This window comes from Vidua macroura, chromosome 2, assembly GCF_024509145.1.
Source record: "Vidua macroura isolate BioBank_ID:100142 chromosome 2, ASM2450914v1, whole genome shotgun sequence".
NCBI lineage: Eukaryota > Metazoa > Chordata > Aves > Passeriformes > Viduidae > Vidua > Vidua macroura.
This window is the reverse complement of record NC_071572.1, coordinates 31,419,787-31,546,743: the sequence shown is the minus strand read 5'-3', so window position 1 is coordinate 31,546,743 and position 126,957 is coordinate 31,419,787. Positions and strand designations below refer to the sequence as shown.

Here is a 126,957-nt window from a genome sequence, read left to right as displayed (position 1 = left end):
TTGGCCATTGCCAGCTCTGTAACTTGTGAAAATGAAGAATGTATTCTCCAGATGCTGCCTGCTCAATGAGGCAAGGCTGAATAATGAAGGAGGTGGGGGATCCAAGTAACTTGGAAGTGGGAATTGACTCCTTGTCAGTTGGGATGATGAAATTAAATCTGGAGCCATTCTGTCATCTGACCTTTAGGCTGAATGACTAAGTGATTTTGATGGGTGGAAACGTTATGATGTCATTGTAACATGCATCCTGAGATTGCATAAGCAAGCATGACTTCGTTCTGACTCAAGTACTTCACCTATCAGTATATATATTTGATCACTTTTTCTTATGGATAAAAATCAGCATTCTCAGCATTTTCTCTGTAGTGGTGCTAGAACAGGAAACTGTTGGCTTGCGTTTTATGGTGATTCCTTTACAACCAAAATAAAGATATAATCCACTCTTCTTCTGTCTTTCATAAAAAAAAAAAAAACCTCTTTAACATAATATCTTATTTCTTTTCGATAACTAATACCACATTTAACATAAGCTTGCAAAATGTCTTCATCCATGCAAAGCCATGTACATGGTGCTTCTAATCTAACTGCTCATGCATTAAGAAAGAGACTTTCTTTCATGGTACACAGGATCAGTAGGTAAGGATACTCATGGCACTGATGCTTATGACTATGATAGTACAAAGAATGAAGCTTCACCAGGAAGTTTTATGCTGTCACACATCCTTCCTTCCCCAGAGTGTCATGCTTCCTGTTGATTCCCTTTCAAAGAGAAACAGGAATCAGTTGCAAGGGATAAGGAAAAGAACAAAAACAAGTTGGACTGAACCCGGGTTAATGCTGTCCTTACACATTGCTTATAGTGATTCTCCTAAAAAAACATGCATACACCTAAAAACAGTCAATTAGCACAGGATATATAAAGCATAAAAATATCATCAAATAAGTAAAATACTCCTTCCAAGTGTATGTGGTTCTCACCCCTTAAGAGCCTTCTAAAAATTTCTAACAGAAAATTCTTCAGATTATTTAAGAATCAGAGGTAAATGAGCCATAGAAGAACTGCCCTTGTCTAACAAACTATAATAGCTGTAGGACTAAACTGTTAGCCATAGAGTGATAATGAAAAGCTGGGCATCACTTGTGAATGTCTAGTGCCTATGTTTAAAAATCTAGTGTCAGGCCTTGAGGAAAGAGCGCTGCATTTCCAACAGAAGCCAGCAACTGGTTGTCCTCACCAGCCCACCCATGTTTTTGAGCTGTGCATATCTCCTCTACTTAGTCATACACTGCTGCTTCCTGAATGTACCAGTGCAGTCTTGAAAGAAGCATAGTTGCTGAATATGCATATAACATTCTTCAGCTTTTTAAAAAAATTTATTATTTTTACTTTTTTTTTTTAATCTATACTTAACTAGAAGTGTTTCCAAACTGAAACTTTTCCATCTTTTCCATCCCTATGACTTTCTGTCTTCCAGTCACCACATGTAGTAATGGAGGTGTCCTTCTCACTGAAGAAGCAATGCTTCTTGGAACAGTGCATAACAGATCAGTCAAAATTTAAAATTAAAATATAATGAAAATATTTCAGGGCTCCATGTTATTAAGTTATTAATGTTATTTGTTATTAAGACAGGCACTGCAAATCAAGGTTTGCCACTCCCTGGTAGCCACACAGTGTTCGTGTCTTCTGGAATGGAGGATGAAAGATACAAATACTGCTGATTCCTTATTGCCTTGGGGTGATATTGCCCTACCTAGATCACATGAAATTCTTCCCAGGTAGCCTGCTTGCACAAGCTCAAAAGCATGCTAGCAGGCACCATGCCAGTACTCAAGATACTGTACTGAGAGGAGAATGAGGCATTCAGCTCAAAGTTCTTGTTCTTCCCCAAGTCCATTGTCAGTGATGTTCTTCTTCCCATTTTTGGAAGTCACTCTTACTTAGAGCTTGTCTTCGACCTGAGGAGTTCTTTTTAAGGAGACTGGAAAGAACTGATTTCCAGTGAGGATTTATCTCATTATTTGCCATGACATTTTCCTATCTGTCTTCCCATAACAGGATGATTCTAGTTAACATGTGTAAAAAATCCCTGCCTACTTCTACTAACATCTGCCTGCTAATATCCTTTGGTCTGTGAACTCCTGGGACAGGGCATTGAAACACAGTAGTTTATCAAGGAATGAGTAATACCAGTACAGGTAAAGAAGCCGGGAAGCACAGAGAGCAAAATTGGGAAAATAAGGTTGTTGGTTTTTTTTTTCCATGCTAGTACAACATGCAAATGAAGGAGATTAAGGTGGCCATTAATAACTCTAGTTTAGAAAACAAAACAAAATTCTTAAATGTGAGAAAAAAAGTGAGGATCTGGAACAGACTTAAAGCTAGAGTATTGGTGGAACACCAGCTGCTTAAAAGATAGAGGTTAATATAAAAGGGAGCAGACTGACCAAGAAGGTCCTGCCCATTCCTCTATTCTTAGGAGCAGGGATGTTAAGTGCAAGGTAGAAATGAAAGAAGATAATGAGGCATAAATGGAGAGACAGAAGGAGTGAGAAAATGAATGAATGCATGAGTAGATTAATTTGCACTGGAGGGAAATTTTCAATGGCGTATTTGAAATAAGAGCATGTAAAAGCCTTACTAAAATTTGCTTTGGGTTGAGACATTCATTTTGCACCATCATAAAAACACTGAATGTGGAGAGATGTTTGGGGCACAGCTGTGACAGTTTACGCTGAAGATGCTTCAATTGTTTGGTACCCGAAGAGTTCAAAACCCAAACAAATATTCTGCCAACACATTTAAAAGCCAGTAAATAGCTTAGCAAGCTGAATACACTAGGATAAGCTAAAGTTAAAAGTTCATTCTTTCAAGGCAAGATGGAGAATGAACAATTTCCCCTAGTAAGGGAAGGTTTGGCTTATCATAAAGACTCGGGAGCAACAGTGATAAAATTGTGCAGTGGTTTGTGCAAACCAACAGACTGACTTGCCTTCAAAAACTCCAAAGTCTTTCTGGCAGCATCACGTGTGAACGGGTAGAGAGGTCATATGTGACAAAGTTATCAAAATACCTCAGAGTCTCTGGGATTCCAGCCAGGTTGGAGACAATTTTTTGATAATATCTAAAGACTGCATTTAACTCAAAGGACATTGATTTATAATGATACAGTCTTTATGAAAGTCAGGTGGTTTTATTTATAAATATTTAGAGCCACATTGCACTCACTGAAGTCTACCTGTGCTGTGACCCCACTATTCATATTCAAATCAAATCATCATGAATGCAGAAGGAATTCTGCCATTGTATTTTATTTTCCTAAGAGTGTGCCAGGGTGTTACGTACATTTCTGTCACATCGTCTGCCTTCTATAGAGAAATATGTATTGACTAGAAATCCTTGTTACAGTGACTAAGCCTATCAGATTAGGAAATGTTTGGAATGACAGAAAAAAAGACCAGTAATTGTTAAAAGCAATTTTTAAATAAGAAATTGCCTATCTTGTATAGCAGCTAACAGAGGATCTTCACTGCAACAACAAATCAAAGTGGTTATGTTAAGACTTTTAATCAAGTCTAGACAAGAAATAGTGTAATATTGTTGTGCTACTGCCAAAACTACAGAGAGCAAAGATGGGGTAAGAGAAGCACCAGTGGATGAAAATAAGGGCAAGACCCCCAAAACAATGGCTGCTGCAGGGGGACATAGTGTGATGGCGAACAACAGGAAGGCACAGATGAAAACAAGCACAACAGGAGGGGGGAATAGAGGAATGGGAGCTGACCCAAAATATCCCACTACCATTCTGCAAGATATATAATGTTATGTAACAATAAATTCAACATTTTAATATACAAATGAAAATCCTTTATCAGTAAGCTGCTTCAGTATAGACCAGGTTGGATTTTTTTTTTCTGTGGACAACTGTAAACCTACCTTTTTCTGGTTTAGGCAAAGTTAATGTGCCTTCCTCTGCTTGTCAGCCATTAAATATACAGCAAAGGACAGTCCATCAGCTTGAAAATTTATTTAAGCTAAGTAGTATTACTTTCATGCAGAGTATAGTATCATGGTGTTATCAAAAGGGATAACTGGAGGTGAGAATTGCAGGTGGCAATTGCTGATCACTTAAGCCTATAAAAAAGGGTTTTCCTCATATGACTTCAGCCACCTATGACATGGGTGATTAATCGGGGCCAGTCACCTGCCCTCCTTGGCAAGTCAGTGGAGAGATGAGTTAGCCATCTCCCCACACCCACGTGTGCTCTGGATTCCCAGGCTGAGTGTGGCAGCTTGCACCTCTGCAGAGGAGGGAGTGCTTGCATTCTCTCCAGTGTTAGAAATGGTGGGAATGATGAGCAGGTGTGGTCCCACCAGCGGGCTCTGATCTGTGCGAGGAGGCCAGGCAGACACCCTTCCTGTGCCTTGGCAAGAGGAGCCTGCTTGCAGAGGCAGCGCCCTGTGCTGCAGCAGCAGAGAGCTCGGCTCTTCACCGCGTTCCCACCATTCCCGTCCGCACCAAGCCTCCATACGGCAACAGGGAAGATGGGACAAGACTGTGTAAGGGCCTCGAAGCTCTGCCAAACCTGACATGCTGGGAGTTACGTGCCAAAGCGAAGTCTCAAAGATGCTGCCTAAATCTTAAGCTGAGATTGCAAGGCTTGCTGACAAAAGGGGTTTAAAAAGATTTGTTTCCATTTGTAAATGTAGCATCAGCCCAACAACAATCACCGAGAGATTTACAAATACCAATCCCGAAAGCAGTATTTATACCCAGTCACTGTGTTTATACTGAGACCTGTGTTTTCAACAATAAAATAATTACCTTCATTCATGCTAAGGGTTGTTTGGCCAAAAGCAGTATATCATAGATGACAGTTCTTTACCTAGCAGGATATATGTTGGACAGTTATTTCATTTAGAGAAAAGTGGTGTATAATTTCCAAAATGTAAGATATAAAAGGGGCTTTGTCTCATTGGCTGATAACTAGACTTTCACATAGTATTTTTTACATTAGATTCAACAGGAGGCATTAAACCTATTAATGCCATATTTTAAAGCATTTTACTGTCTTTTAACAACATAAAATAGATTTGGTGTTGATAAAATCCTGCACAATATTTTGATAATACTAGAAAGAAATATGTTAAACAATTAAGACCTGTTTTTCACATTTTAGATTTTCATATATTTCCTTACTACATTTGTGATGGACATGTTACTCAGCGTACTCTTAGGCAGGACTTTGTTTTTAAATAACTTCAACTCTTTCCTCACTCTAAAGGATTTAAAAATATTTGACTATCATTGAGCTCATTTAGAAGAGATCAGTAACCTCAGTGTATTCTAATTACAGTCTAAGCACAATTAAGGTAGTAATTCTCAAGTCTAAATAATTCTTTACAGCATAGTTTCATAAATATTCTACAGAGTTATGAAATAATTAATAGATAACAACTTTCATGAAGTACTTGCTGACATTTTAATCCCAAAGTGTCACTATGGGCAGGACCTGCCTCTCAGAGATAGTGCAATTGAGACACTGCCCAGGTGATTTATAATTTGGCCCTCGTTCCTCCTGCTGGATTGTCACAGGATGTCCATGAAAAGGACAGTGACATGCATCATTCTGTAGTAACCATCAAAGAAACTGTATTCAGTGACATCTGCACTATGGTCCTCCAAGTAAGGATTTTCAATGCACGTGGGTTTAGAATAAGGAAAGAGCCAGAGAATGGATTCTGGAAGGAATGTTTTATTATCATCAGGAAAGTGCATTTTGCAAAGGCTTTGAAAGGCAATTAATAGTATCAAGACCAAAAAAAAAAAAAAAAAGATTGATTACATCATGATTGAAGAACCTGCCGACTAGGCTTGTTGTTTTAATCAGTGCCTTTTATTCCTTTTCATCATGGCTGCCAGCTTCATTCCACAGAGCAGGAGCTGGGATATCTGCTCACAGCTGTCTTGCTGCATGGCTGGCGGGAGGTGCTGATACTGGGCTGAAATTGCAACCTGTCTTTGGGAAGCAGATGCATGGATATAATTATACTAATCATGGATTTTTGCCCCTCCCACTTTTCCCATCACTTCCATCTGCAGTACTTTTATTGTAAATGAAATAGTTTTATGTCACATTAATTTTAATTTTCCATTATATCCCCTGCAGTTGGTGTGTGTCTTTGTAACTCAGGGCCCATTTTACAGATGACTCACATAATAGTCAAAGTTTTTAGCTTGTTACAAAGCTGCCTGCAATCCCGGTTTTTACAGTGCTTCTACATTGCTCACAGACTTAAAATTTGGAGCCACTCACATTGCTTATTAGTTGAGCAAAATAATTGGAATTGTAAGTGTAACTATTGTTTTATAGGGCCCCGGGCCATGGCACAGCCTCTTGTCCCATCTGGGTGGCTCAGAGCTTCCAAGCCAGCTTTTGTCTGGTCCAGGAAGTACCTTTCTTCATGAGGAGTCCCACAGGCTGCGATGGAGCGACTCAGAAGGACATCCATGCCACATGAGTCACAGCACCAGAATGTGCCCCTTAGGTGCTAATTAAAGTCCACTTCATACACAGGAATATATTTCCAATTATCATAGTAGCCTTGGAATGCACTGTGGATGTGGAGAAGAGCAGAAGCTATTGCAGAAAAAAAAAAGTACTTGGAGCGTTTAAATGACAAGGCCCTCGTGATTAGTCTGTGTTGTTGCATGAACTATCCCACAATACCTCAGCTCCAGGTTCCAAAACAGATGCTATGTGAAGGTTTTTCTAGGGCTTCCAAGTTCTGGCTTCTCAATAGTCCAAAAACTCTGAGGAAATCAGGGTTTTTAGTTTCCTTCTCTTCATCTTCCCATGTCACTTCATGGTAAAGAGCCAAAACTATTTGCTGTTCAAAGAAGTTGAGGGAAAATTTATAAAGGACAAGCAAATATATCATTCAGAATGTTGTCCTGGGGGAAAAAAAAAATCAAAAAATCTACTTCCATGGGCAACCTCAAGTTTATTTTTTTGTTTTGAAATGACTTCTTATTTTGGAATTCTACTTGGAATAGATATTCAGAGGGTCTGCCAATTCGAGACTCTGTTGTGATTCAGCTGTTACTCATCCATAAAATTAATAACTTTATGTCCTGTTTCTTAATTCTTAGAAGTTTATCATCAATTTATCATTACCCTTCATCATCATTTCTCAAATACTATCCAAAGCTCTGTTCAGGAGGGAAATGAGGAGATAGCCTATCTGAAAGACTATGCTGCAGCCCAGGATATTTATTTACAGAGAGATACTGGGGCTTCTTTTCTTCTACTTTTTTTATTCTACTTAAGAAAATACTGTAACAAGCCCTTCCACCACTTTGCACCTAAAAGCTGTGAATCCCATATAAAAAATCCACTTCAATAAGAAAATCTGTGCCATCAAGTGGTCCCCAGTGTGCCCAGGACACTTGCAAGCAATAATCATATCAGACTCCATTTCCTGCAGGTATTTCATTGCCTTTCAGATGCACTTAAATTCTGTCTGTCTTGAAGTGATCTTGCAATGAATATTTATATAAGGCTGTGATTGCACACTGTGTCCACACTTTGTGGTCTGTGTCAGCAAAATAAAGGGTCTCAATGCCAAAGAAGGCTTTGAGTTTAGCCATAAATGCGCTCTAAGATGTAGGTAACTAGGAAAAGGGTGTTGGCCCTTACAGTTCATATTCTTTTTGTGAAATCATTTTCTTTGACAATTATTTAAATAAGCGTATGACAGGTACACCCAACTGTTGAGTACCTTTCTTTTTCTGGTATTTTCACAGTGCCACAATGGTAAGCATAAAAAATGTTCTTGCCTCAAAAAGCAAATAAGGAGCTCTTTAGTAAGCTGCTACAGAAAGTTCTGCTCTCCCTCTTTTGACTTCTTGGTAAAGTGTCCTCTCAGAGACTCCATCAGTCTTCCCCTTTCAGGTCTTCCCAGAGCAGTCTCAAAGAAACAGAACAAATTTCACCGCTGTACACAGTTCCTATTCCACTTTTGGACACAAACTATGAACAAGCAGCACCAAAATGTTGCCAAAACTTATCTGGTTTTGAAAAATATTATCAGCATCCTGGAAACCAAAATCCAGGATAAGCCTGAATTTAGCTTTGATTTAACATATTGAACTGAGGGGTCATAACTGATGGGTCGAATGAGGATCTGTGAGCAAGATAAAAACATATTTTGCCCCCTCTGTGCTTGGATGGATTTGCACATGTAGCAAGAAAAACAGAATTATTTTTCAATGCTCCAACAAAATCTTCTGTTTCAATTATTTGGTTTATTTTGTCCTGTGATTTCTATCACACTGAAGAAATTCATATTTGGAACATACAACCATACCCTCAGAACTTTTTGGGAAAGGAAGAGATTGATAAAATTAGTAAGAGAAATGTTTAGAAGATGTTCACACCTGAGAATGAAGAACTATTACAAAAACACAATGTATATTATCTATTCTTGAAAACCTGCACAGTGGATGACTCTGCTGAAAATATAAGCGAGAGTGACCATCAGCATCCCCATGACACAGAAAGTCAATGAGAGGTATGTAAGAGTCTGCTTTGAGGCAAGGCATTGTGTTTGGAAGCTCATTCCTTTAATTTTGAGAGGGGAAGCCAGGACTACAGCCCATTTCATTATATTGTGCTGAGCTATTGTCTCCTTTCTATTTTTTACAGTGTCCTCTAACACTGGAGTTTCACGAATGGAAGGCTGCAGGAATTGCATTCATTTTTGAAACTGGCTACTGAGGGACAGTGATAATGAGGGCTGATAGGAACAGCTGGAGAAAATGGCTAAGATGTAGCAATTTAATAGATTTTATATGAAAAATAGCATGGCACTTTAGAGCTCCAGCTCTTGGCAATTAGTGAAAGTGCGAGGTGATTGTAGCTCTGTTACGGCAGAGGTCTTCCTCTCTCAGTAGTCCCAAGTTACTATTCAGTGCTTTCACACACCTGCAGTACTGTGCCAATTACCATCCTTTGCTAGGAAATCCCTTTCATTTGCATTGAATTAGGTCATTGCCCTGCTGCTTTTCCCACAAGCACAGGAAAACACATAGATGCTTAGAAAAAGAGAGGAAGGACACTTCCCATTTCCCAAAGCAGCAGAGGCGGGTCAGTAACACATCTGAAAAATGACAGTAAGTGTAAAACAATTCTGCCCTTCTGTTTTCTTATTCCCACTGATCAGAGCTGCTTCTCAAAAGAAAAACCTGCGCAATATAACCAGAGAATGGAAAACATCAAAATATATACAGCTACATATTAACAAAGACAAACTGTGCAAATTAAGCCATAATTTTAAAGCACAGCATAGCCTCACAAAGGTGGTTTCCTCAAAAGAGTGGCTATGGTAGAGGCTGTTTGCATCCTGTGCCATGGGCTTGCAGAAGACATGTCTGAAGCCCTGGCTAATGGGGTGGTGTCAAAAACAGGAGCATAGGGCTCCCAAATAACACTTAGCTTCTAATCTTGCCAAAGTGCTTTACAAACGTGAGGCTAATCTCATGGCAGCATGAGGAGGCAGGTGTTATCTTCTGCCCAAAGTCAAATGACTTGGGCAGCTGCACACGTGGAGTCACCAGAGTAGAGCCAGGCAGAGAATACAGAAAGGGTTTTTGAATCTTTCTCTATTGAAACCATCCCTAACTGCAGAACTAATTTCTTTCCTCAAAAACTGAAAGGCAAAAATCATCATGAATGCCAGCCAGCACCTTAAGTGCAGTAGTCCCTTCAATCTGTCACTGAGGAACATCTAGCATTTAAGGATTATTTTACTTCTAGTCAGGGCTTGTTGACTACTATGGCTTCAACCAGGCTTTCCATCTCAGTTTGTGAAACTGGATTCATATTACTATGAAACTGGCAGTGGCATAAAGTATTTTTACAAATCAGAAAAAACCCTTTTCCAGCTATTTTTGCCAAGCAGGGAGGAAACACCATCAGCAGCAAAAAGCCTGCTTATGTAATCAGCCTTAGTTAATTGGGTCTGGATGTTCATATAATTGGTTTAAAATATTTAATTAATGTTTATAAGAACCTCCTACAGCTTCTTAGTGCTCTGTGTTGCACTTAAGTTGCCCTTGATAGATCGCTTGGTAGTCTTGGTAGACTCTAAGACAACAGCACCATAACTGTTCGGGAGAGGGGAATACTGACAAAGGTGAAAAAACCCTCTGTATCACAGTTTCTTTGCTTTAATTTCAGCTCCTGTTTTACAGCTACCTCACTCAAACTGTTAAACAGCAGCTGTTTTCTTACAGGCACCACAGCAGAAAAGAGACTTGAAAACATATTACAAGTAGATGAGATGGCCTCAGGGGGCTTCCTCCATGCACAAGAGGATGCCATGGAGGAAGGTGTTATGGAGGGAAAGGAGATAATAAGGTATCTTCATAGATATCACATATAAAAGGGCTGTGAGAAGTGTAACCTATTGACATCAAATCTTAATCCTCCTGATAGGTTGGTAAGATACAACTATTTGTTGATTTTCAGTTCATTTTAGAGTTGATGAGGCCTTCTTAACAAAAGCTGTTGCACTTGCTTGAATTAATGCATTTCCTAACCCAGTACCAGTAGTTGAAGCAGAAAATATCTCTTGGAAAAGTCTTTCATTTGTATTTTGAAGTTACTTGTGAAGGAAAAGCAACCTCTGGCAACTTCTCCAGGTGTTATTTTCCTTCCCAGATTAAAAGATCTGTCAGAATGACACTGGGAAGCTTGTGTTCTTTTTTAAACTTATAACATTGCGTCCTCTTTCTTGCTTATTACTTTAATGGCATTTTCAAAAATGTTGCATCTCTCTCTGCACATTCTCAGCCTGTGAAGACCTGTGCAAACTACACAACTGTCACAAATGACAGGAGCACAGCTGAAGTCAGCAGTGATAATGCCAGGCTTTGCATACAGAGTCCCATTTTTAAATTTTTGTTTTGTTGAGAGGGGAAGGGGTTTCCTGTGAGCATAATGAAGTGGTGGTTGGCTGCTTGCTGCTAATAATTTCTTATGCAAATTTTACCTAAGATTGTACTTACCGTTCTCTTATAGCTCTGAATGGAGAAAATAAAATCAGCCAAACAGGGAAAATAGCTCATTATTTAAAAAAAAATTATATATATATATATATTTATATGTGACATATATATATGTCATCTTTATGTTAGAAAGCATGAAATCACTTTTGCCAGAGAAACAGACATAAGAAAATAATGTACCAACTGGAACACAGCTCTTACCCATTTAAGCCAGAATCTGTAGGAACCTGAGGGAACCTCCCTGTGTGAGCTGGGCCAGGCTGGGGTTTCTGAGCAGCAGCTACCAAGAACCTCAACTCTAATCCTGCTCCCTAACCACAGGACAGCAAAGTTTTTGTCCTATAGTACAGCAAGCACATGTTCATCCTAAGACCTCACTATGTGACTCAAGAAACACTGGAAAACAATACTCCAAAATAATGTTTAATTTCATCATTGAATCTTTCTGATAAATGCAATGATGATTCAGTCATTCATTATTTACTCCAAAAGTGTATTAAAATGTGCCCACCACTGAAAAAAACCAAAGCTTTTAAGCTAGCATCAGTAATAAGCAATCCAGTCATTTCTTTCAGGTCTGAAAATACATGTGCTGCAGACAAAAAAACCTTATTACAATTGTTAATTAGCTTAGTATAGTTAACTGATGTGTTCTGCAGCATCCTTAGAATTTTAATTCTGTAACTGAAAGTCATAAATTAAATAAAATTAAGAAACCTATTTTAATTCTTAATCCCATTATACATGTAATGTATTTTAAGCATGAGGGAACCTGAAATTCACAGTAGATGTTTAATGAATAATCAGATCTGGAAGATACAATTTGTCATAGCCACAGAATTAGCTTGGTAAAAACCAAGCCTGACAAGTTAATTAATATACTGGATTGTTTGACTATTTACCAGCATCTGTGTTGGGTAGTTTTTGTTTTTTGTGGTTTTTGGTGTTTTGTTGTTGTTGTTGTTGTTGTTGTTGGTTTTTGGGTTTTTTTTGGTTTTGTTTTGGTTTGGTTTTTTTGTTGTTTTTTTTTTTTTTTTCTTTTCACCTTATTTACATGTAGAAAAAATAAGAAACAAATAAGAAAGTCTACAGCTTATGGAACTAAAAATCTTGACCACAACCCCCCCTTAAATATTAAATATCTAGTGGATGAAATTCTTCTTGTTTTTTACACAAAATATCATTCTCAGAAAACTTGGCCAATCCTTAAAAAGAATATTTTCATAAATGGCTTGACCTTACAACCCTTTAACCTGATGAGTCATTCCAGATCATGCTAAAGCTTACTCATGAGGAAGAATGTAATTTTTGGATCCATAGCATCTGACCTCACAAAGTATGATGCAAGCTACCACCACGAGTGAGAAAACTACGTACAGTATCAGGGTGCTGGAATCTCTTGCTGGAAGAGAGGGAGCTTTTGTGCTCTCTCCTGGGTAGCTCCAGCTCTCTACTGACTACCACCTTTATCCATGTGAAAAATAGCTCGAGTGGTTCAAATGCTTGCAAGATCCAGCCATAAGTCTTCTGACTCCTAGAGGGCCTGGTCTGGCAACAGGCTGAGTCTTTTCCAAACTGTCTGTGTATCTGCAATCCTTCATTAATGGGGTTTTTTTTTAGAGGGTTGGCATTGCTAGGAACTGCCTTGCCAAACATGAAATCCTTGCCTTCCCAAAGATGATGAAATGTGTCTCTCCTACCCTCCCTCCATACAGGTAGAAAGATACACAAGGGCACACTCACACACACCATTTACACATACACCTGTGGTATATGAGTGTATATGTGTATGTATATACACATTAAAGGTGGGTTGGCTTGCTTTCTCTTTTTTTAGGCTTCCTAAACCTACAGTTTCAAATTCTTCCATGATGGCTGCCGACAACAACCTCTGATAGGAGGGGAAGGACAAGAAGGAAGTATCTCATAAAATCACATGACATAGCTGGGATTCACATGGTTTAGCTGGGATTAAGGATAAAACCTTGTCACTCATAAAGAGCATGTGAACATGGACAGCAACTGAACCAAGTCCACAGCACAAGTTAGCAATGCTTACATGGTCCCATTTTGAACTTTTTTACCTTGAGGTATATTTTTGCTGCTACAAAAGAGCAGGTACTAAGAAACTTGGTATTTCTGTGACATTAAGTAACTGTTATCCTTTAAGTGTTATTGATCTTTCTGAGCAGTTAGAGGTTTTACCCTTGGCTGGTGGTTTGTTGAAATACACCAAAAAAATATATTTTGTAGGAGTTGTCTTAAATCAATCTCCTGAACACCAGGAAGCCATGTCTAGTAGAACCATGTGGCTATAAAACCTCCCTGCGGCTGTTGCCTTTGCAGTGGACCCTGTCCAGATCCTCCCTCCCAGCATGGAGAATGTAAACAGGAGATATATTGCAGCTTGAGATGCTCTATTCTATAGCTCTTTTTTCAGTTGATAGTGCAGCTTGGGATGCTCTATAGCTATTTTTTCAGCTGAGAATGAGGTCCAATTCCTGTTCATGCTCTCTCCCTGACTGCAGATGAGGGCTTTTCCTACTGTTTCAGAAGAGAGGCTACTATGACAACCCACACCACAATCAGAATTTGACAGAAAGTCAAGTTCTCTGTGCTTCTAAAAGTACAGTGGCTGGGGAGATGGTGGTACTTTCTCCACTCATACATATGCTCTCAAGGCATAGTTTATCCCCATTCTTCCGCCACATCACAGCTACAGGCTGGATTAGTAAATAAAGCAAGCACGGAGCAGGGACTGGGAGGTTAAACAACACGCTGGAAAGTCAGCAGTTTTAGTCATTGGGTAAAATCTCCCGTGACGGCATTCCTTTCTGAAACCTGATCTTGGAGAGAACAGTTTACAGAGCTGAAGAGACGCCAGGTAATGATCTACAGCCCTGGCCTTCCTGAAACGTATTCCTCCCAAGCATCTGTAAGCTGTCAAGTCATCCGCGTAGTCCTCACATATGTGTAATACATCCTTGAGCCATGACTTTTCTCCTGTGGTTCAAAGCTGTGTTTTCATGTGGCTCTGAGCACTTTAACTATGTGCAATATTGGGATACATGTCCAAACAAAATAATTTTATATCAGCTTTCTTATTTTTAGAGGACTGCTTATGTTCTGCTTGGTTGAGTGAACAGAAATGTTTGGGAATGGCCCCCAGCAAACTTCCTGTAAGCTGGAAGTCTAAATGCTACAGCTAAATTCAGGCAATCACATGGTTATGAGTGCAATCAGGACCTTACATCTGCAGGATGTCTTCAGACTTTCCAGGAAGTTAGGATCTGTCAGAAGAATTGCAAAATTTTTAAAAATTGAGTGGTCTTTCTCTTCAGACCTGTTATTACATATAGTAATACTGTTGCTAGCTCAACATGGTTGGGCTCAATGATCTTAGAGGTCTTTCCTAACCATAATGATTCTATGGTTCTCTATATCTTTAATGACTCAGTGGCTTTTCTTCCAGATTTTGGAACCAGGCATAAGGGAAGGAGAAAGAGAGAGAATTTAGAGAGAAATCTAAAAAAATTTAGATTTTTTTTTTTTTCAGCATTAATCTGATTCCCAAAGAAACTGTAGCCTACATCATAAATCAACTAAATTAAATAAGTCATTTCTGTAATGCATTCCAGTACTGAAATATTCAGTATGAGTTTGAGATGAATGAATCATGTTTAGGACTTTTAGCCAACCTCTTGAATTTATGTTGCAATCACAAGTTGCCCAGATATTAAAGCAGTGCTCCAAGACAGAAGGCAGCTCTTCTGCATGGGATCTGTCTGTCTGTGTATAGAAAAGGCATGACTGTCTCCTAATTTCCTGGATAAGGTTGGACAAAAATGTAATTACTTTTGTGATTTTATAGAACATTTCAAAAGGTCTCTAAGGGTAGTAATGCTTATAACAGCATCCTGAAATGCCAGCTGAAGGCACTGCTGCTATGAAGGAGTATCTGCAACTCATGGCTCCTTTTACAATTTGATTGCCAAACTAAATACCGAATCTGCTGTAGTTTCCCACAGTTGTTGATCCTAGGATCTATTTGTAAGGTACACTTTAATTGCTGATACAATTATGTCCACCAGTGTGTGGGTTATGTTGTAGAAACCCATAAATTACATTATTGCCCTACAGGTCATTATCCATGTCATCATCCATGTATCATAGGCACAAAACCACGTGCTCTTTACTGAAGAAGTCTTTACTGTCATTTCTGTACACTTATCTCCAGAATTTCTCCTGTAAATACCCTCCAAAATTTAAAGAGGTACTTTTATTTGATAACCATTTCTTGTTTTCACATGGAACCACCGTCTCATCAGAGAACAAGCCCAGCCCTTACAACCAACATATTTCCTGCTCCACATTAATTCTTCTGTCTCCATCCAGCATTAGAAATGGCTTGTCAGAGGTGGACTCATTCTGCATTGCAATGATAATTAAGGGAATTTTCAAAACACAATTATATTTGATTTTTTTACCTGCTAAAACAGACAGTGAGAGGCCATCTTCCATTCAGGGTTGCCCTACATCCTGGTAAATATGGTACTCTGAAAAAAAAAAAAAATCAGCTAAAGCTGATTAAAGCTGCAGGCAGTTTTCCAGTGAAGAGCATATTTTTGGTTTGATTGGCATTCTGGCCTCCCAGGACAGGTAACATATACTACCTAGTATTTACTTTAGGATATTCCCTCTCTCCTCCTGAGATTACTGAAAACTTGACATGTCTACAGCATTTTCTGTAGTCTTTGAAAATTACTTACAGATGACAGGAAGGGATCTGGTAGCCTCTCATATTTGTCTTGAGTCTTTTCCAATTAAAGAATTCAGGCAGTGGGAGAACTTCAGCTGTATCTGTTTAGTCAAAAGAAGCCCATGACCAAAAGCTGTTCAGCAGTCAAGCACAAAAAGTAGTGGGACAATTGAATTATGGAAAATTAACAAAGTAAGACCAGCAGAAAGCATAACTTCGTGAATACCTAGAAGAAGTCAATCTCTCTGTTGTAGCTGGCATCCTTTGCTCCACTTCAAAGAGTTGTATTTGAGTTATTTCTTCTAGAATTTTTAAAATATAGTAAAATTTTAATATATATGATTTTGTTCACCGTGCCTGGATTCATAGGAAAGGAACAGACTGCAGAACTGAAACATGCATATATATCAATTCTTTAGCAACATATATCATTTAATTGCTTATTGGTTTTACATAGTAATTGCAGGAGTGCTGGAAGAAGAAGTAAGAGGAACAGTCTACAACTGATCTCTTGATCAACTTAGAAAATAAATAGTTTTATAGATGGGTCATTTTTTCCTTGTATAACCTCATGTGTTCCTCTTTAGTCAGAGCCTTTACTGTTAATAAAAATTTACAGTATGCTGGGTAAGTAGAAGGATTACCAGGTATGATGGGACCAGAGGCTTCCAAAGGCCCTTCTCCCTCCTCTGCAAAAGGAAAGCACTGAAGTCACACCACAGGGATAGGAGGTGCAGCATCATAGTCTCAGAGGTACAGCAGATGGCTGGGCAGATCTTAGATATCTTTGGCAATGGAGATTCAGTAACTCTCACTGTCAGAATTATGGAAAAAAAAATTTAAATGGCCTTCATTCAGCAAGGAGACTGGCACAGAGACAGGACATGCATCCAGTATTTCTATTTATGAGCCCAGAAGGCCCTGCTTACTAAGCAATTCCCCCATTAGGAAAAGAAAAAAAGCAGAGCCTTCTGCAAAGGGCCTATTGGACCACACTGACTGTTTAGAGTCATCTGATACACTGGGAGAAGGATAAAGAATTTGAATATCTGAAACCATCATAGTGAGGACTGTAAAAGAGAACAACTAAGTTATCAGGGGATGGCATGTGCTATAATTGCTAGGTCATATGGAAATAACATTCAGCAGCTGTTATTTTACCAGCATTAAAAACCCTAGTTCTCCCATAGACATAAAGGAATAAAAAGTCTGTCTACTGCCTGTGAATCTTAGATCACAAGCCGTGGGCCTCGGACAAGACTTTTGCCCCATATGTCTGCATTTTATTTTAGAGGTAGATATACAACATAAATTAAATGAACTAAAATATTCATTTGCCTGGTAACTATAATTTTCCTACACATCATTGTGCTCCACAAAGTCTGAATAAATGTGGACTTATGTTCAGTGAGTCACAGAAAAAATAAAATGTTTACCTTTACACGTCAGCCATAGTGCTATATGGAAGTAATTCTACAATAAAGAGCTGAGAAAGTGAAATGAAATTTTACTGCCAAGATAAGAAATTATTCTAGGCCTTTCTTTCCTGTGAAGAAGTAAAAAAAGAGCAAAACCACCATTAAGTACAATTCTACTGCTAATCTTCATAACAACATCTATTTTACTCGAGTCAAAGACTTCAACAAATATTTTATTGCCAATACCAAAGGTATTGGTAGCCCACCTGGATCAGTGCCTTAGATCACCCAACGGATCTTTGACCACACAGCAAACAAATTGGCAGATGTATGAGTCAATATTCTTTCATTCTAATATAGAGGACAAGGCAGTTTGGCAAATTGCCTTGGTTACTGTTTGTCTTCTGAGAAAAGTGTATTAGCAGCAAGCCTGGTCACCTAAAAGCAGGACTCTGCAGGATACTCACAGTTCAAGGGCCAGATTCAGGTTCAGAAGACTCTTGTAAGTCTCCCATCATTGCCCTGACTTGACTTAAGCCTTCCTCTGTAAAAACCTGAGCAGGTCTTTAACTCAGCCATTACCTTTCTAGTAACTCAGTTGCCTCCAGGCTGTAACACCCACTGCCTACTCTCTCCTAGACAGGTGAGGGAATAAATAGTTTAAAAATATTAGGCCAGACAGCACTTCCTCCAAAAGATGGTGCAGTATTTTATTAATAACACGCTATGCAGCTTTATATTGTAATTGCTGCCTCTGAGGCCAGAGGCAGTAAAGGAGGGCACTGCTGCTCTCCGTGCTGGGCCTTCCCCTGGAAGCCATCGTGTACTTTGGACTTATGCAGTGGGCTCAAAATAGGAAAAGCACCTTCTAAAGAGGAATTTGTTGGCCTTTAGGAGGGGGGCCTTCCAGTCACTGAGCTGAAAGGGAAAGCAAGACTGTATCTTGACAGTGTGTCAAGGCCAAAAGTCTTTGTCAAAATTTTTCATGTGTAGGCTGTGCATCTTGCAAAGCAAAGTCTTATAAATCTTTTCTTGATGTGCAGGAAGGAAAAGTGCAGAAATGTATCTCCTTGGAACTTGCGACGAAACAGCAAAAAGGGCAGCAAAAGGGCAGCCCCCACAGGGTGGATACTTGTATTGAGGAAGCTTTGCCGTGGGTTTCCCTCCCCTGGTAAGAAGATAGTTTTAACAAGGCAGAACTTTGTGTATTGAATTTAGAGAGAGTAATACACGGAGATTGTGTGCCCAGTGGGAGACTATTAGAGACTTTTGTGTTAACGTTTATTTTGAAAAGAGTTTGCACAAAGGCAACTCATAGTTTGTTAGCTGCAGAAGATAACTCCATGGACATGTTAGCAAGAGCTGTAAGCACTGAGACAGAAATTTAGGGTGTTTTTTTAAAGGTATCAGCTGTGAATTCCCAGCCTCAGGGTGAGTCATTTAGACCAGATGCAGCATTTCAATGAAACATTTCTAGTGAAGTGACTAAAGAGTTGGAGGAGGCCCAACTGCAATGCATTCATATGTATCCCATGGGTCAGGTGAAAGAAGCTGTTTTAGGGGCCCTCTGGGCCAGACGGTATTTGTAGATGATGCAGAGACAAAAGCCAAAGGAGGTGGAGTTGCCCATATAGAGGGAAGCCTCATTCAGGAAAACAGAAGCTGCAGAGATGTCAGCACCCAACAACCAGAGCAACATGTGTGAAGAGCTGTCCAGGCACCTGCTGCTCCGAGCAGAAATCAACAGCTGAAAAGAATTGTGATTTGGTGAAAATATGACCCATGGAAAATACTTTAGAGTTGGAAGGGGAGGGAAATGTACTGCCTGAAAAACACTGGGAGCTACTAATGACTGGCTGATGCAAATTTCAAAAAAAATTAATCTCCCATCAACTTTGGGGGTGTGTAAACTCAGTGGATTACATTTTGTGATCAGTATTTCTATTGCTCTTGTACTGAGAGTTGCCTTCATCTAGGGACCCTGAAGGTGTTCTGGGCCACTGAAGCGAGTAAATGTGCTCTGAAGCAGAACTGAACCCCTCCACAGAAAGCTGGCAGGAAGAGATGTGGCTCCAGGGAGTTCTTTAGGCTTCAGGTGCTTCCAGAATGAGTATGGAGTGACAAAGATTAATTGCCACCCCATGACAGCTCTAAACTAGGTCATTGTGTAATAGTATGCCTAAATGAACCTGTTGGAGTATTTGAAACTACGTCTCTGCCATCAGGTTTTCTCCTTGTCAGGGTGCTGCCTCATGTGCCATCAAAAATTGAGCTCTAAGTAAGAACAAAAATACAATTGACATTACCAGATTCTAAGGACAACAGTGAAACATTTCACAGCATGCCATGGCAAAGAATTGTGTAACATCCCACTTTATCTAAGTGTTAGGGAAATATTCACAGAGGACAAAGAAAAGAAGCCATTGCTCTAATACAACCCATTTATCTTAAATTTGCAAGGATCTGAGTATGCGTTGGGGTGTAGTATCAGGTGATATACCACAATGTGTCTTTGCTTTTCTTTTTTTTTTTTTTCTTGTCATAGTGGAGATCTGTAAGGTGGTGGAAAATGGCCAGACCATATCCACATCATCTTGAACTTCCTATATTGGAACTATTTAAAAAACCCTACTCAGCCACTTCACCAACAACTGAGTCAAAGCTTTGCAATTACTATAGGAAAGGTAATTCAAAATAGCAGTAATTTTTCCTGCAGTCGGGAGCTGAATGTGTTATTGGTTTTGACTGGGACTCTGCATCATCTAGTTACACTGACATTGACAAATTAAGACAGAGCACAAACTACTGCAAGGTCTGCAGAGTACCTTTCATATTCATGCATACACCAGAGCTATTTCAGAGGATGAGAAACTATCTAATATAAGAGATGAAAACTGAACACATTCAGGAAATAGGAGGAAGATCCAGACCAAGCCAAAAGGTCTCTGAAGATGTTTTAGAAGATCAGTTAAGATTTACCTCTCAGGGGATGCTACTGGATTCTGCACTGAAACCTTAAAGAGACAAATTGCACAGGATGGATGGGTCTGGATGATAGAACAAACATTTTTGTCTCACCAATAATATAGAATCAAGAATTCAGGGTATCCTCCCGACTTGAGCAGGCATTCTCACACCAGAGCCTGTGAGGACTGGTGAGCTTCCTTCAACCACAGAAATCACAACAATGATAAAACTGATAATGCTTTCAAATTCTTGCTGAACTAAATAGGGAAAAGTTGCAGAGAGCACCTAGCTGTGATGCTGTATGTTTTTCTCTGTGGGAAATTGCTGTGTTTATATTATATCACACTTTTTGTATTTGATGGGTGAGGAGAGGAAAATGGAAGTTGTGCCAGAGCTTTTACTCAGAGTGCTTCTCTAAGTCTTAAACTTCTATGTGTGAATGATAAAATAACCTGAAAGAAGAAAGCTTCACATAGATAAAACCATGCCTACAACAAGGTGTTCATCCTAAGGTATTTGCTTTATTTCACATTTGAGCTCAGCTGAGTGAAAAGAACACCAAGAGAAATTTCACAGTACCCCACCCAGACTTTCCTCAAGAAAATCAGTTCTGTAATCTACAGGCCCTGTGTCCGCAGGGATTATACTTTTTGATCATATAACTGCACAGATTGAAAAGAAAAAAAAAAAAAAGTTCAGACTAAAAATTGACACTGCTGTATAAATAAAAAACAGCCACCACTTGTTCAGTAGGAGTAAGCAGAACATCTGGCCTCCAGTTCTGTAGCTGCCTGGCTGAACGTTTTAGGAGCACTAAGGAGCTACTGCTGCCTAGGAGGAAGGGAGTGCCCAGCATTAGTCACCAGAAACCAGGTCTGAATCATTACATGGAGTCCTGATTCAGCAAGTTAAACATTGGTGTGAAACAGGAGATGGGTCCTCAGCATTCCTCACTGAAGCAGACAACTGCTGGGAAAAGCAGGGGGACACCAGTAACATGACTGGAGATCCAGGAGGACCAGGAACTGAGACAGGCCACCTGCTCTTCAAGGGCTTGGACCCAGGCATGAGATATTGGTGTGCTAGGGGGAGGATATCCTGTCTCTGGGGAGGTCAGTGACAATAAGAGGTGTATGGGGTGGCCCTGGGAGCCCACAGCCATGTTCAGAGTTTGCCTTCCCCCACTTATTTTTGCTCTTCCTGAGCACATGATATAAAAGCTCACACTTAGGCCTCCTGCACCCAAGAGCAACTGCCCACAATTACGCAAAGCAAATGTGTGTTTGGAGAATGCCACATCAGCAGTCCTCCTAGGGTGTGCAGAGGATTTGAGCCAGCTCCGTATGATGTTTACATAAGAGGATTTGATCTAGGCTTCCTAGTGTGATTCACAGGGCTCTGCCCTGCTGGAGTAGCTAAAAGTTAATTCCTTTTGCTTCTGTACTTGGCCCTGGTACTCTGCTTTTTACGGCAACTGCATCGGTAACAGCAATATTGCAGCAGTCATTACAGTCCAATTTTAACACAGATATTTTTAATTGACACTTTTTTTCTCCACATATTTTCCCAACTCTATCCTTTGTGCTTACAAATTTATACTTCAACTCCAAATCCTGCTTCCTTTATTTAGATGAAAACCAGAACACTAACATTTAGAAATACAAAGTTGCCAGCACTGTTTAAACATCCTTCTTTAAATATGTAGGTTTGCAAAAATGAAACTGGTGCCTCTGTATTTTGATGAGCTAAAAATGACACTGGTTTTAAAGATATGAAGCATGAAAACAAATGAAAGGTTAAACTATAAATAACTTAGTTTTCACTTGTCCTCCAGAAACTTACACAGCTTCCTATACATGTTGCCACTAAGACCCTAACTCATTTATCAATGCCCAGGTGTTTTCCTGTTTAAACAGAAGGCCAAATAATTTTTGACAGTTGTGTCTGTAAAAGCAAATAAAACAGTATAGAGGTACTTCTGACACTAATGGAACCAGCCTTAATCTTCTACATGCAGATACAGAGCTTTTTCATCTTGGAGCAGGGTACTGTGTCTTTATTATCTTTGAGCAAAATTCGACAGCCTGCTCAGTAATTAGATCAATATGCTAGGTGAAATGTAGTAAAAGGTGTGGGAATTTCAAAGAACATCACTGTAGCACTAGATTGTGTTGGTTTTTTATTAGGGATAATTGTTTCAAAAATATGCTTCCTCATACCTTTTCTTATTAATTTATATGTTTTCTACTCAAACCCTTGGTGTTCTCTCTTCTGCTTTTCAATCAGGGTAACCATTCTGTATCTCAGTTTTCTGGCTTTAAAAAGATCACAAGACTCACAAACTAGACAAGAATCTAACAAAGCTTCACCTACCAAAATTCTTAAGTGTTTTGCTTTCCCCATACTTTAGGAGCAATGTGCAGGTAAACTAGAAGGCATTAGAAATAACCATGGTTTGAGCAGGATTGAAAGATTAATACCTGAAAGTTCAGGACATGACCAGGCCTTATTTGGCTCAGGCTGGATTATGATACTGAATGATCTTTGCTTTCTACGTGGCATGATTTCTGCTGTGCAACTTTTACATGCAGGGCTATGGTTAAAATGTAGGTTATTGAAGCTAATTTATCTTGGTTTGCTCTTCTTCTTGCAGATTCATTTGTTTCATTTTTAAGTGTGGTGTGGCTTTCTGGATACTTCCAACACCAGCAGATGTTGCTTAGGCAAGAAGTTTTACTCCCCAGATCCATTTGTCAGGTTCCCTAGGGATGCTTCTCTTACTAGTATTTCCAGGAAAGCAGGCTGATGGCTGGCTCCACAATCCCCAGCCAGGAAGTCCCCTTGGCTGCTTTTCATCTAGTCCCTTTCTTCTGACACATCCAGTTTTGGTGGGCTATAGGGAGACAAGCCTCCTCTGGAAGAGCTACTGAGTTTACTTGATACACTCATGCAACCATGCTGTGTCAAAGTACAATGAGAAGCAAAGGAATGTTGGCAAGAGAACATCATGTATAAGCTATGATTAAGACATTAACAGAACCATTATTTATTACTCAATTTTCTATCACAGCAACCAAGATCAAAGGTTTTGTCTTTTATTCCCCTAGGAAAACCTTATCTGGATCAAGTTGAGTCATACTATTCAGTTTTTTTTTGCAGAACTCTCTCCTACATGGGCTTTTCATGAACTTGCAAATGTACTTTCTTCAGCTCAGCCCTCTATGACCATCTCCTCTCCCTTCGCCACCTAAATCATTTACGCATAAGTAAGTCTGGATTTTATTGCTTATGTTTCACTTGGAGCCATAAGAAACCCATTTGTCTTTGAAAAGCTTAATTTCATTTCAAAGTAATTTTAAATATGTCACTTTAGAGCTGCTCTGGTTTTAATTTTTTTTCTCCTTTGGTTTCAATATAATGCCATTTTTACATTTTACTTGAACAATCAAAAAGGATTATGTACTATGACATATGAAATTATATACTAAGAGTGTCGTTGTCACAGAAAGAGTTTGTTTCCACTGCAGTGACTAGCAATTCACTCTGTGTCTGTGTACAACTGCTGCAGTAGCCATTGTGGGAACCTACTACTGCAACTAAGCAAAAGTGACCGTACAGGGTGGTGCATGCTTATGGTCTGAGCCAGCTGGATGTTATCCAGACTGGTCTGGGTATCAGGTAGCTGCACTAACCAAGAGCTCACAGCTGTGTTGATAAGTCCTGCAGAGAGAACAGTTATGGTAAATGCACACACAGTGTCACACTGTCACGGTTTCAGTTTTCGTATCAGAGCTCGTGTGCAGTCTTGGTAGCTCAAAGTATAAGAGCAGACAAGCAGCTCTCACACCCATACATACAGATATAATCCCTGAGGTATGCATAAGGTCTTTTAATATTCCAGAGAGAACGTCAGTTCCAAAATGCTCTGTTTTCTCTGGGTTCTCAGTTCTCTCTGTTAGATGAAATTCCACCTCCACCCTGATGCATGCCCAGACGTCTATGCCTCAGTTTGGACAGGCAAGGCTGACAGCTCTTGTGTTGCTCGATGGGAAAGCAGCACCTGGAAGAAGAGCAGCAGGTTCTTACTAAAAATACATTTCTTTAAAAAAAATTAACTAGTTATGTGGGAGCCTCAACTTGGGTTTCCTTGGCACTCCAACCAAACACAGCTCCTCATACAAGGCAGCACTTTGTCTTTTGAATCTTTTTGTACTCTGTTGTATAACAAAAGACTGGGATGTCTCATACTTTCATCTTATGGAGACTGGGATTTGATAGACACTAGATAAAATTTTGCAGAAGACTAAAGCATGCTAGCCCTGTTAGGATGAGGTGGCGCTGGGAACAGCAGCAAATTCCTGGCTATATCCCATTTGCTCAGCCCCATGCTGTTACTTAAGTGTCATGCAGGAGCTGTGTTGGTCCTGTCCTGCTCAGCTGGTGCCAGTTCTCTCTTTTTCTGCCCTTTTTTTTTTTTTTCCTGCCCTGCCTGGTGTCTCCTCTGAAGGGTGAAAGGGAGGAGACAACACCCATGAGCTCTACGTCTCAACTCCTCAGACCTCACTCCTTCTCCTGGAGCCTTATAGCACAAAAAGGACTGCACAGCACACTTTAAAAGAAGGTGAAGAGATCACAAACAAACATGGAAGCTGAGGGAACAGAGCCTTGAATGTTCATACTGGTACAGTCTGTACTGGGGCTAACCTTCACCCATAAATATCTCTGTAGTGCTTCTTGGGAGCCTTTATTTGCCAGTGTGAGAGATGAGATAATAAGCACTTGGAGACATGCTAAAGTGATGTCGATCAGTTCACAGCAACACAATATCAGGGACGATCTTTCCAAACATACAAGGCTGTACCATGAAAGTCTACCCCTAGCATTTGGCCTCATCTTTTTTGTTTTTTTTTTTCTATTATAACATGCAGAAGTGAAAGAGATGCTTACCCACAGCAGCAGAGGGGAAGTCAGACAAGAGTGAAGAGCCATCATTTATACAATCCAACCCAGAAAGAGAAATGAGACAAGAGCAGAGCAAAAGAGAAGTGTGTATCTGAGAGCCTGTACACAGAATGCCAGTACTAATGATAACCTAGGCTACATGAAAGGACAGGAAAGTCCAGACATCCCCTTACTTATACTTCATATTATAGAGCATATGACTCAGTTAGGATGGAGAAAATATTTATTGCTGTCTAGAGGGCAATGAGAATGAGGCAATCATCAAAGTCCTCAAGCTCCTCCAGAAGTGAGACTTTAAAAACACAGAGAAGAAGACACAACACATGCACAGAAAGCAGTAAAAACCAGATTGAACCATTTTTAATTTTTAAGGCATTTAATCAAATTCTACCATCAGAATTTCATCGTACCTCATCCTGCAAGGTAATCTTCATGAGCAGGTGTCTCTGACTTTGGTCTCCTTTGAGGATGAGGGGCCCAGGCAGCAACCGGAATCCACAGCATTTGATGTGTGCCCTCTTTGCACGCTTCATCTATTGTTCTGTTCAGCTTGCAAATTGAAATCAACAGTCCTCATAAAAAATCCCTCCTATGATATAGGTTCCATGAGCATTGGCAGGTAATCTGAGTCTGATAAACTCTGGCCATAAATTTCAGATGGAGGTATCTGTGGCTGAGCTTCTGAATCTGCATGGAGACAACTGGATAAATGATCAAGGTCGTTGGTGATTTTTAACTCTCCATGAAAATGAGTTGCACTTCAGTCTGAGTATGAACTAACATTTTTTCACCCAAGCACAGAAACCCTTTGGCACTGGCACATCATTGCAGTGCTGTTGGATGTGCTCATCAGAAAATATAGCACATAGTTGAGTGTATCACTATTTTGGTAGAATCCAATTTTACTGAAAGAACATGTTTCCAGTGAAGTTTCAACACCCAGAAAAGCTTTAGGAACTTAAGGATGCTGTTCTGTGTATCTTTGGGCTGAACAAGATATTTGGTTTATCAGCATTCTGTTCAGGCCCATTTATTTTCTTTTTCTTTCTCCTTTCTTTGTTTTTCTGTTGCATCAGTGAATTACTTCTGCAGTCATGTATGTTTTAGCACAAGATGCCTGCTCTTATGGCAGAAAATTCAATACACAGGATTTACCATATTGTTAGCATCTATCTAGCATGATTTTGTAGGTACCACACTATGGTACCATGTCAGCAATCAGATTTCTACCAGACTGTGATAGAGAGGAGGACTGTGCTAGAAAGTTCCAGCTTTGCTGAATCAGTGTGGAGTATGGGTGGAATAAATGTCACACACCTTGCTGTCACACCAAAATACCTATCCACTACACCTGAAATTGTGCCAGGCTGCCAAACATTGGGAGGGACAATAATACTGTGCTGACAGCAAATGGGGCTGTATTGCTGCACCCTTAGGGAGTGAATCTGGAAAGTCTGGCTTATATTAACAAGGCATCTAACAAACACACAGCCACAGCAGTTCCCTTCACTGACAGTACTTGTATGCAGAAAGCTAACCTGGTACTGAAGTTTTCTGCTATGTCAGGTTTTGAGGTGGGATAGAGCCCTTTGTGTTCTATCTCCCAAACTCACTACGACCCAGTGCACAGCACTGCATGGGATAGGCCATGAGGATGCTGCAAATGCATTAGGTCAAGTAACAGGCGCTGTACTACAGCCACACAACATCAATTTCTAGCCACCTCCTCCATACCTTCACTTTTTTATATATCAAACCTACATGCCGGACACAACTACTTAGGTCATCCCAGATCAGCCCCGCCCACTCTGCCTGGTGCTAGGATCACTACAGGAGAGAGGGACAAGAACAGAGCATTTGAAAGACACTAATGTACCAGTAGGGAAACCTGAATTGGTGGTCAAATAAATGAGGCAAATGCTTATTTCATGCATCTTTCCAGGTGTGTATCCACAGCAACAGTTCACATTCCAGTTCACAACAGAGATACTACAGCTAGCACTATTGCCAGAAAAATACTGCATCTTTTATTTACTGTTCTTTATTAGAGAGATGTGGCAAACCAAAATCAGAGTAATGGCTTTTATCAAGGCAAAGCTGAAAGTGGGCTCTCATCGGGCAAGTGTGTATCAGATTATGAGCCCAACCAAAAGGTCATCATCCCTTTCTCCAAGAAAGTAACTTCTGGATCATTACATTTAATTTAAAAAAAAAAAAGTAAAATTCTTAAAGAAATTAGGGATTTTTTTCTCATGGGGTTAATAAAAGTCATATGACATATCTTGGATTTTAATTTAGGTGCATGAACATATGAGTGATTAAGCAAACAGAAAATTGAAGTAGAACAAATAATAACCCCCCTCTCAATTTACCACTCTAGAAAATAAAATCATTGACTAAAAAGTAACAAGGGTTCACTGAAAATAAATCTTGTAGACAATCCTGGATATTAAAATCCCAATACACCATATCTCCTCTGTTTTCATCATGCACAAGTTTCACAACACCACCAGTGTTGGAAACAAAGCCCCCCAGTGACTTGAAGCTGGTATGGAAAATGAAGCAGTGGGGGAGTCCTGAGCTACTGGTCCTCAATGCAGGGCAAGTAAAAGACACACCACAGATCCACCGGCTAGCAAACCCTGCTCTAGGGTGCTCAAAAACATAGCCAAGCGATGGAGAGCCCCGAATTGATGCAAAGTAATTTTGGCAGCTCAAGCTTATTGAAACATTTCCAAAAGGACAACTTTTACCTAGCAGACTCAACAGTGGTATGAGCATTGTTTCTCTGTCATCCATCATAACATCGAGGCAAATAAAGCAATTTGAGGAACAGCAACAGGCATTATCTGGAAGAGTGGTTTTGTAGAGAAAGGTTAAAAGAGCTTAATACATCCAGGTTTGTTAAAGCAGAGGTAGATGGAGGCATTTCTCCAGCCAGCAAATGCTTAAGTCCTAAAGATGGAAAGGAAATACTTGGGTTTATACATATGGGAACAAGTAGGAATAAATGAAAAGAGGTGGAGATAGACTGAATATCAGAAAACCTTGTTGGCAGTGAAGAGCAGAGCCTGTGCAAAATTTTCAGGGGAATTTTTAAAGTTATTTTAAAATAATTTGAAAAATACTAATAAACAAGCTACTAGGAGTAAGACTCTACTAACAGAAGAGTTGATTGGACTACACGACAGCCTCCTCTATCCCCATTTCTTTCTGTGCTTGGATTATCTTCTACCAATGAACAATGTACCACATTTGGTAAAAGCAAAAAAAAAAAGAAACCTAAGGCACATTCATGACAGAAATCTCAATGCTGATTTAAGAGAGTTTATGTGCTCCTGGATACTGAGAAATTGACCCCACAAAAATTTTTCATTTATTTGAGTGCAACATGACTTGGATTTGATCCATTTGATCCACAGAAGAAGTAATTCCCTGCAGGAGAGACAAGGTGGTTCAAACAATGGATTATTGCTTTTGTAGTCTGTCAGGCAGATAATCTCTAGTGAATACCAGCAGTTGAAAAGGTTACAGCTTCTAACTAACTAGACTGACACTCTCCCAGAAATTTCTGCTTCCATATCAAGGTGACAGAAACCACACATCTGTATTTTAGCATTTCTGGTTCCTTGCCCAAGAAGAAGAAGAAGAAAAAAAAACAAACACCAAAACAAACAAACAAACAGAAACCCCACACAAACAAAAAACAAACAAAAAACCACAACAAAAACAAGACTATAAACTATCAACAAAGGTATGTTACATGATAATTGAATGCCAACACTTAGGTGTGCTTAGAAGGAATTCTTTAAACTACCATAGCTCAGCAAACGTAGCAGTCCTTAGGTACACAATTTTTCACTGAGGGTGGACCAACTACCACACTCTTCTGGTGTTAACTTTATCCTGTTCTAGCAGTCATGCTACCAAAGCTGACAGTGGCTGCAGGAATCAGAGTACAGCTTGGTTTCAAAGTCTTTCCGATGTGTTCTCCTGTAGAGCAGGGCATTCCTTCATTCATCTGATGCATCAGCTGTTGAACTTTAGTGCCTAAGTTTTTATGTCATTTCTGTTTATTAACACAAATACACTTCCATAAGAACTATATTCTATGTCTTGTCATAGTGTATTATAAGATGCTTTTTTTCTAGTACAGAAATTATTTTCTAAACTGTTCAACATGCTCAAGCAATACTGCAGTATCCAAATGCTGGTATTTACATGCACTGCATGTATAAATGAAGCAACTTGAAGAGCATCAAATACACATGAAATAATATAACCCAGATTAAAGCAGAAATAAATTAATGGAATGCTTTTTTGCTTTATCATTTACAGACATTGTACCATATTGTATTGGTTTTTCCTGCACAGAAAACAGTGGGAGTTCTGGATAAAGATGAAAGGGAGAATATGTACTGTGAGCTGTTTGTTTTCTACTCATAATATCTTTTTCAAAAGACATTCTGTATTTAGAACAAATAAAAACTGTCCATATTGTAAGGCTGAAAGGTTGAAGATTCATAGATACTATAACAGTAGGACTCATTGTTCTTTTCTCATTTATATCATGGCAGATTTTGCCACGCTTACTTCTTAGTTTCGTTAGAGTTCCCATTCATTTTAGTGGGTAGGACGCTCTACAGCATGAATTACGAGAAAGTCTGTCTGCTTGGTTGTGCAATAGTGAATTTGAAGTCCGAGAAATAGAAATTAGCTGACTTTTTTTTTTTTTTCCCAGAAGAGTAATGCACATACAGCAGAAGTCCAATTGGGAAGGTAAAATCAAAATCCTACAGTGTCCACTGTAATAAGAAAGCATCACTAACTGCTGTTTATCTGAGTTCTTAGGTTTGATTGTGCTCTTTGATGTACATACCTAACCCCCACAGAAGTCAACATGTGGGCTTTTGCTCACAGCAGTGATCAAGCTTTATATTTACTGTGGTTTGGGTGGTTCTGAGAAATATGAACAGAGACTCATGCTCATAAATCACTGATTTGTATAAACCCATTTTCAGTGCACTAGTCAAAAGGCTATGCAACTCTGAAAGATTAGTAATTACAGAGAAGCCTTTGGTTCTTCCTCACATGTTTTCTGGAAACAATCACTATTGGTGGAAAAGGTTTTGACCCAGTACTTCTAACATCCCATTTCTCCCTTGAAAATAAACCTAGTTGATGCCGTAGCTCAACAAAACAACGACTTCCAGACTTTCAAGGCGTCTTTAGGGAGTTTTAATGATAAAGAACAGTGTATGTTACGACTGTGTAAGAGCCATAACAAATGTTACTATTTTTAGTTAGGCTGTTAGTCAGTCCCTTAGAGACTCTGGCTCTATTACACTACCAAGATCTGTTATACTGTTGTGACAGATAATGATGTGTTCAACCACTTCAAACTCAGTGTGACGTGTTGATCAGGTGGTGAAAGGAGCAGTCAAGAATGGCACGTGGGTGCATACAGGTTTTTATTCTAAAAAGCTAAGGCAGTTCTTCAGTGAACAGACTGTACTACAGACTTTTGCTTCCAACACTTTATCCAAGATGACTTTGAGACTACCATTCCTGGACAGATGATACCCAGTTCACATCTCTTACTGGGAGCATCATCACATGGCACACCTGGTATCACAGCTTCTGTCAGCACTGGTTCCGCAGACTCATTTCCCAGTGTAACCTCCAGTTGACAGACACCAACCTCACATGTGTTAACAATGCGCCTTCTCCCCCACTGCAAATTCACTGCGTTCCCAAAGGCCTTACTGCCACGCGTGTCACCCAGACAGTGATAGGTACACGTCTTCCCTCAAGAGCGGCAGACGCGTGGTGTCACGCCCTAGCTCAGCACAGGGTCTCACCGCGCTTCTGAGGCACGAAAACCTCCCACTCCTCCGCTTCTGCTGCGGCCCAGGCTGCCGTGCCGATAGCACCGGCTCGGCCCGGCCCAGCAGCTGAGGTGGGGGGGTGGGGATTCCCTCAGGGTGAAGCTATCGACACCCCTGCTGCACAACGCTCCGGGCCTCCAGCCGGGAACATAAGACACGGGAAAAGGACAGCAACACCGGAGAGAAGCGCCCCCGTCTCTCCAGCGAGGCCGCGAGCCGCCGCGCACAGCAGCAGCCGCCCGCCCGCCGCCATCTTGGACGCGGCTGGGAGAAGCCCCGACAGCGGCGGGGACACAACAGCGCCCCCCGGGCCGCCCAGAGAGCGAGAGAAGAGAGGGCTAAAGAGGCGGAGTGACCCCACCGCAAATAGCCGGCGCTTACAGCAGATCTAAAATCGCATTTGAAAAAGCTATTAAAAAAAAAAAAAAAAAAAAAAAAAAAAAAAGTTAAACCAAAGCGACCTAGTCGGTAAAGCGTCCCAGGGCCACAGGCCACAGGAAGGGCGCCCTGCCCGCACTTAAAATGGCACCTGTTCTCCGCCCTGGCTCGCTAGGGGCGTGGCCTCGCCAGGGGGCGTGGCGGCCCGTGACACGCGCGTCAGGAGCCGCAGCGCGCGCTCGCGGGGGTGTCCGCCCCGCCCCTCCCCGAGCTCCTCCGCGCGCGCGCCGCGGCCCGGCCGGAGACGGACGCGGACACTCGGCGGACCCGCGGCGGCGGCGGCGGCAGCAGCAGCAGCAGCAGCGCGATGACGGCGGCGCCCGGCTGCCCACGCTGCTCCCCCCGCTGCCCCCGCTGCTCCCCCGGCAGCTACCCCTTCCCCCGCGCCGGTGGCTGGGCAGCCGCCTGGCGGGGCGCGGCGCTGCGCTTCGCGCTGGCGCTGCTCCTCCACACGGCCCGGGCCGAGAAGGAAGGTGAGACCCAGATTTCCCTTCCCTTTCTTGTCCTCCTTCCCCCCGCTCCTCCTCTTCTTCCTCCGGTGGCGGTGGGGCCGTTGGCGGCCGCGGCCCGCGCCCGCTCCCCGGCGGCGGGGTGGGGGGGGCGGCTGGGGAGGCGCCCCGGGGTCGCCGTCCCTTGTCCCGCATCCCGCCGGCTCCCGCATCCCGCCGCTCCCGCTGCCCTGTGTGTGCGGGGAGCCGCGGCGCTGCCTTCCCCGCCCCGCCACCGCGGCTGCCGGAGTGCGGGTATGTGTCTGTGTCCGTGTGTGCCCGTGTATGTGTCTCGCTGACGTTTCGCGGGGCTTTCTCCTCCCTGACAGCGGCGGGGACAGGGATGGAGCTGGAGCTGCCCTTTAAATAGGGGAAAGGGAAATAAATAAATAAATAAAATAGGAGGCTTTCTCGCGTTGAGCTGGTTTCCCTGCGGCAGGCTTCCAGCAGGAGACGAAGCCAAGCCAAACAGACCGGTGAAGCTGCATGAGAAAGGACAGAAATTCACGCTTTTGCATGGATTGGATTTTGATCCCTCACCAAGTGACAGTGGGACACCCCTTTTCCTCCCCGAACTTTTGTCAGGTTTCTGGAGCCTTTGCGGAGTCAATGGCGTTTTCTTCAAAGTTTATAAAGTCCCTGTTGGACTTTCCCTAACTTGTAGTGTCTGTGATTTTGGCGTGAAGTCTTTTCATTGTGGTTTAGCAAGGAAGAAAAGCCCCGAGCGAAACACCTAAGCATAATCTGTAGCCTTGCTGAGAACAGCTTTCAAGCATTTCCAAGGTGCAGACTCGTAGTCTGCTTGAAAGCATGGCTGTGTGGCAGCATGAAAAAGCAGCAGGTAAATATAATGTGTTACTGAAGTAGGTGAAACAGTTTTACTTTGGCTGGACAGGAGAATTTGCTTTTCAGGCAAGTTGCTGCACCAGAAGAGGGAGGAGATTGAGGTCTGACAGGAAGAAAGGGAGTTAAGAATAAAAAGGGTATGGAATAGGAGCTTAGCAAGGAGGGTCTAGTCGTATGTCTAGACTAGACTTGAGGGAAGAAATACATCCTAATAAGGCATGTATAAAAAAAAATAGATATATCTTTCTAAAGAAGGGCTCAATTCCAGTAATTTCCTAGTAGCTTCTTTTTACAAATATGAGGATGTTGATATTAAGGTGATTAAAATCCCAAATCAGTTGTTGCACAGCCACTCTTGTTCATTTGACTTTGTCTACAGGGAATGTAAACATTTAGAAAACAGTGTATGATCCCATATCCTTAGAGAGATTAGAATGTGTAAGTTTGTTAGTGTGGCCTGTAGTATCTTGAGGTACTAAGAGAGTTCAAATGCTTGAGAAATTTCTATTTTTAACTCTTATTGTGATTGCATTCCTTCACAGGTAATAAGGTATATGTGTTTATAAGCTTTGTCAGTGATGTCATATAGTGGTATGATGGAATTGATTCATACCCTAAAAGTTGTGACAGCTGAGGCCATGGTCTGGTTGGTTAATTTGTGAAGAAGATACTGGGTTTTTTCCTCTATGGACTTTCTTGGCATTCCTAAATAAACAAGGGCAGTTTTAGATTCACAGAGTATTGTAAATGCAGGTGAACCCAGTAGGAAGAAATGATGATGTCTGACTCGAGTTCAGAAGGCTGAATGATTTCTTTATTACAACTATACTATAATACATTAATATACTATTTAAAGGAGATACTAAAACTACATACCTACTTTTCTAACTGCCATATCTAACTAACAACTTGTGACCTTCTTGGGAGAGTCCAGACACAGGTGGATCTGATTGGCCATCAGGCTCAAACAATCCTCACCAGAATCTAATCAAGTAATCACCCCAGGTAAACAATTCTCCAAACACATTCCACATAGGAAAAACAAGGAGCAGAAATAGAATTTGTTTTCACTTTCTTCTCTCTGTGCTCCTCTATGAAAAAATCCTGAGAGAGAGAAGAATGTGCCTGGAACAACAGAGTTGGAACAGATACAATTGAAGCCCCTCAATAAAATTGAATAGTTTGTACTGATAATATTTACCTCTGTTTATACAGTCTATTACTTAAAATTTATCCCACATCTGTCATTTTCTAAAGGTGAATTTGTTTCTCAAATAGAACATGGATTTCTTTTAGTCTTCAGATTTCTGACATTTGCTTTTCTGGCCAAGTGTTCTGCTGCTTACGGTAGTCTATGAGTGGTACATCTAAGATCACTAATAAGTGTTTCTTTGGTGTTTGTCTGGTTTTTTTCTGTTATTCATCTTTTATGAACTCCTGAGCAGAATTCACTGGCAATCTGCATTTGTGGATCACATGTTGGAAAGTGTTGTCTTGCTTCTGTTTGCTGAGTGCAATGACTGTTTAAACCCTGGATTAAAAAAAAAGCAAAACAAAACATAAACCAAACAATAGTTTTAAAGCAAGACAAAGATTAAAGGGACTTGTGAGATCTAGTCCCACTTATCTTAAGCTACAATATAAATGCCAGTCTGCAAGAGGTAGTGACTGAACACAGGAGAGGAAGGACCACTTTGGACACTGGGCCTTTAGACCAAGGTTGGAGTTCAAAATGAAACGGTTGAGAAGAAAGGAGGGGAGGGTGTTCAGGCTCTATTCTTAATTGCCTTAGCTTTTACCAGGTTGTGTCAAGTTAAATGTAGTAAAACAGTTTAAAAATAATAGCCAGGAAGCAGAGAAGTAGCTAGGAATATCCTTTCCATCTCCCAAATGTGGGCATACGTTTTTCACTGCAGCTGCAGGAAGGAAGCTGTGGAGAGGGATTAGGGCTGAGGTTGTGCATTATTGTTCCTGAGCACTGCTGAATTGAAGGTGGCTATAGTAAGACACAGTGCAGTATGTACTCCAGAGAAGTTGCTGCAGAAAAAACTTGATAGAAGCAAGTGCCAGGTGAATAGTGTGAGAAGAATAGATCAGAATATGACAAAAGAAAATGAAAAATGAATGTAGAGGACACTGTTCCTCTTACCTTGCATATACCTGAGGAGAAACTGGGGGAATGATGGAGCTGATGGAGAGGAGATTATGCTGGCTTCATGTGGAGAAGAACCAGCAAGCAGTTCTTTATGGATGGAACTGTCACAAGTAGAAAGATTGATATTGGAGTATTCTAGATAGACATGACTGTTTCTAGTACCCAGTCTTAGTTAAGGAGTTTGAAGGGGAAAATGTAACATAAACATCTTTGCCTAAAAGCAAGAAGCAAAACTGAAAATGTTTACATGTTCTAGCTGTAAATCAAAGTTTTGAGGAACTGTGATATTGCTGTACACTCTCTCTGTACTAGAAAAATATAACTTCTGGAAATTATCTGGTATCTGAACAGATAGCAGAGTAAACTGTGATTGAACCAGCCAGAGAACCTTAAACATCAATTTCAGACTAAACACTGATATGTGGTGCTTTTTTTGTGCCTAGCTGGGTCGTCATGGGTGCCCATGTATTGCTGAGGAATGAGTAAGACTGAGAAGGTTGTAAAATTTTATGTTTGTTTGGGTTTTTTTTTCAGTTAGGAAATCTGTGAACCATTGCAACAGAATGACATGGCAGGAAAAAAATTCAGTCTCAAAGAGCCTCTTGCTATTTAGGAGGGGCAAAAAATAACTTTAGAGTTTCTTTGGCAAATATGTATGATTTTCAGGATTTTTGTAAGGGTTATCCTTTCCCAGTGTAACTATCACATTCTGTATTGCCACATAGACTGGGGACAAGTATCAGTTTATATTAGTGTGCTTTTTGCTTTGTTTGTTTTAGGGTTGTTTTGTTTTGTGGTTGTTTTTGGTGGGGAGGACACACACCATACACAGAATAGCCTTCTGGGTTTTAGGTTGCTGGAAGCCATAGTAATGCCATAACCCCAGGGTAAGTTAAGTGTTTTGAAGATAAATGTCTGACATGAGGATGCTTTTTTACCTGAACTGTTTTGTGTTGGTTCCCTTGTTTATATACATTTATATATTTTTAGAAGATCTTCACTTTATACAACTCATTTTTTTTTAATTCCCTTTTATTTGGCCAGCTGACTGAAAGCCTGTTGAGACTACTTTGATAGTTCTCTTACCTACCCATCTGCTCACAACATAGGTGCAGGTAGAGCAAGGTTGATATTTAGGCTATGTTCAAAAACTGACTGTAATTTTTGAAGTTACATTTTAGTGCTGGATCTGGGAAAAAAAATTCTATTTAAACATCTACATTATGAAACAAGATAGACCTGTGAAAATAGCTCTTTTTTTCTTAATGCTTGATGTATTCTCTTCTAGCTTCCTAGAAACTAAGTTAGTTACTGAGTGTAAGTGGGATATTGTCATATGTTGGAATTCTGGTTCCATTTTTGTCATTCTTTCTAATCTCAAATAACTTTTGCTTTTTGTTTTTTCCTGATATCTAAAATAGCAAACCAGGATACTTCACAGGAGTATCAAAACTAGATTAATATTGGAAGATGATTGAGAGAAAGCTTATATGTTTAATATTATAAAAAGTCTCTTCACATCTACTGCCTGTTTGTCATATCCTGCTGTCAGAACTAATCTACAGTATGCCAGCTTTTACTTTTATGCTGGTGTTTTGACTCTGGCTTAAATCAAAATTTGATTCAGAAAGAATGACCTCAATCAAACTGGAAACACTCCAGCAGTTGAAGTAGCACATCAGAATCATGAAGAGTGTGAGGAAAACAATGTGGATAAAAACTGACCATGCTATCTCACTGTGGTTTTGAAACTTAAGTGTGGGACAGCTGATTAGGTCTGCACTGTGTCTGTGCACTTGTGAATGAAAAATATTGACCATGTGCTTGGATTGAATAGTATCTTACTTGCTTGTGAAATCTTTGGACTAAAATAACGGAAAAATTTTACTGCAGTGGACAGGAAGTTGAGACCCCATATTCTCCATGACCTTCAATGTAATCTCAAAGTGGGTGCTGTTCTCTCCCTGCACCTCTTTCTCCCTCACTGGTGTTCAGTTATATTGCATGTGTGAAGCAGACTGGGGTCCCCTCACCTGTAGAGGTCCATTGAAGGATGGTGTGCTCAGTTCAGGGCCTTGGATTGTCATCTCTTGAAGGAACTTGCTATGGATTTGTGTAGTGCTTAATATGAAATTCCACCAGAGTGTGCAGAAGTCAATAGGTTTTGCATTATTTAAAGCTTTCAGTTGTGATTTTTTTTTTGTGAACGATTGCAATATGGATTGCTCTGAGTCATTTGGATGTATTTGTGCATTTTAAAATTTTCAGCTGTTTGCTTGGACATTTCCTGTGAGTCACTTTATTTCAAAGCCTACCCAGTTTTACGCTGCTTAAAGTGATATGTGTTACGGTTCCACAGTGTGATTTACAGAGTCTGTAAGTTCAAATAATCTTTTCAAACAGTAAACTTGCTAAATGACCTGGGAGTCTGACAGTGAATGATGGATGCTGTGGTTCATGCATAATGAGCAGTAAAAGTTATGTGACTGAAGCATAGGGTAGAACCAGTTTGGTTTGTTCCTGTGTTTGTGGCTTCTGCAAGAATAGAAGTCTATAATGATCTCCTTTATTTCTCTTGCTTGTACCTTCTGTCGAGTGTAGCACCACTGGCTTTGTCAGTCTACAGCATGAACTTACCTGGGTGTAAGAGGCACTCGTGCTTTTTTTTTTTTTTTTTTTCCCCTAAAAGACAGCAGTTGAATAAATTTCTACTCTTCATAGTAATAAGTGGGGTTACTTGGAACTGGACTGAGTAATACCTTGAGCAGCCTCCTCTAACTAGATGTTCTCTGATCAGGTGACTGGGGTGGAGCCTTTGGGGTCATGTCCAGCCTGCATTATCCTGTAGTTCCAAAAGTTGAGCACAATTGGTCCTTACAATGGAAGCAACTGAATTGATCCATTCACACTGTGGGAGTTAACAAACTTGAGTTTGAACTAGTTATTTTAAACATAATTCCTGTTTTTCAAAACCTTTGTGTTAGTATTTCAGCATTGTAATTATTTATGCCAAGACAGAGGATGCAGAATTTCTTCTTGCATAGGGAGAAACCAAAGGAACCAGTGACCATCAGAACTAAAGACCTCCAATTTATCTTTCTAGTCATAAATACAAGCAAAGAATAAACTTGTGTCAGATACGGATTTTTTAGAGGTGGCTGTTAAAATTTTAATGGGATGCAGGATTGCTGTGTATTTCTGTTTTCTCAACTGTCCTTATGGAATAATTAGTCTTTACTGACTGCAGCAAAGATGTGATGCAGCATTTGCATTTAACATTTTTGAAATATGGTTTTAACATTTTCTCTTAAGCAGCCTTGGATAACTGTTGCTTTGGAATATTAAAGGGACTAAACCAGGGTCATGTCTGTCTCTCTCTCTGTTTGGAAACCTTGGATGTAATGGGGCAATAGTAAAGAACTGAAGGATTGCCATGTAATTCCAATCCCTGAAAAGGGAGTAAAAAATTGAGGCGTTTCAGTAGTTTGAGAATTTCCTGCTACAATTACCAGATTAATCTTCTGACTATCATAGATGCATTTTTAATACCTCTCTTCTTACTGCCTGGCATAGCTTGCAGCAGAAAACCATCTGAGAACAGGAGTTTTCCTGTCCTTATCGAAGTGGTTTTAGAGATATCTGAGTGAAATTTAGTGGAAGGAACTGTACAGGAAATGAAACTACACTACAGCTCCTTCTGTCTGTGTGCTCTATGAAGCTGCAAAATGTTATGTAATAGAACTGTTCGTCTGACTCTAATGCAACATACTTTGTTTAAGTCATTTTATAAATGGATCCATTACCTGTTCTTCATGAAGCAATTTGTCTTTGCAATATCTTAAGCATTATCTGAGGGTTCTTTTCAGTTGAACACCTAGGTCTATGTTGAAATGTATGGATTCAGTGTAATAGGATGTGCGTGGACTTTCTAAAGTTACTTAAACTAGAAAAATCCCAGACAACCCTTGGTTATAGGGTTAGGTTTTTTAAAGTTGTTTAAGTGAGGAAGCACAGCTAGTATGATGTTAATCAGATTAAATCACCATTTGAAGGAGTGATGATAGGAGACAAACCTGTAAACAAGCATGGTACCAGTTTAAGTAGTTCACAACATTTCCTAATAAGTGTCATAATATGTTAAATGAATTTAAAGAGTGCTTATCTGAAGCTTGTAAATAAATAGGAAATAATTTAGAAACACAGAAGAAATCTAAGTGAATTAGTGATTTGCACCAAAATACTGTAAAAATATTTACAGGTGGATTTTGTAGATAATGATAAAAACTATCTGGGCAACTAGATAAACTGCAAGGTGTATGGTTTTGGTTTATTTCCAGCAGTGGTTCATGCTCTGCCTCAGAGGCTGGCTACAAGGAGCTCTTCCTGGCTCTGTTCTGGGACCTGTCCTGCTTTAGATCTTTGTCACTGATCTGGAGTTGGAATGTACCAATACTCAAGGGCAAGTCTGCATTTTGGAGAGACCTAAGAAGGACAGAACAATGAGCTGACAGGACCTTCATGAAATCCAAAAAGGACAAGTGGAAAGCCCTTTATATGGGACAGAATAACCACCTGCAGGGAATACAACCTGGAAATGCTGTTCATGAGTCAGCAATGTACCCTGGCAACATACAGGAGTGTAGCCACTGGGCTGAACAACATGATTATTCCTGTTTAGTCAGCACTTAAAAGACCACACCTAAACCACTGCATCCAGTTTTGTTCTCTGCCATCCCACTGGAAGTCTGCAAGGATGGTCAATATGTACATGACCTATGAATGTAGGCTGAGGGATCTTGTGGCAGTATGCCAATATCAAAGTAGTTTGTGGAGCCCGACAGAAATGCACGGCTGGAGCCTGAGACAGCAGCCATAAAGTTAAACAGGAAAGTTTGTTTTGTGCTGGGAGATGATGCTCTGTGATGATCTGAGTAAGAGAGGCACTTGGACACTGTAAAATAGCATTGAAAATTCTGTTTTCATATAGAGAGAATAGTATAGATAATCTTGGATCTCTTTTGATGCTGTGGCACCAAACAGACCTTTGAAGAGTCCACGTGCAACACAGTATGCAGACCCTATCCATAGAAAGGTTACTCTATGTTGTTCTGTTGCTGGATTTCCTTACAAGAAGACAACTCTATTCATAATTTTTGCTGTCAGGTAGAAAGGATGCTCACATGGGAACTTCCATCTGCGCCTTCAGATAAAGCAAGGCCACCCAGGTGGCATAATCGCTGGTGGTGTTGATTGCAGCTTCTCTGTTTCAGAGGGCTGTCTGGGCTCCCCCTGCAGCCACAGACTACGTGCAGCACCGGCCCGACGGCCAGCCCAGACATCCAGCCCAGCACAGGCGTGGGTCTGCTCGGCTTGGCTCCTGCGTGGGTCTGCTCGGCTTGGCTCCTGCATGGATCACTGACTCCCCCGTCTGTCACGGCTTCCGCTAAGGATGGCGATGATCTTCTGTCTTGACATAATGAGTCTGTATTTCACCGTGAGGCTGGTCAGGCATTGAAACAGGTTCTCTATGGAGGTTATGGAATCTCTGACTTTGGAGGTTTTCAAGGCTCAGCTAAATGACAGCCTAAAGTGACATCATCCAAATTCAGCATTCACTGTACTTCTGCAGAAGGTTGAGCTGGATGACAGTCTTAACGTCTGTTCCACCCTCAGTTTCCCCGTCTCAATATTTTGGGTCTTCCCTGTGATCTTAAAACTTAGTTGGAGCTTGCAATAGTTTTGTTGCAGCTGGTGGGAATATCTGTAAGACAGAAGTCTGACTTTTTGTGTAACTCTGGTGAAGTCAGCGCTATGGTAATAGTAATGCAGATATAATTTTGGTAGAAGCAGAGTTGTAATTGTACCAGGAAGCTTAATGGGTTGTTGCATCACTAAAAAAGGGTGATCATAGATAAAAACAAGACCTTGTCAACTGTTCCTTATTTCTGTAGTGGTGGATCACATATACTTGATTTGTCCCCATGTTTTTGTTCTTTCTCTTGAAAAATTTGTTTCAAAAGGAGTATTTGTGTCCCATCTTTCATGTGAAGCATAGCACAGCTATTAGTTTTTTCATTGCCAGCTGCTGGCAGTATAACAATACATTCAGTTGTGGTTTACATGTTAATGAAGATGTATTAAAGTTATACTTAACAATCTGTGCAGCTAATATGTCTGAGGAAATACTGAGAGATTTGGATAGTTAATGTTGTGAAGTTTTCGACTATTCCTTTCTTGCAGTGGAGGACATGGAGTACTTGGTCCTCACTAGAAACCATTTTCTTCTCGTCTGTTTGCTTTGGTATTCTGAACCTGTGTGCAACTTCAATCTGTGGAGCCAGCAACAGGCAGTTTAGAGGTACCAGAAATTACCATTATTTAGTGTATACTAGGAAGCACTGAGGCTGCTCTTGCCCTCTGAGTTGTCTGTCCTAAGAAGATAAGGAAGGGGGGGGGAGGTGTGTGTGTATAACTTTTATATTATGATACAGCTACTTTTATATTATCACATACCTTGTCAGTTGCCTTTTGTGGAGCTTAACTAGGTCAGGATGTGCCCATATACTTTTGGCTGACCTGTATTGTCCAAAATATTAAAAAGATTAATAAACTCCTTGTTTTGGGAGAAAGGTCCAAAACATTTGATGTTAAAGGAGAGATAGTTGTCATTGACAGTCTGAATCTCCACAGGTGAAGTCACTCTGCCAATCAGTACTACTGAATATCATTATCTGATGGAGAAAAGACTTGAAATGAACTTCCAGTTCATCAGGGAAAATTTGATCAGTGTTTTAGTCCTTGATGAGTGCTGTGAATTCTTCCTTTGATTAAATGAAATTTCTCTAGGGAAAAAGACTAGACTAAGGATCTCAGAAATTGAATAAAACATTTATTTATTTAGCGGTATTTAATTAATTGTCCTTTAAAAATACCTGTTTTGTGAAAAAAACCCTCTAATGTTGAATTTAGCAAAGGGGTGCCTATTTAGGTTGCGACTGAGTACTAGGCATATCAAAATAGAAATGAGAACTATTTTTGAGTGAAGCCTTGTCTTAGGGGGCAGCTTAGTGATGATTGAATTAGATTCTCTCCATAACATATTCTGTCACTAAGCCTAAGTGTTTGGAATTATTTGGTGAAATCATGATCTGTGTTGCACCAAGTGTCAACTTAGATCATCACAGCTGTTTGTAAAAGAGTCTGACCAGAAGAGATTATTTATTTACTTCTGAGGGGTAACTGCTTCCAAAGTATTGTGGGTAGCTAAATTGCATTTCTGCAACCATTTAATTTCCCTATGCCTACTTGCACCTTTAATTTCTTATTAATGTTTTTGGAGTGTTCCCCCCAAACTGAAATTTGCCTGTATTGTTTAATTGGTTTTGCTCTGTGTTTTATCTTCTTTCAAAACTTTCAGTTGTTCTTCTCCACCCTTTTCTTCTCTGGTTTTATCAGACCTTGCAGCCAGCTTTTCCCTGCTGGTGGTCTGTGCTCCCTCATGGCAAGTCAACGAGCTGCTGTGCTCAGCAATCAATACGTAGTGTTACTGCCACGTCATTAACACTATGGCTTTAACATCAGATCTTTTCTACCTTTTCCTGGCCTTCAATTGTTGTATTTATAAACTTTATGTGGTGGCTGAACAGGCATTATCTTGCCACTCTTTCACTTGTCGTCAGGCTTAATAGCTGTTTCCAGTGGACATTCGAGTGTTGCCACGGGAGTGTAGGAGGGGTGTGGATACTGTGCTCCTCCCTCTCAATGATACTTCTGTCCGGTAACTTGGTATTAACCGAGTCGCAACTGTTACACAACAAAATCTAAACAATTGTGTTGTTCCTGTACCCTTGTTCTAAAAATTCTTGCAGTTCCACCTTGGTAACTGACCAAGAAAAAAAAAGGAGGGAAGCAAAATCAGGGCAGGGAGGAGAGTAGAACTCTCACTTCGTAGGCTATTGTTTTTGTGCCATAAGATGAGTGATAGAAAGCATTCTCTGTAGTAGCTACCAAGACAGGAGTAAGGATGGAAAACTGAGCAGTGTCCACAGAGCATAAGCTGTAGCTCTTACCTGATTGCATTCACCTTGCCAGCAAGGCATTTTGATGTCAGGAGGTATCTGCCTGGCTCTTGTCACCTTCCTGTTCTGTGGAGGGTTTTTTGGGAACTCTAAAAATTGCATCTTCCTTCCTCTTTTCTATGGCGTGGAGAACAGTGCTTGATCTCTGGCGGTGTTTGTTAAGGTCCTTAATCATCCTGAATGTACCTTTTAGGTGGGTCTTTCCATTGTGTCGATACAACCCTTTTTTTTTTTTTTTTTTGAGTAAGTGGGGGGTCTGTTCAGTGGATCATTTAATGAGAGTGTAAGTTTGGAAGAGTGATGTTAATGGTAATAGCTGAAATTATTGTCATTTAATGCATTGTTCTCCTGAGGCTCCAGAAGCCATGAACTGACTGCTGTTCCTGGCAAGCTACATATTGAATTGTTGCTGTATGCTATAATTGTTTCTATATGCTAAAAAGATTAGAATTTTTTTAAGTGCATGTTATCTTTTTGCACATCAGTATTCAGTGCTACATGAGCAGTAAAACTGCCACAATGAAAAGTTTCTGAGCTAAAACTTGAGAAATTGAGATAAATCCTTAAGAGTCTTTTGGCGGGACTGTTGTTTTCCCCCCTCTCACTGCAGGACAACTTACTTTGTTTTTGAGGGTAGTTCCAAATAATTTTGTGTCTGTACATATTCCATAACAATACATGTATAGGAGTACAATTTAATTTAATGTATTGAAATTTTAAAATTGCCATCATTAGAAAGAATAGAAAGCCACATTTGGTATGGCTCAAAGCAAAAAGAAAAAGGATGCTATTTGCAGATGTTTGTTTTCTCTTTAGCTCCCTTTTAACTTTTTACTCTCTTTAAATGATTTCTGAGAAGTTTCCATGAGTGTCAGGAGTATTGTTCTCTTTGGTGTAAAAATAGCATGCATGAACATTTTTCTCCTGCTTAGAGAATTATTTCTCCTTTTTATTTATTTTTTTTTTTTAATTACTTTAAAGTAAGTTTTCTCATTCATACCCCCTATGAATGCAATTGAGTATTATTTCTTGAGAAGCATTTTGGAGCCAGGAAATAAATATCTTTGGAGAAGCTAATGAAATTTTTGAAAAGTTTAAAAGTAAAGCACCAACTTAAAGCATCTGGCAGCTTTCAAAGTAGTATTTTGGTGGTTTTTTCCAAGTGAAGTTTTATGGCCTTTATTGCTACCACCTGAAATCTGCCATTTAGGCCAATATCAGATAGTTTTTTACACTCGTTACAAAAAAACTAGATGAAAGTAAAAATTGCTTTAGTCAAAGTGGATGGAAATGCACATTTCTGTAAGGTGGAAATACAGGCTGAATAAAAAATAAGCATCTGAGAATAAAAGTGTATGAATAAAAACTAATCTTTTTGTTTGTCAATCTGAAATCATCTAATGCAATTTTGTTAGGAATATAAATAAAAGCAGGTTGTTAGGTGGAGTACATGTTATTTTCAGTGAGCTTTTCTGTTTCTATGTATGTTTGTATCATTTTTTGCAAGGATATATCTATGACAGAACACATCTAATCGGTGTTAACTGAAAAAGAAACCCTGATGCAGTTGCACTGTTTTCTGAAGCGCGAAACACATGTTGTGAGCCAGATGTGTGAGCAGTGGCTTCAGGCTGGAGACTCACTTTCTTCCTTTCTCAGTCTAAGCAGTAGCTTCATTGTCTGTCTGGAGCCTGTGTTCTGAATCAGAATCATACTGTCACTTTCTGTTTCATGGCTAGCTTTAAAAACTGAATTGGTGACTGAATTCCTAAAAATCTGTATCAGTCAACTAAGGGGAAAAGAGATGAGTGAATGAGCACAATGTGATAGCTCTTCTTATTAGGGAAAGGCCTTGCTGGCCAAAGAAGCTTGTCTTTTATCTGAAGGCAGAAATGACACGAAAGTAAGTCAATGAACGATTACATGCAGACTTAGTTGGGTGTTAGTGATATGCTCAGTTTGTGCTGTTGTGTGCAGCAAAGTAGAAATCGTTGTACTTTTCTCCCCGCACTGTGAAATAGTGAGTAGTGTGCTCAGGTATTGCAAGTGATCTACTGTCTCTGTTAAGCTTGTATTAACTTGCATATGAACTTACTTGACTATGCATTGTGTAAAGTCAGAAATTTTTTTAAATGAGTAATACAAAATGAGGGGTTTGATGAAGATTTTGTCTTTTTGTTATTTAGCTTAATGTATTGCTTTCTCATTTCACACGATAATTAAAGTGTATTATCTAAGGATGGTTCTATTTCAAATCTAATATATATAAACAGAAAATACAAATTTGGCCAGTTGGCTTTTTGAGGGATGGTCATTAGAGATTTTAATAATGAAGAAAGTATAAATATGTTTCTGTGTAAAAAGACTTCAAAGTGTGACATTTGTACACATGATCTTTACTGCATTTTGTGTATTTTCTTTGTTGTGATGGCTCTTCCTGAGGTCTGCTGGAAAAATTATTAATTTCCTCTTGTTATGGAGTACTAGAAAATAAACAAGCAAATTGCCTAGGTAGGTGCAGGAGGATTTAGCTGGAAAGCAAGCCTGCTGGCTGGTGATTTTCACTTGCCTGACATTCAGTGTCTCATAAGAGAATGACCTTTTACATCTCCAGTGAACAGTCACCTGTTGGGACGTAGGCAGAAATCCAGGCTGATAGCTGCACTGACTGGTCCGTCTTGGAGAGCAGGCCTTTTTTAAACAGATTTTTTTGTGTTGGACAATGAACTGGGACATGTTTCTTAAGGCTCACCAGACTTCTGTAGTCCTGAAGCTGATTAAAATGGTCACTTGCATTACAGTGTAATACTGTTTCCCCCATCTGTATGGTTATTTTATTTTTTACAATGTAATTTTCCATCCATAATAATTTTATTTTTTCATTCTGTATACACCTACCTGTATTCCCCATGCTGCTCAGTTTTCCACTGTTCAGGATGATTAAAATTGTGTGACTGTACATAAGCAGTTAATTCATAGTGAGAGCTTAAAAATAACTTGTCCAGGTTTAGTTCTGCACTTCAACCAACAGTGATACAAATGTAGCAATTACAATTACATAGACAGAGGTGAATGGTATTTAGCACATTGGAATTGGCTCATGTAGTTACCTTGAAGTGAGCTTAGTCATTAAGACTTAGAAACTGGACTTTAAAAAAAAACGTAATGTAAATTAGTAATTATTTAAATAATTGATGTTTCCCTATTTTGGTAAGATAAGGCACTATTTTTAGAATTGGGAGAAAATTAATTTACTAGATACAGGTTTGTATAAATCCAGTTTATAAGAAAGAAAACTGGTTTAGACAAGACTTAGGAAAGAAAACAGTTCTTGCAAGCATGTAAGAGAATATATAGAGATCATTAACATAAAAATAAATCAATGCAGTGCTGTTGAGTAGCTATTCCAGAGCTAAGTTATATTTCAGAATAGTGTTTTTATAAGTATGTATGCCAGAATATACTTCCCTATTAAAATGAAAAAATTAATAGTGGCTAAAGGAAAGATAAGTGTGCAAAGCCACCTTAAAAATCAGATCTCAGTCAGAGTAGGCCTCATAAACTGTGAGCCATGGAGATTATTTTGTTGTTGTTGTGCACCAAGAGCCTTGGCATATTCACTGCTCTCACATTGCATGCAAATTTATTCTGTTTTGTGTAATTCAGTCACAGCTAAAGACTGGTGTTGGCTAAAGTGATTTTGATATTAAGTTCTTGTTTGCTTTGGAGATGTGTAGGATTTTAACATTTTCTTGTTATTTGATGGTTTATAGGTCTGTATTTTTCTTGGTTTAGCCCCAAATATGAAAGGCTTGGACAAGAGGCAGTCACAATAGGGATGTGTTTGAGCAAGATTTCTCTATTAGGTGTATAAACTTGTGAAAAGATGCTGCTTAAGCTTTGACGAATTTAAGTTAATTCAGCTACTGTTGGTTTAATTTTTGTCATGTTAGGTGTTTACTGTCAAGAACTGTGATGCTGTTGGAAAGGACAGGGGAAAGCATTTAGGAATCTGCTGGCAATAATGACTAGATAGTGCTTTCACTGTTCCAGAAAGTTGTGGTTTGGGGACTGGGGGCTATGGTTGTGTTGATTGGTTTTCTTTTGCCATTTTTTAAAGAGTTTGCAATGCTTGGAAAGTGCTGTCAGTAGAATAAGCTGTTCTGGAGCAAGTGGAAAGACTAGGATCATGGTCTTTTTCTTGTATCTTTTATGGGCTTTTCATAGTAAAGCTGACTTAATCAAAGAAGTTGCATTTTAAAGGTTGTAGATTGAAAACAGAAAATGAAACTTAGAGTATTTTTAGTGTTAGCTTCTATGTATTCTGTTAGTAGTGACCTACTGTCTGAAAAGAGGAAACCAAGAATACACAAGCTAGAAGCTGAAAAAAATTGACCCTGAAATAATATAATATCCTAGTAGCGAGAGTGACTAAAATTGTTACAGATTCTCATGAATCTCTTACATTTGCTTTTCGCAGAAGTTGAAAGGATAGAGGTTTTGTCTTGAGAGGAATTTATGTATACCTCTCAGAAGAAAGTATTCTGTTCATCATAGGTGAAGAGGAAATGAGACTAAGATTCTTCTGGCCTTGAAATCTGCGGATATGAATATGTATCCTTTTCCTTCTTTGGTCCATGAACATTTAAAGTTTGACTAATAGCTATTATAATAACCCTTCAGGGCTTCAATTGCCTATAGGGTCAGGAAGAAATTATTTTCCTAATGTGTAATTTGGCTTCTTGGCTGCTGATTTGTGCAGTGGCAGATCACACTGTGACAGCTGAAATGCTTCCAACCCCAAATATTATGTTGTGCCCCTCTTGTAGCAGTCACCAGTCATGGGGCAGGGATGACTGAAATGGCACAGGAAGAGTTGTTAATTTGCTGCATTTTACTATTCCAGAGTATTAAAGTACTGGTTACAGTATTAGCCTGGCAATGGACCATGATGGTATCAACTTAAACTTTGGGAAGAAGTTTTCCCAGGGGAAATTGTTAGGGACTTAGCAGAAAACAGTCATCTTCCTCTGTAGCATGGGGAATGGTTCACCTAATAAAGCATACCCAATGATCTCATACTTAATTACTTACAGTGACTTTGCACATTGATAATAACCTATTGTCTATTGGTGACATATGTATTTTGTGTAAAAGGGTAGTAAAAACTGGTTTTGGGCTTGCATTGCTAAGTTTGTGAACTTGCTTAGGTCAGGTAGCACAATGGCAAAAGATGAGCAACTGCTTCTAATTCTGGAACAGGCAAAAAACGTACTCACAAGGGCACTGTCAGCATTTCACTTTGAAGAAGACTTTGTCATCTCCGTGGTCCATGTTGGATGGTTTGAGAGCTGCTCTTAGAGGGATTTGGATGACTCTTTATGACTCGTCAGTGGAGGTTTTTTAAAATGTAATTAGTTTTGCCTCATTTGAATCAGGTGATTTGTTGTTTCATCCTGAGTTGAGAGTCTGAGAAGCCAGTTGCAAAAACAAGCTTTCATCTCATTAAGGTATATGTATTTACTTGCCATTTCCTTGCTTTGATGAAATAACCAATAGAGAGAAATGCAGGCTTGAAAGTTAGTCTAAACCAAAATGAAAGGTATAACCACAGCAACTTCATCACCATCTTGGTTGAGATGTGTCTGCTGTGAAATGGACAGCAGCCAGACTTTGCAGTGCATCTGACTTCACCTGGCACTGTCATCTGCTCTCTGAAAACATTTCTTAAATTATATAACAATGAATAGCACTTCTATTTAACAGTGTTATCTGCTCAAAATGTTCTGTAACGTCTGTTGCTTTGTTCATAAGTTGTAAAGATGAAATAACTAAAGAGTGGCTGAAAAAGTGTTAGAGGCTTATAGAAGGTCTGTCTGCATTCAAGATGCTTGGGTGGAAAACTTGGGCTAATTTCTGGGGGCTTCAGTGTGTGTTATCCTTGTGGAGGAAGTGTTGCTGCTTTCTGCTCTTTGGACTGATAATGCATCGTATTTAAATCAGGGGAAAAAAAGCCTCAAAAATACTAAGAATTGGTGATTAGGTGAAATAGCTTTTATGTTTTGCTGGTTGTTAATAGATCATTTCTATAAAATGTTGTTTTCTAATGACTTTTTTTTTGTTTGTGCCTAATGTCACAATCAAGTGTTGTGTATTCTCTGTTTCCAAACTAGAGATCTAGATAGCAGTAGAATGCCAAAAAGTCCAGCTTCAGAGGTGCAGTTCCTTTTGATTAATAGGAAGGTTTGCTTGTATCTATAATTTCTTAAATTGTGAATGCTGAACTTCCAATAAATCAATTACATGAGAAAACATAATTTGATTCTGTATTTCTGCCCAAGTTAAAAATGGATAATTTTCCCTCTGTGCTAGTTAATCTGTAATTTGGGGTTCTTGTGCAGAGGATAAGCATGACACTTCTGTGAAATCACTATTAACTGTCACACTCTGCATTTAACCTAACATGTCAAAGCTTAATTTTCTTACATCTTGCACTACAATACACTTAGCCTTTTTTTCAGTGATTTTAAAACCAAAATTAGACCATGAAATTAATGTCTTGCATCATATGTATTGTCAGTTAAATTGAGAAGAATTCACTTGTTCTTTGTTCTGGCATTACACTTTAAACTGGCAGACGAATTCCAGTAATTTAAGTTTTAAAAGCACAAAATTTCATAAATTGTAGGACTTGTTTTTGTAACAGCTCTTCAAATGCTGTTTTGGTTTGTTTGTTTTTTGTTGTTTTTTTTATTTTACTCTCTTACCCTATGTTCTGTATAGCTCTTCAGTATAAATGATTGACCAAACTCCTGATTCTTGGATCAAGGATTGATTTTTGTTTGTTTTGAGTAACATTAAGGTAATAGCAATAAGCACACACAAAAAAATACTAACTTATTGCTGACACTACTGACTAGGATTTCTCATGGCACTGTAAATATTGCAGTGTCAGCGTAAATATTGCAGGATGTGTGTTGCTTATGAGCTCTCCCTTTCTCCTCTATGGTGATTCTCACACTCCACCTGAGCTGGGCTTTTTCAGCCTGTGCACATTAGAACTGTGTGATATGGTAGCTTGAAAAATAATTGTATAAAACTTTGCTGTTTGGGGATCTTTTAAATTTGTTTCAGGGTTTTTACATACTAAAAGAGACTTTTGGAGATGATAGCAATCTTTGTCTTATGTTAACTTTTACTTTAGGTCATACGAAATCAAGGTTGTAGAGCTTGTGCCTTTAAGGAGAAGGTATTGAAATGTGTGGGGAAGTCAGGGATGCAGAATATGTTAAGTAGCATAGTGAATTTTGGGTACTGAGTGAGGTGTCACCAAAGCAGCCACTGAAGAAATGTTTGGGACAAGTATATGTCAAAACTAATGTTTCTCTATATGGTAGGTGCCTTTACTACTGTCTACCAAGAGTGCTTTTTGTTTTCTGAAAGTACTGACACTTTTTTTGTTTAAAGCATCATAGAGTGGCATTGTTGGTGATGGTATAATAAACAAAGATTCAAAGTAGGAGATAAAGGTCTAAGTCTCCTTTTTCAGACTAGGATTCAAAATCCATCTTCCAGAAGCACACAGTGTGCTTCTGTGTACTGGGAAATCTTTAATTTCTTCCTTTTGAAGTTGTTCCTCTTTGTGGAAAGAGAGGAATGTTATCACTCTCTTATTCATCTAGCACAAATGGTACATGGTAAAGACAGTCATGGAAAAAGGACATGGGGTAGAGGAGGAGTTATATACAGAACCTTTTTTTTTAAATACAATTTTCTCATTTGAGATTACTGCTGCATTTTATTCTAAAGACCTCGTGTGTGTATCTGAGTAGATTTTTGGGGAAAAAATGTAGAACTCTTAGAACCTTTCTTTCCTCTTTAAATCATACTCATTCTTGTACAGATTATTATAATTTACAGGAAGGGCAATGCCCTTATTTCTTTGTCTTTAGAAGAAAGTTGAATTCCCTACATTTTAAGAGGAATTGAAAAACAATTGCCTGACCAAACATGTAGAGGAAATGAGTGGAGTGTTTGAGGATCCTATATTTGACTGAGGCATGAACTTTTCATGGAGTTTAACCTTATGATACAAACACTTCAAAACTGTTTCAAATTTTAATGTGTTCCTGTCAAGATGGAGAGGATTATTGCCATGCCAAGGATTAGGCTGCAGTGTGAAGGAGGCTTTCCAGATGTACAATAAAGATTATTGGTGTGTAAATGAAACAGAAATTCTGTTTGTGTCTGAACTCTGTCTGAGCTTAGATGTATTAAACTCATTTGTTCAGGAACCAAGCCTGTCGTATTTGTTGAAGTTTGGAGTTGGCTTGGTACAATCACTCTTTTTTGGGACCCTAGGAGAAGTCATTCCCTTTAGAATTTAACATTTATAAGATAAAACACTAATTTGCCAAGTGTGGTACTTCTCAAGCAAAGTTAGCGTCACAGACTTGTGTTTGTTATTTTGGTAGATTATACATTATTATTTTGGTTTGTCATAGCTCTGTCTACAAAATGAAGATGTTTAATTTTTTCTCCTGATTTAGTAACAAAATGGATTTTTGTTAAATTACTTAATTTTTTGTTTATCTTTGCAGCTTTCATCCAGTCGGATGGCATAATAGAAATGCTACGTTTTGATGAAGGAGACCTATTGCAGGTATGTAATCTGAATAAATTGTCTGATCTAGCAATGTTGCATCTTTTTGATAGCTGCTTTTTGAACTCATGGGTTTGTGGAGTTCTGAAAACAAGCAAGCATTAAGCTCAAGTCCACAGAACCTTTGAACTTTCTAGTTACGTTCAACAGCATGCTTCAGTGTGGCCAGAGATTCTGTTTTCTTGATGCTTTGTCTTGGTAAAACTCGTGGGTTTTACCACAGGTTCTCTCACAGGTTCTTCTTTCTTTCTCAGAAAAATTGGGGGATACTTTGTGTTTAAGGCTCATCTTGATCTAGAGGTGTGATGCAACTGGCTAACTCAGCTGTAGGAACTGCAAGTGTTGCAAGATTCACAAACCTAAAGGCAGTTCCTGGGACCAAGTTACCACTGGGTTTAAAGAAATTCTAATTACTAAAGTAATTACTGTTGCAAACAGTTGTTTTTCATGTATAATGTTGCCATTCCTGTTAGTTTTCTTTTTGTCTGAGTTAAAACAGGAAAAAAGTTAATTTTAAAGAATATATGCTGAAATTTTGAGATGGTGGAAGTAGCTGGGATGACATACACAGGAACATGGCTTGATACTAGAGCTACGTAGCTGTGAAGTTCTATTGACTAGGATTTCATATGCATGTATTTTGTGGATTGCATGTATGTTGAGAATATTTTTCTTAAAATTCCTTGATGGTGATAGTCTACTACTTGAAAGAGAGCAGAGGCGTTACTAATGCAGTGCTTGATTTATAATTCCTGTCTCCTGTGTAGTTGAGAAAAGTCAATATATGCATCAACATATTACATGTTTCAGATTTATGATGTCTTGTTTTTTCCCTGCCTACCAAGTTGTTTAGGTTGGTTTTTTTCTTTCTTCAATTCTCAGTCCTTAATGTAACTCAAGAATATTTTACTGTAGATATTAAGACTGTAATGTACAAGAGTAAGACACTTCAAAATTATGTAAACTGGTTACAGGAAACATTGCAGTTAAAAACAAATAAGAAACCCCCACTACAAACCCCTCAAAAAACCCCTCCCAAAGCAAAATGCCCTACCAAACAAGCAAACAAAAAAGCATCAGGTTCTTCATTAGCCAGTTGTTCAGCTGTCATGTGCTAAACATATTCTCATAGTAGATATCTGTGTATAGGCTTATGTTTGAATGTGTAGAGTGGTAGAAGTTTTCTATATAGTAGTTACAGTTTCAATTATCAAAGATTTCAACTGTGAATATTTCTTTAACTTGCATGAAGATACTACATATCACCATAAATATAAGGAAAAAACCCACAAGGCTTAGTTTCATTTCTTTTACATGCTCTACTAGAACATATTTTGACACAAGGGGTTTAATAAAAACAACAGAGACATCGTTGGCCCAGTGTTTAAGGTAATGATAGATGATAGGTAGCTGCATTCACTCATATATATTTTAAGTGTTCCTATCTCATCAGGATTATTTTTTAAGCTAATTCAAATTAATTTAAAAAATCTGTAATTATCTTACTCATTTTAGCACTATTAAACACTGGTTATTAGACTAGAAAGAAATGGTGCTGCTGTGAGCCACTCAATAAGTTATATAAAGATAGGAAAGTAAAAGGATTGTTAATTATACTAACTATTGCAAGATGTAGCAATATTATTATGGTGGGACAAAGTCAAGCAATTCTGCATTGGGCTGCCACTTCTCTTATTAAATTGTTGAATCTTTGATTTAAAACAAAACAAGAGAGACAAAATTTCTGATAAGTAGTTTGTATGTTTTATGTTATGGTTGTGGCTCTTAAGCCAAATATACCTATATAAATGAAACTACTTCTTTTTAATGAGAATGATAACATGTATTGTTTTCTCTAGCTTACAAATTATTTGGGTATTTTCATGTAGATATTAATATGGTGACATCTTGTGACTACTTCCTGCAATTAAAAAAAAGCAATTACACTGTTGTGAAACTATACTTATGTCTTGTGAACAGCAATTACTAAAGTTTTAAACCTACTGTGATGTCATTGGCTGTTTCTCTTTTGGGCTTTCCATAAGCTTTCACAAATGTCTGTTGTTCATTACAAATACTGTGATGTAGTAGTAAATCAGTGTTGTCTAATGTTATGTCACCTTCAAACAAATGTTGTGGTTTTTTTAATATAAAAAATAACCAATTTAGTACATCAAGTGATTAATAATCATTGAGCTATCAAAGCCATCTCCAGTCTTGGTTTATCTCGACTTCCCCCAGGAATCTGAATCTGATATCTTTACAGTGGAAGTAAGCTATTTCTTGTTTGAAAGTTGTTTTACAAGTAAAGTAAATCAAATGCCAAGCCTTGAATAATTTTATTTTTAGGGACTTCTGCCACTTCCTTCCAGTTACTGTGGACCCTCTTGATACTGTTTTTTTGTACTAATTTGGGCTACATCCTGTTGGTAAAATACTACTTATGTCTTTCAATCACACTTGAGGAATTTTGTTGTGAAAAATGAATGTGTTGAAACGCTTGGTTTGACCAGTCTGACTGAAAACTGCTATTTATTGAAAGAGAATAAATCTTTAAATATTTAAGTAGAAAAGCATTTCATTGGTAAAAATAAACTGACATGGAAATTTCATGAGCTCATGCTACTGGATAACTAGCAAAAGTAGAGACTGTACTCTCTGGGTGTGAACTTAAAGTTTGTGGTTTAGAAAGTGCTATGCTGTGTAGTTCAACCTTCTGAGAAAAGTGAGAATTCTGTTCTTTAGCATATGTGTTCAGATTAAAGGTTTATATCTAAATAAATTTATGCTAGTTCTGCCTGTGGATTAAATTAAAATAACAAGGGAATTTCTTAATTCTGTCTATTCACATGAATTGGTCCCTTTAAGAACTCAACTTCTTGAACTCCTCAAATAATTCATTTAGATCCTGAAATAGGGTAAGAATAATATTAATGAAAATGCAGTGTAGGGTTTGGGGTTTTTTTCAACAGCAGATGGTTTGCAGATGTCTGTATAGTTGTTTGGCACTTCAGAGTCATAGACTTAGTTGATTGTAAAGGACTTTGGGACATCACATATTCATTTTTCAGGTGGTGTTGTGTGTAGATAGGCTATACCTGGCAGGTGCCTGACTCTTCCGTTCTTAAAACATCTAGAGAAGTATGTAAGTTTCATGCCTAAGCTGGTTTTGCTGCCACTTTTTTCTCAAAGGTATGTGTACTTGGGTTTTTTGTTAGGTTGTTTTGCCTCTTCATCTTGATAATTTTGTGCTGAAATCTACCTACAGCTTCTTCATGCAAGTTTTTTACAACACTCTAAATTTACTGGATTTTTTATTTGTCACTACTTAACGTGTAGCATTTATTTGAGACATTGTGCTCAGAGAGAGGACAGAGTAGTTCCTTCCCTGTCTAGTAACGCTTGTTTTAGTAATGCCAAAACGAGTTGTAAGTTTTGACAGTATTTTGTTTGCTCATATAGTTTGTATTTCACTGTGCTTTCCAGGCACATTTTTTTTTTCTTTAGTGTGCTATCAGTTACTCCCTTCCCAGTTTTAGATTTAAGCTCTCCTTCAGCTGAACTTTGCTACGTCAGTGTCAGGCCATTCCCTCCATTTGTTGTCCTGATTATTTGAACCCTTGTGCAGATCTGACAGATGCTTCATGTCTCTGACAATGATGTCATCTGCAACTATTAGGAGGGCTGAAATAAACTACAACTGTTACTTTTAAAAATTTGTCCTTTTATGTTAAGCCAACATACTAGCTCACTTTTTGAGGACTTTACTTTGAAAAATGAATGGTAAAGGAAAATTTATTTTTCAGAGCAAAGTTTTCTTCAGGATGTTTAGAAAGTACTTCTGCATATGTAGTAGTGGTATTTTTTAAGTAGTGTTTTGCTAAAATAAGAAAAGAAAGTGGCAAGACTTTTCAGTCGAATTATCTTAACATGAATCTGCCACAATAATCATAAGTGTTTGCAACCATTTTTCACAGGTAAACTCCTAGAAGTTATTTTACTGATATTTACTGGTTTGCAGACTAGCTGAAATAGTGGGAATAAAGAAAGCCTGCATGCTTATATATACTTAATACATATTTGCTGTCTTTGTTCATAAACTGCTGTAAACTGCTTGTTACAGACTGATAGCAAGAATTACAATGGCCCTACATGACAAAGAGACAGGACCTTAATATGACTTACTGTGGCTTTGTAACACAGAAGACGTGGGACCGAATTACTTTTGTAGGACTCAACTGTGTTGATCTCTTACTGGTGGAAGTTTAGTATTTTGTGCATGATCTATACTTCATTCTCAGTGGCACAGCAAAGAATTCTCTTAACACAACTGGCAAGCTTTCAGTTCTGGTGTATCAGCAATAGTGTTTTCAGGGAGTAAAGTCTAAGCGTGTTTTTTAATTAACTCTATTTTTCATATTATATATTGACTTTTTAAAGGGATTTGATGTGATCTTCATTGATCTGTGTAGCCCAAGTGTTAGGAATACAGGCTTGTAGGTGGGCAGTAAAGAGGCTGGACCATTGACCTTGATGGATGTATTCTACAGGACAGAGTTCAGCTAGCAGTTAGTTACCTGTGATGGAGCTTGGTAGTGAGGACAGCATTGCTCAGTGCTGTCTTTAGCAGCCTGGTTGGTGGCATGGAGAGTACTCTCATTGAGTTTAGAGATGCTATGAAATTGGCCAAAGTAGCTGTTACACTGGAAGGCAGGGCTGCTATTCAGGGGACCTTCAGCAGGCTGACACGAACCTCATGACCTTCAACTCTGACAAATGCAAGGCCTGCACCTGGGAGGGAGCAACCCTGTGTGACAGGATAGGCTGGGCTGTGGCAGCAGCACTGCAGAAAAGACATAGGGGGGTTCTGGTAGAGAACAGGTTGAACATAAGTTGTCCATGTGCTGTTGTAGCAAAGACAACTGCCAGCCTACTGAATTGTGGACAAATGTGGACCCAGAAGATAAAGGGTGTGATTTTCCCCCCTTCTATTGGGCTGTAGCTGAGTATTGTGTCTAGTCTGAGCTACCCAGTGTAAGGAAGGCACTGCTATACTGGAGCAGGCACAGCAGAGTAATACAGGATGGTTTATTGGGGATACCAATATTTCCTGCAGGAACACGCCCAGGCTTGCCCGGTTTGCTGAGCTCAATGGCAGCAGCTGGGGTGGTTTAACCCCAGAGACACCCTTTAGCTCACCCAGAGGCTGCAGGCGGCTGCAAGCTTGCCAGAAACCCCAGCGGATGGTATTCCTCAGTGGAGAGACTTTGGGCTGTGGTGAAGGAAGGAGTCACTTCAGCCAGAGGGTTAAATCCAGAGTGTTTATTCCAGCTTCGAGCTTCTTAATCCACTAACAGCTCCAACAGAAGTCCCGACCGACCGCATGGCCGGTGCCCGGTTTTATCCTGGGGGCAGGGGGAAGGGCAGGGGCAGGGAATTAACCACCCAGGTGAGGGGAGATGGGTCCCAGGGAGAAAAAGGCACCTAGATTGCCCAATACTCCCTGGGGGGCAGGGGGAATCTTTTGAATCTACCAATCACACGATGCCCTGTCTGGACTTCTTCCAAGATTGACAAGTAGGGCTCACAGCAGGAGTTGGAGTGGGGGAAAGGGGAAGGGCTTATACATCTAGGAGGGAGAAGACACACCACAACAATGGATGGGGGCTGGAAGGCATCTCATGTTAGGATACATTTTTTTCAGCTATTAGGAGAAAAGACCAAGAGGAAAACTGGTTGCTGTGGGCAGCGTGGAATTAACAGGAACCAGATTTTTCATTGTGTGCAGAGAAAGGATGAGAAACTTTGGACAGAGATTTCCATTCAAGAAAAAAAAAAAAAAACTTTTAAACTTGAGGATGTTCAAACACTGGACCAGGTTATTAAAAGAAGTTGTAGGAATTCTATCTTTTGAGATACACAAAACATGATGGCCCAAAGCTCACCTGCACTAATGAGATCTCCACTGAGCAACAGCTGACTAGATGGCCTCTGGAGCTTTCTTTCCCGTGTGTGTGATTTTATAACAGAGTAAGAGCCATCTTAGTTCATTGCGTGGCTTGTGAGCAGCTGAAGTTCTTCTCCTTCTTGTGCTGGAAGAGTTGCCATCCCCAGGCTTTAGATTAAAAATAATTGGTGCTCAGGAGTGACTGTTGCAAAGACAGTGTCAACAGCTGTTGCATCAGCTACAGTCAACTGATGAGGTTTTTGTGAGCTTGGGTCATGAAAGACCAAGGCAAGAATTACTTCAGTCCACTTTCATCTACTTTTCAGATTACAACATTCATTTTTTCATTACCTTAAGCAAGATATATCTCATTAATTAAGTTTATTTTAATTATACTAATTATTAGCATACAGCTCATGAAGATTTAAGAACAATGAAGATTTAAGCTGCCATTTGTGAATCACTTTTGTAACTATCTCTCAACATTTAGTTGCAAGCAGGACATACCTCTTCTACAAGAAGGACCCAGCTATGAAATAGTGATATGTAAAATGTTCTGAGTCTTTTAACTGCAACAGTCTTTTAAATTGGTGTGGATACTGTCTTGTATAGGAATATAGAAAACTTTGCTTGTTGAGAATTTTATTTTAAAGAAATATATTTGGTGTTGGAAATCCAAGAGGGTGTGCCTCCTTGCATTGCCCCACATGTCCTTGTTGAAGACTTCTGAGCTCTACTTTAGTTGCTTAAACATAGGTAACCAGTGCTATTTGAGATGTCCTGGGCATCTACATGGACCTGGAAGATGTGGCACAGGGTGTAGGAGAAACTGTGTCCTTCTGGATGTCGGTCTGGGACCAGGCAGGCTGCCCTAGGACATTTATCTCAAGTGGCAGCAGATGCCTATGTTTAGATGACTGAATGTAGTGCTAGGTAATATGACCTCTTACCAAGAAATGAAGAATAGCTATTATAACAAATTGATGAGACATTAAAATTAACTTGGTGGTTGTGACTGTTTCTTTGTTTACTGGGATTTTTTGTTCTCATGTTCTGGCTGAATTTAACAACATGAATATTTCTTTAGAGATGGCCTTCAGGCTGTGAGGTTTGGGTTTTGATTCTCTATGTATGCAAGATTGTCTGGTGTCTTCCATAATTATACTGAACCTTTAAAGTGTACTTTGAGATACAGACTCTCAGTGAAATCTGTCTTGAGAATATAACCCTGTGGAGAGAAACTATTCTTAAGTCTTGAAACCATGGTGTTGGCTGACTGCCTTCAAATTTTCTAGCTCACTGTGTGCAAGTTTTCTCAAGATCTTTATACTGAAATTCTTTGATTTATAGTTTAATCCTTCTAGGGTTATGTAAGAGATTAAATTAAGGCATGATACTGTTAGGAGCAACAGCCTAAATGTTATCTGCTGTCTTTAAATTTAAAAAAAAAAATTAAAAAAGAATCATCTATCTTCAAGTCTTGAACATAAATGCCCAGTACTGGTAAAAGGGGTGATTTTTCCCTTTCTCACTTTTCCCCCATTCAGTTGTATATTTCTACTGTTCCTTTTGTGCTGACCTTAGGTTTTGTTGTTAGGGATTTGGGAAATTAATCCAATTAAAGGGATTTTTTTCCTGTAACTTATTATATATCTTAAAATATTAAGTGTACACATGCATCATACTTCCTGACCTCTACATTTCAATATTTTGTTATTTGTAATGCTTTTCCAGTACAGATAAGATTTAATAAATGTTTCATATAAATCATATTTTACTAATTCTGTTCTTTTACAATGTATCCTTTATGGAAGAAAATATTAAGCTGCATTTTTTAAAGAGCACAGTTTTATTTCTCTTTACCTGATAAACCAACAGTATTAAGCAAAGCCCGTACAATAAATAATGGATTGACAGGTACATGGCTTTAGTTCCTGACAGTTTTGTGCAGTCACACAGGCAAAATAGCAGGCCAGACTGCAGTACAGTAGGTCCACAATTATACCTGGAGATCAAATTAAAAAAAAAAAAAAAAAAGTGTTTAGGACTTGTAACTGAACACAGTTGTATGTTTTTGTTTACTGCATGACTTGAAAGATTGACGTGTAATAAAAATGAGTGATAATTATAGAAACTGCCACATGAGATTTATTTTTGGTTTAGTTCCATGATGCTATAGTTGCTGAAGTTGGTATGCTATTTCTTTACTCTTGATTGACGCTGATCCAAAAAACGAACTTTAAAAACCCCAGCAAAATTCACACAACAAAATACGCACAAAAACAAGCAAACAGAGTAAAAAGCAAGCAACTCCTGCTCAAAAAGCAGAAAGTGTAATTAAAATGAATTTATAATATTGTTGTATTTAAAGGACATCTGAAAGCAAAAACAAGGCTTTTCCTTGTAACCATGAATTTTTGATGGATTTTTGCTCTTAAGTATATCTCAGAAATACCAGTCTTAGTAGACTGATTTATGATTTTAAATCTGATCTCAGATATTCGACTTAATATTTTCATAGCAAATCAGTAATTTCAGAATATAGGGGAAAACCTTGGGTATGCAGTCAGATAATTCAACTCCCAGCAGTTAACTGCAGCCATGGCAATGTAGTAGTTGCACTTTTGTCAATTATGAGTATTTCCATTTATTTCTGCATTTTTTTCTCGAGTTAAATTTGATCTCCACTACCCTCTGTCTAAAAGTTGGCCTGGGTGGGATCTTAGACTGAGTCTAATATTAGTGGTATTGACAACTAATTATGATGCTTACGAGTACGTATAACTAACAACTTTCTGTATGAAATTAGTTAATACTTAATAGAATGTGCTGTCTTGTTAGAGTCAAAGCTAGTTGTCAAGGATGGGACAGTGCTGGTAATGGCTATTTTAGTTGCCCTGTCATAGGATCTGAACCTGTTAGCTCTATCATCTGACTGTCAGGTAACTGCTGGTAACTTAATTGTGTGCCTTATTTCTGTTTTGAAAGAAAAATACCCATTTTATTTAAGTTTAGTTATTAATGTGCTTTTAAGGATATTGGTAAAGATTACACAGTTTTATATACAGTTTTGTATACCTGTTAATTTAACAGAATAAGTCTGCTTGTTGTGGTTTAACTCCAGCTGGAAGCTCAGCCTCACACAGCTGCTTGCTTTCCCCCATGGGATGGGATGGGGGAAGGGAATCTGAGGAGTAAAAGTGAGAAAACTTGTGGGATAAGATAAAGACACTTCAATAGGTAAAGCAAAATAAAGAAATCATGGAATTATAATCTCAGAATATTCTCAGTTGGAAGGGACCACAAGGATCAACGAGTCAAAATCTTGGGTCTGCACAGGACAGCCCCAAGATTCACACCATGTGCTTGAAAGCATTGTCCAAACACTTATTAAATGCCTATTTCTGTGCCAAACCACCCTTTGGGTGGAGAACCTTTTCCTAATACCGAACCTAAACCTCCCCAGACACATGCAGAAGTCATATACCCACTGTCCTTATCTCAAGCCATGAGTTTTCTCATGGTTGAATTGAGAAAATAATGTGTGGCAGTTTAAAACGGGAAGGTTTGCCTTTGTCTTTCCAGTCTGAGGAAAATATGGTATGGAAGGAAGAGATCTGCCTTTTTGTGTTTAATTTCTTTATATTTCAGGGCTAATTAACTTGTTAATTAGCAGGACTTCCTAGAAAGTGTTAGATAGAAAACATTTTGTACCTTAAGCATTCCTCACTAAACTAAAACTGATCTTAAATTTCTTCCTTCTTTATTTTAATTGAATTTCTCTTACAGCCTGTTGTAAATTGTTTCTGAGTAGTAAATATTTACCTGTATCTTACTGGAAATAGAAAATGGAGTGTGGCATCAGAAGTAAAGAAGCTGATCTAAAAGCTTATCAGTATATGAGTAGTATACTTTAGCTAGGAGAACATGGAAAGATGTGTGAGATTTTTTTTCTAGTCAGTAAATTAATGGTGTTTCAATGAAGATTAATAAATGGACTGATTTCCTAATTACAGTACAAATGTAGTAGGTAAATTTAAAGGAAAGCCTGCTGACTTTCAAATTACAGTAACATAGTATAAAACAACTTTGGTTGTTTTGTAGTCTTTTCTTCACTGAAGAAAAACTGCACTGATTATTCTGTACTATAAAATGTAATTTCATATGGACCCCTTCTTGCAATGTCCTTTAAGCAAGGCAGTCTGACTCCCTTTATCAGAGGTTTTAAACAAAAAAAATCTAATGAATGCTCTGTGTTGCCTTTCAAAATTGCAAATAAATTCTCAAGTTACAAACAGATTAGCTCTGTTTTACAATGGTAAATAATACACTTTCAGCTTTCTTTAGTTTGATGCAAATTGGAGGGTGAGTAAACCAAATAACTTAATTTTAAATCTGGAACGCTACTTAGAGTTACAATCCAGAATTGATCCTTGACATGAATCAAACATAAAAGTTTGTAGACTCAGTGATTTAATAGGAGTGATTATAAAATTTCCAAAAAGCGTCTCCACATAGCAAAATCAAATTCCTCTAATAAAGGAATCTATATTTTAGGTAAAGACAATTTTTAAGAAACTATTTTAAAAAATACTTTCAGCTTAGAAAAAAGAAAGAAACAAAGTGTAATTTTTAGCTGAAATAGAAATCAGTGAAGTGTCCAGCAAAAGGGACTTTATTTTTAGTTCTGAAATGAGATACAAATTTGCATTCCCCTTGCAAACAAGTGACATCCTTGTACTGGAGGTGAACTGGTCAAGGTGCACTATGGACTTCATCAGACCTGTGAGCTTTTTTCCCACTCTCAAGAGAAGTATTCTGGTTGGCCATTAAATGTCTTTAAGAGGATGACCAAAATCCTCAGTTTGATCTCCAGATCGTGTGGGAAGACAGAATTTTTCCAAGTCTGGTATGTTTTAACATTAACTGTATCAGAAGGACACGGCATATGCAGGCTTCTAAACCAGTTGGTGTTTCTTAGCCAAGAATAAACTAATGGAAGTCCCTAGACAAGCTAACCTCCATGTTTTCAGGTAATTGACTGAGATGTCCGGCAGAGTGGGAGGAAGGGTATGAATAATAGAGGCTAGAAGATCATTAGCAGAGAAGATGTTTCCTAGTCAAATGGAGATTATAGCCTTCTTTGTTCTCTAGGTGTTAAATTACATCAAGGAGATAATTGGGAGGCTTTTCCTTGTAGTTTGTTTCTTACATCTATCTGTGCTAGATTTTTCCTTTGCTACATACAGTGGTTTTTTCTTCTCTCAGTTTTTAGGTTGCTAAGTTGCTGCTTGTTTTCTAGATTGTGGACATTACTACCACAATTCTTGTCCAAGGCCAAACTTAATTTTTTTAATTGAAAAAAGCCAATTTTCTGCTCCAGTTCAGAGCTTCTCCTTTTTGCTTTTAAACTCTGATTTACTAACTTGTTGCAGTTGTCAGGTTGTTTGGTTGGGTTTATCTTGCTGGTGGTAAAATGCTGTTGGCCTCTTAAATTTAATTTTTTTTTTTTTTTTACAGACTGAGACAACTTTAGGCCTCAGTTCATATCAACAGAAAAGGTAAGCATCTTTCTAAAAGTTTAATACAGACTTTAAATTTAAGATTTGTGATACTTTTCATAAGAATAACAGTTTAGTGTAAAAAAGATCAAATACAAACCATGTGATTTTTTCCAATTATTTTTCTCATAAAGAAAATGAAACTAAAATGTGAGATAGTTTTTAATATTGAATGGCTCAATCATAGAATGGTTTGGGTTGGAAGGGACCTTGAAGATAAGCTAGTTCCATCCCTCTGCCACGGGCTGGGTTCCTGTCCCTCACTACCTTATCAATAAAAAATTCCTTCCTAATATCTCATCTAAACCTTCCCTCTTTCAGTTTAAAGCCCTTTCTTGTCCTAACACTAAATGACCTTGTGAAAAGTCCCTCTCCACTTCTCTAGTAGCCTGTTTTGGGTACTGGGAGGTGCTCTAAGGTCACCTCAGAGCCTTCTTTTCCTCAGGCTGAGCAGCCCCAACTCTCCCAGCCTGTCTTTGTCCTTCTGATCATCTTTGTGGCCCTTCATGAGGAAGAAACTTCACATGTGGAATAAAAAAAATGAAGAATTCCTTGATTCACTTTTTAATGTATACCACAGAGTAATTCTGTGTAATTAAACTGAGAGTCTGCTTGTAGATTTTTTTTAAATAGTTTTTTTCTGTAGTTTCTTTTATTGAGGAGAAAGTTTGCCTACTTCAAAAATTCTTGATGTACTCTTTCAAGAAAATCTTGATGTTATTTTTGACAGATTTTTCCCCGCATTCCTTTGTCCTATCATAGAATCATTAAGGTTGGAAAAGACCTCCAAGATCACCAGCTCCTACCTTCAGCCATGTGCCACCATGCCCACTGAGCCATATCACATATCACATCTACTCATTTTGTGATGGTGGTGTCACCTCTTCCCTAGGGAGGCTTTATAGTACTTAACCACATGATGATTTTTTTCTGAATATCCAACCTGAATCTCCCTGGCACCACTTGAAACCATTTCCTTCTGTTCTGTCTCTGGTTGCCTGGGAGGAGTCTGACCCCTACATGGCTACAGCCTCCTTTCAGGCGATTGTAGAGAGCAGTGAGGTCACCTCTGAGCCACTTTTTCTCCAGACTAGACAGCTCATGACCCTGTGTTGTCCTCTCCTGTCCTGAAGACATTATCTGTTACTGAAGACTTTGCCATGTATTATATCTGAGAAGGAAAACAAGTGGCCTCTTTTTTCCCTGGTCCCTAATTTTTCTCTGAAGAATCATCAGATATTCTTGTTTGTTTAATGAGTGCATTGAACAGTAATAATCAAGCTTGTTTCTTGCACAGTAGCATTCAGCAAACTGTCACAGTGCATTTTCAGTAACTACATTTGTTTTTTCCATGACCTGTTTTCTGTTCCTTTTCAGGAAAGCTAGTAAAAGAATTTTCATTTCAAATGAGTTCCTATTTTACTGTGTGTATAGTTGCTTAATTGTGGGCTTAAAATCCTTCTTTTTGCAAGTTTTGAAAACCCTATGAAATCTCCAGCTGTGGACAGGAATGCAAACAGCTGTAGTTATGTGTCTTGTTTAAATCATGAAATCTCAATGGCAGAAAGAAAGTGCCTATATTGGCATCCATATATTTGGTGCAGTATTGTTTCCCTGAAAACAACTGAATTTGGTGGTTCTTGAGATTGAGGCCATGGACTAGATTGCTTACAGGATTTTTGAATTTTAATTTCTCAGCTAAGAAGATTGCTTTCTGTATTGGAAACTTCGTTGTTCTAGAGTGTGTTCTGTTAAGACACTGGTTTAGATATCTGAAAAGAAATAGTCTGTTCCACTTAAGAGTGCAGGTCTATTTGAAGTTCAGTCACAATGTGATGGTCTGCATCACAAGGTCTCTGATACCATGTTACATAGCAAGTACCAAATTTGCTTTCTGTTTTTCTCTCTCACTGCTGGTATTTTTTTTGCATTAATCTTTCCTTTAAGTCTTCTTCTAGGTAATTTTTTTTCAATGGATTGCTAAAAATACTTAACTTCTCTAGATAGCTTGTCTTTCCTTCTTGGTATAGCTTGCCAATATTTTTTCCCTATTTAGACAGTTTATTCAGTTCTCTGATCTACTTTTTAGAACTAAGTGGAAGGAGAGAAATGAACTAGCAATTTAATTTGTTTTGTTCATGCCCATGGCCAGGTTACAGTGCATCTATTCAAGTTTCTCCCTGTTCTTTCCCCAGACACTCCCCCTTGGGAATTGTTAGCTTTGAACTTTGATATAAGGTTAATATTGACATATCTGAGCCAGCTACTCTCTGGGTAGTTTATGAAAAAAAAATTTCTTGCTCGTCTTTTTATTCATCTGCATTTTTAGCAGCAGCTTCTGCCAGATACTGAAGTGGTCAGTTGTTTTGTGGAAGTTCACTTTGTCACTGAACCTGTGATTAATACCCCTATTTCTTAAAAAAAAATTCTAGTTTTAAAAACTAAAATATCTTTTCTGATGTATGCAGCTCAGCCTTATTTTTAAATTTTAACAAGTTGTGGATGCACTCAGGTTAATTACAGAACATTTTTTAGATCAAAAAGTCTGCAGTGGCTCTTTTGAGGATTCCGACACAAAAAGTACCCACTGTGAAGTATTGGCCAATTTGTCATTTTAAAGGTTCACATAGTTCTTTTTAGACATGCTTTTATTTGATTTTGTGGTAATGGAAATAAAGTAGCAGCTTTCTAAGAGTTCTTAGAGTTCTAAGAGTTGCCAAATAAAATCATGAGAATTAAGCTGTTTCACAGCTTAATTCTGCTGTCTTTATTTCTTTACAATTTATGGCACAAGAGAGGAAATAAAACCCTTTAAACAACTGCTGAAGTCATGTGGGAAAAATTACATGTGGAGTATGCTTAGATTTGAATTTTCTGCAGTAGCAATTAAAGATGTTACAGATAAGATTCCACAGAGCCTATAACTCCTACAGAAATCCCAGAACAGCTAGAAAGGTAAAGTGAGGATACAGAGACACATTTGCTACCTAACTTTGCAGAAATCTTTAAATACTGTATGTGACAAGCCTTTTCTTCATCTCCAAATGCAAAGATGTGCATTGATTATCTAAAATTGAGTGCCTAGTACTCTGATAAACAGCAAAGCATTATGGAAGTGCTGAAGAATATCCTTAAGACAGAAGAATATTGTGGCTTAGCACCAATGGATGCCCATATCAGCTACAGTGTTTGCAGGCATTGCTATTTTGACCATGTTTATGACAGCATCTGTGACAAATATTATTGAGACATGAAGTTGCACTTCAGTGAATTACATCTGGGTAGCAGCAGTATCTTAGTAGTTGAGGTAAATGTCCACTCAGATACAGCATGGATGGAGCAGGGAGGATAATGATCGTGCCGGGGACTATGTGTAGTTCACTCTCAAGTCTCATTTTTAAAATCAAAATTCTTGCAGAAGGAAAAAGATGCTGAGAACATTTACATTATAGGTTCAGATGACTCCTGGCCAGTTATTAGTCTGCTGGTGCTTGTTGGCAGATACCAGCAGTCCTCTCTTCCAGATGCATCTTTTCTTTTTCATGCTGTTCTTCTTGTCTTTAAAAGTTAGAAAACTTGGAGGTGTAGGGAAGGAAAAATGTTTAAATTGTGATTCTAAGACTGGGAGCCATATTTCTACATGCATACAATAGTAATTAACTTCATGTCATTATGCTGTAAAGTTGCCCTACCCATGGGTGTATCCAGCCTTCAGTGAGCAAGTGCCCAGCAGAGCAGACATGATCATTGTTTCCTTGTCTGCTGCAAGTTGACTCATGTTGGGCCCCTCAGTAGGCAATGTTTGAATCCCAATGTTGCTTGCCCCCATTTAAATCTTATTACAGTTGTTACTTTTATTATAATAGTTGGCATTCATTATGATGTTGTTGCCATAACCAAACTTTAATGAAATGTAACAAATTTTAAAAATCTGTGTTGTCCAGCCGACTTTACAGAATAATATAGCTCTTGTGTCCTGAGAGAATGTTGCCTAACCTTTACATGTATGTGGAGAACTGAGTATGTTATGATAGTTCAAGTTAGGCCAAGTTATTCTTGAGAGTGTTTTCAATGCATTTGAAATAAAGATATTAATTATCACTTTTGTAAATATTGTAAATATTTTTTGTATTTTTCCATAAAAGCAATTGATATGTCATTCTGCCAATAATTACCAACACAAAAGAGGTGCTGTCTAACTGTTCAGAGTTTTAATTTTGGAAGAAATAGACAGAATTATTTTTAAGATCACTTTAAGTTGAGTGGTTTCTGTTTAGCGTTACCTTGACAATGGAGGTACAGGAGCTTTTTGACCTTTTTCATTTAGAAATGCATCTAAATGGTTTTTAAAATTAGACTGTTAACTCTGAAGACAAGCTAGTCACTTGTTTTATCCTTATGAAACCTAACTGCTAATATAGTTTTCCAGCTGTATTCTCCTACATCCAGTGTCTCTGTAAACTTCATTTTGTTGAGCCAAACTGTCCTACAGTTTGACATTTGACTTTAGCCTGAGAAGGTGTACCCAAGCACTCTCTTATTTGACAACTGTAATGTGTCACAGCCGCACTTTAATAGTAGCAAGAATTTTTTTTTTTTTTTGGTAGACCTGAATACAGTTTTTCCTATTGGTGTCTTGTATTTTCACTTCTGTTGTACTGTGATCTGCACACACATGGCATATGTACACACACATACATATATCAGTATATACTAAGGCTGACTGGATGTACTAAGCCCACTCCTGTCCTTGGTAGTGTTTTATTATTTTTATGTGGACAAAGCTATTTTTAGTGACTAGGCTCTGTAGCAGTGAAGATGCTTTGACATCCAAACATATAGAGCACTGGAAGTTGATTAGCATGCTGTATGTTATACTTGAAGTGTGACAATTCAGTCTCAGAGTTTTAGTGAGTCATTAAGACATTGTAATTTTATTTAAAATGCTTTTGATTTTATTTTGGTTAAGGATACAATTAGGATTTCCTAGCCTATTCTTAAACTTTTACTCCTGTAAATAGCTTCCTTGTTGAAGTGGTTCTGAAGTATGGAGAGACATCTGAATTTGATCAATAATTAGCTTTCCTGGAATTGCACTGGATGGAATTGGATTGATCTTTGCTCAAGGCCTCAGCTTTCATAAGACAAGCCACACGTGCATGTCCCATTTGCTGGCTGCTCCTCCGTGTTGAGGCAGAGCTGTGTAGTTCTGGGTAGAGCTGGGTTTGTGGAGTAGCTTCCCTTACCCAGGACAAGTGGCTGCAGCTCTGTCTTTGGACATCTTGGATTGATACAAAGTCAGAAAACAAGGATCTTAACCAGTAATGCTCTTCTAATAACAGGGAGAAAAAGCATTTGAAGAATAAAAAAGCAGCTCTTGGTCTTGCCATTCAGGAGCCATTGATCTTCTATTCTTTAGTTTTCCTCATTTATTTTTTTTTGTGTTGTTGTCTCCCTGTTTTGTTTTTTTTGTACGAATAGGATTTTTACTCAGCTCAATTAAAGTGTTACATTTACAGAGATGCTTAACTGTGGTCACAATCACATCATTCTGAATTATAAAAAAATCTTCCAGTCAATGAAACTACTTTGTATATTTTGATTATATTTTTTTTACTTATAATTTTACCTATTGTGCTTTATATAACTGTACTGATAAAATAGGCAGTATTAGAGAATGCTTCCAGGTACTTTGTTGACTTCACTGCTGGATTGTTTGAGTGCTCTTTAAGTTTAGGCCTTCACCTACTAGAATTCTCCTGAAGAGTTTCCAGGGGAAGGTTAGTATAAGCAAAGCTAAGGAATGTTTCCAGAGCAGAGTCATTGTCTTCTAGATATTGCAAGTTTTGAACAGTATTGGGTGTTTTCTCACATGTGGCCTCAGTACCTTCAGATGCATCCAAGATTGTTTATGTACTAGTACAGAAGTAGCTGGAGAAACTCAGGATGTGTATGTTAATTACTGTTAGACATTGGATAGTATCCAAAACATCTTTCATTGCAATGTTTGGACATTGCTATGAAAGATGATGTAAACGTTTTTAGTGTGTTGTTTCACTCAGCCATCATTATATAAAGGAGAGGTTTACACTTCAGTTATGTCCATTTTCAAGATATGTGCTCTTACATAATCTTTCTTGGAGACACTGCATAATCATGTTGTAAAATTGCAGTATTTTGACTGGACAAGTTTTTTTTTGTTTGTTTCTTCTTTTGAATTAGTTGCTTTATTAGTATTAATGAATTTTGCTAAGAGAGGCTATTTGAGATGGGAAGGGAGCAAAAATGTGTAATTTAACAGTATCTTTTACAGCATTTCAATTTTTCTTGCAGTGTATCCCTGTATCGGGGAAATTGCCGACCTCTCCGGTTTGAGCCACCAATGCTGGACTTCCATGAACAGTAAGTTGAAAAGTCTTTTATCTGTTTTAATTATGCAAGTTAAAACAAAACAAAAAAACCAACCAAACAAAAAAGTCCCAAAACAAAAAAACAAACCCCAAAAAAACCTCCATCCACCACAAAAACCAAACAACAAATAACAAACAAAACCCCAGAAAATAAATAGGAACAGCATTTAAAGCTGATAGAGAAGTTTGTATACATAGATTGCATTAATAGATTGTATGTGTAATTGACCTACAGAGGGCTGCTGTACTCAGTATCATGCAGTATTAAGCATCATGTAGTGACCTGTGAGCTGCTGTGGTTTTGATGATTTAGATGCTTGTACAGCTGCTCTGCAGAGTGGACAGTTTTAAGTCTAGAAAGTAATATTCTGAGGTGAAATTACCCCTCTGCATGAATATAACCTTTGTCAGGGAGCATGTACTCTAGCACATCAGTTTTACTATGACTTTGGTGGCAAAAAAACTGACTGTGGATCTGCAGTTATTAGAACAGTAATGTTGACTTGTGAAAATAAAGCCTCAAGGAGAACAAATAGCCTCCAGGAACTTAGCTCCATGTTCTCTACCTTGCAACTGGTTGCTGTTTCCATTAAACAAAAGGGAGAAGGAAGGAAACTAAACATTTCACCAGTGTACCTGTTAGTTCTGAGAACTACTTCAGTCTTACCTTGTCTTACTATGAACTGGTTACTGTGTATAGGTAGCTCCAATCCCTTTTCTTCCCATCAGTCAAAAGTGGTTCTGGAGTAGGTGTTCATGGAGCCTTTGTGCATGATTGATACTTAGACCAATGCAAACGGCAGTGAAAACATTTCAAACATTTTGTTACCAGTTCAGTCTGGAAGAATGAGAACAGTCCAGGTGTGCCTTAGCCCATCATTCCTTCCCCCATCCTCAGCTGCTACTGCTGCTGGGTGAAAGACTGTTTCATTTACAGATAAGCCACAAATTATTAATAAAAATGTATTCTTTCCTTTTTCTGTTGGAAAGACTGTTGTACAGTGTGGTGACTATGGAGTTGTGAGAGGAAGCTCCTGCGTATTGACATGGTGTATACTTGTGTCCTTCTGAAAGAAGAGAACCCATAACTGTTGTTTGCACAGAGTAGCTTTCCAGAAATCACCTCTATACAAAAAAAACCCAATGTAAATGTCACTAAATAACAAAGCTGTATGAAAATCCCTCATTTTACAGAACTCAGTCTAACAAAATTGTGGCTTTACTTCTGATGTAAGTCACTCTGCCCCCTCTTTTTCCTTAAAATTTTCTTTTAGCTTTTGATGTTGTGTGATTTTGTTGTTTTTCTTCCTGATGTCAGTATCCAGTAAGAGAATATTGAGTTTCTAAACTGAATAGCAAAATATCTCATGGTAAGCCCTACTCTAGTGCATCTCTGCTACAAGAAAATTAGGTTGTAGTTAATAAATTATTTTGGTGAGTGCAGTATGAATTCAAACTTGTAGAGCAGTGTGCTTTTTGTTAGAGCTATTGTAAACTTACCTATTGATTTGAGTTTAAGTTATTTTCTCTTAAAAACTCTAGAAGTTTTCAGTTCATAGTAATTCCAGTCTTTGATATTGGAAATGTATTTTATGCAGCTTTTTCTACTACAAATAAATTTGATGTTTTCTGAGCTATCTTTTAAAGGTTATCTAGAGTTTGCTTATGCTCTGAAGAAAGCTACACATGCTTTTTTGTTTTATGGACTTCCAAAGATGGTTTTTTTCTCCCTTGCTATGAGTAGATCCAAGACAGTACCATAAATACTTTACTTTTCATTATATTTTGGCTTTTTACATAAACTGTTCTTGTTAAAGCTAAAGGCACTGAAGAAACAATATAGATCTAATACAGTGTTAAAAGTAGCACAAATCTCTTACTTGAGAGTGGCTCTGTACGATACATGCAAATTGCACTGAGGGATTGCTGTCTGTCAATTAAAATAAGGAACCTGTGTGTTAGATCTTGATTCATTATGTGTTCCTTCTTTGGTTTGGGTGGGTTTTCTTGATGAATTCATCTGTTGTCATTTAGGTTATAGTCTCAGGCAGCAGTCCTCTTGTGATTTATTAAAACTTAAGTAAGTTGCCAAGAGCAGTTTCCATAAAGGTTTGGATATGCAGCCCAAAAGTTTAGTTTAAAATCTGTGAACCAATTCTGAGAAATGCTGAGTAACTCAGCCTTATGGTGGGAACAAGCTGTAGGTGCCAAGCACCTTGGAAGTCAGATAATGCAGATTTAAGCTTTTGAGTTTTTGCCTTTTAAATCAGGGTTTTCACATTCAAATTCTTTGTTTTCTGTCTTTGTTATTAATGGATTTTAGAAAAGGCATAAAATGCATGTTTAGTTTCTGAATAAGTACTATACCCAAAGGGTGTTTTGTTAATAGGTAGCATGTAGCATTTAGTAGAGCAAACATGTTCCAAGTTCATGTTTATGCTGAGCCATCAACACGTATCATACCTAGGCTAAAGAAAGATCTAATATTTATTTTCAGTTGTAAGTCAAGCCATTCTTCCCGTGACATTTTTGGTGTGCTACAAGTGTGTGGGTTTAATCAGTTGTTTCAAAACCATGCCAACTTAAGCAGGAATAATAGTTAATAAAAGTTACTTTATCTAAGGATCTCAGAAAATCAAAACCAGTATTAAGTTGGTAAATATGTGCTGTAGACACACTTCCTGTAATCCACCTGGAGATGAGATTACAATGGTCTTTGCTTCTGGTTTTTAACAGTTGGAGGGTTTTTTAATGCTGTTTTAATATAAAGCCAACCATATTCTACCACTTTGAAGGTAGTCCAGGTAATCTCACGTTTATCAAAAGAAATGCATGCTGTATGTTAGGATATGCAAATCTTTAGCTCACTTGAAGAGATCCCAAATGTTTTCTGTATACATTAAGCCTCTGGGAATGGGATAGAACTGAGGCAGGTTCTCCCATATCATTGTGCCAGGGGAGTACTTGGACTAAATGTGGAATACTCATTTGGGTATTTAATGTGTAAGCCTCTTTCTTACGTTTCTGAAGCAACACTCATATTTTTCTGGAATAAATTCTGCAACATCCTGAATATCAGAGATTCAGGGCTTTAAAGAAAACAAGAAAAAAATTTCCACCTAAAGCCAGCTCCACAACTAGCTGACTCTTTTTTTTTACCAGCATTCTGGTCCTTGTATTCTCTCTTTTAAGCTGTTGCTCTCCTGTGTTGTTAAGTGGGAATAACTGAGGTGTTCTAACCTATAAACAATCATTATGTTATTCTCTGTAGCTTTGGGAGCTGGTTGCTCAGAGGCTATTCTGGCAGAACAGTCATTATCTGTATGACTTTCTGTGTTTAAGACAGGTCTTCATATTAGAGATCTTACAGATGGCCACCTGGTATGAAGGCTGAAGAATACTTTTACAGGACAGTTTCTATTCAGTTCTTCCACCTACTTTGTGGGAGAATGTGGATCTTCACTGATCTGAATACATTGCCTTCATCTTTGTTAATTCAGCTCTGACAGTATCAAAAGTGAAGTTTAAGTTCTTTAACTAAATTTTTTTATAGAGGTGCCTTTTGATAATGGAGCACTTGTGTATTGAGTATTTTAGGACACTGCCACAATATAAGCTAGAACTGCTCATCAAAAGTTTTTTTTAATGTAGAGATATTTTAGATGAAGTTGACATCCTACCCATGTTTTATAGAAATTATTGGTACTGTATGAAGTTATGCTTCTGGTTACAGTAATATTTTAATCCTTGATCAACATATTCTTCTGAGGTGAACAGAGATTCTTGCTTCACTCAATTTGAACGAGGTCCGTTTCTCAGACAAAATTTTCTCATTGGTAGGGCAGTATTCTGAAGTTTATTTCAGTTTTATATTGATAATCTCATTTTGCATTTCCTTTGAAGTGCTTTGATTAGGGCATTTTTGTGATGTCTTCATGTTTCTTGTTTGTGAGCTCTACTATTTGGCAGGATATTCTATGAAAGCTTAAGTTGGGCTTGAAAGCAATTGCTTGGCAATGTTCAAATATGGAGAAATTATATTGTTAACAATTTAGCTATTGGAAGTTTTCTTGAGCTATAGATGAAATGTTTGCATCTACTAGATATATAGTAGATATAAATATCCTTAAAGCCATTGGAGTTACTTGAAATAATATAAGGTTGATATAAATTTAGCAAAATGATCTGTTTTCTTCATGAACTCTAATCCCTTATACAAAAAATAATGAAGAATTTTAGCAACTAGAGAATTTATCCTACATTTTAAGTACACCTACCTAAAAGTAAGTTGCCTATAATGTACATCCAAATGCTTACACAGTACATTTGATACACTTGTAATGTGTGAGTTTGAGATTGTTGGAATTTTAAAGAAATGTTGCTAAAGGAAACTTCATTTCCCTTGGAGTTTATTGAATGTGAGAAATTGTTGACAGTAAATTGAGATTTCATCCAGATCTGCCTCAGGTTTTGTTCACATATCATGCTAGACTGCACAATGCTGCTGAAAGTTCATTACACTCCTAGATTCATTCCAATCACACTTGGTGACATGGTTGGATAAACTCTTCTACTTGTATATGTGGTTTTGATAACTGTTTGGAAAAGGTGTGATTTTGTTGCACGGAATCTTTAGATTCCTAACTTAAAATGGGGCACTTGCTCTGTGTAGTATGTTACATTGACACCAACTTTTTTGTCAAATCTAATGTCAAAGAACTTTCTCTGTTAAAAGTCAGTGAAATCGGGAAGGTAAGAAAGGACCAATTTATAGGTTAATACATATATGAAACCAAAACCCTTCTGAGTTGGAGACATGTTTGAGAAAGCAAATAAATGTATGTGCTTCAGCTACTCTTAACTTCAGGTAAAGAAGCTGCTTGCCTGTGTCACTCAGCCTGTTTTGTGTGAAGCAGGAAGAATGCTGTACTCGCTAATTCTTTAGTTTCGTACATGATGCAGGCTTCCTTTGTTTAAGGAAACTAACATTTTCTTCAGAATGGGACACAAAAGGCATTCTCTTTAAGTCTCTGGAGGTAACCTTGTAAGAGCAGCTGGTTTTGTTTCTTTTAATTAAAAGTCGTTGGACACATTACAAGTCAACACCCAAGTTCTTTGTGTTGGAGCTTGTTCAGTCTGATCTTCTGGCTGGAGGACTGTCTTCATTCGTTCAGGAAGTTCCTGAGCCTAGCAGAGTCCAGGGCACATGACTTTGTAAGCTTTCCACATTACTCTTCTGCCTTCTAGGCATCTGTTACTCACCCCTGTCTGATAGGATACTGTATGACAGGATACGGATTTAACCCTTGAGACACTTCTGATATGTTGCCTGATGACAAGTTTTACAATTGTTTCCACAGTTGCCAAAGATGCTAAATGAATTAATTACATGGGTAAAAACATGTCAAATTCTCAAATGCATGAGGAATTTACCAGAATTGAATATTGAGTATATTTACCTATATTCCCAGCATTTCAAAATGTATCTAGGAAGCTTGTGATTGACTTCATTTCTCTCTCCATTCTCATTAGAAAGAATAAGGGATGGAAGAGAAAGAATGTATCTGCTTAATTCATATATTTTGCTTTTCAGTAATAGATTTGTATCAGTTTTCATAAATCAAGTGAACATTTTGCTTAAACTATATGCAGTAAGAAATAAAAATTAATTGCTCTTTCAAAAGGGCATTTTCTCAATTTGTATTTGCTTCACAATGAGTAGCTACATATTTTTGCAAGTCAGTTTTGGACCAGTAACTCAAGGACTCATCTCCCCAGAATTTGCAAGTGCTGATTTCCATTGTTAAAATAAACTACCTTTTGATCACTGGAACAGCAATGAATTCCATTTCAAGAACATGCTTACAATACACTGCAGATACTAACTCAGACTTTGAAAAGAGTTGAGTTGCAGCAGTAACGTAACGTTAACGTAACATTAACACAGGCTTCTTTACCCATTTGACTAGGCATCTCACCCTTGTTAATTAGCATCTTCTTGTCTAGGTTATGGTATCACGTTTTTTATCAGTGTAGGTTGACCTTTTTGTGCAGGGACAAAGAATCAGGAGCAAAATCTTACATGCTTTGATACTTCATGTTTGCCTGAAGGTCTGTGTCTATACCAGCTTCTCACAATGAAAAGTGCTAGCTGTGACTGCTCTGGGAAGTTCTGCTCTAAAATTTGGTATCAGCTACAACTATACTTGTGCAGATCGTTTTGGTTTGATAATCTGCAGCTTGGAGAGCATCCCTTATAAGATTATGGCTTGGAATGCAAGTTCATTAGAGGTGTCTGGTGCACATTGTCCTACCTGGATTTTACCATGTCTGATGGCAGAAAAAGCAGGTGAGGTTTATGAGGTCCTATTTCTTTATATTTGGGTAACATCACACTTAAAGACTATAAGGAAAGCTGTATCTCAGCCAAATGTAATACTAGACTCACTGTTTCAAAATTAGAATGATCAGCAAAAGAGTAAAGTAAAACAAAGTCCTAACATCAGAATTCCTTTTTAGTGCCTTCTGCCTTTATTACCTATAATTATACTGTGGTAGTTGAGTCTGGAATATGAAGTTAGTGAGCTATGGTGTTGGTCATGGCTGTTTCCCAACCAGTTTGTTTTTATAGACTTGAGCCTCTCTAACAGATGTATAGTCTCTTCTTTTCAGAACTGGAAAAACATGAAGGTCTTAAAGATTGTTAATAATTGAAATATTTCCTGGCTAATGAGTTTTTATTTCCAAACTACCTTTCTGACATGAGCAGATGGGTGCTTTGCTATTGCCAGTTTATTCAAGATCATTTTCTTGGCTTTGTGGTGTTTTACACATCACAAGTGTCACTGAAGTCAACTCTGATCTTCACTTTTCAGTACATAGCTGTTTCTCTTTAGAGACCACAGATGATACACTAGTCACATCATTTGCTCACATGTAACACAGTGATTAAAATCTACTCATCTCTCTCTCCTTGCTGTTGTGGTTGGAAGGAAGTGTTCAGTTTGAGTCTAGTTTTTGCTGTTAAGTCCTCATATGCAGAGTGATTGGTGTGCTTTGTTACAGAGTAGGAGGATGATTTCCCCTTCTTGACGAGCTGCTGAACATGCTGTGGGGAAGAGAAGTACCCCAAAACTGTGCTGTGGCAAGCAAAGGAGTTGCTCTAAGGCACTGGGAGCATGTATTCCACTAAGGAGAGTGAAAAATTGTAGTGAGAACTAGGGAACAGACAGCTGATCCTCAGACTACAAGACCTTTCTTCTTGGAGTCTTGGAGGAGATCTACTGTTTTATTTCATCCCTATTTTTAAAAAACGTTGGTGTTGGTAGAATCTGGGTACTGCTTTAAGGCTTGACCACTTTGTCTAAACAAGGAATTTGCTGCAAAAATGTTGACTGGTATAGAAGCTTTTGCTTTTCATAGTTACCAAGCAGATAAAATGCTCAGGGCCATCTGTAGTGATATCAGTGAGTGTTTGAAGCAGTGTGTTCGTAATTCAGGGGGTGCAGGGTAACTCCCTATCAGCAGACACTTTTCTTGATTGTGGATTTGCATGCTTGTTTTTATGGTGGGATTTTTGGTGGGAGTGGGGGTAGAGATGTGGAAATTTGGAGGGCTGACTCTCAGTTGCATTCCTCTGATCGGGTAAGCTTTTTCCTTGCAAAAGAAGAACAGTGCATAGGTTTACTGTTTAATTCAATCGATCAACAGTGTAGCAGTTACAGTAGTTAATGCAAAATGTCACAGCTGATAAACTATTTCCTTTTCTGACATCCTTATGTATGCTAGCAAGAGATGAAAATATTTTCTGTTAGGGCTTAACTTGGATGTTTGGTTTTGTACAGGTTTTGAAAGGTGAGAGAAATTGTGGTCTTTTTCACTGGTGAAGTTAGAGAAGTCAAAATGAGACTTTTTTTCACAGTGAAAGAAGGATCAAAAACAATTTTTTGCTGACGGAGACATGAAATTAGGTGAACTCAGCAAGTGAAGAGTTTTACAGTGGCAGACTGCAGATATGTTTTTGTTAGTGATGATGTCATTTATTGATGGTTAATAATTGTGTCTTTGAATTAATAACATGGTTTTAGAATCTGCTTCATGCGTAGAAGGTTCTGTAACCACAATCACTTTGTAAATTGTGGCATAGTGTGTTTATTGTCACTAAATTCTCCATTCAATGGAGCCTTTAATTTACAGCAAAGTTACATTGCTTCATCTGTTAAGATATATTCCACACCCCCTCTAAGCTGAAAAACTGTGACTGCAATAGCACATTTTAATTTGGTCTGTTAAGGTTAATTGAAGATGGCAGAACAGCTGCCTGTTTCTGGTCATCATCACTGCAGGTCCTACAGGTAGTAATTCTTATCAGTAGTTTTGGTGTCCTTGCAGTGTTTGGAGCAAGTGACATGGGAGTGCTGCAAGTGAAGGGTTAACTATTTTGAATTCCAGAATTCAAAAATGCAGCAGTTTTTAATCTGTAAACTACACACTTTATTAATGCTTTGATGCTGATACTTAAAATGTTAAAAGGCATGAAAAAAATTTTGAAGAGACAGAAAAGTATGAAAAATAATTGCTGAAACTGGAACATCTATTATCACCTCTATTGTTGTAAGCAGAAAGAAATTAGCCAAAAGCTTGTGTCAAATAAAATTTGTTAGCATGCCTTGTTAGTGAAAAATTGAGCAGTTGTTTGACTATGTGACTTCAGTCTTTTAGGGTTCCTAAATTCTAGAATTTATCTCAAGCCTTTATTTTTTTACTTAAGGTATGAATTCAAATAAAATAAAATAATTGTTGCTGTACGTGTCTGCTTACTTAATTCTGTAGAGCATATTATAAAATATAATACCAGACAAATTCTGGATGCTGGGTAAGACTACTTATAATCTCTTATGGAAAAAAATTTGCATTTAGACTTTGGGCTAGGATGTGTTCTGTTTATTTTCAGTTGCTGTGTACACCCTGTCTTAAGATAGTTATTTAGAGCTTCTAGCATAGGAATAGAAAACTTTGCTTCTTTTCATTCTGAAGTAAAAATCTGACAATAGAATTTCATGAGTGTGATGCAACATTAGGTTAACCTTCAGGAAAAGTAAGCAATGAAATAATGGAAAATATGTTAACTAAGTAATTCTTATAGGTCCAAGATACATATGGTATTTGAAAAAAAGCATTACATGCAAAGCTCTGTTTTCAGTATTCATCATGTTTATGCTCCTATCTGGTATAATGGGAAAAGAGTCCAATGCTTTATTGTCTAGATTTCTGACACTTTGTAAATATTTTCTCTCTAGGCCAGTTGGAATGCCAAAAATGGAAAAAGTTTACCTACATAACCCTAGCTCAGAAGAAACAATTACATTAGTATCAATATCTGCTACAACATCACATTTTCATGCATCATTTTTCCAAAATAGGGTAAGTTTTTTTACTTTCTCAAAATCAGCTTTTCTTCCTCCTCTCAAATCTGAATGGAAACTTCTCTAAAAGAGTGACTTACTGCAGTAACTACATACCTAGAAGTATTAAGATACTGCAGTTCTTCTCATGTTGGAGCAAATTTGAACTGAGCACAGAAACGCAAAGAGTCCTGACTATCTTGGAAATATATATTCAAATTGATGGTTTAACAGCAGATCTCTTTTGTTGCTGAAGTGACTACATTTTCTCAGAGCACTTACAGAAAGAGACTGTTCCTATAAATTTTCTGAATATTCTAAGTCATGTGAAGTGGTGTTAGTGTGCAGTAGTCACTCCAGTGTACTTAGAGCTGTAAAGAATTGTGATACGGGAACTTGCACGTTCAAAAGCATGTTGTCAGCAGGGTTAACTCCTAATCACATTGCTGTCAGATAGAGTATTCTAGTTTCAGTTTTATTTGCAGGGCCTGTGGCTTAGCAAGAGCCATGTAAAACATGAAAAAATTCAGAAAACCTGTCTTGATAAGCAACCTGTCACATTAATGGAAGTCTTGTAGCAGTTGCATTTCTCCAGTGACCTTTGAACTGTCAGTCTGAAATATTTTTCTGATAAGCTGAACTCTGAATTCACAATTCAGTGCAAAAATTCAATAAAATATGATCCTGCACTAGATAATAGTTTGAAATTATTGCTATTTTTATTAGTTTTTCACACATTTCATTTGTTTGAAAGTGCTACTTTTTTCATTCCAAATCTGCAGCTGACTTTCTAATGTCAGTATTCAACAAAGGACACATGAGGATTTCTGTATCACAAAAACTATTGTTCATCTGCATGATGCAATTTATTCAGTAAACAGTTTTGCTTATCCCCCTGCTTTCTTGCTTTTCTTTTTTCCAGAAAATTCTTCCAGGAGGGAATACGTCCTTTGATGTAGTTTTCCTCGCAAGAGTAGTGGGAAATGTAGAGAACACTTTATTTATTAACACTTCTAATCATGGGGTATTTACTTATCAGGTAAGAGAATTAAAGAATGCTTTTCAGAAAAGTGAAGTGTGAATCAGGCAGAGTACCTATTATGGGATGCTTAACAATCCAAGGATACTTGCGCAATAGTGGTGGGTTGTTGGTTTGGGTTTTTTTCCCACCAACCCAGCTGAAGAAGTTTCCATCCCTGTTGTTTGTTGTAACACAGATACACCATTGTAAGGATCAGTAGGGCAGTACTGTAAGCCAGATCAATTAAATTACAAAGGATTTTAAATCCTCCCAGTACCTTTTTTTGCATGTGTTGTTTTAGTGGCTCATTGTAGGGATCTAGCTCATCCTTTAACTCTTTACTTATCTGATCCAGTGGCAAGACAATGTTATTCATTAAGCTGGCAAAAAATTACTCAGTGGAGATTCAGAAAGATAATTCAGACAGATGAGTCTGAAGAGACCGAAAAGTGAAAAATGAGAGAAATCCTCTTGTTGAAAGAATATAACTCTTACCATGAAAATGTTTTGCAAACAACAACAAAAATGCTTTCCAGTATAGATAGTTTCATAATGATATGATTAAAGGAACATTCTATACTTTGTTAGACTTTAGCTGTTATCTGTCTATGACACTACTCCAGAGTGTCAGAAAAAAGGATGGATTTTTTTGATTGTCTGTTTTTCTGTATACATGTAAGTAATTAGTAGAAATGGGAAATAGCCTTTAGCTGCAAACGAAACCAGTTTCTTTATTTCAGAGCTTTAGTATGATACTGGTTTTAAAGGTTTAGTTATAAGTATACTATAAATCTAATCAAAAAGACTTTATGGTGGATTGCTAAAATGGGTGTGCATGTTAGGCTCTGCAGCAATTACATACAGATACTTAAGTTTATGTTTCTTTTTCTGAACCAGGTGTTTGGCATTGGAGTTCCGAACCCCTATCGATTGCGCCCATTTATTGGGGCACGAGTTCCTGTAAATAGCAGTTTCTCTCCTATAATAAATATCCATAACCCTCACAGTGAACCTTTGCAGGTGAGTGTAAGAGAAAAATCATTAAATGCTTGTTTATTAATGGTATTCATGGTATTAAACTGAAATTTTGTTGATTTTGGTACTTAAAATTCTGTTTGAACTTTGGAGCTATTGGAGGTCATGTATTTCATATTTCAAGATTTTTTTTTCTGCTTAAATGCAAATCAGTTCTAGACATTTTACATTATAGTCACAGATCTCAATTTCCTAAACTGAGATTTTCCAGTGAAATTCCAGTTTTTAAAATGGTTGTAATTACTGAAAAATAAAGATTTAAACTTCACTGGTAATTAGGAGGAATACTGAAGCAAGCAAACAGATCTTTTAATCCAGTGATGTCTCTTAGCTTCATTCTGTTTGGTTTGCACAGCATAAGATGTTGTTTCAGTATACCCCAGTGTGTAATCTTGGAAACCATTCTTATGTTTGGGCAGGATTGATGTCTTTACCTAACCCAAATTCTGATTCTGTTAAGTAATTCACAAACAGTAAACTGCTCTAGAAAGCACATAAAGTGTAGCACTAGCAAATGGCTATGTCAGCATTAAAGTGAATTTGTAAGGTATTCCAGTGGTCAAATAGTTACTAACCTATGCCATTGCCCATGATAGCTGATAAGTAAACAGGATCCCTTTAAGGCTGAGTGCTAACATTTTCCTGTTACCCACCTCAGGTGGTAGAAATGTATTCCAGTGGAGGTGATCTCCATTTAGAGCTTCCAACAGGTCAACAGGGAGGTACAAGAAAGCTGTGGGTGAGTAGTCATGTCTTGCAGCAGTCATTGTACTTGTTTGGGAGGTTTTATTTTGATATGAGCTTAGGCTTTGGGTTTTTTTTACTAACTTTGTGTCTTGTCATGTAATCATTTAAAATATCCCATTTAAATGGAAACAATAACAGGGTCTGTTAATATTATGGTAGTAGGAGTTGAATGAAAGGTTTAATTAAGATAAGCCATATGCATTGAGCTGTGCTGTTTTGAAATGTGAAGAATAAAATGATTCCCATTAGAATGAATTACACCTACCTGAGTTTTTAGTCCTGGAGGCCTGTGAGCTGGATCTAACGCACAGAAAAAATATACATGTTTTTCTGTTTGGTATGTTGGCTAGGTTTTTTTGGTTTCTTTTAATTTGTCTTGGCTTTTTTGGTGGTGCTGGCATTTTTTAACTTTGAAAGTCCTTCCTGCAAATTACTATGAATGCACACATGGATTGAAAATGAAGCTACACAAACTTAGGGAAGAAAAATCTATAATGGGCTACTAAATAAAACAACAGTGTATGTAGCTGAAGTAAATCCCTAGATCATGAGTTAAGGTGGCTGGAAACTTCTGGAAAATGCTCCTACATGCATGCCCTGGAGCTACTCCCTACTCATCATGTCTGCTGCTAGAGACAAGGTGGTGGATTGGATGAACTCCTGGTCTGACTCATTAAATCTTGTTTGAAGTAACACATACTGATATCTTTAAGTGAAATAAAAATCAGAAGCATCCTGAAGGTACAGTTCTTGGCTCCATGCTGTATGTCACACCATTAGTAATGTCCAGCTAGATACAAAATCTATTTTCCTTTTCAGTTGGAATTACTTGATTTTTTGATGACTGGTTTTTGGTCTAGGAGAGACTTCAGAGCCATTGGGCTCCTAAGTTTGTCTCTTGCTCAATTGTATCATTACAGTAATGTGACAGTTATATTTGTTTTAAGAGGGTATTTCCAAGTGAGTTACAAAGGACAATCGCAATTCTTATCTTTTCTGGAGAAAAGTCCGTCAGAATGGCAGAATTTTAGTTTTAGGTACAAAAGTTGCAAGGAAATAAGTATTAACACAGATCACAACATTTTAAAAAAGGCAGTGGAAACAAATACTGAGGGTTAGATGTTCACATGAAAATGGATTTTAAAACATTAATTAATGTCCTAATGTTTTGACACTGCTTTGGTCAAATTGCATTGCTTCTAAAGATAGCCCCTTACTGGTTGTCAGGAGAATTCAAGGGGGATATTTTTCAGAGCATGAAGCTTTTCAGCTTCTCTTGGCCAGGTTGCCAGTTAAAGCAATGATGACTCACATGTGAAAGCTTCCAGTGTCTGGCAAGGATTGATCCTCTTGTTTCCTCTATCCATCCGTTTTCATACCCACTGGTATGCATTTTCATATAACCATTGATATTTCAAAACAATAAGGCAGTTTTAAGAAATCAAACCAGTAGGAGGAAACACACAGATACATCATTGTATTGGTTATGTCAAGAGCTGCACTGCAGTTAGAAAAACCTTCAAAGCAGCAGAAATTCCTTGAGCTATGGTGATGATACTTTGACATATGGATATACATAATTGTGAAAAATTGTTCTGATGCCAAATACTTGAATGATTGGATGGAGCAGTCTACATATGCAGGAGTATTTTTTGATCTGACCAACTTTGGATCCCTAGTTACACATATGGAAGAGTCAGATCACATCCTTTGATACATTAATGAATGGCTGCATTATGTTGGGTCTGTGAAAACAGAACTTGAAATCTTCTTACTTTGATATTCACAGCTTTCAAAATATACATCTGCAGTCATTATGCCTTAGAAAATTTCCAGTCAAGGTTTTCATCTTCTATTTAAAAACAAAAACCAAGCAACCAACCAAAAATACAGTCCTCAGACCTTCTGTAATGTGATGAGGAAGACAATCTGATGTTAGTATTTCAGCTATAGTGCTGAAGTTGGTCTTGTGCTGCAGCTGTGTTCAGAAAATACAGAAAGAGATGTCTTTCAAACCCTGAATGCAGATTAGAACCGATAGAATAGGCATGGTACAGCAACTGAAATTAGTTTTTACTTTGTCCTGTAAATTACACAGTGACTAATAAACGTGGAACTCCACAAGCTTCTGGCTGCATGGAGTTATGCACTGTTTTAGTTTGTGTTTAGCACTGAAACTGTATGGCCTGCATCTGCTTTGGAGAAAAAGCACTTAGAGTATGCAAAGTCAATATTTGATATTACTGTCAACATTTTTTCTGAATATCTTTTTTTTATTGCCAGATTCTGCTAATGTAGTCTACTGTCTTTTTACCACAAATTGAATATGTAAAACTTAGAATCATAGAATTATTAACTTAATCAAATGGGACATGAAAGTTCTCTTGCATATACCTAGTTTTAATCAGTGTCATATTAGATTATTACAACTATCCTTTATAAATTTAATGGTAATTTTAGTTATATGAAGTCTATCTCTTCCTGCTATTGTAGCTTTTTCTCTTCTATTGTAATTATTTGGTGTGACAGCTTTTTTTGTAATTACTGCGCTCTCATAGATGTGCTTTGATAATTTATCAGGAAATACCTCCCTATGAAACAAAAGGAGTGATGAGAGCCAGCTTTTCTTCAAGAGAAGCAGATAATCATACAGCCTTCATCAGAATAAAAACAAATGCCTCAGACAACACAGAAGTTATTATTCTGCCTGTTGAAGTAGAAGTTACAACAGGTTTGTGAAAGAATGTTGGGGTTTGGTTGATTTTTGGGTTTGCTTTGTGTTTTTGGGTGGGTTTTTTTTTCAGTTATTCAAATTAATTAACTCTTAGTATAATAAGAAAATAGTAACTTTTTTTTTTTTTTAAGCACCAGGAATCTATTCATCAACAGAAATGCTAGATTTCGGTACACTACGAACACAAGGTAAACCAGTCTTCAGTTCTCAAAGTATTGATGAGAAATAGGGTGGGGAGGGGAAAGCCCAGTACCTTTGTACTGTTCAGGGTTGCTTGTGGAATGATGCTTTTAAAAAGATAGATAACAGTGGGTTACAATAGTGCACAGATGCAAGAGTACTTGGGGTGTGGACAAGCAAGCAGTAGTTTGCAAACCAGGTTGTAAGCCCAGTAGTAAGGTTAATATTACACAGTTGCACATGACTTAGTCTGAAAAGCATTTCGGTTCAATTAGTTTGTGAACTTGTGAAAATTGCTTCACTTCTGGGCAAGTCTTAATAATTTTCAGACACTTTAAAAATTGTCTTTATATGCATTTGGGCTTAACAGTTTACATTAATATTGTTTAGTGATAAAAAAGTATATATCAGAAAGTAGTAAAACCAGAGATTTTTTTGAAACTGTAAGAGGGATTTACTGCTGACGAAAAAGAGTATTTATCTTTTGTTCAACTAAAAAAAGATAGCTTCTGAAGAACTTTTCCATACTACTTCCTTAACATGTAAAGTTTTTCAAGTAAGCACAATTTCTCCTGAACATGTAAAGATATTCAAGTAAGAGTAATTTCTTCTCAACATGGTGCATCTGAGAAAGTTATTGATAGTAGTATTTTTAGCCAGTTCACTTCTTAATGTGTTAGAAATGTGAGTGGTAAGCTGAAGCATGTAATACGTACTAATACACAAAAAGGCAGTTTTGTGTCAGATTCTTGGGACTAGCTATTTTGACTGGCTGTTCTGTCATGTTAATATAACTTTTTAATGCTGAACAGTGGAGGTATATAAGAAACCAGCTAGTGTAAATGACTTTATATAAGATTCACATGTTGAAATAGCCTAATAGACAGTGTTTTTTGTTTTTTAACAGATCTGCCAAAAATTTTAAATCTGCATTTATTAAATTCAGGAACAAAAGATGTGCCAATTACAGTAAGTTTGATTTCTTTTCATTTGAAACTTTCTACATGTATTTATTTTTTCTCATATTTTTTCTCATGGTTCACAGGTTTACCATGTAGTGGTCAGAATTAGAAGCTAGGTGATGTGTGACTGAAAATGTAACTTCAAAGCAGAGCAAATAATTTTTATGCATGTTAAAATTAATTTGCATCATAGTCTCTTTTGAATGCTCTGAACAGCATTTTTAGGCTGTACCTGCATTATCTGATCCTTTTGAAACTTTTATACTTGAGAACAGTAATTCTTGTTCAGTGGATAAGAGATTAATACAGAGTCTGTAAGATTCTTTGTCCTCATCACATTTACACATCAGTATATAAAGTGGTTCCCCAACATATTTTTTTAAGATAAGCCAAGAGTAGCTTTCAAGAGCTGCCTGTAAAATTACCCTTTTTTTCTTGAGCTTATCTGCTTTGTTGCTTGAAATAACAAAAGAACCCAAACACTCTACAGCCCTTTGCAGTAAGACCTCTGGAGCTGAATGTGAAGTGCAGCCAGCTTCAGAATTCTTTCATTTGGATTTTCTACTTTGTTTTTATTTCAGAATTTCGGCACTAGTCTGGTAGTCTGCCTTTGTTCATTCATACCTTTTTCCTGTGTGATTTTTCTCATTGCCCACTATTTTTCTCACTTCTTCCCTTCCTGTCGTCCTTCTTTTCCAGATTTAGTTGTGTAGCTAGCTATACCTTGTCCCAGTGCACTTCAAAAAGTGTTGAAGTGTTGAAAAGGAACCAGAGGAGCCAGAAGAATGACTGAAGGATTGGCAAAGGTTCCTTACTGAGATCTTGGAGAGCATTTCTATGCTTATAAAGCTTGAAGCTGTAACTATGAGGAACAGTGTTTTAATAGTAGAGATCTAGCAAAATCTTAGGATACTGGAAACTGAGGCTAGATGAATTTAAAGTAGAAACAGGAAACATTTTTAGTGATGAAGATAAGTTTTCACAGTGACAATAGACCATTGCAGTGCTTGCTAAGCTATTATTCACTAATAATTTTCAAGACAAGAGAAACTTACAGTATACTGCAAACAAGAGAAACTTACAGAATAGTGCAAAAATATTTTATTTCATTGAGGTCTTGGTGCTTATTGCAGTGAGGCCAGGTGATCCTATAGGAATAATGGCTTTGTAAGCTATAGCACAACTTCCATAGAGAGTTTTAAAAATCAAAAAGAACTGTATATGATTTTTGCATTGAGAAGGGTTGGTAAATTCAATAAATTATTTTTCCAGCTATATTTGCATGTTTGTCTCCTTAGATTTAAAAGTTTGCTTTTTTATTATTATAATTATTATTATTATTTTAAAATGTGTAATGTACTTGCTGTGTACAATGCAAATAACCATGTTTTCAGACCATCAGTATCACTTCTAATACCTGGTTGTGTAATGCCTAACTCATACTCCTCCATTTAAAAAAAGACCCAAGCCCATCCATTTTTTTAAGCTATGGTCTTTGGACTATGGGCAGTAAACAATAAATACCAATCTAATGGAAGGCTGTTACTTGATAACCATTATGCATGTCATGACAAAACTTTTCCAGGGAAATTATTTTTTACTGTGTATCAAAGCAGTTAATTGGCTATTTTTAAAGCCTTTGGGACTCACTTTTGCAAGGAAAAAGCTACCACACAGGTCCAGACATGTGTTTTTCAGTGTATCACATGGCACATTAAGTCAATTGTTCTTTTCATTAAGAGACAGCTTTTTTGGGAAGTTTGTAACCTTTCTAGCTTCTGAAGCACTTTGTGAATTCCTGCTGCTGTGCCAATCAATGAATTTCAAAGTGGAAAGCAAGAGTAAAGAATTCACCAAGAAGGGACTTGGTGAATAGCTTACTTCTAGGAAAGCTTGACAAATAGACTTCTGACCCTTTAGAGACAGTTTAAAAGTAGTGAGACAGAGCTGTGTGAGAAATTTCATCTTAATGTCAGAAGAAAAGGCCAAGGCTATATTTATCATATGTTTAAGCTGGGTGCTGGAGGAACTAAATATCTTCAGGTTACCAGTATGTGAGAGACTGCTAATACTGTTGCCAGACTTGTAGTTGTTCTGCCTTCAAGTACTTAGTCATGCTATGGTTCAACAAACTGGTTGAGGAAGATAAGAGCAAGTCATTTTCAATTTTTAAAACTCCTTATAATATCTCCCTCATTTTGTAGGGTTTGTTCCATTATTAAGGAGAATAATGCTTATTTCATGACTGGATAAACTAGTCATGTTGCAACAATTAAGCTGTTCTGTCAAAAATCTGGTATATGTAGATTGTTGAACACTGTTTTATCCCATCTCTGTAATGAAAATTTTGTGTTTCCTTAAGGCACTTTAAGCCTGTTTGACTGCTAAAAGCGAAGGGATACTTCAAAACTTGAGGTCCTGATCATATTTGATGCATGAAGAACCAGGAACTTTGGGACAGCCTTAGTGAAGCTGAATGGTATCAGTTTGAAAACAAGAATGTTTGTGTAAGGAAGTATTAAGTTCTGTCCCAGCTTTAGAATAGGGATTAATAGGGGTTAATTTTTCTTAGCAAAAGAAGTAGTTTTCTGTGTTGTGTCTTCATGTTCACATTTGGGTGCATGCATCTCAAAATTATCAAGGATTATAGTTTAGTAGTGGTTTGTTCCATGTTCTGGATGATTCTTTGTGGAGAAAGTGAACTTTAATTGTTAGGTGTTTCTCTGTTTAAACACAAGGCCAAGAAATTTCTGACAGTTGTGTCTGTAAAAGAGAATAAAACAGTTCAGAGGTGGTTCTGACACTAATGGAACCAGCCTTAATCTGCTACATGTAGCCACAGGGCTTTTTTGGTTATGCAAGGTGGTCAAGACAAAATGAAGTTCAGGAGCCTTCTGACTGGTAAACGGTATAGATGAACATGTGCCCGTCTTCCATCTCATACTCTTTAGTTTATTAGAGTACATGTAGCCCAGGAGTCCTTAAACCTTCAAAGTCTTTCTCAAGAACTCCTGCAAAAGCACAAAGTTGTAGCCCCTCTTTGTGTCCTTTAGAACATTTAAGGTCTTAATTTTCTGCAGTCATGATAAATACTGAATGTGTCTTCACAGAGCAGGGTCAGGAATCCTGAGTGGGTCATTCTGTGGGAGAGCCATCTATTACTGAAGCATGTCTATTTAAAATTATTCTTCCCTACATAAGTTGCTGTTAGGAATTTTTCTGAGAAAATTGGTGGTATTATGTTCTTAATGGAACTTGTTTTGTTGATGATTTTTAATGCATATTTCAGGACAGGTTTTATTTGAGCTTTATTACAAATAGGTTGAAATTTGAGGAAAGTGACTTTGAAAGGATTCTTAAGGATGTTTGTTTTTTCCCTAGTTGTCTTAATTTTGTATTTCCCTTTATAGCATGTAATCAAACAACCAATGGGAACTGTGCATTATGTAGTTCAGAAATTTTCAACAAAACAGTGTAAATTCCTTCCTTAACTAAATTTGTCAGCTGTAGACATTTTGAGTAAATACATGTAGGTTTGTTACATTTGTGGTTTAAGATATGCACCTCTGAAACCTGCCATTTTTCTGGTAACAGGCTGTCTTTTTGAATATTTCCAGTTGGATTTACTAGATGAAATCAGCATTATTTCAAGCCAGTAATTAAAGAAAGCATTTTACGTGAAAAGAGCTCCTAAAAATATTTATTGTCTCTGTCATCCAGAAGTTGTGAACTTTATCACAACTTTGATTTCATCTGCTTTAGGAGGCTTTTTTTTAAAAAAAAGATGTGTCAAGACTTTAGTTTTGCAGTGTGGATCTCATTAGAAGAAAATTGAGATAGTTATTAATTGACTTATGAAGAGAAATACCAAATATCTGTACCCCATATACACAGATATGGTGGTGGACAAAGGTCAGTGCTATAAATCCAAAATACAAAACGTCGGGTTGAGTTAACGGAGATTATTCATTAGCTGCAGAAGTAGTGCTGCCACTAAAGGATCATGTGGTTTGCAGAACTTAGTTATTTATGCACACTTTTATGGCTTTAATTTACAATCAAGGACAGCTTGGCTTGGAAGAACTGTAATTGGTTTGTACTACTAGCTGTCTGCCTTGCTCCTCCCTGACCAAGAAAGGTTCAGCTGCTTATTAAACAGGTGCTAAACCTCTGCAGCCCAGCAGAAGGTAAGGCAGCACTCATTTCAGTTTCCTTAATTCAGCATCCTGTGATTTGCTGTGGCTTTAACAGCTGCTACATGAGCAGCTGAGCTGTTCTTAAAGCAGGAGAAGACAGCTGGGGAGGAAGAATCACGGCAGCCATCCTAATTTAAAGCAAAACAAGAGTAAGATCATTTAAATGCTTCATGCCCAGTTTCTCCATGGAATCTAGATAGAGAGTTTGCTACCAATCTTTATAGAGTCTTCAGAGGATGTGGAATCCCTTATCCTGCTGCATAGCAATGAGTACCTCTACAAATCAGCTCTGACTATTAACTGACACAATAGCTCTTCCAGTGAAGCCCATTTACCTTTTCCCTTTAGTTTAAAACAGTAAATCATCAGGTGTAAAGGGTGACCTTGTAAAGTGTTAGTGTAGAATGAGTGTCATCACAGATCTGCAAAATGTTTCTCTATACGCTTAGTTATTTTTTTCCTCTGCAGACTTAGCATGGGATTAGAGACGAGATAGATGTCTGTGTCCTCTGGTAGTTGCACAAGTCAGTTAACAGCTTTGTTAGTGAGTGCACCAGAAACAAATAGCATAGCTATTGTAGCCCTGCAGCATTAAGAATAAAAATGAAATCCTAATTTAAATAAGGTTTGGTTTCTATTTTATTAATAGGTTTCTGGCCATACTGCTACTTAACTCAACATCCCTGAGGAGAACCCACTGCTACCTGCTTTCCTTTATATTGACTGAGTAATTTGTAGGACCCAAAAAAAGTTCTAAAACCACTTGTAATGCTGCTTTGTTATAGGAAAGACAGACCTGCAAGAGCTTGGTCAAAACTAGTTGCAGTTTTATCACTGTGAAAGACACATGAAGGTGCCACAGCATGTTAGCAATGATAAATTTACAGATGCTTCATATTTTGATTGTTTGCAGAGTGTTAGACCTACACCACAGAACGAAGCAATAACAGTTTATTTCAAGCCCGTTACGTTAAAAGCCTCTGAAAGTAAATATACCAAAGTTGCAAGCATTAGCTTTGATGGTAAGTACTGCTCCTCTCTTCTTAGAACTTGTCAAGTGCTTCTGAAAACTTACTCAAGTTTCATTGATTATTTTCACTCTCTTAACAAAACACTTTTTATAACTTTGAGAAGAAAATGGGATTTTCCTACCTGGAAAAGGCTTACAGTTCTTCTGAACTTCAGTTATTTCTGAAAGGATTGTCTTTGTTCATGATCAACAAGTAACTTAGACTGGTAAATACAGATGAGAAGAGAAGGTATTCTTATTTTTTCTAATAAACATAACTGTATTCTTATGTTAAGGCACTGATTATTTAAATGTATTTTTATTTTAAAGAGATATTTGTTTTTGAGAAATTCTAATAAACAAGGTAACAAGTACAAGTTACTCCTGGGGAAATTTCAGTTATACACAAGAAAATTTTTCACAATGAAAACAATCAGCCATTGAAATAATCTCCCCAAGAAGGAGTGGATTCTGCAGTGTTGGGCACTTAAAATCAATCTGGCCAGGGTGCTGAGACATCTTGTTTAAACTGTACTTCTGCCAGGAAAGGTTGGACCGAGTGGTCCTTGAGGTCTCCTTCCTCATATTCTATGATTTTTCTCCTACATAGTGTGACTTTAAAAATACTGTGCTGACATTTTGTAGAAAGGTACCTCTGTTCTTATAGAGATTTTAATCAACTGTTAGAATGGTGGTGACTGCTCAGATGTTACTGCTTTAAGATACTAGTTGGTGCTGTAAGTCTTTCTGCCTCGATTGCTTAAAAATGGAGTCTTATGCATGCAATAGTTGTGGTAGACGTAATTTTAGAAGTTGTATGGAAAAAGAGGAGATAATTTATTTTTATTATCATTTATGGATTAGCACTTTAGAAATTTAATAACTCATGGTTTCTAAAACAAGTGAAGTACATTTTAGCTTATAAAGTTCTGAAAGAGATGAGTTCTGTCAACCTGAGGTGATAATACATTCAGATTTTGAAGCTAGTGGGAATTGTTGTATGAGGACCTACTGACTAACATATGGTACATCTTAGAAGGAATGGTGGTTCCTGGAAAAAATACAGTTAAGCAGTTAAGCTGCTTAATGTGTTTAAGGAATTGACTTGATGAATTCTTATCAGTGAAGCAGCCAGCCCTAAATATACGCAATTTCAGCTGTCCTGATTACATGGCAGGGGCTTTAGGGACTTGGTGGCTTCTCTTAATTAGTATTTGAATGCCTTGATTTTTTTTTTTTTGGCCCTATTGCTACCAGGCTAACATGGCTTGTTCTCTGATCTTGGAGCAGATCTGAAAGCATCAATCTTGGTGCTTGTGTCGTTTGAGTTCTTACATGGATTCCACTTATCTTTTTGCAACATTTAACTTGTCTTTCATTTCTTCATTGTTTAGAAGTTGTTACATTTCTGGCCCAAGGATCCTCTCAACTGGTAGTTCTAAGTGAGGGGCCCAGCAATCTCAGGCTTCTCTTCTGTTAGGGGAGGGATAGTTTTATTCCATATTCTTAGTGGAGACTTTAATTCATCTGGATCCAAATTATCCTCTGGACATGTTCAGGTTATTTATATGACAGCAACAATCAGGCTTCCCTATTGTAGAAAAGCTTAGTAAATCAGGAAGGTCATCTAACTGGTGTTAAATGGAAAGATTTCAGAATTGAGGTCTCTTGTTTCATAGACTTTACACCATGTCAGTTTGGTTATTAAAATTCCCTTAAGCTCCACTTTTTTCCTTCCACAATAATTAATTTCTGGACTAGCTCTGTGGTATTATTCTTCCACTCATTCTAGTATAACTTAATGGATCAATTTTTGTCGGCTTTAACAAACTTCTTATATTCTTGTGTGTACAGCATCAAAAGCAAAAAGAGCATCACAGTCTTCTGGGAAAATAACTGTTAAAGCAAAAGAGAAGAGCTATTCCAAACTTGAAATACCGTATCAAGCAGAAGTGTTGGATGGGTAAGCTTCCAGTAACTGAACATAGTTCAAAAACTAAATGTTCTAAATTAGAAGGGACTATTCCCATTCGTAAACAAATGGATGAGGTTGTCTTAGCCATTAATAAGCTGGTTTCAAGGTTTGAGTTAAAATTTACCTTAGCGAATTGTTTTTAAGAACAGCTGAAAGCTGCAGATGAGCCATTTTAAAAATGCGGTATTGGAAATATTTCTGCTTTTGCATTCGCTGTTCTATTGCTATATGAAGTAAGGGTAGAGAACGTACTTTTGTTTTTAAGCAAAATTTTGGAAGAATGCTGTGTTTCCTTGGGTTTTGTTATTTATTTACAAAGTATGGCAAAGCTGACTTCAAAATCATTTTGAATGAGGTGCTATTTTATCAACAGAACTGGCAGACTATTTTAACGGCCAACAAACTAAACCTTACCTTATCAGAATTTTTGTGCTGCAGACACATGATTTGGCTAATAAAAAATACACATGATTTACACATTTTCTTAATACTTCAGTGCTTCCTTTTAGTCCTCCTATTATTCTCAGTTACATGTTTTCTTATCTTTTTTGAATTACTTAGTTATTCACATCCCTGTAGTGCTGGTAATACAGTTTCAGCATGCAGTGGGGTATGTACCTTTAGCTGTTTGAAATAATGAATTGTAGTCTTTGTGAAGGAAATTACTTAGAGGAAAATCTTTATTTTCTTTACTCTGTTTTCTTTTAATAGTTATTTAGGATTTGATCATACTGCTACACTCTTTCACATCCGTGACAGTGCTGCTGATTCTGTGGAAAGACTGATCTATCTAACAAACACATTCAGTTTTGCAGTCCTTATACATGATGTTGTATTACCAGAAGAAACAAAACCAATGTTTAAAGTAAGTCCCATTTCAGTGAATGCCTTTACCTATTAGTAAATGCTTAAATGCGATGCACTTTGTTCAGTTGTAACCTTGGTCTTCATTGTTTACTGATCTAGGTCCAGAACTTCAGTAAACCAGTCTTAATTCCACCCAATGAATCCAGATATATTTTTACACTTCATTTTATGCCTTCCACATCATCTGTTCACATAGATAACAATATCCTACTAATCACCAATGCTTCTAAATTTCACCTACCTGTCCGAGCGTACACAGGATTTCTAGATGTAAGTATTTTCCTTTTTTTTTTGGCAACTTCTGTCTAATTAGAGGCAGACTTCCTAGGACTCTTTAATTCTTTATTCTACTTTGATGTCTGCTGAAAAATTATTTTTTGTTCCCTTTAAATCTTTAGTTTTACATAGGAAGTTTATTAATGTAGAATTTTGAGATTGTCATGGTAGTGTTGTATTAAAATTATTAATGAGATTTTTAATAAGCTTAGCGTTTGAGCACACTTCATATTTCACTTATGCTAAAATACTTTTATCAATCTTTTTAGTACTTTGTACTGTCTCCGAAAACTGAGGAGCGATTTATAGATTTTGGCATATTGAGTGCAACAGAAGCTACCAGCATTTTATTTGCAGTCATCAACAGCAATCCAATAGAGGTGAGGATGCATTTATTTTTAGTTTATATTTTAAAAAATTTACATCAATGTTGTTTCTGAAAACAGTACCTTTTGTTTTTTTTAAGCTGGCTATAAAAAGTTGGCATATTATAGGGGATGGTTTGGCTGTAGAACTTCTAACAACTGAAAAGGGAAACAGAACAACAATAATTGCAAATCACCATGAACTACAAAATGCTACTGCATCTGATCAATCTTCAGTAAGTAAACCTTTGAATCTATTGCTTAAAGCTAAATATAGGAGGAGAGAAAAGAGACAAACCTCTGCAAGTTCTGTCAGTTTCATTTTAGCAGAGGAGAGATACAAATTCTTAAATTTTGTCTGAAGTCAAGTATGAAAAGGCATGTAGGCTTCCTATATTTATTTTAAGGAGCAGCATTGTATTCAAATTGCTGTTTCTGAAGTTTACCCTTTCCAAACCTAACCAATCTTGATACCCTCAGATGATGCTCATTATTAATCTGGGATGAGTGGAAATTTATCACCACAAGGAATATATAATTTTTGTATTAGTCACTTACATATGTGAACTCCTTGTTTATCACTGACAGTGGTTTTAAATGGATTTTGAGTCTGATTTTAGTGAAATTTCTTTTTGTTTAATGGAGTACATTGGTGACTTTTTCTACCATTTACAGGTGATCCTCGCATCAGGCTATTATGCAGTGTTCAGAGTAAATTTAATAGCAAAAGAACTTGAAGGAATTCATGATGGAGCTGTACAAATCACAACAGATTATGAGGTATATTTATTGTATAATAAATGGGTGTTGCCCAAAAGCTCTGTTTAGTCTTTAAGTGTTGTATTAGTGGACAGTGTGTAGCGTCAGTTGAGGTTGGAAGGGAGCTCCAGAGGTCAGGTTATCTTTGCAAGTTAACCCTGCATCATACAACAGGAGTGCTGCTAATGCTTTTATTATTATTTTTATCCAGCTTTCAGAAATATCCATTTAAATCTGACCCAATTCTTGGCAGTTTGGGTTCTTCAGTGACATGATATCAATACGTGGCTCTTGTGGCGTATCATGCTCTGGCAGTGTGCTTCTCCATACATTATCAGTTACTGAAACTGAGCTGTAATATCAGCCTTTTTTTTGTCAAAATGCAATGTCAAAGCTGTTTTGGAGAGTTAGAGAATCATTAAGGTTTACAAAGACTGGATTACCACCATGCCCACTAAACCATACTGCAGTTTGCCGCAGTTTGCTGGCACTTGATGAAACAGAATCCTTGCACTGATTAATATGGGAGGGAACAACTGGTTGCCTCAACTTCATATGCCTTGTTTTTGCAGGAGACAGAGTAATGAATAATGCAATCTGTATTTAATATCTTTCTGTGATATATGGAAAAAAACCCCAAATGTGACTCTGTGCTTATGAAATCAGGAAATTATATTACTGATTGTGTGGTTCTGATGGTGCTACAGAAAAAGGGAAATTCCCAAATTCTGCCAGTTATTGGAGATTTTAAGCTTTCTTTTAGTATATCTACACATGTATGTGACCCTGCAGTTACAGATTCTGAAGTGTTTTATTTTCTTGCTTGTTACTAGTTATTCTATTTGTATTGGTACTTGAATCTCACTGCCATCCCTTCCAGCTACTTGTCAATGTATGTCTCAAGGCATTACAGTAATACTGTGTTTTGAGAAGGTGGGTGTATCTTCTTCCCTCAGTTACTTTAAAGATGTTACTCTCCTGTTTTCCAGCAAAGTAAGCTCCATTCAAATGAGACCTATATAATATCCCATTGGGGAGCTTATGTTTTCAGTATGCTTTTCTGTTCCATGTAGAAGAGAACTGAGGATGGCTGAGTAAATGAGTGCTTCCTGCACTCCTGCAGTGACAGTTCAGAATATGATGATGGGTTGAAATCTTAATTCATGTCTCCATGTTTTAAATGTCTATATAATCTTAGACTAAATTAATTGTAGGATTTCAGGGTTTTGTTATTCTATGCAATTTAGAAGTGGAGGAAGCATTTAAAGGCTAGAAATGTAAGGGGGTTTTTTTCTAAATTTTTATTGGTTTTTTTTTGGTCCAGATTTTAACTATACCAGTGAAAGCTGTGATTGCTGTTGGCTCACTGACCTGCTCTCCGAAACATGTTTTTCTTCCACCTTCTTTTCCGGTAAGAGAGCTGGGGTGGATTAAATGTTTAATTGCTGTGGTTTTTTTTTATATGCCCTTTTCAAAGGAGACCACTGTCCTGAATTCTATGTCAAATTGCTGGAGAGATTGTGCTACTGAGTTGTTATGATCAGTCTGTCATTATTTTGGGGATTGTTTGAGATTTTTCCACTATGTGTTCCAAGCATGAGTTGTCCCTACATCTCCTCAACAGCTCACTTGAATTACTCTTGAAATACTCATGTAATGGGATAGATCTCATCAGAGGAATATATGTCAGTCAGCAGGACTTCAGTAGGTGATTGCTGCAATTGCCACATATTCCATCTTCCTTTGGAAGTCTTTTGGTACCCTTGAGGTCAAACAGTCATGCCTACAGTTGCAAAGATCATTAGTTGTTTTTTATCTTTAAGATTTTTTTTTTTTTTACTATATAGCCCCACCTTTATATGGATACTTATTACACTGAGTGCCACATCTAACACTTCATTATGGCCTCATTATGGCCTACTTCATAAGCTTTTGATAAGTTAAAATAGCTTAAAGATCCACTTCCCTTTCATTTACTGGAGATAAAGCAATTTCTGTATTCTCTATCTGAATCTACTAGAATTATTAGAATTTATTATTATGATGATTATGAAGAATTCATGTGAAGAATGTTTCTTTTGAGTGCCACATAAAAATATTTTGTTCCATGTTGGACCATAAAGAAGTAATATTTTTTAATCTCCTTTGAGTTTGTTTCTGATGAAATGGTTAAAGAACTTCTCAGTATTTCATAGTAATATGCCCATAGTCTTGTCAGCTTGATTGGGGGGGGGGGGGGCAGGGGGCTCTCTTTTGTTTGTTTGTTTTTTGTGATTTTTTGCTTTGATTTCACAATTTTTTTGGGGTGGGGGGAGGGGTGTTTGTTTTGTTTATTTCCTTTTGCTTTATTTTGTTTTGGCAGATCCTACTTCTGTGTAGGATCTGAAAGACAGCACCTGTATTTCTCAGGCATAGATTCCTTGCTGTCGTCATTCTTTCTTCTTCCCTAGATTACTGTGATTTTTATTGTCTTCATGCTTTTTCTAGGAATGTTTTCAGACAATTATTCTTTCAGGGGATCTTTGGCCTCCTGCATTTTGTTTGGGAGTATAGATTCAGATATAATTATCACCTTTGACAAGATTATAGACTATTTACTCTGGTCAAGCCTCAAGCTTTTCAGAGCAGTCAGCTTTGCTTACTACTTCCATTAGTTGATCACTTAGCTCTTTTTGTATTTGAGAGCATAAAATACTTACTTTTACTTTTCTTGGATTAATTTCAAACTAAACTTATGCTCACTGAATTCATGATACACTTACATTTAGTTCTTCTGTAATGCCTCTATTACTTATGAAAATAAGCCTAAAATAGCATAAGTTCTTTTTGTTTCAGTGTTTGGTGGAGAAACTTGACAGCTACACCATCCAGGAATAACTAGGTGCTACTATTTTAGTAACACATGCTTTTCAGTTCATACTTAGGATGTAATTCTCCTGCAGCTGCCTGGTTCCCAGAGCTGTCTGTCTGTTTATAATTTTAGAGTATTTGTACTCAAGTGTGATTTCTGGTATTCTGTTGAAGGTAGTTGGCAATACACTGACTGTGTATACAGGCCTTGTAAAGGTCAGTGTCTTGATTTAAACAAATCTTAGCTGTGTTGACTTCTGTTTCATAGTGTCATCTTTACCTCACAGTGCCACCTCTCAACTCTTCCCTGATCAAAGCTCATCTTTGAGGTCCTCTATGCTAAATAGCATTGTTCTGTTTTTCTTACTAGTGCTGAACAATTTTTTTCCTTTGTCTGTTGTTTCATGTCTAAATGCTATGTAAAGGTCTTAGCAAAATACTATTTATTTGTTCTAGACACTTTAACAAACCTGTATCTTGTCCCATTGATGACAGTTTGTTATTCATAGGAATCCACAGATGAAGTTCAGATATACCTCCTAATTCAGTTTTACAGGACTGTACTGTTAAGGATTTATTTTTGTAGTTTCTTTCCCTCTGCAGTTACTACTGTTGAGACTGTTGCAATATGTGACTGTTTCCTGAGGCCACAGGCAAATTTTGAACCTGCAAAAGACCTCTTCCATGTCTCCACTTAAACTCAGAGAATTTTTTTTTAAAGTCTAAAGTATTGATTTAAAGGGAAGAAGAGAAACATGTTCATTAAAAGATAGTCTTGGGTATTTATATTTGCTTGTACTGTTTTTTGTTTTTTTTTCATAAATCTGAAGTCTCCCTACCAGTCCTGAGTTGCACTTTTCTTCTGCTTTTGTTTCTATTATTTGTTTCCTCTACACATATCTGGGTTGGGTGTTGAGATAAGGTGTAAAACATGACCATAGAATCATTGATTTACAACTGAGACAGGGGTAGAGCTTAAGCATTGTAAGGATTTTGATCATGACAATTAAACTACATTTTCTGTGCTTAAAAGGTGGAATAATGTTTGACTCAGAAAGGGAGGCAGGCTGTAAAGGTGTGGGGAAAAGAACTTCCTGTTTTCTTCCTAAATGTAGTTTTGGTGTGTTGTGTCTCAATTTCATTTGGGAGCAGGGAGGAGTGTTTTAAAAGGCCTCTGTCACCTGTAGTTTTTGAATTGTAGCTTCCCTTTACTCTTCCTTTCAGATTATTTCTAATTCTTAGTGACTAATTACTATTTCTAATTGCCAGCAGTGATCTTTTACAAAAACACTGTTTCCCTTTTGCAATAGGAGGCTCAGCAAACTGAAGTTTTCTCTTGCCTTTCCTCTTCTGATATTTTTTTTATCATGATTTGGTTAAAGAGAGCTGTTGCCCGAGCCATTCCAAGATATTCCAAGGTGTTCTTAATTTTCAAAGAAGGGTGAAATGTGTTTGGAATCAGATGGATGAAAAAATACAGCTTCACAGTAACTTACTATCTTGAAGTGTTGCAAATGGCATTTCTTTACGATAGCGTAGTTAAAATCGCAGTTTAACATTTCAGCAGTGCAGTGGTCTTTGCCAGCCTGCATAAATAGATACATATGCTAGGGAAAATGCATATCCTGCAGACCTTTTTCCTTTTATTTTCCTTAGGGGAAAGTAGTTCACCAAAGCCTGAACATTATGAACTCCTTTTCTCAGAAAGTGAAAATACAACACATACGGTCTCTGTCAGAAGATGTAAGGTTTTATTATAAGAGGCTAAGAAGTAATAAAGAAGATTTAGAGCCAGGAAAAAAATCAAAGGTTTGTTTATGTCTTGTTTCTAAACGTTTATAAGTTCTCTTTTCTATATAGCATATGGTAAGTTTCTGTGTTCAACAGAAATCTTCCCTCTTTTATCTTTGGTTGTTAGATTTACTGTGCTGTTTAATTGATCAGCTCTTGCATGTTTTGCAGATTGCAAATATTTATTTTGATCCTGGCTTACAGTGTGGAGATCATTGTTATGTAGGATTGCCTTTTCTACCTAAATGTAAGTAAAGTTCAACTTTATAATGAAAATCATTTAAAATAAGTTTTCTCCTTAAGTAATGATTTTACTTGAAGATGTATAAAAACACATTATTTCCTACAGCGGAATCTAAAGTTCAGCACAGCATAGCAATGCAAGAAGATGCATGGGATACTGACTGGGACTTGCATGAGAATTTATTCAAAGAATGGACAGAAATAAAAGAGAACTCAAGCCATAGGTAAGCATTTTATTTCTGTTGTTTGCTCAGGCCTTAAGTCAGTAATAATTCTGTGATATGTGTGCTCCTATAGAATACAAAGCTTCTTAATATTGCTGTGTTTTTTAAGAGAGGGAGTCAAGAAGGAATTACTTGACCTTCTCTGCAAAACCTTTAAAGAGAGCATTTTAAAAGTTTAAAAACAGTAATAATTTTCCTCAATTAAAGGAAACACTGGAAGTTACTATTCACTTAGTTCCTGGAGTTCTTGAGAAGATTGTTAACAGCAAGGCAGTCTCTACTCCACAAAAATTTCCAAAACCAGATTATACTGGTTGTTCAGTATCCCTGCTTAAACTGTTTAAAATCATATCCTCAATATCCCTTTTAAGATTTCATAAGGTTTTCTATTATTACCATACCGTGACATTTGCATTTCAATGAATTAAAAAATTTTCTTGTGTTTTACCTTGAGAAGATTAATGGTTACTACTTAATATTTAGAAAAGTCAAACTCTGTAGACTGCTACATAAAATGCTTTAAACATCTGCCTTCTCATACATAAAGTTGATTTAATCTCCAAGAGATGCAAGTTAACATAAACAGCAAGTGAATGTGTCTTTTGTGTTGATAGCATCCAGATTACCCTTTCAAAAAAGGCATGTGAAGAAACAAAATATTTGTATGCAACTAAATAGTTCTCCCCTTATCACCTCTGTGTTATAATGGTTATATATTATTAACTCCTGAGAAAATCTGATCTAAACAGAATTCTCTATTTAGCTGCACCACTGACTTTCAAGAATGTTCTATCCCCTACACTAAGAGAATAGTAAAGGAGAATGCTACTAAAGATTATTTCTGAATAAGGAGAAGTTCTAACTTGAATATACAATGCTTTAATATTTATTATAATATATTTTAAAGTATTGAATAATTAAAGTTACCCAGCTGTCCAAAGGATCATTCAGGGAAAGGAGAGAGAACTTCTGAAAACAAAGAGGTTGTGAGTTTCTCCAAAATATTTCTCTGGGTTTGAAGCCTAATATTTTGTCTGTTTTGCTGACTGGAGAGCTCAGTACTTTTAGTTTAGTTTCAACTCATGCTGGAGAGTTTGTGGGAGAAGGGGACCCAAGTCTGTTGTGGAGGTTGTTTAATAGCAAAGAACTTCATTCACTGATGGAAGTAGCTAGCACCAAGTATGACTTGTTCAGATTTGCTTTAGGTTTATTAGAGAGGTGTGCAGGCACACAGTCTGTGTATCCATTGCTTTTAGAGTACATGTACTGATACCTATGCAGGCAAAATAAATTTTCTGGATTGTGGATGCTATATTGGATTTTTTCCTTTTGACTGTTTGTACCTTTGCAAATCATCAAATAGATTTCAGGTTATTTTTCTTACTGATCTGAATCTCAGTGATATTCTCAAAATTTGTTTATGCAAAATGTAAAAGTGAGTTTTATAACTGTTTCTCCAGACTGAATGCTGTATTTGAAGTGGACACAGATCTTCAGAAGGATGTTAGGTTGAAAATTACAGCAGAAATGTCCTGGCCTTCCATCCTTAGTTCACCACGCCATCTAAACTTCCCTCTTACCAACACAAACAGCTCATCAGTAAGTTATTTTAGTGATAGTATAATTTAAACAGATGTTTCTAATTGCATTAATGGTAATGTAAACTTACAAAAAAAATTCTCTCTGAATAGGAAGAAGAAATTTTTGTAGAAAATCCAGCTGATGCTCCTGTGTATGTTCAGTTTCTTCCAGTAGCTCTGTATTCTAACCCATCTACTTTTGTTGATAAGCTGTTAGAACGGTAAGTGTTGTTGTGGAAAGCTTGAGGTGTTCTCATTGGGCAGAGAAAATGCATTTTACAAGGAATGAATCTGTGATATGGTAGTTGTGTTGGTAGCTCATACTGGCCACCTCTAGAACTCGAATCATTAGGCCAGTTGAGAACTGAACCTATTGCCATTGGATACAAATCTGTATTTTTTACTGAGCTAAAATGTGTTTACTTTTCTTCTTTAACTTGATGTACAACGGGGGAAATAAGAAAAAATAAAATCAAGTGATGCTCTCAGCTGCATATTGGGCTACCACAGATACTTGATTTGTGCTAAAATCCATAAATGCAAGTATGTCATTACCTTCCCAGATCTCTGAGAAAGAAAAAATTGCAATTTCATTTCAGGTTTAATTTGAGTAAACCAGCTAATTTCAATCAGAGGACTCTAGAGTTTCAGGTCTTCAGAAATTGTGTAAGTATTTCAATGCATTCTTGGTAATTTTAAATTCAGGTATTTTAATGTTTTAATAAGAGTTCAGTCATGCATGTCTTCACGTTCAGGCATTATTGTGGAAAATGTAATATAAATGTAATATCTGTTGGATATCAGGAAATTGGGAAAATAAATATTTCTTCAAATGTAACTAATAAAGTGTCACTTTTTCTATATGCTTACATTATAATACAACTGTGGAAGCTACAGGAAAACTGTATTTTCTCATTCTCTTACTGGCAGGTTTATTTTCTTCAGCATAGTGGTTACTAGTTCTAAAATTAGCAAAGAATTGATTATTCCATTGCTTTGTTGGTTCTCTTAAGTGATTTGAGTATTGTGGACTACTTTTAAGTGTGTGCATTTTCATATAGAGCATCCTAAGCACTTCCTTTTTTATCTGACTTTTCCCCTCCGTTTGCAGTTTGTTTTAGATTACCATACGATGCTTACTTAGTGTCTCAAGACAAATGGGAAACTTAGCAAAATACACTTTTTTGGGTAGTGCTTAACAATGGAAATTTCTGAGGGGAAGAAATATTCCATAATGGCTTGATACTAATTTAGTGCTCAAAATATATATGTAAGAACTTCTGATCTCTTTCTTCCACTAGAAGTTTATGAATCTACATGGGTGAAGTTTAGCTCAATTCTGTTTTGTTTTGTTCTGCTTCTCCATTAATATAAGCAGTTTATTAATAAGTAGGGAAATGGTTGTGCTACCAGAGTTTCTGGTTAAAAAAACCAGAATATATCATTGAGTAATATCCTTTTTTTAGGACAAGACCAATTTTCTAGCTAAAATAATACCATTTCCATCAAATACATGTAAAAATGTCCTATTTTTTAAAGCCTTGCTTTGTTTGCCCCATCCTCTTAAGGTCCAACCACTACAGACTGCTGTGGGACTTACAAAGGGCCTGGCTCGTCATTTCATTTTAAGTCTAATATTAAAACCTGGTGAGAGAAAGTCTGTCAAAGTAAAGTTCACTCCAGTTCTTAATAAAACTGTTTCATCGTTGATTGTTATAAGGTAAGAGATATTTCTGAAATAAGCGTGAGTTTTTCTCTGTTTTTCTATTTATATATAAGATCATACTTACAATCAGCTGTCAAGAAGCTATTGCTTTTACAAGAATAATTGTAGAATCTTATGTGTCTGAAAGACTTAATGTAATTGTGACATGTCTTAGAGTATTTTAACTGTATTCAGTATATATTCAGTAGTATAGATATATAAGCCACTGTTACACTTACCACAGAATCACAGAAGGGCTTGGTTTGGAAGGGACCTTGAAAAGTCATTAATCCAACCCCCTGCAATACCAGGGACATCTTCAGGTTTCTCAAAGCTCTGTCATACCTGATCTTGAATGTTTCCAGGGATGGGGCATCTACAACCTCTCTGGGCAATTTGTTCCCGTGTTTCAGTACCCTCATGGTAAATTTTTTGTTTTCCCCGTATCTAGTCTGAATCTACCTTGTTTTAGTTTTAAAACCATCACCCCTTTTCCTGTCACTGCTGGGCCTATTAAAAAGTTTGTCCCCATCTTTCTTACATACTCCCTTTAAGTACTGGAGCTCCTGTGTGGTCACCAGGAAACTTTCTCTTCTCCAGGCTGAATAATGCCAATTCTCTCAGCCTCTCCTCATAGCAGAGGTGCTCCATACCTCTGATCATCTTGATGCCTCTTGTCTGGACTTGTTCCAACAGGTCCATGTCTTTCCTGTGCTGAGGACCCCAGAGCTGGACACAGCACTCCTGGTGGGGTCTCACCAGAGCAGAGTAGAGGGGCAGAGTCCCCTCCCAGGCCCTGCTGGCCACACTGCTTTGGATACAGCCCAGGGTATGATTGGCTTGCTGGGCTGTGAGTGCACATTGCTGGGTCATGTCCAGCCTCTCATCCACCAATACATGGAGACTTGATTTCTGAAATACATTCTACATCGTCTTGAAAGAAGGGTCTCTGGTTAGAGATGCCCTTTGGAAGATAAAGCTACAATGCAAGTTCAGTCTTTCTAGTAAAGAGCATTGAGTTCACTTTTTTGTCAGGTGTGATGCCTTAGTAAGAGATAAGAGATTTTAACTAGTATTTCACTGGGGTTTGTGTTTCTATGTTATGTTGTGATTTCTTAGGGCTTTGTCTTGCAAACACTATGTTTGGGACCCCTGTTGTTTACTTCCATGTTGTGGGGAATTAGCTGTGGAGCAGCTATTTGAACAGGATATTTGTTCTTCAGATTTGGGATACAGACTCATAGTCTATGGAGGAGCTTTTATGAATGTTTCCTCTCACCCATTTTTTTTTCCACAGAAATAATTTGACTGTAGTGGATGCCATAATGGTACAAGGGCAAGGAACAACTGAGAGCTTGAAGGTTGCAGGCAAACCTCCTGGTCCAGGAAGTTCTTTACGCTTTAAAATCACAGAAGCATTATTAAAAGATTGTTCAGAAAGTGAGTACTTCTTGAGCTAATATGCTGAACAGAAATAAGTAATATTTTTTGTGTAAAACTTGACATGTGTGGAAATATTTTTCCCCTCTTCTAGTGACCCAGAAATTCAACTCCTTTAAATACATTAAAATTGCTGATTATTTAGGCAGAATACAAAATACAGTATGGTTTTTGTTTTAAAATGAGAACTAGGAAATAAAACAGAAGCTCTTTGTCCACTTAAATTCAAGACAGAGGAGGCGAAGATCTTGGCATATTTACTAGCAAAATCTCTAGTTGCTAAATTTAATACAAATTGGATCATGAGTGTAACTTCCTGTGTACTTCTTTTCTTCACACCTTCATAATCTTTAAGCACATAACCATTGGGGAAAAAAGGTTGGGCAGGTTCCTTAATGAAGATTAAATTGCAACCAGATTCTACCCTGTAATCATAGAGAGGTTTTCTGCTCTGTGGCCTCAGGCTTTCTTCTGAGAGGAGAGCTAAGAGTAACTATATTACCTAAGAAACTGATAAAAGAGTTTTAGTTATATCTGGTATGAAAATCTGCTTTGCTACTTTGCAGTTTTCCAGACATTTCTAAGTGCCATGTTAATTATTATCTGGGATTTTTCTGCTTTTTGTGAGGGGTGAGTAAGAAAACTTGAAGTAAAGCTTAGTCATTGCCTTATTGCCTTTGACCTGTTGTGGTTAGAGATGTTTTTTTGCTCATAAGATAAATGTAGTTAAGCCATGTATTTTTATTTTTAAGACACACAAAAAAAGAAACAAAAAAAAAACCCCATTTTAATTTTCTCTTGCTGGGACTGTTCACAGAATACCACAACATTAGGCAGTACATCAAAGAACTTTGCAGTTTAGGTGATTTCTTTGTGGGGCAGCAGTGCTGTCAGAGGTTAGGGGGTTTGGTTTTTTTTCTGTGATGAGTTAGAGGGTTCTGGAATTGTACAAGTGCCCTACCTTGACAGTGGTGGGAATCTGGCTGCAGAGATATGTTTCTACAAGTTAATTTCTATGGACCTTGCTAGTCTCCCTTCTGCTGTAATAGGAACAGAACTCTATTCTGCTGTAAAATATGAATATAGTGAAGGATATCTTCTTGGCATAACACTAACCACTGCTGTTTGTTTCTAGAAATGAAATATAAAGAACCGAATTTCACACTCAGAAGAACGTTTAAAGTGGAAAATACAGGGCAGCTGCAGATTAATGTGAAAACGATGGAAATCAGTGGCTACACATGTGAAGGATATGGATTTAAAGTAGTTAACTGTCAGGAATTTGCACTAAGTGCCAATGCCTCTAAAGACATTGTCATATTGTAAGTGCTTTTTCTTACATCTAAATGGAGCATTACATTTGTAATTTTAATTTTGTTTCAGGGGAAAACTCTCTTGGTTAAATTCTGAGGGCTTTTTTCTGAAGTTTTGAGTGTATAGGGGTTTTGCACAGTGTTATACAACTATGACATTTTTCTCTCTTCTTGAAAACACTATTTGATTTTTCGTTATACCATGGTTTTGTGACTGACTATAGCATTACTTCTATTACTGTCCAGTAAGTATAACTTGCTATGTTGGAATAATGTTACTATATGGGGTTATATAAATTTCCCTCATTTAGCTTGTGAATACACATGGGACCTAGACCTACATATGGTTTTGGTGCATTGCAGTATGTAAAAGAGAGCCTTCAGTCCAAGGATTTTTATTGTAATGCACAATATTTTCGTCTTGAATATTTTTTCTGTTGCCTTAATGACAATGATTGTGTAGTTCTGTCATTTTTTTTATTGTAAAAAATCTCTGCACCAAACACTGATCTTTTAACAGTGCTTTGTTGTAAAGTTAACTATTCAGAAAATAGTATCTAAAAAAGTATCTAAAAAGTTCAGAAGTTGCTTCTGGTCTGCAAGTGGATGTATGAAATATTGCTGCAGTGAAATAGTATTTCACTAGTATTTCTGCACAATCTTAGTTTGTGATGAGACTGTGACACAGTGGTAATGTTTTTGAAAAGTAAGGTTTGTGACTCAAAGGTGAAATCTTAAAATTTTATAGCTCACACAGTAGTTGGTTCCATTACTTACTTGGACCTGCTGTTACATTTTTACTGCATTCTTAGCTTTTATTAACAGGAGTGGTAAAACATTATTTTCAGGTATTATAACTTCATATGGTTCTTCAGGAGTAATTAGAATCAGATGTGTTAAGCATAGATGTTAATGAACATAGTCAAACACATCTTGAAGTATTTGAAAGATACACAAGTATTTTTAGGTTGTGTGGTAATTGATGGAGTTGAATTACAGGTTTGTAATTTGTAATTTATGAGTTATAAAAATTGCCTCAAACTTTTGTGCTGTTCATATGAAAAGTTCTGATGTTCTTTATGTTGTTTCCAGGTTTACACCAGATTTCACTGCTTCCAGAGTTATACGTGAATTAAAATTCATCACTGCAGGAGGCTCTGAATTTGTATTTATCTTGAATGCATCGCTTCCATATCACATGTTGGCAACATGTGCTGAAGCACTGCCCAGGCCCAACTGGGAACTGGCACTGTACATAATCATCTCAGGAATAATGAGGTTGTGTGTGTGTTTGTTCTTACTGCTGTATGGGCATGAGCTGCCACTGCTTGAATACGGGTTACACAGAAGCACATGGGTATTCAGCACATGCTCTAATTGTTGTACAGTAAAATAGGTTAAAAGGAGATTAAATAGATAAACACTCCTATAGATTGAGTGTGAACTGTTTAAGGCAAAGGAGTACTGACTTTCTGCTCAAACCAAGGACAAAATAATACACTTCTTGCTTGAACCTGTTTCTTTAAGTGAGATACATACTCCTGTTAACCCTGATAAATCTGTAGGGGTTTTGATAAATAAGCCAAACTTTAAACGTATTAGGTATTAAAGCACTGATAGCAGTGAATTCCTGTGGAAATGTAAGCATCCTTCTGGAGTATTGTGCTTCAGAGAGATATAAGGCAGTGACTGTAATGAGCTTAGCAGATGCCTTGGATGAATTTAACTTTGCTGCCACTTGTAATGTGACAGACAACTGGTGATACTAATAATGGGATTTCTGAGAACCTGAAGGACATTGTTTGCAACACTGCACACTCTCAGGTTATGTAGTAGGATATTAATGCACATTTTTCCTCAGCAAACAGACATGTTAATTATACCTTGTTGAATTATAAGTTGAAAATGCCATCATTTTCACAGTCTAACCTGTACCTATCTTTATTTGAAATCAAGAGTTATAAACCCTATGTCCCTGTTCACCTCTTGGATGTGAGACACTTTACCCCACTGCTTTTGTGCAGAGAAAACCCTAGCATGGAAACTTATCAGTATGAGGTTTTACTTATCAGTAGCAACAAATGCTGTTTTTCTTAGTGTAAGCTTATATCTTAGTGTGAAATGTACTGGTGCTGTAGATGCCTGTGAAGAAAAAGTGGTCTTTCTGTGTGCTGCAAATCCAAAGCGTTATCATATACATGTCATATTCCCTTTCCCCCCCCCCACAGTAAGTTACTGGCTCTTGCATTTTGCAGATGTTCACTTAGGTTGTTTTTTGTTGTAGGGCTTAACAAAAGAAATAGAGACGATAAAGTTACAACCCACTTAATTTTCTTTTTTGACTCTTCAGCACTTTCCTAAGTAATGCAGTGTTTAGTGAGGAAATGGCGTTTTCCAAAGTAAGAGGAAAATTTCTGTTAGGAAATTTTGTGTCGTCACTAACACTGCATTACTTAAAAGTGCTGAGTGAGTACTTATGTGGTTTTCTTCTGTATATGTGCTAGAAGTTTATAGGCTGAGTTTGGTTTTAATTCTGTGACAAAGTAATGTTTGTCAGTCCATAAGTGTAGTTTGCTTGGATAATTTTATATGTGCTGTATTTGTTAATTAGACTTTACAAAGAATAGAGAATACTAATCCCTTCCCTTACTATGTCTTTTTCCTAAAAATACAAAAATCCTTAGCAGCAAACTAGAGAAGAGTCCTAATATATTTTATAATATTCCAAGAGTCCTGTGCATAAACTGCTTTTAACTTTTAGGATGCCATCATGTATGTGTTTGGTAGTTGCCACTAAAATAACTCTTCTGTGTCACTGCAAAGCTATCCTTAATTCCTAGGAATGAGCACTAGGAGTTTGTATAGTCTATGTTTTTTAATTTGATAAGGTGATGTTTATTTTTACCTTCCCTAAATCACTGTTGCTTTGAATAGTTACATGCTTGTGGCTCCAGGTTTTGAAGTCCAACTTCTTTTCTTTTGGATTAATACACTTGGCAACTGCATGTCAGGCTTGCATCTAGTTCCCATTCTCAATACTGGTGATGTGCTTATCATGCCAGTCTTGTGTATGTTGTGTTTCTATCAGACAAAATTGTGATTTGGATGCAATTTCTAGTATTTTCAGTACAGGATACAAACTTTTTGTCCTGTGTGATTAGAGTCATTGATTTTTAAATGCTCAAAACTAAGAAATAAATCCTTAGATGACTACCTTTCTTCTCTGCAGTGTACTCTTTCTCTTGGTAATTGGAACAGCCTATCTAGAAGCTCAAGGAATTTGGGAGCCATTTAGAAGACGCTTGTCCTTTGAGGCCTCAAATCCACCCTTTGATATGGGAAGACCACTTGATCTCAGGAGAATAGTTGGAATTTCATCTGACGGAAAGTAAGTAAATATCTGGGCTTCTTGAGGTACTTTTGCCATTTATTTCTTTACTTCTTTAGTTATCAGATCAGTTAGAAAGTAATCCTGCTCTGTAGAACCGGTGAATGAATAAAGATATCCCCACAGTTGCTTGCAAAAAGATGGCTTGGATGAAAAGATGAACTTTGTGATTGTGAGGAATATTCTTCTTTTGAGGAATAAAAAAGGCAGGAAAGAAAGAAATCCACCAAAAACCAAACCCTGCCAAGTTTTCTGTTAGTATTCTCCAAAATGAAATGTATCGACTGCAAAAAATGGCAGGTCAGAAGTTCCTACTTTAGGTGTCTTTAAGTTAAGATTGTCTCCTTTCAGTGTTCCCTCCATCATATATATCAACATCATTTTATTGTTTTTGTTCCTGTGTACAGCAGGTGAGTGGACAGCAAATGGTAAAGGCTACTGACTTACCAAACCAGTTTTATGCATTTTTGCTTGTTTTATGCCAAGAATAGTATAGTTTAAGGCTTCTTTTAGATATAGTGATTCTCTTTTCATGGTGAAGAATGGAAACATTGCAAAGTATGTTTAAACACATGTTACTCTTCCAGCTTGAATACACTTGGATCGGATTCTAATCACAGTTCGTCCAGAGGAATTTATGGAGCAGGCAGTTCGTCTTCACGATCCGGTGCAGGGAATCATAAGCAATGCAATGCAACAGCACACCTTCACAGCAATAGAAATGCACCTGATGTTGAAAACATCAAATCCAAAACCAATTCAAGTATATCTAACAGGACTTCAGCACAAGCAGCTTCCATGCAGTCAGTAAACAGAACGGGCCCCTTTACCTTGGATTCAGGTGCCACAGCTCAGACTCATGCCGTAGGCAAAAGAGCCAAGGGTACAAGGCAGAACCAGCAGGTGATGCAGCAGCAGGCACCAGCTTTAGCAGAGCAGCCCCTCCAGCAACCCCCAGCATCTGGGCCCCAGCAGCAAGAGCAGCAGACTGAAAGTGCTTTGCCACAGCTCCCGCTTCTCAGCCCGCCTCACAGTGAATGTGCCAGCAGCAGAAGGCACAGCTCGGAGGATTCAGATCTCACTGGGCTCATAGAAACTATGGAAAAAGACTTTGACCACCCAGAATCCCCTTCCCCTGATGTGTTTACAGAACAGCCCCCATCTCCACTAGCAAAAAACAAAGGTAATACAATTCTGTTTTAATGGGACGATTCCCTGGGTAAACCACAAGACAAGGTTTAATCAACTGTAAAGGTCATGTTTTCATAGTGTGGAAAGGGAGTACATCTCTGTGGTTCCCTACCTGTGCTGTGTGCCTGTGTCTTGAACACTTTTGTTACCTTATGGCAGTGATGTTTGCTATGCAGTGTGAACTTGTCACTCTTCCTGCAAAAATGATGGCATGTTTTGATGAAAGCAGGTGTGAATATCTAGACACCTGATTCTCTGAAAAAGAAAAATGCTTTTTGTTGCTACTCCTTTGCCTTTGGATTGGCATCTGTTCCTCCCACCTTCATCATTTGGGGTTGGGGCTCAGGGTTGAGGAAGGAAAAAGGAAGTTGTCCTAGTGTGTTGTGGAAAGGGAGGAGGGGAAGAGAGGGAGAGATGGGTAAATAGCCCCTGTGGTATTGTTTGGGAATGGAATTCTTCATGCCCAGACTTGCAGCTGTAGAAAATCCTTAATGTCAGGTGGTCAGCAAATTAATATAAGGCACCTGTGTCTATACATTACATTCATTTTTGGATGAGGCTAGAGTTGAGTTGTACTTGTTTATCCATCTTTCCCATTGTGTAGTGCTTAGAATAATGAATTGGATTTCATACATTAGATACGTTTAGACTTTCAAAATTATGTCAGTTACTGCCTTCTTACAAACACTTCTTGAAGTAGGATTTCTAATTATGATTTTTGCATTAGAAATTTCAATTGCATCCTAGAGTTACATGATTATTTAGTGTTAATATGTTTATTTCTAAACAGTTTTTTATTTTTTGCTACCAACACTTGTACAGAAATAGCACTGATACTGTGTTGCTTATTAGAGATAAAGTTAAGAAAATGAATCATGGGAAGGCATATAAACACTGCAATATCTGTAAAATTGTGACTCACCAAAGACAAAGGCATCGCTCTGTAATGCCTAGAAATGAGTAGAAAGTTCTTAATTAGTTCAGAGTGGATGTTAGGATGTGTTTGGACTTTCAAAGTGGAGACTCTGAAGTGGTGTGAGGTTTTGCTGTCTCACTGAAATATACTACTCTGTTTCTGGGCTGTTATGTTTTTAGTTTCCACAGTGGGAGGTGGTTGGGAGATTAAGAGAACTGCCATTGGTTTGTCAGATATGCATTCCATAAAGGCTAAATAGAACTCCAGAAGGTGATGTGATGGTAGGGAGTTTTCATGGATGGTGTCCATAATGGCAAACAGTGCAATGTTGGAGCTCTGGAAAGCAAAGTGTCTGGTAGTGAGGATGCAACATTCTCATGGGTTACATATGAGTGTACATGGGTGTGCAGTGGGCTGATCCAGTCCATGTACTGAATGCCTGAAAGCACTTTGGAGTGCATCTTCCATTACTAGCTCCCCCTAAGAAGGAAGCAGCTCTTGCACTTGAGAGCTTTTTGTGATGCAGCTGCATGCAGTATGTGGAGATCACCAAGTTTGATTTCAAAAGCATATTCCCACTCCAGATGTAGTGTGCCCATTTCCATTTGTCCTCTTTAAAATGTAAAAATGTAAAACCACAGGGAAAGTTCCATAATCTATCTGCACCTACATACACACATGGGTATTTGTCTTTAGATAAGTATTTAGAGCTAATCACAAACTTTTGCAGAAGCAGCAGATTCTGGTCTAAAACTGGCTGTCATAAGACCCTGTGCAGAATTGCTGTCTTATATAGTCTTCTGTTTCAGCTTCCTAATACTTGGATCCTAGCAGACTGAAGTGGAGGCTGCATTAGATTTTTGTTAAACAGCTGCTTTATGTTACATTTTAATATCATAATAACATTTTACATAGATTTTCTAATTATGAACATTCAACTGCTTAGCAATGCTGAATGTAGATTACATTTCAAGTAAATTTTGGAATGAGGCCTTCTGAGGCCCAGCCAAAATGCCCTCAGTATGCTGGAAGCCAACCTTGAAAAAATGTTCATAGGAACATCTACTTGTATTTACAGATCTATTTGCATTCACGCTAAAAAGAATATTTTTATCTCCAATACTTTCGTTGTCCTAGATACTGAAAACACTTATACTTATGTCTTAAAAAACAAAGGTTGAAGGTGCTGATACGTATCTGGTATTTGCCAAAATACTGAAGACAAATTTCTGGTTTGGTACAAACTTTACTATTTTGCCAAATGAAATAGAGCAGCTGTCATGGTGCTTCCAGTCTCAATTCCAGCTTGAGCTAGTACAAATTCCAGAAGAAGCAGAATCCAGTTATTCAGCACAGGTTACTTGAGTCTTTACCTGAGTGAACAATTAAATCCATCCAGGAGTATGCAGGCACTGTGTGGCTCATAAATGAGAGTGCTTATTTTGAAGAGCAGTACCTTAGAAGGATCCTATGAGTAAAGGCACATACTACAGCTAGTAAGACATAAAACTGGTATGAAACCTCAAATCCTGTGAGAGTGTAGCAGCAGGCAATGGTAAACTCATGAAGACTGCACACACACATGTACATTTGCTTTGTATTGAGAATAGTTCACTCTGAAGGAAAAATATGTCAGGAGGAGAAAGTATACTTGGGTGTGAGATTTTCAGGTTTTGGTCATTTGAGTTTTTTACCTCTTTGCTACACAAATACTGTTAGTGATTTTTCTCCTCCACGTTGGTCTTATTTGAAGTTGTTCTATGTTTTGTTGTTTGTTTTTTTTTTTCAACTGACAAGCATGCTGATCATTTCTGTTCTTCATTTGTTTGGATGACAGAGCTTTTGCCATCTTCAGAAATTTATGTTTAAATCTAATGTTATGTGGTTAAACTGTCAAATTGGAGTCTGTGGTGTTTAAAAGGAATGCCAGGAGCAGAGCAGAAAGGATTTATAGGTAACCAGGTGCCCACATCCACGGAGAGGCAATGAGGACACAGCTGAGGAGCATAAATGCGGTGGTCATTAGGATTCTTCTTTTGCTCACATTTGGTGCAAAGGGGCAAAAGTTGGTGTGTCATAACAGGCAACAAGTTTCAGAGGCTTAATCACATGGGGTAGCCTCCGAAATGAAGGGAGCTCGCCTGTCTCTGGGCACTGCTGCTGAGCATCTGAAGCATCCTTATCTTTCTAGGAAAAGGGAAAACGATTCAGCGCAAGACTAAACCACAGAAGAAGCGGGAAGAAAAGGACAGAAGAGGGAAAGGAAAGCAACAGGAGGATGAGCTGAAGGATTCCTTGGCAGATGATGACAGTTCTTCAACCACAACAGAAACCTCCAACCCAGATACAGAACCACTTCTCAAAGAGGTACAGCACTGCTGAGAAAAGGAGGCCCTTGTATGGCCACGTGTCATCTGTTGAAATAGGAATACAGTCTCTCCCCCCCACACCATCCTCATATAATACCTAATAAAGGAAGAATGTTAATTAAAAAACACCTTTCCTGATTCTTGCCTTCACTGTATCAAATTTGCATCTCTGAGTGTGAACATGATTGAGCCCTGTAGTCTCAGGACTAAAAATGCCCAGGTGACTGTGACTTGAATTAGCCAGCAGCTGTCAGCAGCATTGTGGTAATTGTCTCTTGGCCTGTTCTATTTGCAGAATAAGATGCCAAAGTGTGGATGCTAATTTCATTCAGTAATTAAGGTGCATGCTAAATCATGACTTTTGCTAGTTATAAAGGCTCAGATCAATGGTGGTAACTTGTCAGCACGTAGTTAACTTAATTACCTTATACAATTCCTCTGCCTTAACTTATTCAGCTCACATGCTCCAAGGTAATAAACTAATGTCTACAATTTGTGTAGTGGTTGGATTGTCATAAATACTTTGTCATAAAGCAAACTCTGACAAACAAAAGAGAGGTAATACCAACGGGAAGAAAACCAATCCTAAACTATGATATCTTAAATTTGAACTTTGTAAAAGACAGGTATTATAACTGTGGGAAAAAAGAAATTCGTGGGATATATTTTAAAAGTTACAGTTTAGTAAGTTGTCACTTGAAAGTTACTGTTGATTTTTTCCAAGATGGCTACTTGAGAATATACTTGTATTTAAGAAGTCTTAGAAGTGTAGTTAAAGAAAATAATAAATTGAATGGTGAAGTTGCTCATATTATTTGCTTTGTTGAAGAGTCTATTTTAGGTAGCCTGGACAGGATGCAGCAGATGCAGTAAAGGTCTCAATACAGAGCTAGCATCATATTAGACTCAGAGGCCGTGGCCAGGGGAGCTGCGTATTTGCAAACAACAAATTTGCTTGAAGCTCATTAATTTTTTATTTCTATTTCGGCTTCTCTAAATAGAAAAAATAGAAACCATATAGGCAAACTCATTAAGTCATGAAAAAAGACCTTAAATACTGCAAAAATGCTTGTGTTTTCCAACAGCATTCTTTCCTCTGCCCTCTTTTTTTACGTGTGTTCTGATGCAAGAGGGACTTCGCTTTTCATGATTATTAATGTGTCATTATATCTTTTATAGGAACCTGAGAAACAAAAGGGAAAAGTTTCAGCAGAAAAACCTGAAAATGAAATAGTCCCAGTAAAACAGAAAACCAAAAAAGTGGTTACAAGTATCAAGAAAGAAATCCCTGTAGATGTGAAAACCAGGTAAGCATAATTAAGGCTGTTTAGTTGGGAAAGTATCAAGTTTAAAGGGAAGATGGATTGATAAAAATACCTGTATTTGATTGTTGTAGATGCCAGTTTGGCAAACACCAACAACAGGTACCTTTAAGCAGCTTCCTTCTACATTCTTCCTTCCTGATGTCAGGGAATATCTGAAGCTTGCAAACAATAAATTACTTAATGGAAACACAGCACATAAGTGAGAGCTAAATCCAGTGATGAAAATCAGGCGAAGCGATGTTAGGGTTTTTATAACAAGTATTGCATACCAAAAGTGGGGTTAATGATTCTAGGGGCAGCACACTGAGCCAGTGCCTTTAGCTGCCCTTTAGAAACTGCAGCCTCAGTTTCCTTTTTCATATCAGTAAGGTCAGTCTTGGGTACTTTATTAAAGGAGGCTGCTGCCACTGCCAGTCCCTGTCCTTTACTGGCATGTGGTTGATTGCAGAGCATAGATGGGGGAAACATGAAGAATCTTAGTCTTACTAAGACCAGTTCATTCCAAAATAGTATTGTGAAATCAGATTGGTATCCAAGTGCCACAAAAGTAAACATTACTAAATGGAGGTATGGTGTATCAGCTGTGTTTTTCCTGCTGTAATTAATAGTAGACTGAGTTTATAGTTAGAAGAAATTACTGTTCTTCAAAATGTTTCTGAAAACATTGCCTGGCAAAGTCTCCTCCTTATTTATTCTTAAAATTATGTACTTTGCTTTCTCTTATAACTCACAAATTCATTACGTGTGACAGTTTTCAAAGGCCGCAATGACAGCTGGCTTGGAATTCTTCTGCAAGAAGTGGGAGAGACAGAATCAAATACCTGGAGAAAAAGAGCAATATACAGCCAATTGAATTTGGTGCTGCATTTGAGTAGATTTATATTATTGATCAAAAAACAATCCTGTGCATTTAGGGCAATAGCATATTAGGAGCATAGGATCTGACAGGGGTGTGTAGGGATAGAGGAGAAAAAGGACAACTGCCATTTTTTGTTGCTCTGTGTAATCAAATGGGTTTTGTGATCCTGGAGCTCCAGGGTGAAAGCTGCTTCTGGGATGTGAGTGAGCCTAATACAATGTGTGGAGCAGTGTGGGTCATATATAAATGTGTGTGTATGTGTATAGATATGTATATAAGTGCTTTTCAGTACTTCTGAAAGGGCTTTGAAATAAAAGAATTTCTGTTTTCTTTTAGTCCCTTGGAATTGTCTTATACTCCCCCCCTGGAAAACAAGCAGCGCAAAACCTTTCCATCCAAGATCTCTACACCACACCTTTTGTCGAGTAGCTCTAAATCAAGAAACCTCCCCAAAACAAGAGGTAGTGTGAGGCTGTTTTTTGTAAATACCTCAAGAGTTTTAGATCATTGTCTGTAACCCCTCTTGAGTGCTTAATTCTAAGTCTGGTGTGAGAAGAAAGCTATCAGTTTATTATCTACACACTTGGTTTTTCTTTTGTTTTAATAGGTCCAAGCAGTAAATTAATGGAGAGCAGGCCATCAGTATTAGCAAAATTTCTTCCCAGTGGTTCTGCACAGGAGTTAGGAAACACCAGCAGCTCAGAGGGGGAAAAGGATTCTCCACCACCAGAGTGGGACTCTGTGCCTCTCCACAAAGCTGGCAGCTGTAAGTAATCACTAGACAGTGGCAGAATGAGTGTTCTGCAATTAATATCTGTAGTTAGCCTTGATCTGTTTATAGATCTTCCTGTCTCCTTATCACTGCATAGCTGAGCTCCATTTTTCTGCTGTAGGCCCCATATTGGTAGCATCTGGTATGATTTGGGAGGTTTGAAAATGGCATAGGCAGAACATGGGTCACTCCACAGCTCTCCAGTGATGAACAGGTTTCAGAAAGTGCTGGAGAAATTGAGAAAATGAGAATTACTGCTCAAAAAATTTGTATTTCCTACAGGAGATGGGATTTTGCTTGGTCAGGTCTGCTCCAGCCAAATTTGGAACTAATTAGATAATTTGTCCTTGAGAGGGAACACTAAAAACACCTTAATGCAATGGTTAGCTTGGGACACTGTTACAGTTTTTCTGGTAGCATTGTAAATCCCTCATGTGAGAATCAGCTCACCTCCTCCTGGTTGTTTGTGTTGCAAATCAGTCTCTCTGAAAATAAAGAGCAGACCTGAATAACCATAGGTGAACATAGAGAAGGAGCTGCTGCTTCCATCACTGGGAGCAAACAGCCTTTCTCATAATTCCTCCATTTGAACAGAAGGGATAGCAGAAGTTCAAGAAACCTTTGCTATAATGTAAATCTTACAGGAAGATATTTTGTGTTTCTCTTTTTAGCCACAGACAATCTCTATAAGCTCTCTCTGCAAACCCTGAACGCAGACGCTTTCCTGAAGCAGCGGCAGCCCTCTCCAACACCCGCCTCTCCATCTCCCCCTCCTCCTCCCACATCCTTTGCTTTTGGGCCACGAGGAGGCACTTACAGCAGCATCGTCAACAGCAGCTGCAGCAAGTGAGTCCAGATCCTCCCTCCTACTGATTTCCCAGGCACTGAGCACTTGTGGAACTGTGCTTCATAGGGGGCATCTCCCTATTCTCAGACCCATTTCCTCTTCCCGTGGAAACTGCTTTTTTGCAGATATACCACTGTGCATATCTTGCCTTGCTGTACAACATGGTAGATTGGAAAAAATGTGCAATTACATTAAACTGTTGAGGTGTTATAAGCATTTTCTTGAATGCTAGCTTAAATTGATGCTTTTTTTAATTAAACTGCTGAAGTCCAAAACCTTACTCTTTTTTACCCTAATTTTTTGGTTTCTTTCTCATTTTAGTGAAACAAAAAACAAGCAGCCTAATGGTACCAAACATAAGCTGGCAAAGGCAGCTTCTCTTCCAGGCAGGAATGGAAACCCCACTTTTGCTGCTGTAGCTGCAGGTTATGACAAAAGTCCAGGTACTAGAACCACTTTGGAGTACTTATTAATTCCAAATATTTCTTGAATATTGTTATTTTGCTGGGGTTTATTTTACTCATTTTTTACATACATATTCTTGCAGGTGGCAGTGGATTACCAAAGGTTTCTCCAAGCAAGACAGATGTTTCCAGCAATATCAGCATTTCCCACCCAGTTGTTGACAGTGATGGCTCTGACAGGTAATTTTTATATTCTCTAGGCAAATACCTGGACCTGTAGAAAAGAAGATTGAGCTGTTAATGGTATTTTGAAGGGAGTGACAGAATTCATTCTGGTTAGGTTTTCTTAACCTATTTTTTTTAAAGTCTAGGCACATCATCTCTCACCTTGCAGAAAAGTTTAGGAGTTGCAAGTGACTCATAAGTAGAGAGAAAGATGTTCTGGATGTGATGGGAGCTTTTTCCACCTCATTCCAACTCAACATTCTGTTCCTGGGCATCCACACAATGAGAAATCAGCTTGGCTCTCTCAGCGCTGAGGAGTGTGTACCAAGGTCACTTGAAGGGTCACAGGCAGAGTACCTTGCTGTACAGCAATGCCTTTCAGTCCCGTTTCAACAGAGATCGGAACTGTCCATGGGCTTTGTGCTTTCAGTAGGAGCAGGACAGAGCTGCACTCAGTCACATTCCCTGAGGCACATGTCTTTTCTGACATTTTGGCAGTTGTAAAAAGCAGTAACCTTTCTGGAGTAAGAAAGAGACTTGAATTCAAGTTTCCATATGCAAAGGAATTGCTTTCTGAGTGAGGTCAGTGCATTGGAGTTTTTGTTTTGGTGGATGTTTAGCACTGGTTCCAGTTAACACATTGTTACTTTTAATAAGCTTGTCCATGGGTGTGTTTGTATCCCTTCCAAGTCACTGTAATTTTTATCTGCTTGAGAAAAAAACTGTACTATGCCTTGGACTCCATGAGTTTTCTGAAAAACTGATCAAAAGAGCTACTCTCGTGTTTGTTTGATACTCATTCTCCAGATTAAAGAGCACTGTGTATATTATTGTGTTACTCCAAGGTGGGTGTATACTCAGGAAAATGTATATCACCAAAATCTATTGTTAAAACAAGACAAAACTGATTTCCTAATTCTCGATCACCATTAAATATTTATTTAGTATATGTTTAACTATATATATTTTATACAGATTAAATATAATAACTAAACATATATACACACATACATTTGTATATAGATCAGTAAGTTAATATTGTCAATAGTACTGTGTTAATAAGTAGTGTACTGCCTTTCTGTCCCTCCATAAAATGTAGTTCGGGTTTGTGGAGTCCTATCAGCAATCCCAGCAGTCCTGATTTCACACCTCTCAACTCCTTCTCTGCATTTGGACACTCTTTTAACTTAACTGGAGGTGAGTTTTCCTGTTCAAATATTTTTCCATATTCAAATACAGGTAGAGAAATGCTGTGTCTTCATTCCACCGATCTAAATACAGACAGTGTTTCCATCCTCACTCCTAAAAAGGAAGACTATCTAGGAGCACTTGTTAAAAATTTGGTGTCGTATTCTGAGTTTCACTCCAGAGAAACTTAGTGAAATCTCATAGAGTGTTTGATGGGCTGAGAATGCTTGGGTTTGGAGTTTCTCTGTTGCAGTGAAATTTCTGCATTTTGGGGGTTATTTCCTTAGTCTTCTTCCTCTCCATTCCTCCCTCAAAGCTTTACTGTAGGTCCCACAAATGTGCCAGTAGGCCTGTGGTTTCCTGAGCATAAACACCTGCTTAAAACCATGGCACTGTTAAGTGAGGCAGTGGCCCAGCCCTCATGTTGCTTTCCTCTTGTGTTTTCTTGTAGTATTTGTATAGCTGCACAATGAACTGGTGCATACTAAACCCAGCAATTAATTATTGTATTTCAATATTTGGGTGAATTTCCATAAATGTAATAGAGGTGGCCAGGCATTGAGATTGCAGGGCGTGGATGCTCTGTGTACTTGGGCATGTGTGGTGTGTTTTGAGGTGGCTGAAAAGATGATAAGCAAAGTAAACTTTGGATGTGGTATCGGTGTGTACTGAAAAAATGCTGTTTACTGCAACAGTTTAATGTCTGTTGGAAATGTAAACAATGGCAGCTGCTGCTGTGGGGTTCTTTCTTCTTCAACAGCAACATTTGGCACCCGTGGCTCTGAGGGCACCAGTAAAAGGCCTGGAATCAGTTCTGTGTGTGAGAAGCAGGCAAGCCACAACTGCTGGTGCTCCCTTTTCCTTCTTGCAGCAGAGATGGAGCTGGGGCTGGGGCACTCCCAGTGCTGCCTCTTACCAGGAGTCACCTGGGAAGGGAGTGCTGCAAGGCAAACGAGTACTGCAGTCACAGAGAACTGCCAGGACTCTGAGTGCTGCTATGCTTTGGCTGGACTGAATTACCCACAGCAAGTGTTTAACTCTTTCCCCACTATAACCATGACAAACTTTGTGGCCCTATCTGATGCTGGTCACATGAGATGAGATTTGTATTACTGTGTGACCACTTCTAATATCACTGCAGCAGGACCAGCTAGAAAAATATAGGAAATAATGGTGAAAAGTATTGTTCTTGGAAAAAGAGGAAGGGTAATGTATTCATTTTTATTTCATTTTATTTTTAGAGGTTTTTAGCAAGCTTGGTTTAGCTCGATCTGCTTATGGGCAGGATGTTCAGAGAAACTGGAATGAATTCAATAATGTTCCATCATCCATCTGGGATCCTTCAGCTACAGATTCTGTACCCTCCTGGCCAACAAGCTCAAGTTCCCCAACTCATACAACTGCAGTAAGTATTCAGTCCATCCAAATACAATGGTTTATTCCTGTTACCAACCTGTTCTGTATGTGCCATCTAATTTAATTCAGAGGAATTGGGGATGAAAAGAAATTAACTGAAGAATAAAAGAGGTAATTTACATATATTCATCTTGGTGTATTTAAGTTGACATGGCTGTTGGACAAAGTTACTAGTCTCCTCATTTGCAAATGATGAATCCATGTACACTGCTTCCCATAAAAATATTTCTCACAAGAGCACCTTGTAGCTCTTACAAAAGTGTGTTCTGCTCCCACATCCTTCATGTTTGCTCCTGTGCCATGGCTGGACACTGCATATGTTACTTCAGGTTTCATGGACAGTTGCAAAATAGGCAATATGATAACTTCCACACTTTGATTCTGCTTTTGAATCCAGTATTGCACCTGTTTGTAAATTAACAAAAGGTCCCAGAAAAAAACTATCTAAAATACCTTAAATATATTCTTTTCAGTTTAGGAAAAAAAACACTAAAGGACTGAACACAAGGTGAAGTCTTTAAGACTACTTATTTTGATGAAGATTTTGAGTATAGAAAAAGAAAAAAAGAAAAACCCCAACTTCACAGATTGTAGTGCTGCACTGTCATCCTTGTGTCAGACTAGAACTAATTCTGCAACAGCTGTCTTCACTGCCAGCTGAAATCCTTCTTCATGTTGCTGAAAATGTTTTTGTAGTGAGTAAGAGGTAGTGTTTACTTCACCTGAGAGCAGTTCAGATGGAGTGGGGGAAGGCAGGGACAGGGGAAGCCAAAGAAGGTCACACAGCTTCTTATAGACACAGGCTTGCAGATCCCACCCTTGTCATGTGGTTACAACCAGAGCTGGAACCTCACTGAAACTATGTAAGGAAAGATGTTTGGATTTTGGTTACATGGAGGGCAGGTTTCTCAGCATTTGATAGAGGGAGGGCTTGAGGACAACCAGAACAAGCTCTCTTGCTCTTAACTTGTATTTCCTAGCTGCTTCTAAAAAAATTTAAACGTGTTCTTCAGGAAGCATCAAGATGGAAGCCAGACAAATGGTATAGAAGAAGTGTCAGGTACCACTTAAGTACTTTGATTTGGAAGGAAATATTTTAGGAGCTTACTCAAGGAGAAGATCAAGAAGCAAGCAGCAAACTGACTGAAATACTCAAAGCTATTATAAATGATAGGGGTATTTTCAAGTGCTTATGGCAAGCCAGAACAGGAAAGCTTGGCTTTTCCTGTTACTGAACCTTCTTGCTCTAGGTGCCTGATAAGAGAGCAGGTACCAGGCCAGGGCCCTGCCCTTCCTCTGTTCTGGGACAAGAGCCAAAGCTATTGTTGCACACACCACTTAGGCAGTGGCTCCTGTGTTACCCTTTTTCTAGGAAGGTTTCTGGAGAGTTGATTTTGGTTGTTCTCCTTCCTTATTCCTCTTGCTTTCTCCTTGTATGCACAACTCTGCTTCTGTGCTAAGTAGCATTTGCCTGCTGGATCCCATCTCCCCTCAGCCTTGCTGCCTTGCTGGTACTTCTCCCCACGTTTATTTCTAACCACATTCTCCTACTCCCTGTTTCTCTATTTCTCTGTGTGTAGTTCTTCCTGCCAGCCACCTTGTACCTCCTTCCACCAGCCTTGAAAGGGCATAGCAAGTGCTTTTCTCTGCTGCTCCTTTCCTGATTGCTTCTGATTTATGAGCAAGTGCCTTTCTATCATGATCTCCCAAACATTTTGGGACCAGTAGGAACAAATAGTTCCTGCCTTTTGCCTGCAGCAGGAAATAGGGTGGAGTTTTAGTGTGTTAGGGTAGGTTCCTGAGCAGCAGAGTGAGTATTTCGTGCTTAGGCAGTCTAATGCCTAGGCTTAGTAGTCTAATGCCAGTATAGCTTAAATATAACCATTTATTTATGTGACAGTAACACACTGTGACCCTGGTCTCGCTCAGTTTCTCAGTGACATCGTAGAGGACTGATGTTGTTGGCCTGGTTAACCCCCAAGTAATGCTCAGAGCTCCTGTCCAGCCCTTGGTAGCAAATTTTGTGGTGAGGTAGCATCCAGCCAGTTTCAAGTATGATTAGACTGAGCCTGTCTTCTTCATTCCAGAGCAGAGAATAAAAACCTAAAAGGAAGAAATTTTCAGATTCTACCTTGTTTTCTTTCCTAAAGGGATTTTTATTTAAATCTTCAGATGCAGGCTACACTGGTTAACCCTTAGCGTATGTTATCTAAGGGCAGAGATCTTGGGAAGGGGTGCCCTATCTCCAGCTACTAAATCCAAACACAAAGATGCTTTTACCTAACAGCACTTACTCAACAAGTCTGCTGCTTTTTGGGTGTATCAAGTTTCCAGTGTATTTGCAAATTGAATTTACAGCATATGTACATTAAATCTGTTGACACTGGATTATGTAGTGCCAGAAGCCTACATGTAGCAAGTTCTGTGCTAATATTAGCAGAAAGTTATGCTAACCTTTCTCATCTCCATCTTTGGCTGCTTCCTGGTATCACTTTCCACCACACCATGGGTCAGGTTCTTCTGCTTGCTGTTTGCTACTCTTTGGGCTTTAGTAAAATACAGTTGACAGAACCTGGGCCTTGTGTTCCTGCATATATTCTCTAGGCTTGCTGTACCTGTCCTGTATATCTCAGATGCATTTGTGATGTGCTGGAACTCACCTGCATCTGCACCATGACCATTTGTCAGAGACTTCCAAGTGTCTTGGAGCCAGGACAGACTTTATGGTATTCAGTGATAAATGGCCAGTTCTCCTATCCCCTCTCCCTTAATCTGAAGAAATTCTGGATGGGCAGAAAGTACATACTGGGAATATGGAATAGGTACAGTGGGACCGAACACAAGCAGATTCATCCAAAACAGACAAGGTCTGACTACAGGACAATAAATTTGCAAACAGCAAAAAAGGTGAAAAAAGGACTTTGCTGTTATCTTCCATTGCAACTTGAATTTTTTTGGTTTTTTGAGACTTAAACCGTGTTTATCTACCTTATTCTAACTAGTTTGTTTAAGCATAAGTGTTCTGGCCCTTGTGTGTTGAATACTCATAGTGCTTAAATTAGCTCTGGTATGGGGACGTCTCAGCTGCAATGAGAACAGCTCGAAAGCTGTAACGTGACTGCGCCCTGCAGCCTGTGCAGCTCTGGGAGCATTCAGCTGCAGGAGCAGTGTGGCTCCTCTGGGCAAGCTCTTGTAAAGGCAGGTCAGAGCTCTATGTTGCAGTAAGGATGGAAGGGGTTCCAGAGCAGGCTTCTTAATGCTGCTGCTCGGATACTTTTCTTTTGGGGGGCTGTAAACAAGGTGGAAATTGAGGCTTACCAAACCACCACTTACCTTGCTCTATCTTTACTGCAGTCAATCCTGGGCAACCCCAGTGGCCTGTGGTCCACCACTCCATTCAGCAGTTCCATTTGGTCAAGTAATCTCAACAGTGGCCTTCCCTTCACCACTCCAACAAACACCTTGTCAGGCATTGATCTCATGGGTACTGAAAACTCCACCGCTGCTCCGCCGCCAGCCGCTGCTGCCACCGTTGCCAATCCTGCTGAAGACATGGGACAGACCTATAATCCTTGGAGAATTTGGAGCCCCACGATTGGAAGAAGAAGTTCAGATCCTTGGTCAAATTCACACTATCCTCATGAAAACTAAAGCAAAAAGAAAGAACTCTTATCCAGGTCATGATACAATTCTGAATGCAAATTTTTGAAACACCATTTTCAAGCTGTTGCTTCCCCCAGCCCCACTCCCCCATCAGTCATGCTTTCATCACTCGCTCCTTTTTAAAGTCTGTCCTTCGATATGGTAGTGTGAGATTGCAGATAAGCTTGGAATGTCTGGGTGTGGTCACAAATCCCAACTATGGCTAAAGCCTGTAAATATGAACAGTTTCACTGGTTTCATATTTTGCCATCTGCCATCTTTATTTAGGAAACAATTTGAACTCTAAAATGGTCCTGGCATGCAATACTTTCATGAAAAGTTTGGGTTTTTAAATTTTTTCCAGTGTTATCCTCCAAGTTCTAATTTAAAATCAAAAGGCACTTTGTGCTAAAATGCAGAGTATTTTTTTAAAATAAGGCTGTCTTTGTTAACACAGGTTGTAAGAATGTAAAAAAGGAAAAAAATCAACAAAAAATACCAACAAAACCAACATAAAACCTTAAGAGCAAAGTGGCTGAATGTAAGAGCATTCTGTTCAGACTGTAATACACTTTATGCTGTTTGTACATTTGTAAACCTGAATGCATTTTTAAGTTTAAGTGAAATGCACACAGCCAAGACTTGTGCAAGAAACAAGATACCATGTGCATTTCTTACAGATACAACTTTGGGTTGTACTTTAAAATAAATACGCTTTTTTCAAGATTTGTCTGCTGTAGTCCTGTTCCCCTTGTATTTTCTGAACTTGTGTGTTCATGACTCCACTTGGCACAGTCTTTGTGCCAAAATCTACTGCACACAGAGCCTGTGTTACCAGAAACTTCACTGCAGATGAAACCTGGCTTCTCAACAGCGTGGGTTTGTATTGCAGCAGAGAATAGAAACTGTTTTCAAGGGTTATGCAGTGCCAACCACTTGAAAATTCACTGGATAGCAAAAAGCTGGAAAAATGTCTACATTCTTGAGTTTCCAGGTATCAGGCATAAACTGCTGTTTATGCTACACCCATACCTTTGTAACACTGTTCTTGCATGGGTCTGAACAAGAATGTTACTATTCTTAGATAATGATTTATCTGTCCCTGTAAGGTGCCTGTTTCCATTCATTAACAGTAAGGCAAGCCCCAATGACTACATATATTCCTCTGAGCTAAAGCCAAGTAAAAATGAACCCCTCCATTGCCAGAAAGCATTAACAGACACTAGCACAGTAAATTTACTTATGACTCAGTGGTACTGCTACCAATTTACAGCAGTAAGTGTTTATCAGAATCCATCCATTAAAAGAGTAAGAACTGTATATTTTAGTTAATATTCCTTCTAGCATAAAGGTTTTGTATGCAACAAAATATGAGTGTCCCATTTATTTAACCAAGGAAACTCTTTTCCAGCTTGTTTTATGTGAACAAACTCTCTTGTTAGGCCGCTGCCTTCCTGGTGCCACCAGCAGAAGCTCAAAGATCCAGATCTCCTGAATGGGAACCTGCTGGAACTCTTTTGTTCTTAAAATTCTGAGTACTTCTAGAGCCACACAAGGTCATGAAATGTTCAACTTGGATTTGTATGCAATTTCCCTCTGAGTAACTGAGCAAACCAGTCTCTTAGTGTGTGAAAATAAAGAATAAGCAGTTAAGCTCCTGACATGCCAGGGCATGCTTCTCTGCAAATGGAGCTTGGGAAGATAACTAGCAGTAACTTCAAGGTGAAGGGAGCTGCTTAAGGTCATATGCCACCTCTTTTACCCAGCAGCTGTTTACACTGGAATTGATTCATGGAGGATAGAAGCAGAAATTAATTCTGAGATTATAATAGTCTGCAGTGGTTTAATCAGTGAGGGTAGGAATAAAAAATTCTGGTTTAAGAACATTTCCTTTTGAACAAGACAAGGCAAAACATAAGTAATTTAGATGCCTTTCCCTGACCCCCCCCCGCCCCCACTTCCCCCCAAATATGTGAGCCATTCTCTTGTGATAATGCAAATAACCTTGGCCACTATTAAAATATTCTTAGTTCTTGTTTTGGAAGAGTTTCCCCTTGAGCACCAGTTCCAGTGAAACCACCTGAACTG

General features: G+C 38.0%; 1 protein-coding gene across 2 annotated transcripts; it reads left to right on the top strand.

Annotated features, from left to right (window-relative positions):
* Positions 1 to 31,804: 31,804 nt before the first annotated feature.
* Positions 31,805 to 125,595, top strand: TMEM131 (transmembrane protein 131). 2 transcript variants are annotated; one of them, XM_053970027.1, is made up of 41 exons: positions 31,805 to 31,977; positions 51,672 to 51,733; positions 63,201 to 63,241; positions 69,575 to 69,643; positions 78,951 to 79,074; positions 79,978 to 80,094; positions 80,974 to 81,096; positions 81,770 to 81,850; positions 84,439 to 84,589; positions 84,724 to 84,780; positions 85,680 to 85,741; positions 90,844 to 90,952; positions 92,794 to 92,902; positions 93,626 to 93,779; positions 93,881 to 94,051; positions 94,327 to 94,437; positions 94,524 to 94,658; positions 95,098 to 95,202; positions 96,506 to 96,592; positions 99,688 to 99,840; positions 99,994 to 100,069; positions 100,172 to 100,289; positions 101,750 to 101,888; positions 101,981 to 102,090; positions 102,469 to 102,535; positions 103,438 to 103,589; positions 104,872 to 105,014; positions 106,150 to 106,336; positions 107,420 to 107,605; positions 109,557 to 109,715; positions 110,303 to 110,898; positions 114,014 to 114,189; positions 115,371 to 115,498; positions 116,712 to 116,836; positions 116,983 to 117,141; positions 117,819 to 117,993; positions 118,316 to 118,437; positions 118,542 to 118,638; positions 119,723 to 119,820; positions 121,053 to 121,216; positions 124,582 to 125,595. In XM_053970027.1, exons 1-41 carry the CDS (start codon positions 31,812 to 31,814, stop codon positions 124,876 to 124,878), a joined length of 5,661 nt encoding a protein of 1,886 aa, XP_053826002.1. In that variant the 5' UTR covers positions 31,805 to 31,811; the 3' UTR covers positions 124,879 to 125,595. The 2 variants fall into 2 exon arrangements, with proteins under 2 accessions (XP_053826002.1, XP_053826003.1); XM_053970028.1 differs by lacking the exon at positions 99,688 to 99,840.
* Positions 125,596 to 126,957: the final 1,362 nt, after the last annotated feature.

Excerpts from the sequence above, each read along its gene's own strand:
- TMEM131 (XM_053970027.1), top strand. The coding sequence starts at position 31,812 with ATGACGGCGGCGCCCGGCTGCCCACGCTGCTCCCCCCGCTGCCCCCGC. Across the intron at positions 81,851-84,438 it reads GAGGTACAAGAAAGCTGTGG|GAAATACCTCCCTATGAAAC; the intron begins GTGAGTAGTCAT and ends ATAATTTATCAG. Across the intron at positions 118,438-118,541 it reads AGGTTATGACAAAAGTCCAG|GTGGCAGTGGATTACCAAAG; the intron begins GTACTAGAACCA and ends ATATTCTTGCAG.